Below are 141,077 nucleotides of genomic sequence, written 5' to 3'. Positions count from 1 at the left end.
TTCCTATAGCTTACTTAACTTCTCCTCTTAGAATTTGGATGCTATAGCATTTGGCGCATATATGTTTAGTAATGATATTACTTCATTGTCTACGGTACCTATTTAGCAAGATGCGCATTCCACCCTTATCTCTTTTAATTTGATCTAGCTTTGCTTTTGCTTTGTCTGAGATCAGGATTACTATCTCTCTTTTTTTTTCTTTTAACTTCAGCTAAATCATAATACATTTTACTCTAGCCTTTTAAGTTTACTCTGTGTGTATCTCTCTACTTCAAATGTGTTTCTCGTAAACAACATATTGTAGGATTATGGTTTTTAATCCACTCTGCTCTTTGCCTCTATTTTCTGAGAAATTTCATCACATTCACATTCATAGTCATGATTACAAACTGTGTCTTTCTCTCATTCTGTTTCCCTTCCTCCCCATTTATGCTTTTCTCTCTTCTTTCACCCTTTCCTACCTCACCAGTGTTTTCCTTCTGACCATGGCCTCCCTTAATCTTCCCTCACTTCTATCCATCCTCTCCCTTTTCTTTCCCTTTTCCCCTTTCACCTCCTACTTCCTGTAGGTTAAGATTGATTTCTATACCCAGTTGACTGTGTGTATATTATTCCCTCTTTGAGCCAAATCCAATGAGAGTAAGGTTCAAACAATGCTCACCTCCCTCCCTCCTTTCCCTATACTGCAATAGGTCTTTACACCATTTCATGTGATTGAATATACCCTTGTCTGCTTCCACCTTTCCTCTTCTTCCAGTACAATGCCTTTTTACCATTTAATCAGATTTTTATCATGCCATCTAAGTCAACCTATACCAACATCCTCTGTCTATGTATACCCCTTCTAAATGTCATAATAAAGATAAAGTTCTCAATAGTTACAAGTGTCATCATCCCATGTAGAGATGTGAAAAGTTTAATTTTATTGAATGACATGTTGTTGTTTTTGTTGTTTCCTTTTCTGTTTCCTTTTTTATGCTTCTCTTGAGATTTGTATTTGAAGATCAAATTTTCTGTTGAGGTCTGGATTTTTTATCAGAAAAATTTTCGAGTCCTCTATTTCATTGAATGCTGACCTCCCGTGAAAGATTATGCTCAATTTTGCTAGGTACTTGATTCTTGCTTGCCATTCAAGTTCCTTTGCCTCCCAGAATAACATATTCCAAGCCCTCTGAGTCTTTAATGTAGAAGCAGCTAGGTCCTGCATAATTCTGACTGTGGTTCCATGATACTTAAATTGTTACTTTCTGTCTACTTCCCATATTTTCTCTTTAACTTGATAATTCTATGATTTGGCTATGGTATTTCTGGGCATTTTCAATTTGGGATCTCTATCAGGAGGTGACTGGTGGATTCTTCTAATGACTATTTTACCCTCTGATCATAGGACCTCAGTGCAGTTTCTCTTGCTAATTTCTTGAAAGATGGAGTCCTGGATCTTTTTTTTCTTTAATCTTAGCTTTCAGGTAGACCATTTTTTTTCTTTATTTGAAAAAAACTATCTGCAGCTTTCAACATTCATTTCCACATGATTTTGGGTTACAAATTTTCAATTTTCTCCCCACATCTACCCTCCCCCCACTCTAAGATTTTGTGCATTCTGATCGCATCCTTTCCCAGTCTGCCCTCCCTTCTATGACCCCATTCCACCCTGCATCCCCTTTCCCCTTGTATTCTGGTAGGGTGAGATAAATTTCTATACTTCATTGCCTGCATATCTTATTTCCCAGTTGCATGTAAAAACATTTTTTTAACATTTGTTTTTAGAAATTTGAGTTCCAAATTCTCTCCCTTCTTCCTTCCCCATCAGAGAGCAAGCAATTCAGTATAGGTTATACGTGTATTGTTATGCAAAACACTTCCATAATGGGCATGTTGTGAAAGACTAACTATATTTCCCTCCAACCTATCCCTTCATTCAGTTTTATCCCTTGACCATGTCCCTTTTCAAAAGTGTTTGCTTTTTACTACCTCCTCCTCCAGTCTGCCCTCCCTTTTATCATCCTTCCCCATCTTATTCCTTTCCCCCTTACTTTCCTGTAGGGTAATTGAGTGTGTATGTTATTCCCTCCCTAAGCCAAATCTGATGAGAGCAATATTCACTCATTTCCCCTCACCTACTCCCTCTTCCCTTCCATTAGAACAGCTTTTTCCTGTCACTTTTATGTGAGATAATTTGCTCCATTCTAGCTCTCCCTTTCTCCCTCTCCCAATATATTCCTCTTTCACCCCTTAATTTTATCCTTTTACATATCATCCCATAATATTCAACTCACCCTGTACCCTCTATCTATATCTATCTATCTGTCTATCTATCTATATCTATATCTATATCTCTATATATCTATATATCTATATATATGTATATATATATGTGTGTGTGTGTGTGTGTGTGTATATATATATATATATATATATATATATATATATTCCCTTCAACTATCCTAATACTGAGAAAGGTCTCATGAGTTACAAATATCATCTTTCCATGTAGGAATGCAAACAAAATGGTTTAAATTTAGTAAGTCCCTTATGATATCTCCTTCCTGTTTACCTTTTCATGTTTCTCTTGATTCTTGCATTTGAAAGTCAAATTTTCTATTCAGCTCTGGTTTTTTCATCACAAATGCTTGAAAGTCCTCTATTTCATTGAAATTCCACATTTTCCCCTGAAGTGTTATACTCAGTTTTCCTGGGTAGGTTATTCTTGGTTTCAATCCTAGCTCCTTTGACCTCTGGAATATCATATTCTGAGCCCTTCAGTCTCTTAATGTTGAAGCTGCTAGATCTTGTGTTATCCTGATTGTGTTTCAATGATACTTAAATTGTTTCTTTCTGGCTGCTTGCAATATTTTCTCCTTGACCTGGGAACTCTGGAATTTGGCCACATTATTCCTAGCAATTTTATTTTTAGGATCTCATTCAAGAGGCAATCAGTGGATTTTTTCCAATTTCTATTTTAGCCTCTGCTTCTAGAATATCAGGGCAGTTTTCCTAGAAAATTTCTTGAAAGATGATGTCTACGCTCTTTTTTTATCATGGCTTTTGGGTAGTCCAATAATTTTTAAATTATCTCTCCTGGATCTATTCTCCAGGTCAGTGGTTTTTCCAATGAGATATTTCACGTTGTCTTCCACTTTTTCATTCCTTTGGTCCTGTTTGATAATATCTTGATTTCTCATAAAATCACTAGCTTCCACTTGCTCCATTACAATTTTTAAAGCAGTATTTTCTTCAGTGGTCTTTTGGACCTCCTTTTCCATTTGGCTAATTCTGCCTTTCAAGGCATTCTTCTCCTCATTGGCTTTTTGGACCTCTTTTGCCATTTGAGTTAGTCTGTTTTTTAAGGTGTTATTTTCTTCAGTATTTTGGGGGTCTCCTTTAGCAATTTGTTGATTCATTTTTCATGATTTTCTTGCATCGCTCTCATTTCTCTTCCCTATTTTTCCTCTACTTCTCTTACTTGATTTTCCAAATCCCTTTTGAGGTCTTCCATGGCCTGAGACCAATTCACATTTTTCTTGGAGGCTTTTGATGTAAGCTCTTTCACTTTGTTGACTTCTTCTGGCTGTATGTTTTGATCTCCTTTGTCATCAAATAAAGATTCTATAGTCTGAGTCCTTTTATGCCACCTGCTCATTTTCCCAGCCAGTTACTTGACCTGTGAACTTTTTGTCAGGGTATGACTACTTCCAGAGTGGATAGTTCTTCGTCTCAAGCTTCAGGGATTTGTGTTGCTGTTTTCAGAGCTACTTCTATTGTGAGATGGTATAATACTCCTCTCCTGGCCTGTGCTCCAGTCTGTGAGTGCAAGCACTCCTTTCTGCTGTGTAACTACCAGTAGTACTTGATCTCCACATTCACCATAAAGCTCTGTCACATCAGCACTCCTCCTCCCCTAAGGACCACCAACCAGGACTGCAACCCAGATCCAAACAAGGCAAAGTGAGAGAATGCTGCCTTAACTCCAGCAAAGAGATCCCTGCACACTTACTATGATCAGTCACCTGATTCCTCCCTCTGTCTGTGCACCTGGAGTCAGAAGCAGCTGCTGCAGCTCCACCATCTCCACCACCCTGGGGCTGGGGCCAGACTGCACACTTCTCTCACCCAAGTCCAACAGGTTTTCCACTGACCTGCCCCCTTGCCTGTGGCATTTGCTGGTTGAGGAGTATGGAAATTGCCACAGCTCAGTGATTCAGGGCACTGATGTCTGCTCTGCCTGGTCTACTCCATCTTGATCTTTTCCTGCATGGCCCACATTGGCCTGTGCTCTGCTCCCAACATGGTGTGATAGACCCTTCTCAGCTACCATGCAAGCTGTCTTGGGCCAGACACTTATTTCACTGTCATTTCATGAGTTCTGTAGCTCTAGAATTTGTTTAGAGTAATTTTTTTACAGGTGTTTGGAGGGATTTGTGGGAGAGCTCAAGCAAGTCCCTGTTTTCAAGCTGCCATACTGGCTCCATCCCCTGGACCAATAATTCTTAAATTATCTCTCCTGGATCTTTTTTCCAGGTCAGTTGTTTTTTCCAATGAGACATTTTATGTTTTCTTCTATTTTTTCATTCTTTTGTTTTGGTTTGATTCATTCTTCATGTCTCTTAGAGTCATTTGCTTCCACATGTCCAGCTTTATTTTTTTTAGCAAATTGTTTTCTTCAGTTAGCTTTTGTATCTCCTTTTCCATTTGGCCAATTCTACTTTTTAAGGAGTTCTTCTCTTCAGTGAGTTTTTGTACATCTTTTTCCATTTGGTCAGTTTTGCTTTTTAAGGCATTTTTCTCATTGGCTTTTTGGACCACTTTTACCATTTGGTCTTGCTTGCTTTTTAAGGTGTTATTTTCCTCAGCATTTTTTTGTGTGTCTCCTTTACCAAGCTATTGACTTATTTTCATGATTTTCTTTCTACTCTCTCATTTCTCTTCCTAATTTTTCCTCTAACTCTCTTACTATATTTTGTAAATCTCCTTTGTGGTCATGCATGGCCTGAGACCAATTCATGTTTTTCTTGGAGGCTTTGGATGTTGGAGGCTTGATTTTGTTTTCTTCTGAATGTGTTTTTTGATATTCCTCGACACCAGAGTAACTATTCTACAGTCAGAATTTTTTTTTCTGTTGTCTGATCATTTTTTCCCTCTATTTCTTTTATAAAAATTGAATTTTTAAATTTATTTTTAGTCTTCAACGTTTACTTCTACAAGATTTTCAGTTCTAAATTTTTCCCGTTTCTGCTCTCTCTCTTTCCCAGATGGCACAAAATCTCATATACGTTATATATGTACAATTGTGTTAAACATATTTCCAAATTAGTGATGTTGTGAATTAAGAATAATAACAAAAACAAAAAAAATCACAAGAAAGAAAAAAAATAATAGGGAGAAAATAACTTTCTTCAATCTGCATTCATACTCCATAGTCCTTTCTCTGGAAGTGGATAGCATTTTCCATCATATGTTTTTGGAACTGTCTTAGATTATTTCATTGCCAAGAAGGGCTAATCTATCAAAGTTGGTCATCAAACACTGTTGCTGTTCCTGTGATGCTGCTGCTGCTGATTCAGTCACTCCCAAGACCTGTTCCTGTTTTGCTGAGGCCAGGACTGTGCTGGACTATATTCCATTCTCTCCCTATTGTGACAAACCTTTACTGCAGACCTTCTAAGTTATGTCGCATTGGTGCATTGTTTCACTCTATCTTTTTGTGGGTTCCACCACTCCAGACATTGTGTTACAGTATTGTTCAAAAGTGTTTGGAGGGTTTTGGGGTAAGAGCTCAGGCAAGTGTCTGCCTTTTCTCTGCCATCTTCACTCCACCCCCTCCCTCTAATTATTTCTCATCAGCTTCCTTCAAGCTTTTAATGGACACTGAGCCAGAACTGCATGTGCATAAAGAATTTTCAAACAAGTGAACTCTCTCACTTTCAGAGTGTTTAATGAGACAAGAACTACTACAGCCCTCTAAGGAGGAGAATAAGTAGCAGCAATTGCCTGCCTCAGTTGTTTTAGCTCTTTACCCCATTGATGCATGGCCATGAATTCATGGCCCCTTTCTCATTTTGTTTCACCTCTTAGTTGTTACTCTTTCCTGATCACCAATGATTTAGTAAAGGGCATAAATTTAACAATATTATGACCTTATGAACTTTGAAAAATGGTCAAAAGAATACCCATTGGTCTCTTAGTATTTATAGTCAAGTCCAGTGAGGAGATTTCTCTGAGAAGGGTTTTACTTGTTCCTTGGAACATATGAATTCTCTTTTTTTCTTTTTTTCATAATTATCTTTGGAAATAGGTCAAGTGATGATATTGCTAGGTTAAAGGGTATGGGTAGTTTGCTAACTCTTTGGGGATAATTTCAGGTTGTTCTCCTAAATGGTTGGATGATTTCACAATTTCACCAGCAATGAATCTGTCCCAATTTTTACATATCCCCTCCCTCCAGCATTTGTCACTTTCACTTTCTATCATTTTAGATACCCTGGTAGTATAAAATGATATCTCAAGGTTATTTCTATTTGTATTTTTATAGTCAATAATGATTTGAAGCATTTTTTGTGTGACTATAAATTGCTTTGATTTCTTTATAGTAAAAATGTCTGTTTATATCCTTTGACCATTTATCAATTGGGGAATGACCCCTATGGTTATAAATTTGACAAACTCCTTTGTATATTTGAGATATGAGATTTTCATTTGAGGAAGTCTATAAAAAATTCCCCCAATTTCAGTGTTTCTTCTGATTTTGGCTACATTTGTTTTTTAGATTTCATGTAATCAAAATTATTCATTTTATATCTGTTTGTTCTCTATCTTTTGTTTATTCATAAATTGTTCACCTATCCATAAGTCTGATGAGTAATATGGTCCATGTTCTTCTAATTTTCTCATAAAATTTCCCTTTATATCTTGGTCATGTATCCATTTGGACCTTGTCTTGGGAAATGTTGTAAGATATTGGTCTATGCCCAGTTATTTTTATTGCTGCTCTCTTTCCAGGGCATTGCCTGCACTGGACTGCCTCTACTCTTGCCCAAATGTGACACACCTTTCTTGCTAACCTTCTAAGTTATCTTGGACTGGTAAACTCTTTGCTCCACACTTTTGTTGGTTCTTCTCCTCTAGAATTTATTTTGAGGCATTATTTTAAAATTGTTCGCAGGGAAATTTGAGAGAATTCAAATGAGTCGTCTTTTCTCTACCATCTTTCCTCCACCCTCCCAAAGCTATATTTAAAGGCTACAATCCTACTGGGGAAGATGGAACTGATTTACTTGTGACTCTTCTCTCCATAGGAAAAAGACAATCCATCATAAAAGCAGCAAATAGCTTGGCTTGGGTAGAAGGGGAGGGGTCTCTGAATCCATAGGTCTACTAAACTGGTGTTAACAAGACCCACATTAGAACCCCAACAATCCAGATGATTACAGCAGGCCAGAAAATCTTTGCTTGAGGGCATAAATACTTGTGAAGTCTATCCAGACAACTGGAATAAGTTTCAGAAGACAATGAAAGAGGAAAGTGAGAATAGTAATCATTTTTATGAAAGTGATAAACTATATGACACACTGGACCTTGTCAATCTTTGAGACACTGATATTATTTGTAGTTTTTTTTGTTAATCAATCACTATTAAGATATAAAAGTGTTTCTATAAATGATGTCCTGCTTAGCAAGGTATGTCAATAGAACACATACAGGAAATCACTTCATATATCTTCTTTTTTAAAAAACTTTATTTAATATATTTAGTTTTCACAAAAGTTTGAATTACAAATTTTTTCCCCATTTCTACCCTCCCCCCACTCCAAGATGGTATATATTCTGGTTGCCCTGTTCCCCAGTTAGCCCTCCCATCTGTCACCCCACTCCCCTCCCATCCCCCTTTCCCTTCTTCTCTTGTAGGGCAAGATAAATTTCTGTGCCCCCTTGCCTGTGTATCTTATTTCCTAGTTGCATGCAAAAAAACTTTTTGTTGTTGTTGTTGTTTTTGAATGTCTGTTTTTAAAAGTTTGAGTTCCAAATTCTCTCCCCTCTTCCCTCCCCACCCACCCTCCCTAAGAAGGCAAGCAATTCAACATAGGCCACATGCGTATCACTATGTAAAACCCTTCCACAATACTCATGTTGTGAAAGATTAACTATATTTTGCTCCTTCCTAACCTATCCCCCTTTATTGAATTTTCTCCCTTGACCTTGTCCCTTTTCGAAAGTGTTTGTTTTTGATTACCTCCTCCCCCCATCTGCCCTCCCTTCTATCATCCCCCCCTTTTTTATCTTCTTCTTCCTTATTCTTTCCTGTGGGGTAAGATACCAAATTGAGTGTGTATGGTATTCCCTCCACAGGTCAAATCCAATGAGAGCAAGATTTATTCATTCCCCCTCACCTGCCCCCTCTTCCCTTCCTACAGAACCACTTTTTCTTGCCACTTTTATGCAAGATAATTTACCCCATTCTATCTCTCCCTTTCTCCCTCTCTCAATAGATTCCTCTCTTATCCCTTAAATTGATTTTATTTTTTAAATTTCATCCCTTCATATTCAACTCAGCCTGTGCCCTTTGTGTGTATACACACACACATATACCAACATATATACATACATAGACACACATATATGTATATATGTATACACATATACATATGCATATTCCTTTCAGCTACTATGATATTGAGGTCTCATGAATCATACACATCATCTTTCTATGTAGGAATGTAAACAAAACAATTCAACTTTAGTAAGTCCCTTATGATTTCTCTTTCTTGTTTACCTTTTCATGCTTCTCTTGATTGTTGTGTTTGAAAGTCAAATTTTCTATTCAGCTCTGGTCTTTTCACCGAGAAAGCTTGAAAGTCCTCTATTTTACTGAAAACCTATATTTTGCCTTGGAGCATGATACTCAGTTTTGCTGGGTACATGATACTTGGTTTTAATCCTAGCTCCATTGACCTCTGGAATATCGTATTCCAAGCCCTTCAGTCCCTTAATGTGGAAGCTGCCAGATTCTGTGTTATCCTGATTGTTTTTCCACAATATTCAAATTGTTTCTTTCTGGCTGCTTGCAGTATTTTCTCCTTAACCTAGGAGCTCTGGAATTTGGCGACAATGCTCCTTGGAGTTTTCTTTTTGGGATCTATTTGAGGAGGCGATCAGTGGATTCTTTCAATTTCTATTTTACCCTCTGGCTTTGAAATATCGGGGCAATTCTCTTTGATAATTTCTTAAAAGATGATATCTAGGCTCTTTTTTGATCATGGCTTTCAGGTAGTCCAATAATTTTTAAATTATCTCTCCTGGATCTATTTTCTAGGTCAGTGGTTTTTCCAATGAGATATTTGACATTGTCTTCCATTTTTTCATTCCTTTGGTTCTGTTTTATAATATCTTGATTTCTCATCAAGTCACTAGCTTCCACTTGCTCCAATGTCATTTTTAAGGTAGTATTTTCTTCAGTGGTCTTTTGGACCTCCTTTTCCCTTTGGCTAATGTCAAGGCATTCTTCTCCTCATTGGCTTTTTGGAGCTCTTTTGACATTTGAGTTAGTCTATTTTTTAAAATGTTGTTTTCTTCAATATTTTTTCACTATTTTTTGGGTCTCCTTTAGCAAGTCATTGACTTGTTTTTCATGGTTTTCTTGCATCATTCTCATTTCTTGTCCCATTTTTTCCTCTACTTCTCTACCTTGCTTTTCCAACTCCTTTCTGAGCTCTTCCATGGCCTGAGACCAGTTCATGTTTTTCTTGAAAGCTTTTAGTGTAGGCTCTTGCACTTTGTTGATTTCTTCAGGCTGTATGTTTTGGTCTTCTTTGTCACCAAAGAAAGATTCCAAAGTCTGAGACTGAATCTGGGTGTGTTTTCACTGCCTGGCCATGTTCCCAGCCAACTTACTTGACCATTGAGTTTTTCATCGGGGTACGACTGCTTGTAGAGCAAAGAGTACTTTGTTCCAAGCTTGAGGGGATGTGCCATTGATTTCAGAGCTATTTCTATAGGGCCATCTCTGCCACCCCAGCACTCCTCCATCCTCAAGAACCACCAAACCGGACCTGACACAAATCTTCAGCAGGCTCTTCACTCCTGCTCTGATCTGCCACTTAATTCCTCCAACCATGTGGGCCTGGGGCTGAAAGTAACTGCAGCTGTAGTTCTGTAGCTGCATCTCCTCCACTGCCCCTGGGGTGGTGGCTGAACCATGAACTCTGTCCCCTGCAGCTTTTCCCACTAACCTTCTCTGTTGTCTTTGGTGTTTGTGGGTTGAGAAGTCTGGTAACTGCCACAGTTCACTGATTCAGGGTGCTAGGGCCTGTTCTGCCTGGCTTCTGGTCTGCTTGGTCCTGCTGCCTCCCATGCTGAGCTCCACTCTAGTGACCATCCAGGCTGTCATGGGCTGGATCCCTGCTTCCCTCTGCATTTTGTGGGTTCTGCAGTTCTAGAATTTGTTCAGAGCCATTTTTATAGGTTTTTGGAGGGATGTGATGGGTAGCTCACGCAAGTCCCTGCTTCCCAGCCGCCATCTTGGCTCCACCCCTGGAAGCACTTTGTATATCTTCTATAAAGGAAAGAAAAGAGAGAAGAACAGAATAAGGATACACTGGAGCAGGAAAAATAGGAAGAGGAAAAAGAAAAAAGATATCATTACCATAGTGCAGGACATTTTGTCCAATGCCTTTATGTTCTTTTGCCATTTATCCCAGAAGCCCTAACCTAGCAAATTTTAGAGGTGATTTCCAGAATTCAGGAGTCTCATACATGTTTTAACTTGAGAGAAATGATTATTAATAACCAACAATTCAGGTAAATCCTGTGTTCCTCCATTTTCTAAAGTTTTGATTTTATAAGTTTAGCCTAATAATGAGACTAGACCCACCCTGGGGCTGCCATTGTCTCCTGATCCAGCTTGGGTGAAGCAAAATTCTTTGGATAGGCCAAAGTGGGGGGGGAGTGGGTGTGAGTACAGAGATACTTGGTTTAGGGGTGACATGATGTCTCAACCTCTTGTTGTTATATAGCCCACCTCCTTTTGTGTTAACCAATCACAGTTGCTTGCCACTCCTCTTCCAGAAGAACATATAAGCTCTGTGTGTGCTGCCATGATCTTATTTAGTTTAAGAGAGATGGCCAAATGACTGTCCTTTTATTAAGAGCATGCTGGCCTTATTAATAAAAAATTTAAAATATGCAGAAATTATGTCTTTGAAACTTTTTTTTTAACCATCACAGTTATGGCTAACCAGAGAGGGAGTAGAGCCTTGTACTCTAGATTCCTAATTAGGAGTTCCCTTCTATTGCACCCACATGGAGATTTCTTCACAAGAGTGCTCTGTTAGGACTCTGCCTGTGATTTAACTCTCCTTTTTACCAGTAATTAAATTGTTTTATCTAGGTAAGTTTATATGTTCTGTGTCTATCTACCTGTTTTTAACACCAAAGCCCTCTAATTGTTGCTCTCAGCAGCAGAGGAATTGCTAACCCTAACCCTAAATGCCTCTGACTCTAACCCTAGGACACATCCTGAACCTCAAAGGTCTCAGAAAATTCCTCCCAGCCTCAGCTCCTACTGGGGCTCGGCTGTCCTGAAATCATCTTCCCTGGGCTCGGCCTCCCTTTTCTTTCAATCCTGAAACAAGGAAGGATTGAGACGTATGTTGATGAAGGAACTCCACAGGGATGCCATCACAGATCTTGGAAGCAAGTATTTTGGATAATGTTGGTCTTTGGCTGAGATGGAAAAAAGAGAAAAATAGAGAAAGGATAGGCTTTGCTTCCTCTCTGATGTCAGAGTTCATCATCCCTTCAAGCCTGAGCCATGATCTTCTTCCTGCTTTGGTCTCTGTCTTTCCCCCTTTCCTTTGGGCAGATTCAGGGATGGGTAGTCAAAAGCAAAGTACTTTTAGGAGAGACAGAGTGAAAGAAGACAGAGAATAGACTAAATGGGGGGGAGAAAATTTGGAGCTCAAAGTTTTAAAAACATGTTTAAAATTGTATTTACATGTAACTGGAGTTAAAAGAAAAAGAAAATCTACAGGTCTTAATTAATGGCAACTGGGGCCACATGAAAACAACGTCTTACTGGAGCTCTCTCACAAGGTCTGTCAGATTCCTATAAAAAAGTGAATTTGAGCAGATTTGAGAGAGTCAGAAACAGCAAGCAGTCTGTATGGGGCAAATTTCCAAGCCGGGAGAGTCTGAAAGGCCGAAGGCACGAATCTATAGGCTTGGGGAGGGCTCAGCATGGGGAGCTGCTCCAGACCAAAGCGGAAGCGGCCAGCTGGGAAACCCACATGGGAGACAGGCTGGGAGAAAGCTGGGCGCCTGAAACCGGCGGAGATCCCCAGGCCTCCCAACACAGGACGGCAGTCTGTGGAAGCCATGAGAGGCAGCTCAACGCCACCGGCTAGGAAAACACCCACTCCTGACACTTGCAGCCCAGAAACTCAGCTTCTTGAACTTCTGGTAGACATAATGTCCAGGTAAATGTCTCTAATCCCTCCCCTTCCCACCCAGAGAATTCCTCGGGGGGGGGGGGGGGAAGAACACTGGAACAGAGGACAAAGAAGTGGGGCTTCAGTGGTCAAATAGTAGAAGTTCATTAGTCCCAGAGGGGCAGAGTCGGCAGGGGTCAACACCAGGAGCCCAGATGTAATCTTGCTCCCCCAGGGGAAGTGCCAGACATCAGCTCAAACAATAAACAGCTGAGACCATTGCTAAAGAGCAACAGTGCTGGAGAGCATCCATAGGGAGTGAGAAGTCAGGGAGCCAGACCCCTCCCCCACACCTCAGGAAGCCCTGAAGGCTATAATTCTAGACTCACAATCCCCAGAATAAGAAAGCTGGGACAGAGAGCCCTGAGCCCCAAAGGAAGAAATTTGTTGTAAAGCCAGGAAAAGGCAAACCAACATGAAGAAGAACACACACACACAAAAAAAACTGAGGTCAATAGATTCTTTTTATGGAGACAGGAATGATCAAAATACCAATTTGGAACAGGACAGCAGTGACAATATGGATCCATCTGATACCTCAGAAGATAATGTGAACTGGTCTCCAGCCCAAAAAGCATTGCTGGAAGAGCTAAAGGAGGATTTTCCAAATTAGGGAGGTGAAAGAAAACATGGAAAAAAATGGAAAAGTCCCTAAAGAATAAGATTGGTGAAATGGCCATGGAGATTCAGAATCTAAATAGAGAAAAATGATACCCTGAGAGGTAAAATCAACCAACTGGAAAAGGAGACTCAAAAGCAAAATGAAAACACTAACTCATTAAAAATTACAGTTGAGCAAGTGGAAGCTAATGAATCAATGAGGCACCAAGAAGTAGTAAAGCAAAATGTTAAGAATGAAAAAATAGAAAAAAGGTGAGATATCTGATTGGGAAAACAACTGACCTGGAAAATAGATCCAGGAGAGACAATTTAAGAGTTATTGGTCTACCGGAAATCCACGATGAAAAAAGGAGCCTTGACAGTATCTTCGAAGAAATTATCAAAGACAACTGCCCAGAGGTCCTAGAACCAGAGGGCAAAATAGTCATTGAAAGAATTCACCAATCACCCCCTGAAAGAGATCCCAAACTGAAAACACCAAGAAATATTATAGCCAAATTTCAGAACTATAAACTCAAGGAGAAAATACTGCAAGCAGCCAAAAGGAAGAAATTCACATATCGTGGAACTACAGTCAGGATCACGCAGGATCTCTCAGCTTCCACATTAAAAGACAGGAGAAATTGGAATATGGTATTCCGAAGGGCAAAGGAGCTGGGACTACAACCAAGGATCCACTACCCAGCAAAACTAAGCATAATTTTTCAGGCAAGGAGATGGACATTCAATGAAATAAGGGAATTCCAGACCTTCCTGATGAAAAGGCCAGAACTCAATGGAAAATTTGATCTCCAAATACAAAACTCAAGAGAGACATAAAAAGTAACCAGGGGGAAAAACACCACAAACCTTATTAACCAATAAGGGCAGGTTGTTTGCATCTTTATGTGGGATTATATCATCTTATGTATGTTTTATATATATGCATATATATGTCAGTCTTGAGAATGGCACAGCTATTATGACAATTGAAAGGGATACCCATAGATTGTGAATGCCTGTGTAAATTAACTGATGTAAAGGTAAAAAACATAAGTAAGAAATGTAAAGGGAGGGCTATGAGAGAAGAGGTAAGGAGGTAGTAGAAAAGGGTAAATTACACCAAATGAAGTAGCACAAAAACATATTATAGTAGAGGGAAAGAAGGGAGGGAGAAGCGCAGTATTTGAGCTTTACTGTCATCTGATCTGGTTCAAGAAGGGAATAACATACCCTGATAAGTTTAGAAATCTAACTTGTCCTATGGGAAGTAGGAGGGGAAGGGGGGGGGGAAAGGGAAGGGGGTGGTCAGAAGGGAGGGGAGAAGTAGCAAGTGGGAAACGGTAAGATAAGGGAGGGGAATAAAGAGGGAGGGTAAACTGAGGAAGGCGGCGGTCAAAAGCAAAACTTTGTTGAGGAGAAGGGGAAAGGGAGAAATAAAAGCATAAACAGGGGGAATTAGGATGGAGAAAAAGACACAGATAGAAATCATAACTCTGAACGTGAATGGGATGAACACTCTCATAAAACAAAAGCAGATAGCCGAATGGATTAAAAACCATAATGCTACAATATGCTGTTTACAAGAAACACATTTGAAACAGGGGGATACACACAGGGTAAGGGTAAAAGGCTGTGCCTCAGCTAAAGTAAAAAAAAAGCAGGTGTAGCAATCCTAATCTCAGACAAAGCAAAAGTAAAGATAGATTTAATTAAAAGAGATAAGGAAGGACATTATATCCTGCTAAAAGACACCATAAACAATGAAGCAATATCATTGTTTAACATATATGCACGAAGTGGTAAGACATACAAAAGAGGTTAAGGGAGTTACAGGAAGAAATAGACAGCAAAACTATAATATTGGGAGACCTCAACCTCCCCCTTTCTGAACTTGATAAATCTAACCTCAAAATAAATAAGAAAGAAGTTAAGGAGGTAAACAGAATTTTAGAAAAGGCAGGTATGATAGACCTCTGGAGAAAACTAAATGGGGATAAAAAGGAATATACTTTCTTCTCCAAAGTACATGGCACATACTCAAAAATTGACCATGTACTAGGGCATAAAAACCTCACAATCCAGTGCAGAAAGGCAGAAGTAGTCAAAGCACACTTTTCAGATCATGATGCAATAAGAATTATTTGTAACAAGGAACCATGGAACAATAAGCTAAAAATTAATTGGAAACTAAATAATCTAATTCTAAAGAATGAGTGGGCCAAAGAACAGATCAGAGAAACAATCAATAATTTCATTCAAGAGAATGACAATAATGAAACAATATACCGAAACTTATGGGATGCAGCAAAAGCAGTCCTTAGGGTAAGTTTTTCAATGACTAAGGGCTAGATGAGAATTGAGACAAAAGATGGCTCAATTTTCCATCCCAAAGATGCACATCTGGGAGGATAAGACCCTCAGAATTTTTTGGTAGAACAGAAAACACTTGCTATTTACATTCATTCGAAGCCATCAAAATTTAAACAATGAGCATAGAGGCTTGGGCTGGACCTATTATTGGCCATTCAATGAAAGCCAGAATAACTTGGTTGTAAAGGCATAGTCAAGTTTAAACACATTTAAAACACAATGAGCTTTTTAAAAGCCTCTTTTCAGAGTTATATTTCAATATACCACAAATGAAAACCCTGCAGGACAAAAGTAAATTGTCTCAGCTTTTTGAGAAGATGAAGACGAAGAAGATGAAGAGGAATAAGAAGAAGAAGATGAAGAGGAAGAAGAAGAAGAAGAGGATGAGAAAGAAGAAGAAGAAGAGGACGAGAAAGAAGAAGAAGAAGACGAAGAAGAAGAAGACGACGAAGAAGACGACGAAGAAGAAGACGAAGAAGAAGAAGAAGAAGAAGAAGAACAAGAACAAGAACAAGAACAAGAGCAAGAACAAGAAGAACAAGAAGAAATTCAAATTTTTTTGTGAACTGACAGACTGGTCTCTCAGATAAATGGTAAAGACAGTTATTACAGAATCTTTTCCTAAGAACCTGGTTCACTTCTTCCTACAAATACACACAGCAGCCATGGGAAGAGCAAACTTAAACTTAGACCATAATAGTAGTGAGGCAAACATGAGAAATATGTGTGACAAAGAATTAACTCACAACACCTTTTCTGAAAGTCCTTCTCTCTGTGTAGAGACCTAATACAGAACCCTTTGTTGGTTCTGATGGGGTGCTTGGGTGCTTGTGTTTGGACCCAGCTTCCAAGATCACATTTATCTCTAGCCTCAAAACACTGTCCTTGACTGTTTTCTCCCCAGCCCAAGGACATTATGCCTAGCAATAACTCATGAGTGAAACCTAGTGAGGCAAACTATTTTTCCCTGTTACAAGAACAAGCTGACCTCCATAGAATTTCCCTTGTATGAACAGGAATATCTTATACTAGCAGAATTATCATTTACTGATTCTCATAGTTACCGTATACAATCCAGAGGACAAGCTACAGATGTCAACTCATGAAGCTATCTTGTTACAGACGTAATAGACTAAAAAGACACCCCTTAGTAATCCCCCTGCCCCAGGGCTTTCATTAGTGAATGATGCCTGTGACCAAGGTTGTATGTTATCACCTAATTGACCTACTTGCCACATAATCCACTACTACTCCTATATAAGCTTTAGCATCATTCCTGTTAGGTTGCAAGTTCCCTAAGGAACTCTGCCCACCATATTGTCATTACAATAAACCTTTACCAACTTGAACTAAAGAATGCTTGAGTCTGTGAATTCATTCCAGATACTTGCTGTAATGCAGTCCTTGAGGGGTCCCAGAACCTCTCAAACCATGTCATTTCCACCTTAGTACTGTAAATATAATTATATCTATATCCATACATACCCTCTCGATACCAACCATTGTTTCTGGGGGAAAAAAACTGAGTGCTTTTGGTTCATCAGAGAAATGAGAGAACAAATACTTTTTTTTCCACAGATTATACTTCTCATCATGTATTGGGATCAAAACCACCATACCCTGGGTATTTATTTCTAGATATTTCTCTGGTTTTCCTTGTATCATATAACATACAATATTCCTGAGAATTGTAGGTGACTATAGAAGAATAGCCTGTTCCTATATAAATGGCCAAGATAAGGGTGTTCCCTGTAGAAACTCACCCATATGACTAGTGATCTCCCCTTCTGGGCATGGAGAACAGTCAAAGCAGCAGGCAGCCTTCCCCTCCAAAGGAATCTTCCTGAATCCAGGATGACAACTATCACTGCATACTCCAGAGGGAACCTAAGATAGTAACAGGAGAGTATACTGCATCTCTTTAACAGAAAGCTACTGAGGTTTGGGATAAAACAGGAAGTTTATTTTCTATGTAACCCCTGCTTCCACTGAAAGTGGTAGTGTAGACAAAATTCTTAGTGTGGAGTCAGGAAGACCGGAATTCAAACCTAGAATCACATATTTTCTGTTTGGCCCTGGGCAAGTCACTTAACTTCTGTCTGCCTCAGTTCACTAAACTCTAAAATGGGAATAATAGTAGTAATTAACCGAAAGCATTGTTGGGAGGGTAAAATGAGACATTTATAAACTACCTGGCACACTTTAGGTGCTTAATACAGGCCTCTTCCTTAACTCTTTTATATATCTTTAAGAGAGAACAGATTCCTTTTCAAAGTGGCAGTTTTACCATTATTTTGGAGAAGCTTTCCACTGTCATGCCTGGAGGAAGACTAAGCACATAGATAAAAGACTAAAAGCACTTTTTAAAGAAAGAATGATTGAGGAAGCTCTTTTCTTCCCAAGAAATCTCTTGAGAAGAGACCTTAACATACTAAGAGGTTGGTGGTAACTGTTTATGAGCTTTCAACATTTTTGAAACATTTAAATGTGTATTAATATTGTTTATTTTTCTGATAATTATATAGCCAGTGACACTGTTCTACATTTAATCCTGTGGTTATGTAAGGTGTGAGGGAAAGAGGGAAGGAGGGAGGGAGAGAGGGAAGGAATGAGAGAGAGAAAGAGATATATATATATAGAGAGAGAGAGAGAGAGAGAGATATGGAGAGAGAGGGAGAGAGAGAGAGAGAGACAGAGAGAGACAGAGGGAAGTTTTGAGGACAGTTGTCCTTGGATGGAATATCAGAGTCAATCTGGTAATGAAATAGATTATTTATATTCATTTAGTAGAAAATAACATATCACTGGATTGCCTTAAACCTGGAATGAGAATTATATGGCAATGCATCATCTGTCAGGCTGATAAGTAGATAATCTGGTGTGATTGTTGACTAATACGTACTAAAATCATAATCCCTGAGACCTGGCTACCTATATCAAGGGTTACAAGTTTTATACCTGTTTCAAATGTCAAGGGATCAAAATATTCACCTATTGAAACGTCTAGGCCCTAACCACACACTTGCCACTACATATATTATTTTGAACAACTTTTTTGAATTCTGCATGTGTGTCTCAGTTTTATAAATGATAATCTCTCTGGATTGGACCTCATCTTTGCAATGCTATGATTCTGAATATTGTATGGATGGTAATCACCTAACATGTTCGACTAAAAGCTTCTCTGTTAGGGGAGGAGCCAAGATGGTGGCAGGTAAGCAGGGACTACAGTGAGCTCCGTACCGAGTCCCTCCAAAAACCTATAAAAAATGGCTCTGAACCAATTCTAGAATGGCAGAACCCACAGAACAGCAGAGGGAAGCAGGGCTCCAGCCCAGGACAGCCTGGATGGTCTCTGGGTGAGGTCTATCCCACACGGAGCTGGGAGCTGGGAACGGAGTGGAGCAGAGCCCAGCCTGAGCGGCGTGGAACAACCAAACTTGGAGTCGGGCTGATGGGGCCCCTAGCGCCCTGAATATGTGAGCTGCGGCAGTTAGCAGACCCCTCGACCCACAAACACCAAAGACTGCGGAGAAGGTTAGTGGGAAAAGCTGCAGGAGTGGAAGGAGTTCGAGGTTCGGCTACCAGCCCCAGGGGCAGCGGAGGTGAGGCAGCTACAGCTGTTGTTGCTTCTGGGCCCAGACCCACCTGGTGGGAGTAATTAAGTGGCGGATCAGAGCAGGAGTGCACAGCCTGCTGAAGATCTAAGCCCAGTCCGGGTTGGGGGTTCTTGGGGAAGGAGCAGTGCTGGTGTGGCAGAGCTGGCACCTCCCCCCCAAACGTGGAACATAGAACTCGTTAGTCTACAAGCAGTCATACCCCACTGAAAAACTCAAGGGTCAAGTTAGTTGTTTGGGAATATGGCCAGGCAGCGAAAGCATACCCAGATTCAGTCTCAGACTTTGGATTCTTTCTTTGGTGACAAAGAAGACCAAAACATACAGCCTAAAGAAGAAAACAAAGTCATAGAGCCTACAACAAAAGCCTCCAAGAAAAACATGAACTGGCCCCAGGCCATAGAAGAACTCAAAAAGGAGTTGGAAAAGCAAGTTAGAGAAGTAGAGGAAAAATTGGGAAGAGAAATGAGAAGGATGCAAGAAAACCATGAAAAACAAGTCAATGACTTGCTAAAGGAGACCCAAAAAATACTGAAAAATACACTGAAGAAAACAACACCTTAAAAACCAGACTAACACAAATGGCAAAAGAGCTCCAAAAAGCCAATGAAGAGAAGAATGCCTTGAAAGGCAGAATTAGCCAAATGGAAAAGGAGGTCCAAAAGACCACTGAAGAAAATACTACTTTAAAAATTAGATTGGAGCAAGTGGAAGCTAGTGACTTTATGAGAAATCAGGATATTATAAAACGGAACCAAAGGAACGAAAAAATGGAAGACAATGTGAAATATCTTCTTGGAAAGAGCACTGACCTGGAAAATAGATCCAGGAGAGATAATTTAAAAATTATTGGACTACCTGAAAGCCATGATCAAAAAAAGAGCCTAGATATCATCTTTCAAGAAATTATGAAGGAGAACTGCCCTGATATTCTAGAGCCACAGGGCAAAATAGAAATTGAAAGAATCCATCGATCGCCTCCTCAAATAGATCCCAAAAAGAAATCTCCTAGGAATATTGTCGCCAAATTTCAGAGCTCCCAGATCAAGGAGAAAATACTGCAAGCAGCCAGAAAGAAACAATTTGAGTATTGTGGAAACCCAATCAGAATAACCCAAGATCTGGCAGCTTCTACATTAAGAGATCGAAGGGCTTGGAATACGATATTCCGGAGGTCAATGGAGCTAGGATTAAAACCTAGAATCACCTACCCAGCAAAACTGAGTATCATGTTCCAAGGCAAAATATGGATTTTCAATAAAATAGAGGACTTTCAAGCTTTCTCAGTCAAAAGACCAGAACTGAATAGAAAATTTGACTTTCAAACACAAGAATCAAGAGAAGCATGAAAAGGTAATCAAGAAATGGAAATTGCAAGGGACTTACTAAAGTTGAACTGTTTTGTTTATATTCCTACATGGAAAGATGATGTGTATGATTCATGAGACCTCAGTATTAGGGTAGTTGAAGGGAATATGCATATATATATGTTTATGTATATATATATATATATATATATATATATATATAAGTGAATGTGTATGTATGTATATATCTATGTTTATATGTATGTATGTGTATGTATGCATATATATATGTGTGTTCATGTAAAAGAGAGAGAGCAGACACAGGGTGAGTTGAAGATGAAGGGAAGATATCTAAAAGAAATAAAATGAAATTAAGTGATGAGAGAGCAACATACTGATAGAGGGAGATAGAGAGAGATAGAATGGGGTGGATTATCTCGCATAAAGGTGGCAAGAGGAAGCAGTTCTGTGGGAGGAGGGGAGAGGGCAGGTGAGGGGGGAATGAGTGAACCTTGCTCTCATCGGATTTGGCCTGAGGAGGGAATACCACACATACTCAGTTGGGTGTCTTACCCCACAGGAAAGAAGAGGGAGGAAGATAAAAAAAATAAAAGGGGGGGGATGATGGAGGGGAGGGCAGATGGGGGTGGAGGTAATCAAAACAAACACTTTGGAAGGGGGACAGGGTCAAGAGAGAAAATTCAATAAAGCAGGATGGGTTGGGAGGGAGCAAAATGTAGTTAGCCTTTCACAGCATGAGTATTGTGGAAGGGTTATACATAATGATACATGTGTGGCCTAGGTTGAATTGCTCAACTTCTTGGGGAGGGTGGGGGGGAAGAGGGGAGAGAATTTGGAACTCAAAGTTTTAAAAACAGATGTTCAAAAACAAAAAGAAAAGTTTTTGCATGCAACTAAAAAATAAGATACACAGGCAATGGGGCATAGAAATTTATCTTGCCCTACAGGAAAGGAAGGGAAAAGGGGATGAGAGGGGAGTGGGATGATAGAGGGGAGGGCTGACTGGGGAACAGGGCAACCAGAATATATGCCATCTTGGAGTGGGGGGGAGGGTGGAAATGGGGAGAAAATTTGTAATTCAAACTGTTGTGAAAATCAATGCTGAAAACCAAATATGTTAAATAAATAAATTTAAATTAAAAAAAATCTGCAAGAACAACAAAAAAAAACTTCTCTGTTTAAATATTTAAAAATGCATTTTACCTGTTTTCATTTAGTTTTCAAGGCCCTTAGACTTGAAGGACCAGAAGAGTGAAGCAATAATTCAAGGTAGAGTAAAAATTAATATAAAGCTCCTTAGAAAAATATCTTATTCTGTAACAGTCAGAAATTCAGCAAATTTGAAGAAATATAAATTTCAAACCATTTTTCAGCTCCATGGAGACAAAGACTCCAAAGGGCTCAGAACCATTTCTTCCCCTGAATTAACCTCAATGGATGTTTTACTCTCATTCACATAATTATAGGACAATGGAAAGAATATTGGATTTGTAAACATCTTGTGGCTCCCTTTAAGTTTCCTCATGCATGAAATGAAGAGAGTAGTCTAGATGCTATTCAAATTCCCTACCTGGAGGTAGAACCAAGATGATGGAGTAAAGTCAGGGACTTGCCTGATCTCTACAAATTTCTCCTCCAAACAATTTTAAAATAGACCCTCAAAATGAATTTCTGTAGTTGTGTATAGTAGATTTTCAGTTTCATGTACAATAATCTTTTTTATTGTACTATGTTACAGAAATGTTTGTTTTATTCTACAAGTTAAAAATATTTTTTAAAAAGGATGGGATGAAACAATATTCCCACCCAAGAAAGGTTGGGAGGAAAGGTCTGTCTCAATCAGGCAAGAAGAAAATGCAGTCCAGAATAAGTTTGTTGGGCAACCTTTCAGTGAGGACCAGATCTGTTGCAAAAACTAGCATCAAGATCCAGACTCCTGACCCCGCAGGCCCTGCTTCTGCAAATCAGCAGTGAGGAAAATCTGTGGTATCCCCTTCCTGAGCTCTCAGGCCATAGATAATAAGGAGTTCAGATAACTGGTTAGAAGGAAATTACAGGAGACCCTTAGCTGGCACAGGACTCTGTTGCATTGCCCAGAATAACTTACCTAGCAAAACTAAATATAATTATAAAAGAAAAAAGAGAGATTTTAACGAAACAGAAGACTACAAAGTGTTACTAATGAAAAGATTAGAGCTGTACAGAAACTTTGATGGCCAAACATAAGTCAAGAGAATCATAAAAATGTAAATACAAATGAACAATGATGAAAGACTAATGCAGCATAAGGAGCTTACATTCTAAAGTGGGGAGATAATGCATGTGTCACTTGAAATCTTGTCATTAGGGATCATAGAGGCAGACTAGACAATACCTGGGAGGGCATCATTTATGTCTTGATGATCTTAAGAGAATAATGGAAAGATGGGAAGAGGAATACAATGGGTAGTGAACAGAATGAGACATTAGTGGAGATTATCTCACAATGTGGATGCACAAGAAGATATCTGTACAAACAAGGAACAGGGGTCAGGAGAGGCTGACACTTCAATTCCACTATTATATGAACTGTTCAGAAAAGGGAATATAACAAGAGAGATAAAAAGGAATTAGAGAGAAGGTAGATTAAAGCTGGAGAAGGCCAAAGTAAAAGTAAACTGTAACTAAGGATGTGTAAAAATAATTATCGCTGTTTTTGAAGTGGCAAAGAAGGATCTGAGATAGTGCTCATAAATTGAAGTATCATCAAACAAGTTTGCACACACACATGCGTATACATACACACACATACACACACGTTGGTTGATTGTTGTCTTTTCTTCTTAAAGAAGAACAAAATGACATCATTATGCTTGAGTTAAGATTTAATGTGTCTGACTGTGGCTGATCAGGCCAACATGAGCTCGGAATGCTCTACCACATGTTGGACACAAATAGTCCTTGTGAACATTTGGGGTGCATACTCCAAACTTGGACATCCTGTGTTTCCTCTGAGCTGTTTCAATTCTGCTTTGCTCATAGAGCACAGCACCTTCTCTGATGTGGGAATGCCATGCTGAGTGGTCCTGTGCCAATGTCTCCCATGTCACACAATCAATTCCAATGTTCTTCAGAGAGACTTTGAGAGTGTCCTTGTATCACTACTTCTGACCACCATGTGAATGCTTGCCCTGTGTGAATTCTCCATAAAATAGCCTTTTGGGCAAGCCAACGTTTTGCATTCAAACAATGTGGCTAGTCCATTGGAGTTGCACCCTCTGAAGCAGAGTTTGAATGCTTGGCAGTTTAGTACAAGTAAGCACCTCAGTTTCTGGTATCTTATCCTGCCAGGTGATCTTCAGAATCTTCTCAAGATAATTCAAATGGAAGCAATTCAGTTTCCTAGCATGACATTGGTAGACTGTACAGGTTTCGCAGGCATACAACAATGAGGTCAGCATAACAGCTCTGTAGACCTTCAGTTTGATAATCAGTCTAACACCTCTTCTCTCCCATACTTTCCTTCAGAGCCTCCCAAACACTGAGCTAGCTCTGACAATGCGTATGTCAACCTCATTATCGAGGTATACATCCATGGAAAGTACGCTACAAAGTAAATGAACTTATCCACAGTATTCAAAACTTCTCCATTTGCTCTAACCAATGGTTTCATATTTGGATGGTGTGGTGGTGGCTGATGGAGCACCTGTGTTTTCTGAGTGTTAATTTTTAGGCCAAAATTACACAAGCACCAGAAATTTGATCCATACTTCATTGCATCTGACCTTCAGAGGCTGCACTGAGTGCACAAGCATCTGCAAATAGAAAATCACGCACCAACACTCCCTCTGCTTTGGTCTTGGCTTGTAGCCTTTTCATTTTGAAGAATTTACCATCAGTGAGGAAGCTGACCTTGATGCTGTGTTCATCCTCATTGAAAGTATTTTACAACACAGCTGAAAACATCAGGATTTACCAGCAGGATAGCTCATCTGCTTCTAAGAAGGCAGCATTTAATTCCATTAAAAGTGAAGTACAAACAAAGCTTAGAGAGATTCAGGATTCTTGGCTCAGTAAGGAGGCAGATTAAATTCAGTTTTATGATGATAGCAATAATCCAAAACCTTTTTATGATGCTCCAAAGGCTATTTATGGGCCAAAGACCTATGGTGCATCTCAACTACTCAGTGCCGATAGAGCCACATTGATTAGGGATAAGGACAATGTCCTGGAGAGATGGGCTGAACACTTCCACAGTTTTCTCAACAGAGCATCATCAATCAATACTTAGGCCACTGACCATTTACCTCAGGTTGCATTCAATACCTCCCTACCTGAAGTTCCAACTGAAGAAGAGGTTTTGAATGCCATTAGTCTTCTTTCATGTGCCAAAGCATCTGGTGCTAATTCTATTCCAGAGGAGATTTACAAGGTAAGGAGGTCCATTGCTCATACAAAAGCTGACTGAAATTTTCCAGGTTCTATGGCAAGAGGAGGTTATCCCCCAGGAGTCCAACCGCATGGCTTCAAACAAACTGAGACCTGGGAAAGACCTTACTTTAGAAAAGCCAAAGTCATCCACTACATCTTGTAACATCACTTGTCATCTTGATCTTAGTCTTGATATTGGACTCCTATTAATCTGGAGGAGAGGGTGAGTCTGATGACATTATACAGATCTGACTCACTCAAACCCAATTCACGTTCAAGGCAAGAAATCACACTCATGATGTAATTGATCCTCTTTTAGAATTAAGGACAAACAACAACAATTCCAAGAATAACCATTTCTAAACTTTTGCCCACGGAGAAATCAATCTGAAAGCCTAGTTATATGTGGGAATACGGAGGCTTTGGTAAGGAGTACTCAACAATGGAACACATTGGCCTGCTTTGCAATTGTCTTAACAATAAAGTTTGTATTAGAATCCCATGATGCTAATTGTTTGTTAACTGACTGCCTAAAGCAAGATAGGCAAGCTCTCCTTGATTCAACTCGCCATTTACTTAGTTATTACTTTATACTAAAATTAAAGGGTTTCTGTAGGGACTTTTGACATCATCTGTAAACAAACCTGTTTGGATTTTCACCTATGATGTCATAGGGGGAATTCAAGAGTTTGTTTGGGACCTGAAAAAAAAGAAACAAGTAGGAGGAATAAGAATGTCTAGGGACAGCCTGATGACAGTAAGGATGAGTTTAAGGTGCCAGAGAGGTCTTTGGAAACAATTTCCAAGTTAAACTTGAAGTGGATCTCATGAATCTGAAAGAAAAGTTTAAAATATGGTCCACCTACTCGTCCAAAAATAAATTTAAAAAAATTCAATCTATAATCCAATGAGAATTTCACTTTAAGCTAACTGATTATACCAAGGTATTAAAGGTTTCAGAATTCACTGTTAAATATACCATGCAATGGCATCAATTTCATGAGGATTAAAGGAGGGCCACATACAAAATAAAAGAAGATTTCTCTATATTTAATCTTCTAGCTATCTCATAAATCATTAACTAATCAGCCAAGTAATAGACATTTAGCATGTGACAGTCTTGGTGAAAAATGGTGGGGATACTAAGACAAAAAGGAGATGATCCCTTTATTGAGGGAGATCCATTCCAATAAAGGTGACAACATAAACATACCCAGAATATACATCTACAAATTAGTTGTGGAAGGGGGTGCTCTGGATTCTGGGAAGAATGAGAAAAGATTGATGCAGACAATCTCCAGGTAGAGTTGTTGCAATAATTGTTACATTTTATACAAAAGACTCCAGTTTCTACATTTATTGTACTAAGTGAATAGATTAAGAGGCATAAGTATCATCAGTTGAGTAAAAGGAATACAGAGATTCAATGTGATTCAAAACCCAATCAATGATAAAGGACATGAACAGAGTGGGCCTTGCCTTGGGCACCATGTAACTTACCACTAATACTGTCTTTCAGCAAAGAGGAAAGGGGATAGAGTATCCCATGGAGGCAAAAGGAAGTACTGCAGCTCTAATGATTATTTCCTCTACGTAGCATGAGAAGAATTCTTTGAATCTCAACATGGAGCCTTGTTTGTCTCCTGCAGATGCAGAGCAGTGTATGAAGTGCCCAGAAGACGAATATTCAAATAAGCAGAGAGATCACTGCCTCCCCAAGCTTGTGACCTTCCTGAATGTGAAAGAACCATTGGGGATGACTTTGGCCTCTGCAGCTGTTTTCTTCTCTTTACTCACAGCTCTGGTTCTGGGAATCTTTGTGAAATCCCAAGACACTCCCACAGTCAAAGCCAATAACTGGCCTCTTAGCTTTTCTCTTCTCATATCCCTTACCTTCTGTTTCCTCTGTTCCTTGCTCTTCATAGGGCAGCCTACCCCTGCCACCTGTCTCCTCCAACAAACAGTGTTTGCAATTGTGTTCACAGTGGCTGTTTCTTCCATTTTAGCCAAAACCATCATAGTGGTTCTGGCTTTCAAGGTTACAAGGCCAGGGGATAAGATTCGGATGCTGATAAATCCTAGAGTCTCTAACTATGTCATTCTCATCTGCTCAGGGATTCAAATGATTTTCTGTGGCATCTGGTTGGGGACTTATCCCCCCTTTCCAGAGGCAGACAAGCACTCTGCAGTTGGCCATATAATCCTTAGATGTAATGAGGGCTCTGCCTTTGCATTTTACTGTGTCCTAGGCTACATGGGCTTTCTGGCCCTGGGAGGCTTTACTGTAGCTTTCTTGGCCAGGAACCTGCCTGATACCTTCAATGAAGCCAAGTTCATCACTTTCAGCATGCTGGTGTTCTGCAGTGTCTGGGCCACTTTTCTCCCCACATATCAGAGCACCAAAGGGAAGGCCATGGTGATTGTGGAGATCTTCTCCATCTTGGCCTCCAGTGCTGGGTTACTGGGCTGCATTTTTATTCCCAAATGTTATGTGATCCTCCTGAAGCCAGACCAAAATAGCCAGAAACAGATCAAGAATCATCAGGATTCCAGAGGCAAGAGTTTTTCTAGAGCACAACCTTACACTTCCAGTTCTGGGGGTAACTGGTCTGAAGAATAAATTATATTAATTTGCCATAGCCATATTTTTCAATTTTGTTGACATTTTAACCCAAATTATTTTATCGTAGCATTTTCTTCAGGCTACGTTGTCAAATTCTACTAATATAGATGTACTGGATCCCCACTGTAAAACTCATTGGCGAGGCAGAGCCAAGATGGCAGAGTAAAGGCAGGAATTCACCTGAATTCTCTCCCAAACCCCTCCAAACACCTTTAAAATTGACTCTAAACAAATTCTAAAGCACTAGAATCTACAAAAGATGGAGTGAAAGAAATTTTCAGTATGAGACAACTTAAAAGGTTGGCAGGAGAGGGGGCGGAGCCAAGATGGCAGCTGGTAAGCAGAGAATAATGTGAGCTCCCTACGGAGACCCTCCAAAAACTTATAAAAAATGGCTCTGAACCAATTATAGAACGGCTGAACCCACAAAACAGCAGAGGGAAGCAGGGCTCCAGCCCAGGACAGCCTGGATGGTCTCTGGGTGAGGTCTGTCCTGCACGGAGCTGGGAACGGAGTGGAGCGGAGCCCAGCTTGAGCAGCGTGGACCATCCAGACCCAGAAGCCGGGCTGAGGGGGCCCTAGCGCCCTGATTCAGTGAGCTGCGGCAGTTACGAGACTTCTCAACCCACAAACACCAAAGACTTCGGAGAAGGTTAGTGGGAAAAGCTGCGGGAGTAGAAGGAGTTCGAGGTTCGGCTTCCAGCCCCAGGGGCAGCGGAGGTGGGGCAGCTACAGCTGTTGTTACTTCCGGCTCCAGGCCCACCTGGTGGGAGGAATTAAGTGGCGGATCAGAGCAGGGGTGCACAGCCTGCCGATGATCTGAGCCCAGTTCGGGTTGGGGGCTGGGGAAGGAGCAATGCTGGGGTGGCAGAGCTGGCACCTCCCCCCCAAACGTGGAACATAGAACTCTGTAATCTACAAGCAGTCGTACCCCACTAAAAAACTCAAGGGTCAAGTTAGTTGGCTGAGAATATGGCCAGGCAGCGAAAACGCACCGAGATTCAGTCTCAGACTTTGCATTCTTTCTTTGCTGACAAAGAAGACGAAAATATACAGACAGAAGAAATTAATAAAGTCAAAGAGCCTACAACAGAAACCTCCAAGAAAAACAGGAACTGGTCCCAGGCCATGGAAGAGCTCAAAAAGGAGTTGGAAAAGCAAGTTAGAGAAGTAGAGGAAAAACTGGGAAGAGAAATGAGAAGGATGCGAGAAAACCATGAAAAACAAGTCAATGACTTGCTAAAGGAGACCCAAAAAAATACTGAAAAATATGCTGAAGAAAACAACACCTTAAAAAACAGACTAACTCAAATGGCAAAAGAGCTCCAAAAAGCCAATGAGGAGAAGAATGCCTTGAAAGGCAGAATTAGCCAAATGGAAAAGGAGGTCCAAAAGACCACTCAAGAAAATACTACTTTAAAAATTAGATTGGAGCAAGTGGAAGCTAGTGACTTTATGAGAAATCAGGACATTATAAAACAGAACCAAAGGAATGAAAAAATGGAAGACAATGTGAAATATCTCCTTGGAAAAACCACTGACCTGGAAAATAGATCCAGGAGAGATAATTTAAAAATTATTGGACTACCTGAAAGCCATGATCAAAAAAAGAGCCTAGATACCATCTTTCAAGAAATTATCAAGGAGAACTGCCCTGATATTCTAGAGCCACAGGGCAAAATAGAAATTGAAAGAATCCATCGATCACCTCCTCAAATAGATCCCAAAAAGAAATCTCCTAGGAATATTGTCACCAAATTCCAGAGCTCCCAGATCAAGGAGGAAATACTGCAAGCAGCCAGAAAGAAACAATTTGAGTATTGTGGAAACCCAATCAGAATAATCCAAGATCTGGCAGCTTCTACATTAAGAGATCGAAGGGCTTGGAATGCGATATTCCGGAGGTCAATGGAGCTAGGATTAAAACCTAGAATCACCTACCCAGCAAAACTGAGTATCATGTTCCAAGGCAAAATATGGATTTTCAATAAAATAGAGGACTTTCAAGCTTTCTCAGTGAAAAGACCAGAACTGAATAGAAAATTTGACTTTCAAACACAAGAATCAAGAGAAGCATGAAAAGGTAATCAAGAAACAGAAATTGCAAGGGACTTACTAAAGTTGAACTGTTTTGTTTACATCCCTACATGGAAAGATGATGTGTATGATTCATGAGACCTCAGTATTAGAGTAGTTGAAGGGAATATGCATGTATATATGTGTTTATGTATATATATATAAGTGAATGTGTATGTATGTATGTATCTATGTGTATATGTATGCATGTGTATGTAGGTATATATATATGTGTGCTTTTATATATGTATATACATATATATATATGTAAAAGAGAGAACAGACACAGGGTGAGTTGAAGATGAAGGGAAGACATGTAAAAGAAATAAAATGAAATTAAGGGATGAGAGAGCAACATACTGAGAGAGGGAGATAGGGAGAGATAGAATGGGGTGGATTATCTCGCATAAAGGTGGCAAAAGGAAGCAGTTCTGTGGGAGGAGGGGAGAGGGCAGGTGAGGGGGGAATGAGTGAACCTTGCTCTCATCAGATTCGGCCTGAGGAGGGAATACCATACATACTCAGTTGGGTATCTTACCCCACAGGAAAGAAGAGGGAGGAAGAAAAAAAAAATAAAAGGGGGGGGATGATGGAGGGGAGGGCAGATGGGGGTGGAGGTAATCAAAACAAACACTTTGGAAAGGGGACAGGGTCAAGGGAGAAAAGTCAATAAAGTGGGATGGGTTGGGAAGGAGCAAAATGTAGTTAGCCTTTCACAACATGAGTATTGTGGAAGGGGTATACATAATGATACATGTGTGGCCTAGGTTGAAGTGCTCGACTTCTTAGGGAGGGTGGGTGGGAAGGGAAGAGGGGAGAGAATTTGGAACTCAAAGTTTTAAAAACAGATGTTCAAAAACAAAAAGAAGTTTTTGCATGCAACTAAAAAATAAGATACACAGGCAATGGGGCGTAGAAATTTATCTTGCCCTACAAGAAAGGAAGGGAAAAGGGGATGAGAGGGGAGGGAGGTGATAGACGGGAGGGCTGACTGGGGAACAGGGCAACCAGAATATATGCCATCTTGGAGTGGGGGGGAGGGTAGAAATGGGGAGAAAATTTGTAATTCAAACTGTTGTGAAAATCAATGCTGAAAACCAAATATGTTAAATAAATAAATTATATAAAAAAAATAAAATAAAATTAGGATTAAACATGTGATTTTAAAAAAAAAAAAAAGGTTGGCAGGAAAAGTCTGTTGCATGAGGGTGACTGAATCAGTCACAGCAATGACTGTTTCCAGAACTCTCAGCCCACAGATGGCAAAAACAGCTTAGAAGGTCATCAGGAAAGATCTGTTGCACCAGGTAGAGAGGGAAGCACAGTCCAACATAGTCCAAGCCAGCACAACCCCAGTCCCAGGACACCAGAAGCAAGCCTTGGGAGTGACTGAATCGGCAGCAGCAAGGGCAGTGGGTTCTTCCAGAGCTCTCAGAATCCAGACAGTAAGTATGTCAAACAACTGGTCAGAAGGTGATTAGAATAGTCTTTTTGCTAGCCCTGTGGCAGGACTCTGTCGCTTTGCCTCTGCTTGGGCCCAGGCTTCTGTTCTGGGTAGTAGTCTCAGGGCAAGGAGCAGTAGTACCACAATAGAGCTTGAAGCCAGAGTGGAAGGGGGGCGCAAATCACAGTTCCATGACAGAAAAGAATGCTTGTGGTGGCTCACAGACCAGAGAACAGGCCAGGAGAGTAGTAAACACCTCTTCTTAGATCATACCACCTGAGAAGAATGGAAAACTTATAGATCCCTAGAAGCATCTCTGAAAACAGCTGCACAAAACCCCTAAAGCTTACAACAGTGCACCCTGCAACCTGGAAGCAGAGCCCTACTTTAAGAAAGAGTGAAAAGTCAAATAATAAGCAGGGGAAATGAATAAATGTTGGGAAAAAAAACTCTGACTATAGAAAGTTATTATGGTGACAAGGAAGATTAAAATATGCATTCAGAAGAGATAGCATAGTCAAAATTCCTACATTCAAAGCTTCCAAGAAAAATATGAAATGGTCTTAGACTACAGAAGAGCTCCAATAGGATTTTGAAATTAAGTATAAAAGGTAGAGGAGAAGTTGGGAAGAGAACGAGAGTGATGCAAGAAAATCATAAGAAAAGAGTCAACAAAGGAGACATGAAAAATACTAAGAAAATAAAACCTTAAAAACCAGACTATGCCAAATGGCAAAAGAAGTCCACATGCCAATGAGGAGAAGGATGCCTTAAAAAGAAAAATTGGCCCAAAGGAAAAGGATGTCCAAAAGTTCACAGAAAAAAAATCCTTAAAGATTAGAATGCAGTAAAATGGAAGCTAACGACTTTGATAAAATCAAGTGATTATTTAAAAAAAAACAAAATAATGAAAAAAATAGAAGTCAATGTGAATATTGCATTGGAAAAACTACTGACCTGGAAAACAGATTTAGGGGAGATAATTTAACAATTATTGGACTACCTGAAAGCCATCATCAAAAAAAGATCATAGACAACATCTTTCAAGAAATTTTCAAGGAAAACTGTCCTGATATCCTAGAATCAGAAAGTAAAATAGAAATTGAAAGAATCCACCAATCACCTCCTGAAAGACACCAAAATAAAAACTCCCAGGAATATGATAGCCAAATTCCAGAGTTCCCAGGTAAAGGAGAAAATATTGCAAGCAGCCAGAAAGAAACGATTCAACTACTGTGGAGCCACAGTCAAGATAACACAATATTTAGCTGTTTCTACATTAAAGGATGAGAGACCTTGGAATATGATATTCCGAGGGGCAAAGGAGCTAGGACTGCAACCAAGAATCACCTATGCAGCAAAACTGAGTATAATCCATGGAGGGGGGGATGGGGGAAGAATGGGCATTCAATGAGACAGAGGACTTTCAAACATTCTTGATGAAAAGACCAGAGCTGAATAGAAAATTTGACTTTCAAATCCAACACTCAAGAGAAGCACAAAAACATAAACAGTGAAGGGAAATCATTAGGGATTTAACATGGTTAAACTGCTTACATTCCTATATGGGATTATATTTGTCATTAACGAGATCTTTCTCATTATGAGGGTAGTTAGAAGGAGTAGATACAGAATGAGGGTACAGGCATGAGTTGACTATGAACTGATGTTATCTAAAAATATAAATTAAGAGGTGAGAGAGGAATATACTGGGAGAAAGAGAAAGGAGGAGGTAGAATGGGGTAAATTATCTCAAATGAAAAAAGGCAAGAGAAACCTTGTACAGTAAAGGGGAAGAAGGGAAGGAGAAGAGAGAGTGAGTGAACCTTACTCGCATCAGAATTGGTTCAAAGAGGGAATAATTCACATACTCAATTGAGTATAGAAATCTGTTTTACCCTACAGGAAGGTAGGAAGGGGAGGGGATAAGAAAAGGGGTTGTGATAGAAAGGTGGGCAGATTGGAGGAGAGGGTTGTCAGAAACAAAACACTTTTGAGTAGGGACAGTGTGAAAGGAGAGAGAGAATAGAATAAATGAGTGGGAATAGGATAAAGGGGAGCACAATTAGCAATAGTAACTGAAAAAAATTAAAGTAAATTTCTTTCATAGAGGCCTCATTTCTCAAATATATAGAGCACTGAGTCAAATTTATAAAAAGAAAAGCCACTGTCCAATTGATAAATGATGAAAAGGTATAATCAGTTTTCAGATGAAGTAATCAAAGGTATCTATAGTCATATAAAAATACTCTAACTTGTTATTGACTGGAGAAATGTAAATTTAAATAATTCTGAGGTACAACCTCACACCCATTAGATTGACTAATAGAATAGAAAAAGGAAACGACAAATGTTGGCGGGGATGTGGGGGAAATGAGAAATTAATACATTGTTGATGGAGTTGTGAACTGATTCAAACATTCTGTAAAGCAACTTGGAACTATGCCCAATGGGTTATAAAACTAGACATATCCTTTGACCAACTGATACCACTATTACACCTCTATTCCAAAAAAGGCTAAAAAAAGGACCTATATGTACAAAAATATTTATAGCAGCTCTTTTCTGGGGGTAAAGAATTGGAGTTTGAGGAGATGCTCATTAATTGGAGAATGGCTGAACAAGTTGGGGTATGTGGTTATGATGGAATACTGTTGTAATATAAGAAATGATGAGAAGGATACTCTCAGAAAAACCTGGAAATACTTGCATGAACTGATGCAAAGTGAAATGTACTGTGTACAAAGTAACAGCAGTATTGTAAGATGATCAGCTGTGAATGACTGAGCTATTCTCAGCAATAAAATGATCCAAGGCAACTATGAAGGACCTATGATGAAAACTGCTATCCATCCCCAGGGATAGAACTGATAATATGGATTGAAGCAGACTTTATTTTTTTTTTACTTCACATTTCTTGAGTTTTATTTTGTCTCTGTTTTCTATTATATAAGTAGGAATTGGGTGATAGGTGTACACAAAAAGTGGTGAGCAATACTGAAAAGGGTATATCAAACCTTCTAACTAGAGGCGCTAGTCCTCTATGCACAACTCATACACCTTGTTGCCTAAAAAATACTTAGTGATTGATTAATGGATAACAGACTCCCATATAGCATGCGTTGAAAACCCTTTAACATAGTAATTTTCCTCTTCTTCATGCTCTCCAGCTTATCAATGTCTTCTCTCAAATGCAGTGCCTAGAATTTAAAACATTGGACCAGAAATAGTAGTCCCAGGTAGAGCATGGTTGTCCTGTCACTTCCCTGGTTCTGGACATATAATTCTCAATGTAGCCTGAGATCACAATAACTTGCCTGGCTGCTAAATAATAAAATTGCCCCATGTAGATCCATTTTTACAATACAGAGCTCCATTTCCATTTAACCCATCCTCCACTGGTTTTTTTTCAAGTGAACTGCTGTGTACTAATTTCTCTCCCATTGTATATTTGTAAAGTTTATTTTTTACACACATGCATAATTACTTAATCTTATTCCTATGAAATTTCATCAGATCCAATTGTTCTTAATCTTCTTTCCAATAAAAAACCTTGGCAACTTGAGGACTCTGACATTCAATGTATCAAGGGTCTTGCTTATATTTGCATGATCTGAAAGATTAATAAGGATGCCTTCTTTGCATTTATCCCAGTCATTGATAAAAATGGTCTTAATTAATAACAATCCAGGCACTTGTTGTCGGGCGTTTCTGGAAGACAGACAACTTGAGGTTGAGTTCTGGGAAACTAGAGGGTTTAGTTCTGGAAAAGAAGAACTAAGGGGAATTTACATGTGAGAAGCAAGATTCTTACAAGCCACTAATGCTCTTAGGCACCATAGGCAACATCAATGCCATGGTGGACAGTGCTAATGTTGGCATGGAGGCAGAAAGAAGAGATATTCTCCTTCTCATAAAACTCCCCAGTGGGAACTTATTCAGGGTTGCTGAGCCTCCTTGTGAGATGGCCATGTGTTTTGTGTGGATGACACTAGACTTCCCAGGAAAAAAATATTACTGGTTGTCACTTGTTGCAAGCCTTGACCATGATCCCACTCCCTGACCTTCTCTGCACCATGGAGAACTTGGACTCCACTCCTGGCTCTAAATGGACCTTACAGAAGTACCTTTTGTCTTATATGGCCTGGGATCAGGCCTCTGTGCCAGATCTACAGTCTCTTCCCATCTCTGTTACTTGAGGTCAACCCCATTCAGTGACAGAAAACTGCCTGCTTCACTTATTGGTCTCTCAGAGGACTTACCCATTTCACAGTTTGACTGCCACACTGAAGCCCTGCCTTCCTGACTGGAGATGGTCTTAGGCACTGCCTATGTTCAGGCTCACTGCTAGCCATGCTTCACTTTCCTGGCTACTCATTTCCAACTTACTTCTGAGTTCTGAAACTATAATTAAGTCAATTTTATCATTATTTCTGGATAGTTGCATCATTCTAGTCCCATACTCTCTATGCCTTTAACTTTTCATACCAAAATAAAAATCCCTGGTCACACCCCACACCCTAAGCTTCTTGAGAGCAAAGACTATCTTTGCTTTGTTATTTGTGTCAACAGCATGTAACACAGTAAGCCAGAAAATTAATTTTTCATTTATTCAGTCTTCCATCCATCCAGACATTCAGCCATAGCACTGTGCTTGTCCTTTTTACCCCAGGCCACATGGGATGTCTATGATCAGTGACAATATTGAGATTGTCTTGTGTCCCAACCAGTGATTACAGAAAATCCCAAGGTTTGGATGCCTTCTCCCTGTTTGCTGAATTTAACCCCACATTCTAGAATATTCATTTATATCTATGGTGTCTTATGCTTAAATAACCTCCAAGGCACCTCATAATTATAGTGATTCCTGAAAGGAAAAATTATGTAATGGGGATTCATAGATGGAAGAAATTGTCTTCTTAGTGCATGAGCTCAGCTTGCGCACTTCTCTAGGGGAGAGTAAAGGGAAGTAGGAAGACTATTAGCATTGGAGTCAAAATATTGAGTTTTATTTGTTACATCTTGTCTAAACTCAATCTTTTTCCACAAGGCATCAGTAAAATGAAAGTGTTAAATCACACTACCTCAAGATTCTCTGACAGTTCTAAATTCTTTTCTCTTAAAAGAGCAACATGGTGTTTCTAGAGCCTGTCACTAAAATCTTCCTCAGGTAGTGAATATGAGTCTTAGTGTGTCTGTACTGCTAGTCATTGGAAAGGGGGATTCTGTCATAAAACTATTAGACTAAATAAATTCTGAGGCCCCTGTTATCTCTGAGTCTTTAATGGTATGATCCTATTCAAGGACTAAGAGGAGAAATAGGAGAGGGTGTTTTTGAGCATTGTATAATAGGTCTTCAGAACAGATTACACTGAGTCCTGAGGATGAGGCTTGCATTGCACCCAGTGCAGGTAAAGGGAAGAATGTCAAGATCATAACTCTTACAGGCTATCAGGGATATTGCCATCAATGAGTTTTGATTTTTTAATTTTGTCACTTACTGGAGAATTTTTCATGAATTGTAGTCATTGCAGGCCATTGCAGAACCTAGGAGACAGAAATTATTTTCTTAGAAAGGCACTTCTGCACCTTAGCCTCTGCTGGGAACAAATGATAGAATCCAAAACATAATTTTGCATTCATGTTTTTCCCTTGGATCCAGAGACTCAGCTGGAGATGCCCCAGGCTGCCCAGTCCCCAGAGTTCTTCATGGACCAAGACTTTTCTGTGGGGATTTTAGGAGGAGGAGTGGTCCCTGTCAGTGTCCAGCAGTAAGGGTGCTGTGAGACAGTTCAGTCTCAGAAGTAGTGAAACTATAAAACGTCAATTGGTCTTAAAGCATTGTCCTTGTCTTTGACATGGGCGTGACTAATGTCCTACTGTGATTGCTCAGGTGTGGCAGGCAGACCAGAGCCTGGGCATCTACAGAAGGACAGTTCATTCCTAATACTGGACAGTTCCTTATAAGTCCATGACTGAGGCAGCTGATTTTGATCTGGTCTGAGTGGCTCCTTGGTTTCCCCAACTGGGGAACACTTGGAATTTTGACTAATTTTCAGAGAGATGTTGCCCCATATACAGAAATATATTTCTCAACTGCTTCCTTCCCTTCTCATACCTCTGCTGTTGTTGCTTCCAGGACCAGGACACAGAACAGAGAACTTGCCCTGCTTCTACCAAAATAATCCTGTTCTTTCCCAAGATGGGGACCTGATAATTGGGGTCTTTTTATCCTTGTTCTCAGTTGAAGTGAGCAGAGTAACAGAAGCAGAACTGTTTGAAAGTCCTCCTAACCAAGCTTGTAAGCCTTAGCAGTAAGTGTCTGTCAATTTGAATGGGTTTGTTTTCAATGTAACAATTAAACTAGGTTCTCATAGATGGAGCAGAAGAGCAGGTCCATGCAGAACAAGACAAGGGCGCTCTCCCCATCTTCTCCTCTCTGAATTCTTCGCGTTCTTGTCAGTTTGCCCTATGTCTGATTAACTTTCAAAGGTGAACAGAGAAAAATTCTTTTCTCTACTGCCCCCTCCATACTTCCCTTCAAAGGGACCACAGCCAGGAAGCTCAGTGCTGAGAATCTTTCATCACCCTTGTCCTGATCGAAAGTCCTTAGACCCCAGCACCCCTGTAATGAGGTTAATACCCTGAATCAGCTGAAGTTCCTTGGCTTTGACCAAAGTCACTGTTGTGAGTGTACTGCTATAGGGCAAAGAAAACCTCTATCCCATCCACAGGAATGAAAGCTCCCATATTTACTCTCGACATTTGCCCAGCAGATAACAAGTGAGCACAACCTTTTAGGGAGTCATGGGACATCCTTCTTCACTAAAGATGTTATATTCCTCCCATTTCCCCTACCAGTTTATAATATACCATCAGGTCATCTTTCACTTCTGGGTGTGTGGATTTATTATTTTCCCCTACTCTTCTTGGCACTAGTTACATGTTCATGATTGTCAGAGAGGGTTAAAGAACCACGACAAAACTGAGGCTCAGTAGATTTGTGTTTATTAAGAAAAAAGAAGTGTGCCCAGGATATCATTGTAAGAAGTACCAAGTGAGATTATTTAGAATGGATGTAGAATGGAATATCTGTGATTGCTCATTGATGTCTGAGTAGTCTGATTTTCTCCAGGTGATATGAGAGAGACTTGTTTTGGTTTCTCTAAGTCAGTTTTATTGAATTGGAGTTATCTAAGAGAAGTGGAAATGCATTTCCTTTCTGAGATTTGACAAGCTATATTGACATTTGTGCTCTTGGCTAGGACTTAGTTTTGAACTTTGTACTGCAACACTTCCTTTTGTAGGTTTAAATACCATCAACTCTGTGTAGCAATGCAAACTCCCATACAAGTCTCTATAAGTGTGAACTGCTGAAATGGGATTCAGACTAAAGTATACCAACGTGAGGCAAAGCAGGTTAGCTATTTACTCTCTTCTGATCAAAGGAGATGCCATGAGATACATTTGATGGTTCTTTGACAGAAGAGTATTACGACCTCTTCAGTACCTTCCATTAGCCAAATGCTTCTGCATATCTGTTTTACCTTCTGTTGTCATGTGTTAAATCCCTCAGGACTATCTTATTTCCTTTTATACCTTCTTTCCACTTATAAATAAGAAGTATCTATTTCTATATCTTTTATCTAAAAGACAAAATCATTAAATATTTTTATCATCAGTTACCTTTTTGGTACTTTGATATGCTTGTTCTTATTCTCTTTTCTTTCTTTATTATTTACTAACTTGGTAAATTGGTGGTTTGGATAAGAAGGAAAAGAAGAGTATACTATCCACTGATGAAAATTAAATAAATATCCTACTCTAGGTCAAATACTCTTTTAAACTCTATGCAATCTTTGAATTGAGAATAGCATTTCTTGGTGATGGTAGGGTCTCTCCTTCTGTCCTCTCTGATTTTAATTAAAAGGAAAATGAGTGAAAAAGAAAGAATAGACACAGAGTTTTACATTCTCAAAAAACTAGAAAGTGACAGTTCTGTGGATGCTATCATGTTAAGTGGGGTAGTCAGGACTTAGAATTCTGCCATACTCACTTCTGTCTCCATGAAAAAAGGCCTAAGTTCTCTGAGAGGCAGTAAGTGCTTGAGAAATCTCATCAGGTTGGGTATATTTTTAAAACATTGACAAAAATAATAAAAGTATTTATTCTTTGCTACTGGCTTTCTGGTAAAAAACATGATTTTAAGTCATGATCTTTAAATAACTTTGGTTCTCTACTCTTTTGAGTCACTGTACAGAAAGGAAAGGAAGTGAGGAGAGAGGGAACACTGAGTCTGGACCTCACCTTACCTTGGATAGCTCATGTATAATCTGAGTGAGATACCAGGGGCCCAAATATGTAGTACCTCCTATTCCCACAGCTGTATGACTTTGTTTGAATCGTTTCCTTCCCTTGAAATGACCTCTTCTCCAAATACCCCTATATCAAAACATCCTCACCTTTTCTGGGCCATGATGCCCTCCATGAAGCCTCCCTTATTTCTTCAGGAAGATGGCCCTTCCCTCTGCTCACATTTCTTAGATCTCAGTGACATTCACCTTAAACATATCCCATGCCTCCTTATATTACTCTTTTTGGATCTATCCACTCTTTCTCACTATACCACCATCCTCTATGGTCAAGGACAATACAGATGTTCTATAGTAATTAGTCCATACTGGATGCTTAATATCTATCCGTAGAATGAGTGAGTCAGGCAGACAAAATAACATAATAACTTAAAGCCAATAGTCCTCACCATCTCAGGAATCACTAGAAGGGAAGAAAATAGGAACAAGACACATGGGAAAGGGTCTTTTAAATGCAAATGAAGTGAGCTGAAGAACTATTGGAGTCCTTAGTTTTGATTCACATGGCTGGGGAATCCATTCTTCTGAAAAGTAGTCTATTTGAAAATTATGTCAATATTCTATGACCCTTCCCCCCTCCACACACACAGGTGGCTGCATAAAAATTACCAGCAGGCCCTGGCACTACTATTTGCTGTGGAAGAGATTAACAGGGATCCCAGTTTGTTACCCAATATTTCCCTGGGATTCCACCTCTACAACACCTACCACAGTGATGAGAGGACCTTGGAGAGTTCCCTATACTGGCTGTCTGGGCTGGGCCAGTTCATTCCTAACTACAGCTGCTGGGAGCAGCACAAGTCTGTGGCTGTTGTTGGAGGAGCCACATCAGCTCTGTCTGTCCAGATGGGGACCCTGCTTGAGCTCTACAAGTTTCCACAGGTCAGTAATATTGAATGTGACATATTCTATGTATTTAGAGAGCAAAATAAAGATTAAAAAAATAACTAGCATTTACAAAGTGCTTAACTTATCTTATCTTTTTTGATCCTCTCAACAAATTAGTGGTGGGATTCAGCTGGTTTGCACCAGTTCAACAGAACCATTACCTAATTTTAGGTTGAGTTCAGCAAACTGGTTGTTAAAATGGCACTTGTAATCAGGGTTCTCTCTAAGGTGGGCACTTGGGCAGCCACCCAATGTGGAAATCACAAATTTACATTCCTTACTCTTTTTTAATATTGATCAGTGCAACATCATTTTATAAGTAACATTCATTCTGTCTATAGGTGAAAAAAGTTGACAGAACTATCTTGTAATATTTATTTCTTCATTTCTTAAAATTCATTACGCTTTTGATGAAATACTACACTTTAATTCCCTTGTTTTTGTTACTTTGGTAAACAAACATATAGCATAAAGAGAAAAAGTGTCAAACAATGAAGGGGTGACAAGCTGTCATTTGTTTCCACTTTCTGTTACACCCAAAACTCCCCCATGATATTATGAGTGCGCTGGTGTTTCCTGAATGGTGAAACCAATAGAAACCTGGGACACAATGAACCAATAGAAATATAGATTTCAAGGGTTATCTTATCACCCATTTTGGAAGCCATGGAAGTAGAAGAAAAAAAGAGTTAGAACAGGTAGAATGAGTTTTGGTTCTGCATATGTTCCAATATTGGCTGTTGTCGTCATGTGGCTGCTTTCCCTCCATAAGGATATGTTTTTGACAGGTATTATTTAATATTTTTTCATTAATATTTTAAAACTCTTTCTTATAACATAATCTAGTTTTGTGTGCCTCTTTTATTGTTCTTATTTGAGTATTAAATGCATGAAATATTAAACTACCTTTCTGTATATTTTTTGTATATTTAAAACTGTCATTACAGCAGAGAACTGGTTGTTAATTTATTTGAATCCCACCAGTGAAACAAACACATAAGAGAGGTGCTATTATTACCCTCAGGCTACTGAGACTGAGAAAAAATATGTTGCTTGTCACAGATCAGGCAACTAACAAGTTCCTGGGCAAGATTTGACCTCAGGTCTTCTTGTCACCAGTTTAACCCTTTAGCTATGGCATCATGCAACTGCCTCAATCATCAGGGAAATGAAACTCTCCTGGATCATCAACCAGATCATAGGCCAAGAATAGAATTGGGGTCATTTAGATTCCATCTCATGAAAGGATATGAGAAGAAACCTGGATCTATTTGCCCATCACACAGATGAGGCCATTGAAAATTGGAGAAATTTTTAAAACTAGTTAACATTACACAATTCACTGATGCAAGAGTAGAGACTAGAACTTACATGCCAGGACTATCAGTTGAATAAACAGTCAATCTATTACATCTCACTCTATGTGCTTCACCTTTCAAAGTCATTTAGTCCATTCATGTTAGTCCTGAATTTATTGATAAAAGTGTTATTTACAAAAGGAAGGCTGAACATGAGCACTTGTGTGGAAGGTGTAGGTTTTAGGGAGTAATGTAAGCTTCCTTATAATGCTTTATTAGGAGCACCATACGTACCTTTAAGAATGTGAAGGGGCAGGAATAAATTCCTGACATTGCTTACAAGTAAGCCAGTAACTTTATTAAAGGGCAAAGAAGACACATGGATACATGTGGCATGAGGAATTTCATTTCAGAAGGCCACTCGCCTTTTACTATGAGGAGTTTTCTATGAACACTAGCCTAGCAGGTAGAATAATTTGCTTTTCAGTGTTGTAGCTTATAGAACTTTGTGACTGTTGGCTAGGCATATAACTGACTGCTTTGTTAGTTCAAGACCAAGAACAGAAACAAGGAAGGCTTCACAGAACAGAGATAAGATAGAGAAAAATGTGAATCCTTGATTTCAGTGAAATGCAGGTCAGTTTTTACTATGGAATTACTCATGCCAAAAGAGGAAAGAGAGGACCACTCTCTGCTTACATTCACACTTCTTATTTTAAAACTTTCAGAGCTTCATTCAATATTATTCCCAATGACTCCACAGGCTGTGTCCAGGGAAAACTAGTACCTTTGGTTTGAGGGTGCCAAGCCCTTTTTAGGGCTGATTTCCACCTATGGTTTCTCCCTGATCCACTTGACTCTCACCTGTGGCTCCACAAAGCTAAAGCAGGCACAGTGGCCACACCCCAGTAAATCATTTCAGCCGATGGGCTAAACAAGGATGAGGGTAACCAAGGCATCTCAAACCCATTCATGAGTTGGGGAAGGGGGTCCTACCCTAAGTATGTAAATATTTTCACTGGTGGAATGGATGGATGAGAAAAAATTGTTGCAGTGGCCATTTAGGCAGTTGAAGTTGGCACTGTGGAGCACTTAGAGCTTGGTTAGACATCAAAGATGACAAAGTCATCCACTGAATCTCAAGCCACCACCAGTCATCTTGAATCTGTCCTGCCACTGTACTATGATGACTCTAGAAGAGAGAGTGAAGCTGACGATTTGTGCTACTCTGATTCACTTAAATCCAATTGATGCACAAATTAGAAGACATCATTCATATAATTTTAACATTTTACTTTTCTTAAAGTCCTGTGGTGACAGGCAAGTGATGAAGCAGCAGGTGTGGATACACACACAGGGAGCTGTAGTCATATTCCTGAACACAGGCAGCCCAAATTATAGGGTCGTCTTCTCATTGGAAGCAGCAGAGGGATTAGGCAGCCCCCAGGGTGTCTGAGTAGCCTTTTAAGGATCACACTGCTCACCTCTTGGTGTGAGAAAGGGGCTAGAAAAGGTGCTCTAAAAATTGTCTGCTTACCCAACCCTGGCCTGATTACTGTGGCGGGCAGGGAATCCAACTCTGAGGTCAAAACACAAAAAGGTACAAAAATGTCTGCAAAGATGATTCCATTCACCATCAGTATATAAAATGTGTGCACACTTATAGACAACACAAAATCCAATAGACCTGAAGGAGAAACAGATTCTGTTGTAAAAGAATTCAGCATATATCACATCCAAATAGTCACTCTGAGTCAAACAAGGCTAGCAAATAAAGCCCAGCTTACTGAAATTGGAGCTGGAGGCACATTTTTCTACAGCAGCCACAGTGAAGGGGAAGGCCATGAAGCTGCAGTCAAAACTAATCTAGTCAACAAGCCTGTATGCCTAGCAAAAGGAGTGAACAACAGGCTCATGACAATGCAATTGCCATTTGCAGAAAAACACTACACAATCATCATCAGTGCCTAGGTTCCCACCGTGACAAATCCTGATGAGGCAACAGAAAAATCTTATGAAGACCTGGAGACCTTTATCATCAATGTGCCAAAAAGGACAGGCTTTTAATTCTAGGAGACTTTAATGCTCTAGTAGGCTCAGACTACCAGATGTGGCAGTGAGTCCTGGGGAGGAATGGAGTTGAAAATGTCAAAAGCAAAGGTCTCTTACTACTGAAGACTTGTGCATCTCATGACCTTCTGATCACCAACACTATCTTCCATTTACCTGAATGCAATAAAACTTAGTGGATGCACCCTTGCAACAAACATTGGCATTTATACACTTTGTGATGATAAAGAGAAACAAAGGCAATTTGTGGTGCAGAGTGCTGGACTGACCATAGACATCCTCTTCAAGCTAAATATCCACATTCAACCAAAGTGGTGGCCCAAGGCAAAATGACCACCAGAAGAATTAATGTCAACAGATTAGAGCATTTCTAGGGAGGCAGCATTTAATTCCATCAAAAGTGAACTACAAACAAAGCATAGAGATGCAAGATTTTGGGCTCAGTAAGAAGGCAGGTGAAATTCCATTTTATGTTGATAACAATCCAAAGTGTTTTTATGAAGCCCTGAAGGTGATTTGTGGGCCAAAGATCTGTGGTATATCTCAACTACTCAGTGCAAATGGAACCACATTAATATGATCTTAGAGAGATGGGATGAACGCTTCCATAGTGTTCTCAACAGACCATCATCAATCAGTGCTGAAGCCATTGATTGTTTACCTCAGGTTGAAGTCAAACCCTCCCTAGATGAAGCTCCAACTTAATAAGAGGTTTTGAATGCCATTAGACTCCTTTCCTGTGGCAAAGCACCTGGCTCTGATTCTATTCTAGCTGATATTTACAAGGTTGGGGGTACTATTGCTAATACAAAAGTTGACTGAAATTTGGCAGGTCATGTGGCAAGAAGATGTTATCCCCCAGGAGTTCAAGGACACCTCCATTATCCATCTCTATAAAGGTAAAGGAAATTTGATTGTCCTGTGACAATCACAAGGGAGTCTCTCTGTTAGTCATTACCAGCAAGAGTCTTGCCAGAATCCTCCTTCATATGCTGATCCTTCACCTGGAAGATGGTTATCTACCTAAGAGCCAGTGTGGCTTTAGAAATAGTGAGCAAAGGTTGATATGGTGTTTGCTGCCCAACAACTCCTGGAAAAATGCCAGGAGAAAAACAAAGGTCTGTACACAACTTTTGTAGATCCAACCAAGGCCTTTGATACTGTTAGTTATGAGGGCTTATGGCAAATTATGTCAAAATCTGGTTGCTCAAAGAAGTTCATCAGCATTGTATGTTAATTTCATGATAGCATGAATGCCCTGGTTCTAGATAATGGACAATGCTCTCACGCCTTCCCAGTCACCAATGGAGTAAAACAAAGCTGTGTGCCTGTTCCCATGCTTTTTAGCATGATGTTTTCAGCCATGTTGGCAAATGCTTTCAATGGGGAGAAACATGGCACCAAGCTCAGCTACTGCACTGGTGGTAAATTCCTCAGCTTGAAAAGGCTACAAGCCAAGACAAAAGTTGAGGGAATGTTGGTGCATGATTTTCTGTTTGCAGATGATTGTGCACTCAATGCAGCCTCTCATGCTGAGATGCAATGAAGTATGGATCAATTTTCTACTGCTTGTGCTAATTTTGGCCTAACAATTAACATCAAGAAAACACAGGTGCTCCATCAGCCACCATCACACCATCCATACGTGGAACCATCAGTTACAGCAAATGGAGTTTTGAATGCTGTGGATAAGTCCACTTACCTTGGCAGGGACATCCACACCAATAATGAGGTTGACTTGCACGTTGCCAGAGCTAGCTCAGTGTTTGGGAAGCTCTGAAGGAAAGCATGGGAGAAGAGAAGTATTTGACTGATTACCAAACTGAAGGTCTACAGAGCTGTGTTGCTGACCTCATTGTTTTATGCTTGTGAAATCTGGACAGTCTGCCAGTGCCATGCCAGGAGACTCAGTTGCTTCCATTTGAATTGTCTTAAGAAGATTCTGAAGATCACCTGGCAGGATAAGGTACCAGACACTTAGGTCATTACTTGAACTAAACTGCCAAGCATTCAAACTCTGCTTCAGAGAGCACAACTCAGATGGGCTGGCCACGTTGTTTGGATGCAAAACATATGCTTGCCAAAAAGATTATTTTATGAAGAACTCACACAGGGCAAGTGTTTACATGGTGGTCAAAAGAAGCAATACAAGGACACTCTCAAGGTGTCTCTCAAGAACTTAAGTGACTGTGTGACATGGGAGACATCGGCACAGGACCCCTCAGCATGGGGTTCCCACATCAGAGAAGGTGCTGTGCTCTATGAACAAAGGAGAATTGAAGCAGCTCAAAGGAAATTGAGGATGTGCAAGTTTGGAGTATCCACCTCAAATGTTCTCATAGACTATCTGTGCCCAACCTGTGGTAGAGCATTCCAAGCTCGTATTGGCCTGATCAGCCACAGTGGGACACACTGAATCTTGACTCAAGCTTGGTGATGTCATTTTGATCCTCTTCAATAAGAAAGGACAACAACCAACCCACCAACTTCCTATTGAGGAAGTATGGGATATGATATCAATTATACATGTGAAGTCATGCAAAACATTTTTCTATATTAGCCTAATTCAAATAAGTCATACACTCAAAATGCAAGAAAAATAAAGTGAAAATAATATACTTCAATCTCTACTCAGAGTTCATGAGTTCACACTTTGAAGATAGATGGCATTTTTCATCATGGGTCCTTTGATGGCAAGGATATGTTTTTTGGTGGATCTTTGTATCACTGACTTGATCATTTTCTTGATCAATGTAGATGTCTTTCATGTTTGATCATTGTTACAATGCTGTTCCTATGTACAGTGTTCTCCTGATTCTATTCACTTCATTTTGTATCAGTTCATGTTAGTCTTCCCAAGATTCATCCTGCTCATCATTTATTATAACACAATAATATTCTATCACAATCATATACCACAACTTGCTCAGCCCTTTCCTAATAAATGGGCATCCATTTAATTCCCATTTCCTTGTCAACATAAAAAGAGTTGCTACAAATATTTTTGTACACATAATCCTTTTTTTCTTTTCTTTATCTTTGGGATATAGACCAAGTAGTGGCATTGCTGTGTCAGAAGGTATGCACAGTTTTATAGCTTGTTGGGCATATTTCCAAATTTTGTAGGATGGTCAGATCAATTCACAACTTCACCAACAGTGCATTAGTGTCCAAACTTTTCCACATCCCTTCCAGAATCTGTCATTTTTTTTCTTTTCTATTATGTTAGCTAATTTGATAGGTATGAAGTTGCATGTAAGAATTTCTTTAATTTGCATTTCTCTAATCAATGGTGATTTAGAGCATTTTTTCATATGACTATAGAGAGACTTGATTTCTTCTGGAAATCACCTGTTCATATCCCTTGACCATTTATTAATTTGGAAATGGCTCTTACTCTTATAAATTTGGCTCAGTTCTCCATATATTTGAGAAATGAGGCTTTCGTCAGAGAAACCTGCTGAAAAATTTCCCTCAGTTTCACTTCCTTCCTTTATCAACCCTCCCTTATGTTACACTCCTTTGTTTCCCTTTTTCTCCTAATTCCCAGATAAATATGAAAAATGTTTATATCCAATTGTGTGTGTATGTATGTATATATGTAGGTATACACACACGAATATTGGAGGTGGATGGCATTTATCATCAGAGTCCTTCAGAATTATCTTGGATTATTGTATTTCTAAGAATGGCTAAATCATTAACAATTGATCATTGTAAAATATTGCTGCTACTATGTACAAATGATTTCAGAATAAAATTGAGTACCAGAAAATTTCCTAGGAGATGTAGATAGATATAGACGGAAAGATGGCTATATAGATATAGATCAGACCTGCACAAACTGTGGCCCACTAAAGGATATTTTCTCTACATTGTTCAAGGTTCACCCAAAATTCTTTGGCAGACTACAAGTTGTGCAGACCTGATATGGATAAAGATAAATAGATATAGATATATGTGTGTATGTATGTAAATGCATATTCACACACATACATATTCACACATACATATGTATGTATATAGTTGCCATGCTATAGCCTCAAATCTGACCCATATAAAATCTAAATGTAATCTAAAGTAAACTTTATTTATTTATTTAACGGATGTATTGATATTTCTTTTTCCTTTCAAAAGAACAATTTTTGCAGGGGCAACTGATATTCAAATCAATGGAACAAGAAAATGAAAAGTGTGAAAATAATATGTGACTACAGGCAAATGTTGGTTTAAATGGTATTAATGGCCAGTACCAAACACTGAATAGTCTTAGTATCAGATTAAAAATGGAAAATAAAGCCTACTTAGTTTCAAAAGAGGCTATGACTTGAAAAAACCCTCCTGTTTGGCAAAAATATTTAATAAACTATGTGGAGTTACCCTTAAGGTGACACCTAGGAGACCAAGAATATCCAACAATACAAGTAGATATGCAGACTTTACAGTAACAAAGATTGGTAATGGATTGGTTGAACTGGATGTGTACTTTTAAATCTTTAAGATGTTCACTCAACAAGTGACCAAAGGAGCATCCGAGGGATCTCTTCTTGGTTCTCTTCTGTTTAATATCTTTATTCATGCCCCCAATAAAGGTGGAGAAGGCATTCTCATCAAATATGCAAATGAGATAAAGATTGGCATTTACCATGGTCCAAATGGACCTGATAGTTTATGCTGTTGTTCTGATCCCAAAAAGAAAACTTCAATAGATGTGAATATAAAACTTTTTATTTTGATTTTTATAAAGATCAACTATTTTAGTTCTAAATGGGGGCAAACAGGGGTAGGAAGCAGCTTTTTGATTAAAAAAAAACATGTTTTAATTGATTACAAACTCAATATCACAGTCATCCATACTAATTACACTGTTCTCCAGGAATATTTATCCTATGCCTCTTTCCTGTAGTCTCCACCTCCAACCAGACATTGCAAATATGGAATTCTCATCGGTAATACTTCTCCATCTCTATCCCAACCCAGATCCTACATATACCTCCCCAACACTATTAATTCTTGGTTTCCTTTCTACCTCAGACTACAATAATAAAATCTACATGAGCATCCATGGAAAGGTCATGACAATAGATCACTCCAAGTCTCCACTCACTGTGTCAATGTCTTTCTAGATCAAAACATTCATTTCAGAGCAATACTCCAGTATATGCATTGTCTTCTCATACACACGTGTGTGCGTGTGTGTGCGTGTGTGTGTGTATGTGCATGTGTGTGCGTGTGTGTGTGTGCGTGTGCATGTGTGTGTGTGCGTGTGCATGTATAAACTGTTGGAAGGAAAGACTCTATTGGTATTTGTAGTAGAATCTCCATACTTAGCACGATGCCTGAAACATAGTAACCATTATTGAATACTTTCTTTTCATCTATATGTTCATTCTCTTTTCTTTACATTCAATGTGAGTCAGCTTACTGATTTGGAAGCCATAAATGTTAAAGCAATCTTAAGCAGCACTGAGAAGGGGTAGCTTCTAGGCATAAGGAGATAATATAACTCAATACTCCACCCTTAGGCCTCACCTTGAGTATTGTTTTTGGTTCTGGCATCCATACTTCAAGAAAGTCACTGATAAACTGGGAAGTGTCAAGAGGGGGCAACCTGGATAATGGAGGGTCTTGAGTCTATGTTAGACGAGGATTGTTTGAAGGAACTGAAGAAGCAACTCTAGATCAGAGTGCCAAATGCTCAAAAGCACAACAACGGCTTTTTTCTTGTATTTGAAAGTCTTTCATATGAAGGAAGGATTATATTTGTTCTGTGTGGTATAGGAAGGTAGAACCAATGATGATACTCAGAAGTTACCAAAAGAGAAAATTTGAGTCAGAAAAAAGAAGCTCTCTGTTTCCTAACAATTATAACCATATCAATTATACATGGAGTATAATGAGCTATTTTGGGGGGTATTAAGGTCATATTCATTGGAGGTCGGCAATCATACATCAGATGCATACTATTCAGCTACATGATATTGGGAATTCCTTTTCCAACTATACATAGTGTTTTATATTCCCCTAAGGTCCTTTCCCACTCACAGAGTCCTGTTTTCAAAGAATCAGACATCCATATTCATGTTTCAAAGAGAAAATAATTAGACTTTCTTGTTTGAAAGATAACATTTAAATGAAATAAAAACATGTACAGTGAATACATAAAGTACCATTAATGCATTTTGTTTAAAAAGAAAACCATTGCCTACCATCTCCCTCAATAATATATAATAAGATTAATCTACTGTGAGCCATCAAGAATATAAAGAAGCAAGAATATAGCCTAGCTCCTTTGGAAAGCACAGAGAAGACATGCTGGCTACAATAGAAGTAACAACAGAATCCCAGAACTCTGTCTTCACTAAATCATTATTTTTTTGAGGACTCAGAGAGAGGAAGAAATAGACTTTCAGAGATGAAAATGCCATTTAAAATGATCTGTGCACTGAAATCTACATAATTTTTCCTATCAATGAAAATGACCTGATAAAAATTTGCATTTTGCTTCAATTCTCTCACCATTTTTGTTTAGTTATTTTCAGTCATATCTGAGTCTCTATGTCCCATTTGGAGTTTTCTTGGCAAAGATACTGGAGTGATTTGCCATTTTCTTCTCAAATTCAATTTGCAGGTAAAGAAAGTGAAGCAAATAGGGTTAAGTTGATTTGCCCAGGGTCATACAGCTAGTAAGTGGGTAAAGCCATATTTGAACTCAGGACTATGAGTCTTCCCACCTCCAGGCCCTTCACTCTATCCACTGTGCCTCCTAGCTGCCCGTCTGTCCCAATTATCATGGCTCAAACTAATCTATGTTTCTTTCTCATCCAGATCAGCTATGGTCCATTTGATTCTGTTCTTAATGACAAGGTCCAGTTTCCTTCCGTCTATCAGATGGCCCCCAAAGACTCTTCTCTTCAGCAAGGTGTGGTCCACTTAATGGTATATTTTGAATGGAACTGGATAGGACTTATTGTTTCAGATGATATGAGAGGTGAGGAATTCCTCTGGGAAATGAGAAGGGAAATGCTAAAGAATGGTGTTTGCATGTCTTTCATAGAGAAGATCCCTGTCAGTGAGAGAAGACATATGGAATCCCGTGAGACTTTCATGCCCAGGATCTCAGCATCATCAACCAAAGTGATTGTTGTCCATGGTGACACCGATTCATTAATGATTCTGAGATACTCACAAGTTCCCCTTTTCACAATACCCAAGATATGGATCGCCACATCTCACTGGGACGTTACCATGAGACACCTTTTCATCGAAGGTTATCCTTTCCATGGGGCTCTCATATTTTCATACATGACGAGTGAAATTCCTGGGTTCAAGACTTTTCTTAAGAGAGTTACACCTTCTAAATACCCAGATGACATTTTACTTAGGGGATTTTGGCTCACAGCTTTTAGGTGCCCAGAACAACCAGAAAACCCAAAGCAAACAATCTGCTCACCAAATGCTTCCTTGGAGACTTTGCCTCTGTGCTTTTTTGATATGACCATGTCTGGCTTGAGTCATACCATCTACAATGCTGTTTATGCTGTGGCTTGGACTCTCCATGAAGTATTTATGAGAAAATTAGAGAAAAGATCAATGGGAGATGAAGACCATTTAGCACCTCATTCTTGGCAGGTAATATTGATGGGGGGGCAAATTTTAAATACAGTGTAGTGAGGGTCTATTCTGAGTATGAGATGACCAAGCTGAATAATGAAGTCCCTCAAAACTCTCAAATTCTGTGATTGTGTGTTCCCTAAATATCATGTTGTTAATTGCCAGTATTTGTCAGTCAGCATGACTGACAGCAACATAATTGCCATTTCTTTCACGGAGAATTGGAAAGGACCTCAGGTACCATTTGGTAGTCATACATATTTCTGGACAGGAATCCCCTTTGCATCAACTTTGCCAGTCATTCTTCTGAAACATCTCATATATGGTAATCTATCACCTCCAAAGACATATCATTCTATTTTGTGGCAGCTGTACCTGTAGAAAAGCTATCATCACCAGCCTAGTTAGTGTTGGTTAGGGTATAAAGCATCCTACACTGCTTGAAAATCAAGCCAATAACCAGCCTGCATAACCTCTCTAATGGATAGTAATTTCCTTATTAATTCTCATTCTGATTTCTAAGGAAATCATGGTATGTCATGATACTTCCTCATACAATTATAGTGATGCAATCTCTCATTAATCAATTAACTCTGAACCCTCATCCCAGGTTAAAATGAAGTGGTGACATTTCTTTTCCTATAAGCTTTTAATGCTCTTTCATAAATCCCTGAAATCATAGGATTAGATACACATGGATTCTGTTGAGCATACACATTATTAAGAATATAACAAATTATACAGTAAACTATTTCAATAACATACATGTGATGATAAAAATTCTGGGAAAAAATCACATCTAGCCATTAATAGCAACTGTTGAATTTTTTCACAATTATAGAAACAAATACTCCCAACATTAAACTTTCTCCAGATATCAAAGTCTCCAAAAAATTCTCCTGAGGATATCTTTAAAGGGTGACATAAACTCAGTTCACTCAAAATGGATTTTCTCATGACAGTTAAGTTAGTCTCTCAGAAAACTTAGCTCAGTCTTTTCTGTGCCTTGCAGTCTCTCTCACCTTTATGATTATTTTTTCAATATGGTAGATAAACTGACTATGATTCTAGTTACTTTTAAAATATATTAACAGTATCCCTAATCTCTGTAGGAAAGGCTATAGAAGCTAGTGCTCCCTTGTTCTGAAAACAAAACTAGATTATCTTTTTTTATTATTATTCATATTACTCTTCAAAGTATCTCTCTTTATAATCACAGGGGACATGTAGTGGTAGCTCATAGCCTTGATGCCGATGCTGTTCACCAAGGAAGCTTTAACCTGCTCTTTTTCTCTGACTGGGGCTTCATGCCATTAGATAGTCTGATAACCCTCTACTCTTATGGTGTCACCATATTTTTTGAGATAATTAGCTCAGACGTGCAACCAGTCTTAGCTCTGCCACAACTAAAAAATCCTGAAATAAATTATCCAGCAGTCTTCCAAAAGCAATGGATATATTTATGTGCCCTGAAGCCCAGCAGTAGCTTCTCTTTAGCTCTCAACTATTCTTTTTAGTTATGTTTCCTGGGCCAGATAGCCATGTTGTGATCATTCTTCTATATGATATCCATTCAGATTTTAGAAGACCATCACTGTGCTTTCCCAAATTCTTTCATTGTCTAGGATAAGCATTGCAAATTCAGTAGTATTATCTTTGAATTTCAGAGTATCTCTCATGTTAAGTGTACATATACAATTTTTTCCCTCATCCATCCCTTTCATTTCAGAGGCCTATTTATAAAGTCTTCAGATAGCAAGGCAAATACGAGTTTACTAACCCTCATGTATGTACATTCTAACCCTAAATGTCCTCTCATGTTTATAATTTAAGACGTGATGTAGAGATGTGATGTAGTAATGTTAGAGTGCACCTCAAAATCAGGATGACTTGGGTTCCAAGACATATACTATGTGATCCTGGGAAATTAATACACCCTTTACTTGCCACATGTTATCCTCCAACAGTATAATTAACTAACTTATATGGCAGCTGCTACTCTACTTTAGCGGATGGAGTTTCCTCAACATCCCTATCTAACAAAATTCCAGGAATTAAAGCTAATATCATCAAGAATTATTCATCTTCTCAGATAAAATTTCATAAGCCAGTAGGTCACATTAAAAAAATTTACTTCTAATTTTTGACTTTTTATTATTTTATATGTAGATTTTCCTTGTTTTTATAGAATTGGAGTTCTTTACCTAAAAGAATATCTTCAAAATTATGTCAGAAAAATGATCTACAAAGACCTTGACAGATTAGAGCATTGCACTGAATAAGTGAAAAAAAGTAATTTAATAGCAATACATTTAAAACCTCACACTTGGTCTACCTTCCAAAATAAAGTAAAGGAAAAGTATGGTGATACTATCAATCAATCAATAAATAAACATTTATTAAGCATTTACTATTTGCCCATAGAGTCAGATATGAGTGAGCAATAACAAGAAAATATGTGGGGCACTGTGCTAAATGTTGGGGATACAAAAAGAGGCAAAGGACAGTCTCTATGTAAAATAAGTCCACAGTCTAACGGCAGAGACAAAAAGAAAACAAATATATGCAAATAAGTTATATAAAAATAAATGGGGGAAATAGGAAACAACAGAGGCAAGGTACTAGAATTAGGACAGGTTGGAAAACCTTCCTGTAGAAGTTGGGATTTTACTTGAGACTTAAAGAAAACCAGGGAATCTAGTAGGTGGAAATGGAGGAAGAGAGTATTCCAGGTATGGGGTAGGGAAAAGATGGATGGAGCTGAGAAATGGAATGTCTTATTGGAGAAACAGCAAGGAGGCCAGTGTCAGTGAATCAAACAGTAGGTGATGGAGAACAAAAGTATAAAATGCCTAGATAGGTAGAAAGGGGCTTTGTTATTAAGGGCTTTGAATTCCAAATGAAGAATTGTATATCTTATCATCAAGGCAATAGGGAGGCAGTAGACTTTGTTGAGTAGAGGAGATGACATGTTCAGATTAGTGTTTAGGAAAATCACTTGAGTTGCCCTATTGGTGATCAAGATGGGCTCTTAGCACTTATTCAAGCAAGTGCCCTTGAAGAGTTTGGCCTTTATTTCCTTGATTAAATTAGGAATCCTTGGTGACCACCTTGCCCCAAGGGAAAGCCTAGTTTACATGGGTTTGAGTGAAATGTTTGTGACATCAGAGGTTTAGACCACTTGGGTTTAAATCACATTTTTGTTATGATTTTAGGTCACGTGGTTGAGTCGCATGTGTGACTCACTTTTGACCCTGGACAAGGAATGGCGCATGACTCTGAGCCAGCCTTGTCGATCTCCCGGCTGTTGATGGTTCCTTGGTAGCTATGAATTATATTTGGTGTGTTCATAAATGGTGTTTGTAATTTGTTTGTGTTTGCTCTGAATTTCAGGGTGCTGGCTTTTTCCCCTGAACTAGGTGAATGATGTCTGTAGGCTGGATTAAAGTAAGATTGTTAACCCCTTAATGTTACTTTCCTTAGTAAAGCAGATCAAAAGAACCTGGGCTCGCAGCATTCTCTGTGCTGGTTGTTGCAGCAGCTTCTAGCCAGATTGTTGAAACAGTTGCTTAAATGGAAGGGGGATTAATGTGAAGAGAAACTTGATTCAGGCAGACTCACCAGGGGACTATTGCAACAATCCAGGTGGGATGTGATAAGGACATGCACTAGGGTGATGGTGAATAAATAGAGTAAAGGTTAGCTTCAAAGTGGAATTGGTTGAGTGTGAGAATCAAGGGAACCAATCCAATTAACGCTGACTCTCTCTTGTGCTGCCATGTGTATTTTCCCCCATCTTGTTTTTCTTCTTTTTTCTGCAAATATTTCGTAGGAAAATAGATGCAATAAGCCATCTATTGTTTCATAAAATGCAGGTGGATGCAATTAATAAGCATATCCCAATTCTGGGAAAGGAAAGACCTCCAAATCTACTTGCCCCTTCCCAACTTGACTGAAACTTACTCTCCCTCCCCTTTACTAACTTGGAAAATCCATCAACTTTCCTCCAATTTGAAATCAGATTACTTAATCCTGTATACTGGTTTATATCTTGATCATTGTTTTTTTTAATGTAGAAAAGCCTGTCTCCCCCGCTAGTTAAGTTCCAGGGCTAAGCTGACAAGGCCTAGTCTTGATTTGTTATATAATTGGCATGCATCACTTAATAAGTCAATGTATTTGGAAACTTGAACCTTGAACCCCAATTATCTCAGATTTCATTCATCTCAACATCAATGTTGTGGAAAAGAAGGAAGGATGTTGAAGAGATGTTGCAAATAGGCCTGGACAACATATTGGATATGACGTCATGGTGGGAGATAGTGAGGATTAAGAATAATTCCTAAGTTGTGTGACAAAGGGGTTTGAAGGATGTTTTTTCCCTTTACAGTAAGTATGAGGTAGGAAGGCTTAGATGAAGGTAATGTTTTGTTTTGGGTATGTTGCTCTTCAAATGCCTACTGGATATTCAGGTTAAGATATCTAAAAGGCAGTTGGATGTGTGAGATTGGAAGACAACAACTCTAAAAAAGCTCTAGGGAAGTGGACTATGAAGTTAATATGATACACAAATATGATAGTGGCAAAAGCTAAAGGGACCTTGGACAACATTAATTGAAGCACAGAGTCTATGAATAAGGAACAGATTCCCATATCCAAAGTCTTACATTCAGTTTTGGCAGCTTCATTTTAAGAAGGATATTCATAGCTAGCATTTGGTATTTAAGCTAGGGAATATCCACTGTAAGATGGACAAATGAAAGGATTTCTTTACCCATATGATATGATGATCAGTTGAAAGACCTGGGAAAGTTTAGCCTGGTGAAGAAAACACGTAAAGGAGTGGAGCGTGATAGGTTTATTCAAGAATTCGAAAGACTTTTTTGTGGAAATAGGATCAAGCTTGTTCTATTTTAGCAAAGAGGGGAGAAACAAGTTCAGAGTGGAAGGTGCCATGTACATATCTGTACATGGTATCAGAACAAATATGCATCCAATTGCAGCTATCCAAAAGAGCAATGGTCTGTGGGTAGGAGGATCTATCCTATCACAGAACTTCCAGCATGGCACTTAGAACAGTTTGTTGCATTTAGTAGGTGCTTAATAAATTTTGATTGATTGATTCAAGTAGAAACCAGATGAGAACTTTTTATATATTTTGGAAAGGGAATTATTTTAGGTTTGGTTACAAAAGAAAAGCACTGAGGGTAGTCATTTCCATGTTAATCTTTGAGGTTTTTGTTGTTGTTATAAAGTCATTGGTCAATGAGATGGTCAGTTTTAGTAACTCATTTTTCCAACATTTGGTTCCTCCAAGAAGACCATTCACCTGGATCTACACACTGAATTCTACCCTGTAGGGGGAACACATGAATATATGGAGATACGTATACCTCAAGCCTGTCTCTAGACACCGGTGATTGCATTAGCTGTATGTGAGAACAGTGCAATGAGGATCATCTTTTCCTATTTAGAAGAATGTCAATGTGACCACAAAGTTGAGTGGCAGAATGGACACTCTCTTCAGTTTTTGAGTACCATGAGTGAAGCTCAGTTCTGGGAAATGCTAGTGTGAAATTTGTCAGTCAACAAGAATTAAGTAAGGACCTACTATGTGTTTGGCACTGTACTAAGCACTGGGTATAGAGAGTCCTTGATCTTGAGGAGCTAACAATCTAATGGGAAAGGCATCAAAAAACTCAATGTGTACAAATAAGCTGTATGTAAGATAAATTGGAAGTAATTAACAGGGGAAGGCATTAGAATTAAAATGGATTGAGAAAGGTGTCCTTTAGTAGGTGAGACTTTAGCTGGGACTTGAAGGAAGCCAGGGAAGCCAGGGAGATGAGGAGAGTGAGAAGGAACTCCAGGAATAATGGACAGCCAGAGAAAATGTCTGTACATGCCAAGTAAAGGAGAATCTTGTTCAGGGAACAACAAGTAGGCCAGCATCATTGTATTAAAAAGTAGGTGGGGAGGGGTGGTATAAAATTAAGAAGAGTGGAAAGGTAAGAGAGGGGAACTTAGTAATGCTTTGAAATGCTTTGAATGCCACACAGATTTCGTATACTATCTTGGAGGAGACAGAGGGCCACTAGGGTTCATTGAGTATGGGAGTGACATGTTTAGACCTGCACATCAGAATAATTACTTTGGTGGCTAGATGGAGGATTGACTGGAATGATTAGAGATTTGCAGCACATAGACCCAGGAGTGGGCTATAAGCATTTTAATACTCTAGGCATGAGGTCCTGAGGTTGTCATGGTATAAGAAGACAGGAGGTGGGCATGTTTGAGAGATGTTGCAATGGTGATATTAACACACCTTGGCAATAGATTAGATAAAAGAGGTGAGAGATAGTGAGGAGTCAAGGGTAAAATGGAGGATATGAAGATGGGGGATTTTAGCAACACTCTGGGTTCCAGAAGTTCAGTTCCCACCTCCAAATAAGACTACAACATTCCATAAAACTACAAATCAGCCTAGTATCTCCCATAAAAGGGAGCCCTTCACTTAATGTACTACCCAATGATGAGGATTTCTCTTCCTTTTCAGCTGCATTCATCCCTGAAGAACACCCAATTTAAGAACAGTGCTGGCGACCAGGTGTTTGTGGATGAAAATAGAAGCCCTGAGGCACAATATGCCATTATGAACTATTTACTCTTTCCTAATGAGACTGATGCTCTGGTGAAAGTGGGGCAGTTTGTACCCAAAGCTCCTGTTGGTCAAGATTTCACCATTTGTGAGGATACCATTGTGTGGGGACTTTGGAATTCAAAGGATTCGGAGGTCAGAGACTGTATGTGCATGTATGTTTGTGAGTGTGTGCATACATATATGTAATATAATGTGTGCTTGGTGTGTCTATATACATACTCACATATGTGTAAATACATATATTTGTTCAATCAGCAAAAACTAAGCTTTTTCACATCACTTCTACTCTTCCCTCTTTCCAATTGAGAATAAAATACAAGGAAAACCTTAGGTATAGTGAAGCAAAACGAATTTCCACATTGGTCATGTCTAAAAACATCATGTCCTATTTTGCATTCTGGTTTCTTCACCACTCTATCAGGAGAAGGGTAGCCTGTTTCATCATTAATCCACTGGGTTTGTGGTTTGTTATTACACTGTTCAGTTTCAATTCTTTCAAAGTTGCTTGTTTCAGAATTAGTTCTCTTGGTTCTGCTCACTTGAGTTAAAATTAGTTCATCCAAATCTCCTCTGGTTTTTCTGAAACAATCCTCTTCATCATTTCTTACAACACAATAGTACATTATAAGACATACACATAACCCATATATGTATATACGTATGTTCTCTCTCTCCATATATAGACAGATATAGATATAGATGTTATGTTGTTCCTTTTTCTAGGTAGTCCATGTAATAGCGAAGTTGCACTGTTATCCTCTCCCCTCCCCTGTTCCTTCTTTGTAGAGATATTTTCTAGTGTACCCCTTTTATATGAGATAATTTTGTTTAACCTTCTATTCCTTTTTGTATTGTAAAATCAATGGCTTATACCTGCTTCATTCTACTTTTCAGAGCTTCTTTCTTGGGGAAGGTTCTGTTCTTGTGTTCTGTTTAATCCCTTTCCAATACTTTCTTTGAAATCTCTCAATTTTTTCCATGTTTTCCTCTGCCATTCTGATTTCTTTGATAAAAACATTTTAAATCTTTTTTTACATTTTATATTTGATATTTTTTAGTTTTCAGCATTGATTTCCACAAGATTTTGAGTTACAAATTTTCTTCCCATTTCCACAGTACTCAAATTGTTTCTTTCTGACTGCTTGCAGTATTTTCTCCTTGACCTGGAAACTCTGGAATTTGGCAACAATATTCTTAGGAGATTTCTTTTGGGGATCTTTTTTCGGGAGGTAATCGGTGGATTCTTTCAATTTCTATTTTACTCTCTGGCTCTAGAATATCAGGGCAGTTTTCCTTGACAATTTCTTGAAAGATGATATCTAGACTCTTTTTTGATCATCCCTTTCAGGTAGTCCAATAATTTTTAAATTATCTCTCCTGGATCTATTTTCCAGGTCACTGGTTTTTCCAATGACATACTTCATATTGTCTTCCATTTTTTCATTCCTTTGGTTCTGTTTTATAATATCTTGATTTCTCATAAAGTCACTAGCTTCCACTTGCTCCAATCTAATTTTTAAGGTAGTATTTTCTTCAGTGGCCTTTTGGACCTCCTTTTCCATTTGGCTAATTCTGCCTTTTGCGGCATTCTTCTCCTCATTGGCTTTCTGGAGCTCTTTTGCCATTTGAGTTAGTCTATTTTTAAGGTGTTATTTTCTTCAGTACTTTTGGGTCTCCTTTAGCAAGTCATTGACTTGCTTTTCATGATTTTCTTGCAGCACTCTCATTTCTCTTCCCAATTTTTCCTCTACTTGTCTTACTTGCTTTTCCAAATCCTTTTTGAGCTCTTCCACAGCCTGAGAACACTTCATATTTTTTTTGGAGGCTTTTGATGTAAGCTCTTTGACTTTGTTGACTTCTTCTGGCTGTATGTTTTGGTCTTCTTTGTCACCAAAAAAAGATTCCAAAGTCTGATTCTGAATCTGGGTCTGTTTTCACTGCCTGTTCATGTTCCCAGCCAACTACTTGACCCTTGAGCTTTTTGTAAAGGTATAACTGCTTGTAGAGTAGAGAGTACTTTGTCCCAAGCTTTAGGGGCCTTGTGCTGCTGTTTTCAGAGCTACTTCTACACAGCAAGCTCTGCCACACCAGGGCTCCTACTGCCCCAAGAACCACCAACCTGGACCAAGACTAAGATCCAAGCAGGCTCTGCACTCCTGCTCTAATCCATTGCTTAATTCCTCCTACCTGGTAGGCCTGGAGCCAGAAGCTGGAATCAGTCCCAAAGCTGCTCTTCTGTGGCCCCAGGACTGGGACCAACAGCTCACTTCTTTCACTCTGTTCTAGCCATTCTACCCACTAACCTTCTCTGTTGTCTTTGGTGTTTGTGGGTTAAGAAGTCTGGTAACTGCCACAGCTCAATGATTCAGGGCCTTGTGACCTGTTCTGCCCAGCTCTAGGTCTGGTTGGTCCTGGTGCAGCCCACGCTGGGCTCTGCTCTGCTTCGCTTCCAGCTCCATGCAGTAGACCTTTCCCTGCAACCATCCAGGCTTTCCTGGACTGGACCCCTGCTTCCCTCTGTTATTTCGTGGGTTCTGTAGCTCTAGAAGTTGTTCACAGCCATTTTTACAGGTGTTTGGAGGGACCTGGGGGAGAGCTCACACAAGTCCCTGCTTTCCATCTGCCATCTTGGCTCCACCCCTCAACATTTTAAATCTTTAAAAAAAAATTTTGCTTCAGTTTGTCCAGGAATTCTAATTGAGACTGTGCTCAACCTGTATTTTTCTTTTTTTAATTTTTGGTAGATGTTATTAGTTCTTTTCTTCTGGGCTTATGTCTGGAACATCCCCATTATATTAATAGCTTTTTATCCTGGTATTCTTTTATTTGTTTGTTCATTCTTCCAATCTTACTTTGGACTTGCCCAATATTTGCATCAGCCTTTGGACCTTCTGGAGAGACAGTCTAGAATAGTTCTTTTCCTGTTTTATTGAGGTACTGAGTTTTGTCTTATTCCAAGATGTCATGGATAATTCAAAGTGGAGATGTGGATATTTCAATGTTTTCAAAATAGGTTCATTCTAGGTAAAGGCTGATTGCTTTCTTTTACCTTCCCCATCTTCCCTCACTTTGAATTCTCCAAGTTTCTGACCTGGGTTTAGGTTTGAGCAAAAGTAGAATGACTCAACCACTGCCAATAAGTTGGGAAGCTCTGCTGCTTCAGAATAACAGAACTGGAAGATTCTCTTGGGTGTGGAATTCTTGCTCTGGTTATGCCACTGCAGACATAATGCTGGGAGAGAAACTGGAACTGTGGCATTGGTCTTCACTTGGGATCCGAGACAAAATGTTGCTGTTTGTTACTGAACCTGCTTCTCTCTGAGTATTCTATATAGAGCATAAGACCAATCCTTAGCCAGAAGGTCACCCATGGCAACACATTCCCTTCTCAGTTCACCCTGTATCTGTTTCCCCAAACTGAATACAAAGGACAATGCTACTAGAAGACCTGTTCCCATAAAGGTGTCTCAATATGAGTCTAGAACGACCTCTTTCTCTGATGCACAGTCTCATATGGCATTATCCTGGCCACTATCTTGTTCCAGTTTCTATAGATCCCTGTTTCCATCAGCCCATGTCAATCTGGGCTGGAAAAGTGACTTCCTTTTTATTAGATTTGTCCATCAGAATTTGTCCTGATACATTTCTAGATTTGTTTGAGGAGCTGAAGTGTACTGCTGTGCTCTACTTTTCTGCTATTCTATCATCTTGGTCCAAAGAGTAAAATATACTTTCTTAATATATTCAGGGCTATCCCTCCCCACTCCAGCCACTTTACTTGTTCTGTTTCTTTTGAATGAGGTGTACTCATCTGGCACTCCTTATAGTTACTTGGCTATCTTGCTTTCACAATTCCTTTGACTCTTAAGCCAATGTCTTTTCCTAAGTTAAAAGAACTTTTCTTCTTCAAACTTCAGAATGAAAAGATACAGCAACCTTTCAAGAAATTTGGTTCTGAAATGTGGAGAAATTATCAATATGATAGATTAGGAAGGGATTTCAAAGGCCATGGGTCACTTATCCATTCATTGTACAGATGAGTCAGCTGCAGTTCCAAAGTTCAAGCCTTTGCCAAGATCATTTACAAATCCAATGCTCTATGAATTGTCACAGCCTTTTGTGGCTGAAGGCAATGAATCCATTTAGATCAATTCAGTCAATCCAATAGAGTTGAGGCTTCCAGAATTTCTGTTTCCTCATCCTCAAAGTTCCATTGATTTAGATTTTCACCATGTGTGAGGTTGTTATAGTGTGGGGCTGGTGGAGTTTGAAGTCAGAGACAATTAAAATGATACCTTTGCTCTTTGAATCACAGGTATAATTTTACCTTACTAAGTGTGGTCTACATGACATAAACTTATGAATAGAAAGTATCCAGTAAATACTCTCAAAAATACAGTCCTTAGATCTAGGTCTTGAGGAGACCATAGAGGCCACAGAGTCCAATGTATTTAGTTTTGCAGATAAAAGAAACTGATGTCCATAGAAATTGAGTGACTGGCCCTAAATCATTCAAGAAGTAAACCTCCCAAGGAACATTTAAACTCAGTTCCTATCATTTCAGAATCAACACTACTTCCATCATGCCACTGAATCACCATTTTTTCTCTTTTCCTCTTTGAGTAGTCTTCTGAAGGAAAAACAATCATTCAATTATATGTTTTCTATAAGTGGTGGTTATCAAGTTATAATCAGAGTAATTATAAAAATTGAGGACTTTAAAGAGCATCTTTCCTACCCTCTTCAAGTGATACATAAGGAAAATGAGCTTCAGAAATATAGTGATTTGACCAAGAGACCCCAAGATGCTTCCAAATTCAGTATACTTTCACTGTCCTACACCATGTGAATGAGGGTAAAGCATTCATTGAGATTAATTCAGGGAAAGCAATGATATTGAGCCCTCTAGAGCCTCTGTTCCTATGTAGCTGAAAAATGGTTTGACTTTTATTTTTCTTGAAATTCTCTGAATCTCTCAATGTTCTAGAACAGGCTGGTTTTTTTCCGAAGTTCTTTTATGTTAATTTTTACTATTTCTTCAACTATCACTTCAGTCTCATGGTCTTCCAACTCTAATATCCTTGAAAACTGGATGGGAAGAGATCAAATGAATTTTAGTTCTGTCAAAAGCTTTCTTGTCCAACACTTTGGGTAATTGCCATCCACATTATAGTTCATAATCATAGCATTCCAGGCTTAAGACCACCTAGTCTAATTAAGTTAGTTTACCCTTGATGAAACTGAAGTCCTCAAGGTTCAAAAGTTAGGCAAAATAACCCAATCTGTACCAAGTGTGTGGTTCGGGCCCAGATATTTCAACTGATGAATGTTTCAATACTTTTACGTTTGAATCAGGTATAAATCTCATAACCCTTAATACAGATAGCTAGATTTCAGGGATTATGACCCTTACGTGTAATTAGCCAAGAACCACACCGAACTCCCAGTTATTGGCCTGCTATATGACTCATTACCATATTAATTCTCACCCTAAGTTTAAGGTTATATGTTATATTTTCTAATAAATTAATATAAACTATTTCATTAATAAATTAAATCTGACCCTCCATCCAAGTATCGACTTTTCCACAGAAGTGTTCTCTCCCCCCCTTCTCTCTTCTTCCCTCCCTCCCTCCATCTCTCTTTCTCTTGCTGTCTCTCTCTTGCTCTCACTCTCTGCACCCCGTACCCCACCACAGATTTAAATGTAGATCAATGTCACTCTCTGTCTAATTAATTACCAGGAAAATAAGCAATATTAATGCACATTTAAATACTTCAACAATATTGAAAGCTAATAGGCAGTCACCAATGTCAATTACAAGTGCTAACTTCTAAGACTAGGTATAACTTCTCTACCACTCAGCTCTCTTAGGATGTTAAAGTCTGTTCTCAAGAGGTTCCCTGGCAAAAAAAGAGCTTCCTTAATCAGTCTTTCAGGAAAAAGATCCTTTTAGTCTTTTATCTGTGTAAAGAGGCTAAATAACTTGCCCAGAGGCACACAACTAATATGTGATTCTGGATTTGAATTCAGGTTTTCCTGAATCCAAGCTCAGTACTCTATCTACACTGCCACTACGCCGTCTTTGGGAGTTGTTAACAAAGCAGCATTACAGAGAAAATAACTTCCCTTTTCTGCTCAAAACCTCAATAGTTCACAGTTAAAAATGTATATTCCATTCTCCTATTACTGTCTCAGGTTCCCTCTGCAGTATGCAGTGATAGCTGTCATGCTGGATTCAGGAAGACTCCTTTGGAGGGGAAGGCTGCCTGCTGCTTTGACTGCTCCCCATGCCCAGAAGGGGAAATCTCCAGTCAGATGGGTGAGTATCTGTAGATAACTCCCTTCTCATGGCCATTGACATAGGAAAAAAAACAACAAAAGGTATTCTTGTACAGTCACCTACAACCCCCAGGAACTTCAGTGTCTCAGTAAGAGATATGAGAACAAGGGACACCAGAGGAATACCTGGAAATAATATCCATAGATAGCAACTTTGATCCCACTATACAATACAAAGTATAATCTACAGGAAAAAAAATTGTCTTATTTCATTCATGAATTGAATTTTTTTTAATTTATAATATTATTTCCAATTATGTATAAAGATAGTTTACACCATTCACTTTTATAAGATTTTCAGTTGCAATTGTTTTCTCGCATTCTTCCCTTTCTCCTCACCAAGATGGGAGGCAATCTGATAGAACCTATACATATACAATCATATTAAACATATTTCCACATTAGTCATGTCCTGAAAGAAGAATTGGAACAAAAGGGGAAAAACAAGAAAGAAAAACAAAAAAGTGAAAATAGTCTGCTTCAATCTCTATTCATAGTTCTTTCTCTGGATGTGGATAATATTTTCCATCATGAGTATTTTGGAGTCGTCTTACATCACTGTATTGTTAAGAAGAGCCAAGTCTGTCAAAGCTGACCATTGCACAATTATGCTGTTACTGTGCACAGTGTTCTCCTGGCTAAGCTCACTTCACTCAACATCAGTTCATCTAAGTCTTTCCAGGGTTTTTTTTTCCTAAATCTGCTCACTCCTCAGCCCTTATAGCACAATATTATTTCATTACATTAATATACCACAACTTGTTCAACCATCCACCAGCTTATGGGCATCTCCTCAATTTCCAAATCTTTGCCACCATAAAAAGAGCTGCTGTAAATGTTGGTGTACATGTAGATCCTTTTCCCTTTGTAATGATCTCTTTGGGATACAGTTCTAGTAGTGGTATTGCTGGATAAAACTGTATATACAGTTTGGGCATTGAACTGAAATTCCTCAGCTTTTTCCTGATTATGCTATTGACCAAAGTTGGCCACAGATTGTAAGGTTGTTGGATTCAAGATTCCATTGGGGATTTGTTCTAAAATAATACTGAATAAGGTAATCTCAGGAAAAAGAGTTCCAGCCAAGAAGGAAATCAAAGGTGGATATTGAAATGAGGCTGTCTAGGTGTATGAGGGTGTAGAGGCATGTTAAGGTTGAGTGGTTTAAAGTGATGTTTTGATCTCGGATCAATCTGAAAAGGCCATTAGAAGAAACTTCTTTCATGTTCAAATATAGAGAAATCACCCTCTATATCCCTCCTTCCATCACAACAGCACCCAGCACTGTGATATCAGATTCCAAGAGTACCTAGAAAAGTAGATTTGTTCTGGTGGACATCAAATTATCTGGAGTATGAGAATTAGCTTAAGGAAGCTTAAAATCAGACACCTTATGTCTGATAGCTAATGAAATATGGAAAAGGGAAAGGAGCAGCTAAATCTTTCCTAGATACTTTCTGTTTAAAAGTCAGTGAAATAAACTGGCAGCCTGTGTGGATTACATGTAACTTCATTACAGTGTTCTTTCCTTCTCCCTGTCTCTGTCTTTTTCTCTGCGTCTGTCTCTCCTTCTGTCTCTGCCTCCATCTCTCTGTGTCTATCTGCCTTTCTCTCTATTTATTTCCCTTATTTCCCTCTCTCCCTTTCTTCATTTCTTTATTTTTTTCTCTCTCACCTTTTATTTATTTGTCTCTCTGTCTCTCTGTCTCTCTCTCTGTCTCTCTCTGTCTCTCTCTGTCTCTCTCTCTTTCTCTCTCTCTGTCTCTCTCTCTGTCTCTCTCTCTGTCTCTCTCTCTGTCTCTCTCTGTCTCTCTCTCTGTCTCTCTCTCTGTCTCTCTCTCTGTCTCTCTCTCTGTCTCTCTCTGTCTCTCTCTCTGTCTCTCTGTCTCTCTCTCTGTCTCTCTGTCTCTCTCTCTGTCTCTCTCTCTGTCTCTCTGTCTCTCTGTCTCTCTGTCTCTCTCTCTCTCTCTCTCTCTCTCTCTCTCTCCCTCTTCCTACTCTCTCATTTCATCAACATGCATGATCCATTCCAAAATTGAACTCTGACTGAATTGTGTATGGTGCTTTAGTTATACTTCTTTCTGGGTTTGTCCATGCACAACTAAACCAATTTCTATGCCAGGGAAAGGAGAAAATAACACTTTCTTTACAGGACTAAAATTCCAAAGTTTCACGTGGCTCCAAAAGAATGTGTGGGACAAATAAAACCAATGCAACCAAGATTGGAAGGAAAGCAGAAAGCTGGAAAACAATCTTTACGGCAAGAGTCTCTGATAAAGGCCTCATTTCTAAAACCCATAGAGAACTGAATCCAAATTATAAGAATACAAGCTATTCCTCAATTGATAAATGGTCAAAGGATATGAATAATCAGTCCTCAGATGAGGAAATCAAAGCTTCCCGTAGTCACATGAAGTGCTCTAAGTCACTTTTGATTTGAGAAATGAAAATTAAAATAACTCTGAGGTGCCATCTCGCACCTATCAGATTAGCTAATGTGACCCAAAAAAAAGGAAAATGTTAAATGTTGGAGAGGATTGGGAAAATTGGGATATTAATGCACTGTTGGTGAAGTTGTGAACTGATCCAGCCATTATGGAGAGCAATTTGAAACTATGCCCAAAGGGCAAACAAACTGTAATATCTTTGATCCAGCAATACCACTATTTTTTGTCCCACACATAAAAAAGAGAAAAAGACCTACAAGTACAAAAATATTTATAGCAGCTCTTTTTGTGGTGGCAAAAAATAGAAATTGAGGGAATGCTCATCAATTGGGGACTAGTTGAACAGGCTGGGGTATATGAATGTAATGGAACACTGTTGTAAAATATGACATAATAATCAAGGAGATTTCAAAAAAATCTGGAAAGACTTGGATTAACTGATGCAAAGTAAAATGAGCAGAACCAGGAGAACATTGTACAAGTAACAATAGTATTGTGTGATAATCAAAGACAAATGACTTAGGTCTTCTCAAGAATACAATGATCCAAGACAATTACAAAGGACTCATGATAAAAAATACTATCCACATCCAGAGAAAGAATTTATGGAGTCTGAATGCATTTCAAAGCAGTGTGTATGATTTTCTTCCTTTTGATCTGTTTCTTCTTTCAGAACCTTGACTAATATGGAAATACATTTTACATGATTCCACATATATAACCTATATCAACTTGCTTAATGTTTTAGAAAGATGGGAGAGGATGAAGGAAGAAAAATTTGGAACTCAAAATTTGGTAAAAATGAGTACTAAAAATTGTCTTTACATATAACTGGAAACAATAAAATACTATTTTAAACAAGACAAAGAATGTGTGGGAGAGAAAAAGTATGAGGCTACGTACTGAACTGAAGGTCTATAGAGCCAGTGTGCTGATCTCATTGTTGCTAATTGGTTGGTGGGTTGGTTGGTGTTGTCCTTCCTTCTCAAAGAGGACCAAAATGACACCATTATGTTAGAGTCAAGTTATGCTATGTCTGACTGCAGCTGATCAGACCAGCATGAGCTTGGAATGTTCTACTACAGGTTGGGCACAAATAGTCCATGTGACCATTTGTGGTGGATTCTCTAAATTTGCACATTTTGCACTCCTTTTGAGCTAATTCAATTTTGCTTTGTTCATAGAGCACAGCACCTTCTTTCATGAGGACATGCCATGCTGGATGGTCCTGTGCAGTGTCTCCCATGTCATGCAATCAATTCCAAAGTTTTTCAGAAAGAAGACATTGTATGCCTGTGAAAACTGAACAGTCTGCCAGTACCATGTTGGGAAACTGAATAGCTTCCATTTAAATTGTCTCAGGAAGATTCTGAAGATCACCTGGAAAGCTAAGGTACCAGGCACTGAGGTCCTTTCTTGAGCTAAACTGCTAAGCATTTAAACTGTAATGTCTATAACAACTATGATGGGCTGGCCGTGTTGTTTGAATGCAAAACGTACATTTGCCTAAAAGACTATTTCACAAACAACTCACAAGGCAAGTGCTTAAATGGAGATCAGGAGAAGCAATATAAAGACATTTTCAAGGACCCTCTGAAAAACTTTGGGATCAATTGTGAGACATGGGAGACACTGGCACAGGACCACCTAAGATGGCTGTCCAAGAGACTCTCAAAAGTCTTCTTCAGCCCTGCAGTTCAAAAGCATCAATTCTGTGGTGCTCAGCTTTCCTTATAGTCCAACTCTCATAGTGACACATTGCTACTGAAAAAGACCATAGCTTTAAATACACAGACCATTGTAGGAAAGATGTTGTCTCCATTTTTTAATATGCTGTTGTAACAACAATACTACTTGCCACTACTGTGGCTGTGTAAGACTAATAACACCAGCATACATGAGAGCTGCTAGTACAGGGTCTTTGATCTGCTTTTCTAAGGAAAGCAACTTTAAGGAGTTAACAATCTCATTTTAATTAAACATACGTATGTCATTCACTTAGTTCAGCAGAAAAAGTCAGCACCTGGAACTTGCAGAGAAAATACAGAAATTACAAACAGGAATTATGAGCAGAGAGAATAACAGAAACCAATAGACAGGCTTCTATGTGTCTGACCAAATTATAATACATAATTACCAGAGAGATAAGCACCAACATCTCAGTTTTCAAAGCTAGGGGGCTCTCAATGGCTACCCAGAGTCTCATCTGGCCAAAACAAATGACCACTCTTTCAATGAGTGAAACCCCCAAAACAAAATAACAATCTCAGAGCATATATACACTCCTCAGGGCCCTGGGGCTTACCACCTATTTAGCAAAAGGGTGTGGGGCCTGGGTCTTTCTTGTTTCTTAAGCAGCTCATCAAAGGGTCTTGATAGAAACAAAGATTCTGGATTCAAACAAAAGACTCAGTCAAAGGCACCTGATTGCCTTAGTGCTGAGAAGCATTCCAAAACAAAAGACAACAAAAAGTCTCACTTTGCTTGCCATTACATTTGAAAGGCAAGACTTATCAAAGGTATTTGACTGCCTTCGTGCTGAGAAACACTCCTAAAGGAAAAAAACAAAGGCGAAAAGTCCCACCCTGCTTGCCTTCACAGCAGTCCAGATTTGCCATAGCTTTTCTTCCAGTGAGCAAGTGTTTATAATTTCAGTTGCCATCTGCAATGATCTTTTAGCCCAAGAATAAAAAATCTAGCAGTCTTCCCATTCTCCTTTCTATTTACCAGGAAGGGATGGGATCAGTTGCCATGATTTTAGGGTTTTTTTTATTGTTAAGCTTCAAACTAGCTTTTATACTCTTATCCTTCACCCTTATCAATTCTTCTTCACTTTCTGCTACCAGAATGGTATCATATGCATACACGAGATTGTTATTTGTCCTATTAACCTTAATTCCAGCTTTTCATTAATCCGGTGTGAAAAGATAGAAATTAACATTTACTCTGATTTCTATTTTATTGATTTTATGATGTAATTGAGTTTATGCTGTTTCAGAGGCCCTTATACAGTCAATGTCAGGGGCAAACTCAAAACCTCATGATTCACATGAGTGTTTTTACTCTAGAAGGAAGGGACATATCACCAAAGATTATAGAAAGAAAAAATGATATCTCAAGAATAAAAGTTGGAATGACTTTACAATTTTACAGAGGAAGAGTAATACACAACTAGCATCTGGGTGGTGCAGTGAGTAGAGACTGGCCCTGGAGTCAGGAGGACCTGACTTCAAATCTGGCCTCAGACACTTGACACACTAGCTGTGTGACCTTGGGCAAGTCACTCAACCCCAATTGTCCTGCCTTCCCCCCCCCACCAAAAAAAAAAGAAAAGAGGAAAAAAGAGTAATGCACAAAGGTATGAGGCAGGGGGAGGGACTGTGGATCTCAGAGGGGAATTTTTGTTTTCACGACCCTAATTATTCTAGTCCATTTCTCTCCCCAAAACAGTGAACCCCAAGTCACTCAAGGTTGGGGACACATTTTATTATTGTTAAAAACGGAAACCTCTAAATTACTCCTAATGAGTAAACCTTATTCTAACTGTGCCATCATCGAATCTTTAAATGTTGTTGAGGTTTCAGGGAAGCCTCTGAATGTTCCTAAATTTCCCCCTTGTATGGTTTCCATGAGTCTCCTTTCTAGTGGAACATCCCTTTCTTCTTATGCCTAAATCCTCTGTAAATCTATTGGGATGAGATCTTCTATGCAAACTTAGGGCTCCTATGCAAACTGTTTCCTGCTCCCCCAATAGCACTCTGTCCCTACAGATGCCCACCCAATATTTGACACCAGAGCAATGTGTTTATAACTATAAAAGTAAGTTCAGGTATACTTTGATCAACCTTTCTCTATATTGGCCTTGAATGCGATCAATTTATTAATGTTTAAGAATGTATTCTATTATGCCAAAAACCATTGTTTAAGAAATGTCATCAAGAATTGAAAAATGCAACTCTCTTGATTTGGAAATTACAGAATATTAACTCTATCCAGATTCTGAAAAGTGAAAAGTAAGTAAAGAAAAAAGAGAAGAAAGTACAAATTATGATTTTTAATCCTGTGTTACATCTGTGAATGGGATAACAGACTTTAATTGTTATTTGAAAAGACCAGATTTTTGTAAGCTGTTAGCTAGGACTGGGGGAACTGAGAGACTTCACTAGTGCCTTGCTACTGCTAAGAAGGGAAGTGTTAATTTCAAAGAAGGGAAGCTAGGTGTCACAAGTAGGTGCTGGGCCTGGAGTCAGGAAGACTTAGCTTCCTGAGTTCAAGTCTGGCCTCAGACACTTAGCTGTATAACCCTGCGCAAGTGACTTCACCCTGTTTCCTCATGTTCTTCACCTGTAAAATGAGCTGGAGAAGAAAGTGGCAAACCGCTTTAGTATCTTTATCAAGAAAACCCCAAATGGGGTTACAAAGAGTTAAATAGGACTGAAAAATGACTGAACAACAACTAATCACTAAGAACATTTATTGAACTTTTGGATGGGTTTGCCTTACAAACTTCTTCAATATATTGGGACTCAGATTGTGTAGCGTAGGTGGGAAAGATAAGAGGTGCTTTCATCTTCTAGAGAATACCACAATTGCAACAAATGAAGCAATAATTGAGCAGCTTAGTTGCTATGGGTAAATTAATGGAAAGTCACCTGAATTGAAATAAACTATACCACCTAGAAAGAAAATGCTTAGGAAGCCTTGGTTTTGAGCAATAATGTTCTGTGGTAAAGTTGGAATTCAAATCTACAAATGGTCTGGGGTACAATTGAAATATATAGACTTTAGGAATAGAACAAGAAAAGAAAGTTTAGGAGAATATGAAGGAAAGAAGAAATATGTGGTTTGATCCTCCGAGTCTCCTTGACTAAAAGACTGCTCCACCCCAAATTTCCAAAGATTCCTGTTCCAGGATTTGTTCTGGGGTACTAGGTTATGGTTGTTTGGTTGGTCAGAGGTGAATATGGGAGAGGGCCAGTGAGTTACTGCTTACTCCACCATCATAGCTCCTGGAAGTCTCTTTCCCTCTTACTTGATTTTTTTTTGACAGAAAATTATGTGCTGTTTATTGCCAAAAATGATTTTTTTAAAAAAACCTGCTCATCAATAAAGGACCCTTACTATCTGGTTTGCTTTTCTGATTTGTCACCCAACTATCCCCGGATGTTGTATTTTCCTTGGAAGCCAGTGGTGTGGGGTCTCTCATCAAGAGAATATTGAAGAATGCTTGCTTTCTCTTCTCAACTAAGTGATCAAACTATAGTTAGAGGAGTTTAGGGTTGAAAAGGCAGTGGGCCTAACCTGGGGACTGGTAAGAAATTAATAGAAAACTTCAAAGCAAGCCCAGGAGAAAACACTGTACTCAATACATGCTCAAACCCAGCCAGGTGAAGTACCACCAGAGAATAAGTAACTCACTGGAAGATTGGGTCTACAATCTGGGGAAGAGAATTTTCCCTGCCACTGCTAACAAGGTGCAACAGCAGAGATGTACTATTGGCCAAGTATAGCCTTAAGGTTGTTTATGACAAGGACTTAATAAAGATAGACCTACTCACCTCGTCCTCCAAAATCTTTGCTGATGCCCAGAGGGAAAAGGCTTTTTATTTTCTGTTCACACTAAGGGAACAGACCAATCTGAGGAGACCAGGATAAAATCTTGCCTCTCATCTCTCCTTCCCATGTTATCTTCCTAGGCTAATTACATCCTAAACTGGCAACAGGCTTAAAAGCTGTAATGTGCTAGCCAGGACTTTTAGCAGACTAAATTTTAGTCCACTTTCCAGCGGCAAGCAGAAGCTCAGGCTAAGTCCATCCATTTGAGTCCCATTTCTGACAGAAATGACTGCTGCTAGTTTATAGTCAGGACATCACTCTGGATCTCATGGGTTAGCTGGGTCTGGAGGTCACTCAACTTCTTCTTCAAACCAGACAAAGCAGAGAGGACAATGGTTTCAGGGCGAAGAGAGCCACAGGACTCCACGTTGTAGTAGAACCTCTCTGGTTTGCCATTGGGATCGTAGGGAGCCTGAGCTTCATCCTCGTCAATCTCAGAATATTCACTCTTTGGCCATTCTTCAGGCTTTGGGTAGACTGTATGCCTCAAAGCATTATCTGGGTCATACTCAAAGGCCACTCCAGCTGTAGGGTTCCATTTGGCATGCTCCTTGCCAATGCCCTTTTTGGCATAGGCTCGTAGTCTCAGCTCCTGGCCTTTCCGGAGTTTGACAATGAGGATGTCATCCTGTTCCACATAGTCATTGGGGTCATTGTCTCTACTCCAGGATGTCACTGGAATAACTCGGGGGGTGTTAGAAATGAGATCCCGAGATGTGACATGGCGAGTCTGGTCTTCATTGCAACGGACATCAAGTGTAAACTCTACTGAGCACCCAGGACAAAATTCTTCACATGAACAGTCCCTGGAGTTTTGCAACTTGTCTACAATGTCATCACTTGTAAGAGGGATTAATCCAAGTCTGTGGGCAATGAACTCATCATGCAGCACTGAAGAGTTGGCATCGATTTGGACCCAGTCTATGGCTATGATGGGCACCTCCGCGATGAAGACTCTGCGGATGGAATTGGCCACTGCCAGGTCCGTATTCTCGATGATGAACTTAACGTTCTCGTCCGTGAGCCTGGTGATCCGCACCGTGGGCTGGTTGGCATAAGGCATCGCGACCGAAAACGACCCGCGGCCTCCGCGCTCGGCCCTCGGCTCTCCTCTTACTTGATTTTTAAAATCTTTTTTGAGCTCTTCCTTGGCCTGAAACGAATTCATATTTTTCTTTAAGGCTTTGGATATAGGAGTTCTGACTTTGCAATCTTCTTCTGAGTGTGTGTTTAGATCTTCCTTGTCACAGTAGTAACTTTCTATAGTCAGAATTTTTTTTTCTTTACTTATTTTTCTGGCCTTTTCTTGACTTCTAACTCTTTTCTAAAAGGGGGCTTAGGTTCCAGGTGGAGGGCACACTGTCCCAAGCTTCAGGAGTTTTGTGCAGTGATTTTCAGAGATACTTTTAGGGACCTGTAAGTTTTTAGTTCTTCCAAGGTGGTATGAGCAAAGAGGAAATGTTTACTCCTCTTTTGGCCTGTGCTCTGGTCTGTGAGTGACCATAAGCACTCTTTTCTGCCCTGGAACTGTAACAAGGTTCCCCTCTCCACTATGCCTACAAGCTCTGGTGTGCTAGAGCTTCTCCTCTCCCTAGGACTGCCATCCAGAACTGTGACCTGGATCTGAGTATTGCAAAGCAACAGAGTCCTGCCTCAGTGCTAGCAAAGAGATGCCTGTAATCTCTTCTGACCATTTGTTTGATGCCTTTACTCCCTGTGGACTGAAAGCTCCAGAAGCAGGAGCTGCTGGGGCTGATTCAGTCACTCACAAAGCCTACTACTAGTTTGCTGAGGCCTGGTCTGCACTGATACAGCCTGTGCTAGACTGTGCTCTATTCTCACCCTAGTGCAACACACCTTCCATGCTGACCTTCTAAGTTATCTTGGATTGGCAAATTACTTCACTCTGTCCTTTTGTGGGTTCTGCTGCTCCCAATTTTGCTTTGGGCTATTATTTAAAAGTCTTTGGAGGAATTTTAGGGAGAGCTTAGGACATTCCCTGCCTTTTCTCCACCATCTTGGTTCCACCTGATAAAACACTCTTTGAACAAATAAAGTCAGATTTAAATAATTGGGGAAATATTAATTGTTCATGAGTAGGTAAAGCAAATATAATAAAAGTGACAATTTTACCTTACTAATCTAGTTATTCAATGCCATCCCAATTAAATTAGTAAAAAAAAAAATTACTGAGTTAGAAAAAATAAAAACAAAATCCATTTGGAAGAATAAAAGATCAAGAATTTCAAAACAACTAATGAAAATAAATGCAAATGTAGAGGTTCAGCAGTACCAGATTTCAAACTATATCAAAAATCAGTAAATATCAGAATTTTCTTGTACTGGCTAAGAAATAGAAAGGTAGGTCAAAAGAACAGCGTAGACGCACAATACACAGTAGTGAAGGATTATAATAACCCTGTGCTTGACAAATTTAAAAAATTAAGTTGGGGGATAAAAATCCATTATTAGGTAAAAATTATTGAGAAAGATGAAAAGCAGTCTGGGAGAAACTGGGCATAGACCAATATTTTAACCCGTGTACCAAAATAAGGTCAAAATATATGCATGACCCAGATATGAAGGGAGACATCACAAAAAAACAGAACAATATGGAAAATGTTGCCTATCAGACTCATGGACAGGAGAACAATTTATGGATAAATAAGAGATAGAGAGCATTGTAAGTTGTAAAATGGATAATTTTGATTATATTTAAAAGTTCTTGTACATATAAAACCAATGTAGCCAATGTTAGAAGGAAAGCTGAAAATCGGGGAGAAAATAACATAGTCTCTCAGATAAAGGTCTCGTTTATCAAATATGTAAAGAACTTTGTCAAATTTGTAAGAATATGAGTGATTCCCCAAATGGTGAATGGTCAAATGATATGGACAGGCAGTTTTTCAATGAAGAAATCAAAACTTTATTTAGTCTCCCAAAAAAAACCCTCTAAATTATTATGGATTAGAGGAATGCAAATTAAAAGAAAGATATCATCTTTCTACAATCAGATTAGGTAAAATGACAGATGTGCTTCAGTCGGGGAATGACTATTCATGTTTAGTTGTAGCCTTCTCTAGGGTGGGAAAAAATTAAAAGTGCCCTGCAAACAACCAAAGAAAACAGTAGGAAGCACAGAAAAACTCATCCACTTTCAAAATAATGTGTAGAATTTATTACATGGTTTAAAAAAAGTAAACAATCTGAAATGGAAATTTATATTTTTATATTGAATTCTCTCTTTATGTTCTGCTATGTACCTGGACATGTTCTTTTTCTTTCTCATTTTATATTTAAGATTAAATTAATGACTGAGTAAATAAATCATTGTCTACACTAAATTCCCGTGTTAACTATAAAGGATTTAAGAAGAAAGATGCTGTCTGCATCCAGAGAAAGAGTTGATAAATAGAAGTATATATATAATAACTTTATAGATACACAGATATAGATATATATTTGTGTCTAATGGCAGCCATCTCTAGGTGGCAGGGAGAAAAAAGGAAAATAAAAAAATTGTACATGGTAATTTTCTTTAATATTTGAAAAGAATAGAAAGTTGTGCATAGTAGATTTGCAGTTTCATGTGCAGTCATCTTTTTTAGTGTGCTGCATTATAGAATGCTTATTTTACTCCATAAATTTAAAATAAAGTTGATTTTTAAAACTATTCCAAAAACAATTGAGAAATTGATAGTGGGTGTGCACAGCCTTTTTTACCATGTAACCAATGAGGTTATTTTAAAAAAAGGAGTGTAAGATGTATGAGAGAAAACAATATAGCGTAGGAAGAAATGAGATGGTCATAATGTGAGGATGCAGGATAAGATGTAGCCAGAGTATTCCCTCGATATGCTCATGTCAGGAGGCAGTGAGGAGTGCCTTCACCACATTGGACAGACCTCCTGAGGTCCTCCAAAATTGTGGAGAAATAAGGACGAGTCCCACAGGCTGAGTAGCCAAAGATGAGCCATGATCTTCAGCAACAGAAGGAACACACAGATCAATGGACCAAGTGATGTATCTAAAGACCTCAGGTTTGAGGAAGTGAAACCATTGAGACAGAAGGAGCTTTGAAAGCAATCAAGTCAGGAAGATTGATGGTGAAAATGGAGGATGAATCATTTAATGGCTGACCTTGAATGTCATGTATAAATCCAGTTTGGGGTGCAGTTGGAGTAGGGAGATGTTTAATTCTTGTGGGTGCAATGGAAAGTGATTCATAGCTTTCACCCTTTTCTCTAACTTATGGTTCTGGTTGCAGAGAAACATCTACTCATAACCGAACCAGAGCTAAAGCATAGCAGGGTCTGCAGAGATTATCTTTTCCACATGCTTTCTTTCACACATGAAACCCAGAGCAATTACATGACTCTACAAGGTTCCCTATTTGCTAACCAAAGACTGATACCCATATATCCTGACTAAGAGTCCAATATTCTTTCTCTCTGCCTCATTGTTTGATTCACATTTCAGGTTTGATCTCCAAAATGACATAGAAAAGTCAGACTTGCTAGAGAATGCTAAAAGCAATAGACCTTTTATTTTTGGATATTTTCACCAATGTAAAAGAAAGTAGCGAGAGGGCTACAGGTTGGGACTGGACCTGTGACACTCCTGCTAAAGGGAACTCCTGGATTAGACACTGCCTCTAATATTGCAGGTCACAGCTTTGTTGAGCCTTATTATCTGATTTTCCTAGAGAACTGAGGGATTGAGTGACTTTCACAAGATGACAAGAGTAAATGTATCTGAGGCAGGACTTGAACCCAGGTGTTCCTGGCTTGGCCATCAGCTCTCTATCACCTAGACCACACTGCATATGGAGCAACATCAGAAAATGAACTAAGGAAGTTAAGGAATGGGGCATAGTCTGGATGGTTAAGTATCCACCTAGATCACAGTACTTGTGCTCTCAATATATCATCAGATATCAGAAGAATAGTGGGTGCTCCCATGACTCAACCAATGGCATTGCATTTGAGCCTTGCCTTAGATTGTGTTCAAGCCCTGAGAGTAGGGAAAAGAGGAAAGTGGAGAAAAAGCTGATTCTATGAGAAATTCCTAGAACGTGTACAAAGTTACACCACACCCTGATCTATTCTGCTTCTTTGGTGTGGAAATACGTGGGTCTCTCCACTGCAATGAGGGTCGTTTAGTTACGTTCAAGATGATGATACTAAAAAATTTAATAATAACCAGTATTCATATAGTGCTTCAGTTTTGTGCTTTACATGTGATATCTCATTTGAAAATCACAACAACCTTGTGAGGGACGTGTTATTATTATCCCCATTTCACTGATATGGAAACTAAGACAGACAAAGGTGACGTGACTTGTCCAGGATCACACAGTTTATAATAGTCTGAGGCAGGATTTGAACTCAAGCAATCCTGACTCCAAATCTTGTGCCCTATTCATGTTGCCCACAACTTACCTGGGCAGTAAAATTATAGGGTTTTCATAGGGATTTCTGTCATCACCAGCAGAAAATTCTGTTTGGATTTTCACCTCTGATGTTGCAGAGGCAATTCAAGACTTTGTTCGGAACCTGAGATTGTGGAAAAGGGAGGGAGAAGCAAAGAAGAAGAAAGGGGATGCCCAGGGAAGTGACAGCTGACTGACAACAAAGAGGGGTTTTTGGAGAGAGTTTTTGCAGTGCCACTGCAGGGTAAGTTTCAAGATGACTTCATTGATGTGAATGAACATTTTAAATTATAGTAAATCCAAATTCCAAAAACAGTAAAAAAAAAAAAGCATTCACTGTATGATCCAATAAGAATTTGGCTTTAAGCTATCCTAAATATTAAAGGGTTATGGAATTTTACTGTTAAATAGATTATGGAATATCATCAATTTCCTGAGGACTGACAAGAAGGCGATTTAAAAAAATAAAAGACTTTTTCCTAAAAACATCTTCCAGGTATTCAAGAAATTAGCAATCAAGAAAGCAATAGCCATTTAGCATGTGACGGTCTTGTTTATAAATGGTGGGGATACAAAGACAAAAAGGAAATGATTCCTGGTTTCAAGGAGTTTCCATTCCAATAGAGGACACAACATGAACATATACAGAATATGTATCTACAAAATATGTGTAAAATGCATATGAATTAGTTGCAGGAGGGGGTGTACTGAGAGCTAGAAAGAAATAGGTAAGATTAATGCAGGCAATCTACACCTGCCGTTGTTGTTGAACAACACAGTGGACTCAGGATGAATCTTTACATTTGATAACAAAGAGCTCCAGTTTCTAAGTTTAATGTACTAAGAGAATAGATGAAAAGGAAGAGGTAGCATCTGTTAAGTAAAAGGAATATAGAGAATCAAAGTGATCTAAATGTGACCAGTAAAAAAGATATGAATGGAGTGGGCCTAGCCTTGGCTGCCATCTTACCACTACTGACATTGTCTCTCCACAAAGAGCGAATGAGATTTTGCCTCCTGTGGAGGCAGAAGAAAGAATTGCAGCTCTCATGACTATTTCCAACATCTGGGCATGGGGACAATTTTTTGAATCTTAACCTTAAGCCCTTGTTTGTCTCCTGTAGATGCGGAGCAGTGTATGAAGTGCCCAGAAGATGAGTATACAAACATGCAGAGAGATCGCTGCCTTCGTAAGCTTGTGACCTTCCTAAGTGTGCAAGAGCCTTTGGGGATGACTTTGGCCTTTGTAGCTATTTCCTTCTCTTTACTGACAGATCTGGTTCTGTGGATCTTTGTGAAGTTCCAAGACACCCCCATAGTCAAAGCCAATAACCGGACTCTCAGCTATATTCTCCTCATCTCCCTAGCCTTCTGTTTCCTCTGCTCCTTGCTCTTCATAGGCCAGCCTACCCCTGCCACCTGTCTCCTCCGACAAACAATATTTGCAGTAGTGTTCACAGTGGCTGTTTCCTCCATTTTAGCCAAAACCATCATAGTGGTTCTGGCTTTCAGAATTATAAGGCCAGGGAGCAGGATCCAGATGTTCATACATCCTAGAGTGTCCAAATATGTTGTTCTCATCTGCTCAGGGATTCAAGTGGTTTTCTGTGGCATCTGGTTGGGAACTTCTCCCCCCTTTCCAGAAGCAGATGCACACTCTGAATCTGGCCACATAATCCTTAGATGTAATGAAGGCTCTGCCTTTGCATTTTACTGTGTCCTGGGCTACATGGGCTTTCTGGCCCTGGGAAGCTTTACTGTAGCTTTCCTGTCCAGAAACCTGCCTGATACCTTCAATGAAGCCAAGTTCATCACTTTCAGCATGCTGGTGTTTTGCAGTGTCTGGGCCTCTTTTCTCCCCGCATATCAGAGCACCAAAGGGAAGGCCATGGTGATTGTAGAGATCTTCTCCATCTTGGCTTCTAGTGCTGGGTTACTAGGCTGCATTTTTATTCCCAAATGTTATGTGATCCTCATGAAGTCAAACAGAAATACCCAGAAACAGAGCAAGAATCACCATGATTCCAGAGGCAAGATTTTTTCTGGAACACAGCCTGATACTTCCAGTTCTGTGAATAATAGGCTTGAAGAATAATCCACATTAATTTGGAATAACCACATTTGTCAGTTTTGGTGATGATTGAACCCTAATAAATATATTATATCATTCTTTCTTACTACTTTGTCAAATTCCACTCACATCAATGGTCAGGATCCCCAGAGTGTAACAACTACTACTGTTTTAAAAATGTTCTCACCAATTTTTATGGACACTGTTACCAATGTAGTGGGTAAAATCTGGGAACTCCAGATTTTCAGAATGTTTAAGGTTCTCAGTGTCATCCCTTGGATAATGGGGAAATGGGAGAACAAGAGTCATGAAAAAACTGTCTCTCATCTCGCATACCCAGTATCAATTCCTGTTAAAGATTCCTTCACCACAACTCAAATGGTTGAACCTTTTGAACTTTGGTGTGTTGTCCTTAGCTCCATAGGGTATGATTTATTCTGTTCACCCAATCTCAAGGTATCTTCTTTACGGATCATTTGTTTTCATCCAATGACGCAAAGATCCAATGATCTTTTAAAATTTATTTAGATATTATTTGTAACAGTTTACATTTGATTGATTACTTTCTTCAGCCAATATGTAAGATTTGTATAATTAATTGGGAAAGGGGGTTAGGGAAAATCCTTCATTCTGTCATTTTTGCATGAATCTCAATAATTTTTGCTAGTTTCTGAAATATCATTACATAAGATCCACTTGCTTTAATGGTCCTTACCATTATAATGTCCATGAAGTTGGTATTTTTATTTTCATCTTTTGTTCTTGTTGTTCCACACACTCGAACTCTGAGCTAAATATGGACAATTTTCAAGAGTCATGGGTTAATGCTCCAGGATGGAAGATAAAATATTGAGTTTGAGATACAGAATAGTGCAAGACAGAACACCAATCTTGTCACAGATTAGGGTGATATGCTTCTTTGGCCAATACCTTGACCAAGAACTCATCACATCTCATTGGATTATGGAAACACACTCCTTTTGGTCTCATTGGTGCACCTGCAAGACACCCTGAAGACTAATTCCCTTTAACATTATCATCCCCTTCCTCTCCAGCTAATGGATACAGAAATTTCATATCACCCTTTCTACTTGATCTCAAAGGACCACCCTAGCTTATTGACCTGGTAGCATCCAAATAGGCATGCTTTCACCGGCTAAGTGAATTCAGGATAATAATTGATAAAATAGAATTATAGAAAATAAACAAAGGAAATACAGCTCAGGATTCAGAAATGAAAAAGGCTAAATGATGGGATCTAAATAAGCAGCTTCATAACTGTGCATCAGTGATAATATTTTCCAAACTAGCATCAGAAGGCAATGGATCTGATGAACACTGCATAGCACAAAAAGTGTCGACTGGTTGTATTGGGGATCCTTGAAGAGTTTGGCCTGTGTTTCCTTTGATTAATTCAGTGTCTTTGATTGAGTCTTATTAGGTGCTAAACCCCAGGCCCAAACCCTTATCCGTTAGGTGCTAAGCCTATGTGGGTGTGAATTGATAACTAAGGTGGGGCTCCAGGTGGGGCCAATGAAGGGAGGTGCTAACACCAGAGCCAATTGAAGGAGCCCAAGTTCTGGTCACTCAGATGACATTTGATGACATCTGAAACTGTATAAAAAAATAGAAGACAGAGCTATTTGCTTAGGGTTCTCACTCTTGGGGGCGCACTGATGTGGAGACTCTGGGCAGCTATACCTGAGAGTTCTCCAGCTCGTAAACCCAGATGTGGGGACTTTGTTATACTCCGGTAACTATGTATTGGGATTTGAATCAGACAAGGTCTGTCTGTTGATGTTTGTAATTTGTTTGTATTTGCTCTGAAGTTCAGGGTGCTGGTTTTTTCCCCTGAACTAAGTGAATGATATTTGTATGCTGGATTAAAGCAAGATTGTTAACCCTTTAACATTGCTTTCTTTAGTGAAGCAGATCAAAAAAACCTGGGCTTGTAGCATTCTGTGAGTTGGTTGTTGTTGGTTTTACACCCCCTAGAGCAGCTGCTAACCAGATTGTTACAACACTGGAGCAAACCAGACTCTGATCTATGGATAGCCAGAGCCAAATATATCAGGCTAGAGACAGGAGGATCAGGAATCAAAGAGAAGTTTAATTTTAAAGTGAGAGAAACAGCTTGTAAACAAAGAAGAAAACTAGACACATCACTTCAGTGTAGCTAAGCCTTGATTTATATATTTGTAGCTCGGCAAAATGTCAAACAGTATAGTGTAGCAACAGTAGTGAAGCATAACAGCAACAGTGAGGCAAGGTTGTCTAGTGACAAAAAGTCCATTCATAGCAGGGCTTCATGTCTAGGCCTATTGGTGCTGGCCTGAGCTCAGAGACCACTAATTCTGTGATGAAGTTGCAGTATGTTCAACCAGAGTGTAAGCGCAAAGGATTGTTTTCATGCCAAACTCAGGGCAGAGCTTGCTTGCTGGGCCTTAGCTCTGGGAAACAGGGTGTCTCCAATATTATCTTGACATTTCCCCCCTTTGGCCAAAGGGAGAGGGTATGAAAGAACCTCTACCATTCTGACCAGTCAAGGAGAGGCAAATATAAGCCAAGATACCACAAAGGACCAATTGGACCAGGACAAGATGCTGTGTTGTATAGCTATCATTTGCTTGCAAGCAGAAAAGAAACAGGGGCAGAGAATGTAGAGGGAGAAAAGGCCAACACATGCTTCAATCAAGGCCTTGGAATTTGAGTACAAAACAAAAGGGAGAGGATAAAAGGACAATATACTTAGCCCTGGTCTGGAATCTTGAGACAGCTGTCTCATATGGGTGTTGGCTGCCTCTTGGTCTATGCATACTAGACAAACTCTGAGGTCTCTTGAAGGTTCTGCCATCCACTCAGGAGCAGGGGCTTTCTTCAGATGATCCAGGAGTACACAGCCACAAGTTTGGCAGTTGTCAGAGCAGTGAAAAGGACTTGGTTGTTCAATCCTGAAACTTCAGAGGATTTTGGTTTATATGTCATTTGCCATTTCTATCCTTATCTACCTCCTGTACTTAATATAAGAATCTTTTAAAAATTTGAGGGTCCAGGAGGCAGAGCCAAGATGGCGGAGTAAAGTCAGGGACTCATCTGAACTCTCTCCAAACCTCTCCAAATACCTTTAAAAATTACTCTGAACAAATTCTAAAGTAGCAGAAGCCACAAAAAGATGGAATGAAGCAATTTTCAAGCTCAAGACAACTTGGAGGGTCAGTGGGAAAGGTCTGTTGCACCAGGGTGAGAGGGGAGCACGGTCCAGGGCAGGACATGCCAGCACAAACTGGGCCCAGCAAACCTGGAGCAAGCTTTGGGGTGACTGAACCAGTGGCAGCAGTGGCAGTTTCCCGACCTCTTAGCCCACAGATGCCAAAGACAACTTGGAAGGTCAGCAGGAAGGGTTTATTGCACCTGGATGAGAGTGGAGCTCAATTCTAATTCTTAAGGGGTTATTTTCTTCAGTGAGCCTTTGTACCTCCTTTTCCATTCCATTTCACAAATTCTACAGTTTAAGGAATTTTCTTCCCCTTCAGGGAATTTTTGTGCCTCTTTTTTTTCCATTTGGTCAATTCTGCTTTTTAAGGCATTCTTCTCATTGGCTTTTGGTACCTCTTTTACCATTTGGCCTAGTCAGTTTTTTAAGGTGTCATTCTCTCCAGCATTTTTATGTCTCCTTTACCAAACTATTGACTCTTTTTTCATGATTTTCTTTCATCACTCTCATTTCTCTTCCCAATTTTTCCTCTACCTCTCTTACTCAGTTTTCAAAATCCTTTTTGAGCTCTTCTGTGAACTGATACCAGGTCATATTTTTCTTCAAGGCTTTGGATGTAGGAGCTTTGACTTTGTTGTCTTCTTCTGAGTGTGTATTTTGATCTTTCTTGTCACTATAATAACTTTCTATGGTCATATTTTTTATCTGGTGCTCACTCATATTCCTATCCTGTTATTTGAATCTTTTTTGTCAAAGTAGGATTCTGATTGCATGGTAAAGGGCACACCGTCCAAAGCTTCAGGGGTTTTCTGCAGCTTTTTTTCAGAAATACCTCTAGGAATCTGTAAATTTCCAGTTCTTCCACAGTGATATGATCTAAGGAGAGGTATTTACTACTCTCTTGTCTTGTACTCTGGTCTGTGAGCAACCACAAGCTCTCTTTTCTGCCCTGGAACTGTGAGGAGTGTGCCCACTCCACTGTGGCTGCAAGCTTTGTTGTATTAGTGCTGCTCTTTGCCCTGGAACTGCCACCCAGGACACAAGCATGGGCAAAGCAACAGGCTCTGCCTAAGTGCTAGCAAAGAGACTCCTATAATCTCCCTCTCACCAGTTGTTCGACCCCCATACCATCTAGGGCTAAGAGCCTCAGAAGCAGCGTCTCCTTCAGAAACGACTCCAAGGGAAATGATACCCCTCTCCCCACACCTGAACAAATATCTGGGCCCCAGAAACACACAGGGTCAGCTCTTCAGCCCCTGCCTTTCTACAGATAACCACGGCAGTGGAAGATTTACATGCAAGGCTCCTCATCCCTTCAGTGCCTGGAACAGGGATAAAAGAGTCCTATGTGAGCCCATCCCCAGCTGTTGAGCTTGAGGACAAGCTGTGAGGGAAGACTTCACCATGACTTGAATCCCTCTGTTGTCTCCAATCATTATGTAAACAAGTGAAGTCTTCTTGATCCCTCTCCCTGGGGCTCAGACCCGAAAGAAAGAAAGAAAGAAAGAAAGAAAGAAAGAAAGAAAGAAAGAAAGAAAGAAAGAAAGGGAAGGAAGGAAGGAAGGAAGGAAGGAAGGAAAGAAAGAGAGAAAGAAAGAAAGAAAGAAAGAAAGAAAGAAAGAAAGGAAGGAAGAAAGAAAGAAAGAAAGGGAAGGAAGGAAGGAAAGAGAGAAAGAGAGAAAGAAAGAAAGAAAGAAAGAAAGAAAGGAAGGAAGGAAGAAAGAAAGAAAAAGAAAGAAAGAAAGAAAGAAAGAAAGAAAGAAAGAAAGAAAGGGAAGGAAGGAAGGAAGGAAAGAGAGAAAGAAAGAAAGAAAGAAAGAAAGAAAGAAAGAAAGGAAGAAAGAAAGGAAGAAGAAGAAGAAGAATTAGAAGAAGAAGAAGAAGAAAGAAAGAAAGAAAGAAAGAAAGAAAGAAAGAAAGAAAGAAAGAAAGAAAAAGAAAGAAAGAAATTCCTGCTGTGAAGGACTTTACAATTTAACAAGGAAGACAAAAATCGGAATAAAGCTGTAAAAGATGGAAGAAGGGATTTGATGTGGGGGTATGACAAAGAGACCAATGAAGTCTAAAATGAGTTCAGACAGGAGAAAAATAAGACATTTGAGGAGACATTTGTCCTCCTCTTTTGCTTTGATGGTCCCTTGCCCCTCTCTGATCCTCTCCCTCTAAGAGTTCTTTTTCAGCTCCATTCTCTTATCTGCTCCATTCTCTTATCTGCTCCCTTCCTCCCTCCAAGTGCTCCCTTCCCATTTCTTGAGCTCTGTTGTCCCACTGAAAGCTCATTTCCTCCTCTCCCCAGCTTTGGAGCCTGTGAATGGAATTCTGAATCTAGAGCCTCCTGTTCTCAGGCCCCACTAAAGGTTGGACAGCCCATTACCATAGCTCAAGGCCTTGGGACCTCGTGATTAATTTTCCTAAAACCACAGGGCCACTTTTTTTTTGTCTATAAAAATCATTGGAAGGCCTTAATCTTTTTTAATAGCATAAGAAGCACAGTGTTTTGTCTGCAGAGAGAAGTGGGGTTGAACTTGAGGGCTTGAAGATGGAAAATTGGAAAAATGTCCATGGGGAGAGTCGTAGGCAGTCAACGTAGACGTGTTTATTTATAGCAGTGTATCTGTGAGGTTCTGTGTGAGAAGGATCTAATAAAATCTTTGGGGGGGGATGGGTGGTGTCAGGTTTTTTTTTTCATCTAGCTTGGGGTCACCAACTCTGTAAAGCTCAACAGGTTCTTCCTCACTCTGTTTAGGAGAAGCTGGAGTGCCCCTTTCTCAGCCCTTGGCCTGGGTCCCCTGGCTTGGGAGACCCCTTCAGCACTTCCTGGTAGAGTTCATTCCTTTGGTCAGGATAACCTCAAACATTCTCATTCATTTTTGTTTATCCTATTCCCCCATACCACCAGGAGCCCCTATGAAGAGTTGGGTCATTGGTACAATCAGTAAGCATTGTCCAAGCACCTATTATGAGCCAGGCACTGAGCGTGTTCAAATAGGTCACCATTTCAGGCCTTGCATGTAACACAAATATTATTTGTCCAATGTTTGGCTTCTTCACATACTTTAGGTGTCCATCAGCTCACCCAGGGTCTAAGACTTCTTTTCTAGGCCTATGGGACGGAGAAAACCCCCTTCTTCCCATCTCCCAAACTCTCATCCTCTTTTCAGGATGACTCAGTCAAGGCTCAAAACTGTATCCATTATCTTAGATGTAAAAGACAGCAGAAGGATTTCCCAGCTCAATGTATGTCCAGTTACCCTGGGGCAAGGCCAGAGTCAGAGCAGAGGTCAGGTGTCAGGGCATGATTCTCCTAGAGATCTCTCTGTTCTGGACATATTGGTTGAATGGTGGACAAAGCTAATGCCCATCCCTGCCTTGACAATGATGGAGCTGTCTTCCCTTTCTACTTATAATATCCTTTCCTCTGATCCATTGATTTTTCTGCCCCAGCTTCCTAGGGTGGTCCCCAGATCTCAACAATTTTCCCCAACAGAGCATTTCTTCTCTTTCTCCAACACTTTCTCCTTCTCATCCAGAAGACTGGATTTCCTGCCCCCCCCCCACCTTGATCTCTTCCATTCTCATCCTTAACCTCCTCATTTTCCTCTATCTGAAACTACTTTTATGGTTTGCTTATTCCTGCCTGTAATCAGTACTCCCTGTCATTGGTTATAAAAGTTAAAAAAAATCACTCACAATCCCATGCTTCCTTCAGTGTCATTGAAGTTGAACAAACTAAGTTAGAACAAATTAGTAAACAGACTAAGCTACAGATTTAAACACATCTTCCCTTTACAGAAATGAAAGTTTTCATTTCTAAAAAATCACGATGGGTTAATTGGGTGGAATCTTCTTGGGAAATAGACTGTTCTGCTTTTTCTTTCCTTTATTTCCAGGTTCTGTGATTTTCTATGCATTCACTCAGCCACCATTGGTGTCTAAGACTCTGCAATAGTCAGCCAGCCTCTACTGTGTGGGGGATGGTACTGGTAACTATTCTGTATCCTGGTACAAGAAGAAACCTGGCCAGACCACCCTGGTTGACTTATGATTCTAGCCACTTGTCCTTGGACTTCCCTGCCCAATTCTCTAACTCTGGAAACACAGTGAGATTGAGCATCTCTGGGCTCATGGCTGAACATAACGCTAATTATTATTTTCAGGTGTGGGATAGTGATCCCAACGTTCACAACGACAAAAAAATACATTGGAAAGTGAGAAAAAAATCTCTCCTGTCTCCTCCCTTCCTGGCTCAGAGAGGTGACAGATGTGCAAATACTTTCCCGTATCCCCCTTTTCTCTGACTATACTTCATTTCTCTTTTACTTTGATGGCCCTTGAAACTTTCAGAGCTTCCCCATCTGAATTTCCTTCTGTAGCCATCCTTTGTCTCCTTCCTTCAGCTGGCTCCCATTTCTGGGTTATGCTGTCCAAACAAAAGCATTTTCTCATCGCTGTGAACTGGGGCGTGGAAACTGTAAAAGCAGCTCTGAACCAAGAGGTTCTTGTTCCCAGGACTAGCCTCACATAGCCCATTACCACTAGAGCAGTTCAGGCCCAGAGGCTGAGGCTGAGGAAATTACTTAATGGTGCCATATTTTATCGATGACTGAACTCTGTGCCTTTCTTGTGTAACTATGTTCTTCCTCTCAGCCTCTGAGAAAAGAAGCTTTTGTGTGTTCTAGTTCAGTATCCCCTGCTGTGTGTTTAGGATGATCCTATCTGACTTGTTAAGATGGCCTGATCATCTAACCCCTAATCCCCAGTCAGTCTACCAGGCCTGGGTCCTTAACGGCTAGCATCGATTGATGCACTTCATCAATTGACAGAGGCATTCCTCAAAGATGGACAGAGGTGGTCCTTTCTCGCTACTGATGGAAAGTAATGTAGGTTTTGCTTCTACAAAGATTTTTCGTAACTGTATGTAATAAAACCATCCATTTTACCTCATCTGAGCCTTTCTATAGCTTCTTTTGTCATTAATTCTTCCCCTTTCCATAGATCAAACAAATAATTTCTTCCTCTACTTCCTGCTACTCTAATTATTTTATGATGCCATCATTTATGCCTAAATCATGTACCTTTTTGTAATTTGTCTTGGAATATGATATGAGATGCTGGGCTATTTTTTTCCTAAACTCCTGAACACTAAGATACTGTGCTCATTTGCTTGCATATACTGTGTACCTAATCTGTTCATCTGGCCAGTCTCTTTGTTGCTTGCATAGCACCAAATCATTTGATGGCTATGGCTTTGCAGTATAGTTTGAGATCTGGTACTGCTAGGTTTCCTTTGCTTCCACTTTTTTTCATTAATTCCCTTGACATACTTGACCTTTTATTCTTCCAGATGAATCTTTAGACAACTTTATAAAGTAATCATTTGGTAGCTGGATTGGAATGGCACTGAATAAGTAAATTAATTTAGGTAATATCATTTTTATCATGTTGATTACTACTTACATGAGAACAATTAATATGTAAACAGTTATTTAGATCTGCCTTTATTTGGATAAAGAGTGTTTTGTAATTGCGTTCTTATAGTTCCTGTGTCTCTTGGAAGTTAGAATACAAAGTATTTTATACTATCTGTAGTTATTTTAAATACATTTTTCTTTCCATTTCAGCCTGCCAAATTTTCTTAGTAATATACAGAAATTCTGATGATATTTCTGTGTACCCATATTCTTAAAGGGAGAACCCTGGAAACACTTTAAAGCAAGAAAAATAATTTTTCTTAAACTGTTTAGAGAAACTAAAAAGAACATTTTAAATATGAAAAATGCCCTGCTTATCTCTACATTTGCTTATGTTCTCTCCTGTGCATATTCAAAATAGTATAGTGGTCCACATTTTTGGAAAATTTTAGCTACCCATTCCCATTGAAGTCTACCCCCCAAACAAAAACATATATAAAGAGAGAGGAAGAAATAACCTTTGCAACAAATGAGCATAGTCAAGCAAGAGGAATCTACACAATGAACATGTATAAAAATCATGTCTCTGTACCTAGTGTCTATCACCTCTCTGTCAGGAGATGGGTAATAGGTCCTTTGGAGGTAATGCTGATCATTACTATGATCAGTTATTAAGTCTTTCAAAGCTGTTTTTTTTTTACATTTTTTCCCACATAGGAATCATTCTCCTGGTTGTGCTAACTTGATCCTGAATCAATTCCCAAGATTCCTTTGAATTGTCTTTGTTTATTACTTATGCTGCAATGACATTCTATCCCATTGATACCATTGATATACCACAATTAGTCCAGTCATTCCTCAGTTGCCACCTCTTCTTACTTTCTTGTTCTTTGTTGCCTTTTTAAAGCTCCTCAATGTGGGAAAGCCTTCTACCAGAGAAGGGGGCTCAGACAACATCAGAAAACTCATAATATAGAGAAATGCCTTCAATGTCATGAATGTGGTGAAGGATAAATCATTATAGAAGATCCTCCATATTATAGTGTAAGCCCAGCTTGTCCCGCGCCCCTCCCTTCCCCCCCCCCCATCCTCCAGCTCCTGCAAGACCTTTAAACTCTCCAGCTTGGAACAAAGAATCAGACATTCCATTCTGGCTAGGAGACTGAGAATCCCCTCTCTGAGAATGTACTTCTCAGTCATTCCTCTCTGACTGACAGGCCTGAACAAAAGATAGAATATACTTCCACTGGAGACATATAGGTCCAGAACAAAGAACAGGAAATATTTCTGAAGCTGCTGTTTGAGGACCTAGCCAGTTCTTGAAAACAGAATGACTGACAGGATCTTCCCCTCCCGAGGGGAGTGGCTACCCTCTCTGGCAGAGAGCATCCGGGACAGTTAGCAGTGAGTCTTCTCTCTCTGGCAGGACAAACTTTCTTTGTTCAGCACCCTATAAAAGTCACCATGTGGGGCAGTTACATTGGGATATCACCCATGGGGAAGACGCTTCGCCTGGGACCACCTTCCCTTTCAGGGCCTTGATCGAGCTGTGTAAACTGGGATCCCCTCAGCTTTGAGAAGATCAAGTGCTGGAGTTCCCCTGGGAGGTGATGAATCCATGTCATCTGTGTCTTTGTCTTTGTTGTGTTAACTGTGTTTGTTAGAGTATTTCCCCTGTCTTTCAATAAAAAACTTTGTTCTGTTGGGAGTGTGCCTTATTGCCAGCGTGAATCCGAATCCGAACCTAACTTAGCTTAATTCAACATAGTTTTGTTGCATACTTGGCTTACTCAACATCTAAGAATTCATAATGGAGACAAAACTTATCTATGTCATCAATGTGGTAAAACTTTAAAATGGAGGTGGCAGCTGACTCAGCATCAGAGAATTCATACTAGGGAGAAACATTGTCCACGTCTTGAATGTGGGAAGGCCTTCCACTGGAGAAAGGATCTGGCTCAACATCAGAGAACTCATATAGGAGAGAAACCGTATAATTGTAATGAATGTTGGAAGGCCTTTCATTGCAGATATGATGTCATTCAACATGAGAGAATTTATACTGGAGAGAAACCATATGAATGTAATGAATGTGAAAAAGCTTTTCCCATGAAAGATCTACTGATTAGACATCAAAGAACTCATGCAGGAAAGAAGCCTTATGAAGGTATTGAATGTAATGAATGTGGGAAGTCCTTCCATGGTGAAAGTACACTGATGAAACATCAGAAGATTCATATTGGAGAGAAAGCTTATCAATGTTCTGAGTGTAGGAAGGCTTTCACTATAGCATCAAATCTCACTCAACATCAGAGAATTCATACTGGAGAGAAACCTTATCAGTGTCTTGAATGTAGGAAGGCCTTCAACCAGCCCAGTGGTCTGACACAACATCAGACAATTCACAGTAAAGAGAAGCCTTATAAATGTAATGAATGTAACAAGTCATTTGGCCTATGGGCTTATCTAAAGAAACAATAGAAAGTTCATTCTAAATATCAACTACAAGAATTCTATGATTGAAAAAGTACTTTCTTTGGAAATCTCTCTTTTGTGGTAGCAAAGGATCAAAATAAATTAGATGTTTGTTGATAGATGAATGACTAATAAAATTGTCCTACATAAATGTAACGAAATACTACTATATTACGAAAAAGCTAACTGTAACAATTATAATGACCAAGTTTGGCCCCAAAGAGGAGATATTAGAAGGCACTTCCCCGTTCTTTGAAAAGGTGTGGTTCCATTAGCACATAACATTACCAATGAATTCAGACTCGGGGGATGATTTTTTAAATGATTTTTTTTCTCCTTTGTCTTCTAAAAATTATTTATTGTCATAGATGACTCTCCAGTTGGGGATGTGAATGGGATACATGAAGGCTATATAACATCAAAAGATATCAATAAAATTTATCCAAGTGTATTAAATCACTAAATACATGGTACCTAGTTAGAGTCAGTGCCCAAGATCTAGGTAGAAACAAGACTACCTAAGACTTTCTACCCCAGTGTTCTGTCTTGATGATACCACATGAGTTCTGAATCCATATTTTATGCATAGTAGTCAGTGATCTGGATCTTGGATCTAGGAGCTAAAAAAAGATGCCTATTTGGACAGGATCCATATTTATGCTTGTGAGGAAAACAGTCCCTCTTCTCATCAGGCTGACATACTATTAAAGGAAAAACCACAAACACAAACACAAAAGTTCAGCTACATGGCATATTGGAAAAACCAAGAAGGGAAGTTGAGAGGATGGGAAGAGAGGGTAGAGGATTGGAGAGAGAGGTTCTGACCTTGGCTGACAACCACAAATTCATACTATTACGTCCTTGAGGTTGAGGTTATGAGATATGACACCAGCTTTGCAACTTGGCATGGATGTGTGTATGTGAGAAGCGTGGAGCCTTGAATGGAACTAGGTCAGGGATATCTGGGAGATACATTGTTTCTATTTTATTATTGTGCTTAGCCATAGGTAGGAACTACCTCTCAGTAGTAATTTGCTCCATCCTCAGACTTGGTGTTGCTGATAGATAAGTAATGATTGGCCACAGAACTGCAGCCAGAAAAGTGATCAGAGATTCCGTCACCACTGGTTCCCCCTGCCACCTTCAATATTGATGACTTACATTATGTACTGAAGGGCCCTTCCTGCATTCTGTTGGGACCGTTTGATAGGGTAGCTACTATGTTCCCTGTTTAGGATGATGTCGAATCTGGCAGTAGCACCAAGGTGAAAACGTAGAGGGCAGACAAGTCAGCACAGGTTGGTAAAAAGATCCAGGATACACAAATATATAACTATCCTTTCCAGTGATTGTCGGGGAGTAGTCTGGGAGCTTGCCTATAAAATCACTACGTAGAAGGGGTGATTGGAATGGTAGGAAACAATTCAGTGACCTCTCCATTCCACAGACTTCTCCAAACAGGTCTGGAAAAGGAATTTGAATGAATCTTGATGGGGAAATCAAGGAAAAAAGTTAAACTGAATCACTTACACAGTCCATCTTGGCATAGAAAGACAGGTGGTGCCATTCTTTGTGTTTGCATCACTCTCTACATCTATATCTATAGATAAATGTGCACACATATATATATATTCATAGTTCAGCTTTTCTCTTCATTGATTCACAGTATGAAACAATGAATTATTCCCTTGCATTTCCCCTAAAATTGCTAGAACATGGTTTGTTGTTACTGAATATAAACATAGAGCACCAATAGCAAAAATAATTTGTGAAATGGCTACTAAATATCAAAGGAGATTTGCTTGTAAGTTGATTATTAATTTAATTGAAAAACTTTGAAAGTACATCAGAAATTAAGCAGGTTACTTTGGTCAAAATGAAAATATTAATACTAGTTCTATACTCTGCAAGTTGAGTTCAAGATTACCAGAAACAATTTTACTTAATTGAACATTAATCTGTATCCCAGCCATTTGCAGCTTGGACAGAGTAGTGCTTCACAATGGTGTACTTCTCCTTGACCTCTGATATTTATCACCACCCCAAGAAACTTTCAGGGCACATTTTTGGGAATATTGAAAAAGAAAAAAATACAGTTTGTGTTAACATGCCAGGGTGTTGGCCCTTTCCTCCTGAGCCCTTTCCTAGAGGACTTGACGGGGCCCCTCCTAGAGAACTCTATCAATAGCCCAGCTGAATTGGAGGCTGAGAGGGTCTCCCTCTTGCATGAGATAGGGTACTTCCATCAGGTGTCCTGGCCCCCTTCTGTTGCAACAATTCAGCTAGCAGCTGCTGTGCCTGTGTAAAACCAACAACAACCAGCATACAGAATGCTGCAAGCCCAGGTGCTTTTGATCTGCTTTACTAAGGAAAGCAACATTAAGGGGTTGGCAAATTTACTTTAATCCAGCATACAGACATCATTCACTTAGTTCAGGGGAAAAAGCCAGCACCCTGAACTTCAGAGCAAATACAAACAAATTACAAACATACATTTATGAACAGACCAAATACAATTCATAGTCACCAAGTAACCATCTACATATGAGTTCAGCCGGGAGCTCGACAATGGCTGGCTCAGAGTCCACTCCTGCTGTGGCTCAGAACTCCTAATAAGAAAGCCAACCTCTGCACTTATATATCCAAAGGTGAGTCACACATGTGACTTACCCACATGACCTAAAATCATCACAAAAATGTGACTTAAACTCACATGGTCCAAAAGCCTCTGATGTCACAAACATGTCACTCAAACCCGTAAACTAGGCTTTCCCTTGAGGTAAGGAGATCATCAAGGATTCCTAATTTAATCAAGGAAACAAAGGCCAAAATCTTCAAGGGCACTTGGTTGAATAAGTGCTAAGAGCCCATCTTGATTTCCAATACACCCTCCCCCAGGAGTGGAGAAGGTAATACTCTTATGTAAACAAGAGGGAAGTTTGGTTATCAGCAGTAATCTACTTACCTAAGAAAGGATTTATGTTTTGTTCTACCAACTTTCCCAAAGGGAAATGTCTGGGAAAGGATTTAGGGTAGAGAAATATTATTTCCTAATAATTCTAATGCATCTAGAAAGCATATTAATATGCTTCCACACTTTCGAAAACTCTTATGCTTCCTTTCAGTTCCTTCTGATCTTTCTTGTGTTCACTTGTGTGCATCATGATTATAGGGTCTCCCTTTTGTGCATCAGTTTTTCTGACCCTACTTCCAGACCTCTCTTTACCTAAAGAGATAAACAAATAAAAACAACCTTGCAACAAATATGTATAGTCAATCAAAATGATTCCACACAACGTTGTACCTAGAGTCCATCACCTGTATGTCAGAAGGTGGGTAATATGCTTCATCAAAGGTCCTGTGGAGACTTTGTTAGCCAGTACTGTGTTCTTAAGTCTTTCAAAATTTGCTGGACCTATTCCTTTGAAAAGTTTTAAAAGTCTAAAAAAAAATGTTTCCAAGTTCATGTACAGACACACATCAAGAAGTCAAAATGCTTTTCTTAAACAGCTACTGTGAATCAGGCACTGTGCTAAGCCCTGGGGATACAAAGAAAAGCAACAACAGCTCCGGATGCCAAAGAGGAGGCTAGCAAACTGCTATGTACAAACAAAGTGTGTGTGTGTGTGTGTGTGTGTGTGTGTGTGTACACACAAACACACCTTGTTTGTATGTAGATTTTGGTGAGAATGGAGTCAAGTCTTGGATATGTATGTATGTACGAGTGTGTGTGTATATATATACACGTATACATAAATATATGTTTGTATATACACACACATACACATACAGAGGTGGGTGAGGTAGAAGAATACTGGAAAGTTAAGAAGGGGTAGGTAGGAAGAGCTTTAAAAGTCCAAGAGAGTATTATTTGATCCTAGAGGTAATAGGTAGCCACTGGAGTTTAATCAGCACCATAATCACCAAAATTCATGTAGCACTTTAAGGTTTAAAAAATGCTTTACAAATGTTATCTCATTCTATCCTCACAATAACCATGGGAAGGAGGTACTTCATTGTTTACACTTTAATTATCTCATGTTTTTAAAAAATCATTTTTATTTTGTTTTCAACTTTGTACTCTCTCTCCTCCCATTTTCCCTTCTTCACCCTCCAACTGACAAAGCAAGAAACAAAAAAACAAATTTTGTTTGGAATGAAACCTTGTCTCAAAGCCCATTTCTATAAAACTCTCCTCATTAAAGGAGATTGATTATTCAATGCTTTGTGCCAAAGGGGAGACTAGCAAACTATGTACAAACAAGATATATGTGAGATCATTGGCAACTTTGGAGAGCAGCATCTGTTAAAACATGAGGTCAGAAGCCAAATTGTAGAGAGTGAGGAAGACAGTGAGAGGAAAGGAAGGGTAGGCACTGATTGCCAATGGCTCTCTGAATTAGATTAGTCAAGAGAGGGAAGAGAGATGTGGAACTACAGCTAGTAGGGATGGGTGGATCAGCTTTTAGTTTTGTGAGGATTGGGAAGAATTGGTCATGGCTGGAGGCAGAATTGAAATAGCCAGTAGAAAGGAGGAGCTTGAGAGTGAAAGTGGAGATGACAGAGGAAGCAACCAGCTAGAGAGGATGGGATAAAATGGATTAATTTGTGCATGGAGAAAGGTTTGCCTTTGCAAAGAAAAGGGCTATCCTTGCTAGCATGCCAGGGATGAAGGAAGAAAAAGTGGCAGAAGGCATCTGGGTGATGAGAAATAAGGAGGCCAGGAGGACAGAGTTCTTAGTGAATAGCTTGCATTTCTTCTGTGAAATGTGAGACAAAATTCCCAGTTGAGAGACTGAAGCAAAGGAGAGCCATGGGAGGAAGCTTAGGAAAGAAAAGAACAAATATAAGCAAAACAAACAAAAAAGAACACTTAGCAAGGCATTTTCTTTAACACAAGCAAAGAAAACCCTTGGAGACGTACTTTTTTTCTCTAAACCAAATTTTACTGGTTCCTCAGAAAATGTTTTCTCTTCTTCATTGTAGCTAGATAGGTGGTGCATTAAGCCTGGAATCAGAAAGAAATGAGTTCAAATACGGCCTCAGACATTCGACTGCGTGTCCCTGGATAAGTACCTTAACCCCTGCCTGTTTCCCCAAGCGTAAAATGAAGAAAATAACAGCACTTATCTCTCAGGATTGCTATGAGAATCAAATGAGATAATGTAATTAGCACAGTGCCAGAATTCTGTAGGTGTTTGAGAAATGTTTATTTCCTTCTTCTCTGTCATTTTACTAAACCTCGTTTAAGAGGGATTAAAAGGGATAGGTGATTGGCCAGTCCCAAATTCAGCACAAGGTCCTTTTTGATGGAATGGATTTAGGGAGAAAATAAGCTGGAGCAATCAATAGGATTCCCTAAGTTACAGGTAATTCTTAGAAACAGAAGCATCCTGTTCACAGATCCAGTATTGCAGGACACAAACTGGGCAGGCCTCTCAAATTTCTTGGTCCAACTCCTCCCCAGAACAGGTGACTTCAGGGTTGGGGGTAGGGGTGGGAGAGCTGGTGACAGACAAGAAGAGGCTTGGGCCCCAGTGTGCTACACAGAAGTGTTCCCATCGGGGGAATCTATGTGAGCAGAAAAGGCAATCCTAACAAGTGGCAGAGGCTCAGAAGGCAAAAGGAAGGACCCCCAAACAACACAGCGGAATAGTCAGAACCTAGCAGAAGGAGCAATTTTCCACTACCAAGTTCAGAAAGATTGCTTAGGGTTGACTGCCAAGGGGAGATCTCCAAACTCTGATAGAGGCATCAATTGCTCTTCAGTGACTCAAGATAGGCAGCAATCGGCACACTCTCCTCCAGCAGCAGCTAGAAGCTTTTAAAGACCTCTCGGCAGTGGACTCTTTGGTTGGATCTCCAGACTGCTCCTTGGCCAGCATTCAGTCAGTCAATATGCATTTATTAAGGGTATACTATGTACCAGGCACTGTGACAAGTGCTGAAGATACAAAAAGGGACAAAAGACAGTCCCTGCCCTTGGGAAGCTCTCAATCTAATGATGGAGACAATATGCAAACAACTACTACAGGCAAGCTACGTACACTGTAAATGGGAAGAGAAGATAATAGAATTGAGGGATTGGGAAATATTTCCTATAAATGGGATCTTATCTGGGACTTAAAGGAAGCCAGGAAACAGAGATGAGGAGGAAGAGTTCTCCAGGCATGCAGGACAACCTGTTGAAATGTTCAGAGAGTTTGCTCTAAAACAGGACCTCACTCCTTTCAACTAAAGAGGGCAGTGGATACTCAGTCCCCAGAAGAGACAAATAAGCATGCAGTGCATGTCATGGGGGCATAGGAACAGTTGTGGTAAAGGGGGGGGAGAGTCACACAGTGACCACATGAGGAGGTCACAGGTCCCCTGTCCCATCAGGTCAGGCATGGTCAGGTTGGAAACTTTTACTGCATTGAGAAAAATCATGTAACGGTTGGTTGGTCACTGCCATCTTTCCTCACCATATCTTCTGGATTGAATACAATGATAAAAAAAAGTCTGTACCCACTTGAATGATTCAAAGAGGTCTCTAACGCAACAACTGCAATTATTTTTAAGTGGCTGGGATAATCTACAGACCCCCACCTAGATCAGTTTCCTCCTCTTCAGCATGAAGGCATAGTCTCAATGGCCTCTGTGGTCCTTTCCAGCTCCAGATTTACAATGCTATGACATTAGGATACATATCCTCTAGGCCCAGAGCCTCAGGTCCTAAGAAACTTGGCTGTTTTTCTCTGGAGTGTCCCTGAGGGTTCCAAAGGTGGGCGGTTCTAACCTTTTAATACTGGTGAAGAAGTATGCTAACTTTTAGATTGCCCCTCTCTGGGGCAGGGGTGGGACTGATCTACGAGCCACACACTCTGTCACACTTGCCTTCTAATTAAGATCCTAAAAGAACTGTGTCCAATTTAAGTTTTCTCCTCCCTCTGGAAAGGTTCTCTCTATCCCTGGAAAAGAGTCGCCTGATAGAGGCAGGAGGTGAAGAGGACATATGCTAGTCTCGGACCACCTTCCTATTAACTTTGGGATAACTGCTTGTCTCCCTGTGGCTCCAGTTTCCTCAACTTTTAAGGTGAGGGCGGAAAACAGCCGGGGGCGAGATTTGGGGAACAGGAGTGGAGTTGGGCGAGGGTTTAACCCAAGCACCCCGCAGAGGTAATCCAGGTGTCGGGTTGGGCTGGAGAGGAGTGCGGAGGGTGGGGCTGTGTTAGGAGGTGTCTTGAGATGGCAGAAGATTTTGGTGGACTGGGAGGTGCCACAGAAATAGGGCAGTTAAGGAGGAGGAGTGAGTTGAGGCAAAAGAGAAGATACTCGTTTGGAAAGCGACAAGCATTTTTTTCCTTTTTTTTTAGTTTTTAAATTCATTTTAAACTTAAATACAAAATAAGAAAAGAAAAAAAAACATTGCCATGTACACAATAAAATATAAGAGACATTCAATATAAAGCAATAAATTTCCATTTCAAAAAAACCTATATAATGAATACTACACATTATTTTCAAATCTGCCCGTCTTTTCTTTTCTTCCTTGTATGTTTTCTTTTGGCCCTCTGCTTTGCACTTTTTACTTTATTTTCCCCATCTCCAGATGGCTACAATAGACATATATATATGTATATATATATATATATATATATAAACACACAAATACATATACATAAATCTATATATGTACATACATATATACACATCTACATTTAAGAGCATATACATGCTTATTTCTGCTTGCCATCTTTTTCTCTGTAGGTGGATAGCATCTTTCTTTACAAGTCCACCTGTTTTCATATTTTTCTAAATCCACCAGCTCACCATTTCCTACAGCACAACAATATCCTGACTGAATCGCATTCTATCTGGGTGATTGTCTATGAGGGTTCCCCCAATATTCTGCATTCCCTCTATTCTTGGCTACATAGGTTTTATTTATATGGGAAAAAATTTAAAATAATCAAAAGTATCCATTTTACACTTCAACAATGCTCTCACCTGCTAATATGTTTTAAGGTCTGATACTACTGAACCTGGTTCCTTCACATCTTTTCCCTTTCCTCCTTCCTATTCTCCTATCTTTTTCACCTTATTCCTATCCCTCCTTACTACTTAACCTACCCCTCCAAGAATCCCTCCCTTAACCTCTCCCTCCACCCTATCCCCTTACCCTCTTATTTCTTTTTGAATTTAGAAGATTTTATACCCTTCTGTCTGTCTGAGTATCTATCTATCTATCTATCTATCTATCTATCTGTCTATCTGCCTATCTATTGTTCCCTCTTTGTCCCTCATCCTATTCCCTATCCCTACCTTATCCTTATCCCCTCCTTATCCCCTTGCCCTCTTATTTCTTTCAGAATTTAGATTTTTACACCTATCTATGTATCTATCTATCTATCTATCAATCATCTATCTATTGTTCCCTCTTTGTCCCTTATCCTATTCCCTATCTCTCCCTTATCCTTATCCCCTCACTCTCTTATTTCTCTCTGACTTTAGAAGACTCTTATACCCTTCTAAATACATATGTTCCCTCTTTAACTACCCATCCTGCTCCCCCACTTAATCCCTCTGTATCAGTTCTTTCTCTCACACTGCATTTCTATGAAGTAATTACCCTTTTTACCTGTTCCTTCATCATTTTTCTTTTTAGAATCATATTATACTCAGCTCTATGCCACTCTTTCTTTCAAACTACCCAATTATTAATAACAATCTTAGGCACACAGGTTACATTCCCGTGTATAAAATGCAAACAATTCATCTGTCTTTTGTCTTAGCAAAGAATGCAAAACAAAGTATATGCCCATTGACTGGTGAATGGTTAATAAAACTCAAACATAAATGTAATGGAATATTACTGTACTGCAGGAAAGAAACTGTAACAGTTATAATGACCAAACTTGGCCCGAAAGAAGATATTAGAAAACACTTCCCCCCACTTTGAAAAGTTGTGGGCCCATTAATATGTAATATTGTCCATAAATTAATACTTTTGGTGAGGACTGGTTTTCATTTTTTTTTTCACTCCATCTGAAGAGAACCTTTGGCCTCTTACGGGCCCCTGAGTTCCCCTCCCCATGGCCTGTGGCTGTTGCCTTGACACCTGTTATTTTCCTTATCACAGTCTGCAAGATTTTCTCAGGGTGAAGCTGACTTCTGCTCGAATATTTGCAGACCTTGGGTTTTTCTCTAGTTATCTCAGAAAAACAGGATCTTGGCTGATGTGCAAAGACTGAAGGGACCCAGTAAATTCCAATGTATGTAATGTTTTTACTTTAGTATATTAGACCCTGGCTCCCGCTGAATGAACGGCTCTGTTGTTTGACCTGCTCACATCATCCCCGTCTACTTATTTTCAATCCCAATCAGCACGCAGTTGCTTCCCCATTTGACTGTGCTGGCCACAGCATCCATCTTTTTTAAAATTGGTTTATTGTAATAGATAATTCTCTAATAGGAAATATGGGTGGTATACATGAAGTTGATATAACAAGTACGTGTGTATGTGTGTGTCTGTCTGTCTGTCTCACTCAAATCTAAGTGCATTGAATCACTAAATATATGGGACCTGGTCAGATTCTTAAGGCCCAATGTATAAACAGAAACAACACTCACCAGTGGTCTTAGCACTGATGTTACCGCACCAGTACCTGGCACATATTTGATGCAAAGTAGTCAAAGACCTAGACCCTGCATCTAGGTACTAAAACAAAAGTACACATCAATGGGGAAGGTATCTATATTTATACTTGTGAGGAATACAGTCCCTCTTCTCATCAGGCTTATGTTCTACTGCGTGAAAACCCACAAAAAACTGAATATAGCTGCATGACATATTCAAAGGCCAAGAAGAAAAGTTGAAAGGATGAGAAGAAAGAAAAGTAGTTAAGGGCAGAAGATAGGAGAGAGAGGTTCTGATTTGGTTGATGACAACCACAAATGCATACTATTACAGCTGGAACTAAGGAAATTTCCAGCTTTGAGGATAGAGCTATGAGATCTGACACCAGCTTTGCAACTTGGGTTTTCCTCCAAGGATATCTTTCAGGTGGTGGCTTGTGGATTTTTTCTATTTCTACCTTCCCTTTTTGTTCTAACACTTCAGGAAAATTGTCTTTAGTTATTTCTTGTATTATATCAAGATTCTATTTTTATTGTAGCTTTTGGGTAGTCTGATTATTCTTATGTTTTCTCTTCTTGATCTATCCTCCAGATCAATTGTTTTTCTTATAAGCTGTTTCACATTCTCTTCTATTTTTTTTCATTCTTTATATTTTGTTTTATTAGCTCTTGATCTCTTATAACTTCACTGGCTTTTCCTTGCTATATTCTAATTCTCAAGGAGTCATTTGCTTCCTTAAGATTCTGGATCTCCTTCTCCAGTTGGTTGACTTTCTTTTCATAATCTTCTTGTTTTTCTTGGATGTTCTATAAAAAAAAATTCCTCAATCTCTCTTATTTGATTTTTGAAGTCTTTTTTGAGTTCTTCTATGAATTATTTTTGGACAAATGACCATTGGATGCTACTCTTTGGGGTAGGAGAGGCTTTTTTTTTTTTGCTTCAATATTGTCCTGTGAAGATGAATTCCAGTCTTCTCTATTCCCATAGTAACTGTCCATAGTTGGGTTCTTTCTCCTTTGCCTGCTCATTTAAAAAATAGCAGTTTAATATTATAATCACCTCTAATCCTGTGGTGTGGGGGATGATGCCTCTGGCCTCAGGTCCTTCTTACTGTTATTTTTTGAGCTTTCCTGTCCCAACCTCTGCAATCCAAGCCACAGCTAGGACCCTCTAGAACACTATGCTAGAAATGCTCTTGTTCCCTGAGAATACTCCAGTGACTATGACAATCAGTTTTCCCCTCTGGCCCAGAACTTAGACCAAGAAGTCATCTGTCCTGTAACTGCCCACAGCCAGCGTCATCCCCAACCCACTGCTCCTGCACCCACTGGGCATGTGCTGGTTCCTTCTAGCCCTGGACTGCTTCTCAGCAGCACAGCTGGGCCTGGTGTCCTTTGTCAGCAGATTCTCCGTCAATCTTCCCCCGCTCAGATGCCCCACACTGTCTCGGAGGTGAAAATTCCTGAAGCTGAGATTGAGGTTCCCTCCTAAATCAGTTGCCCCCACAACTTGCTGTTTGCTGTTTCAGCAGAGCTAGCCCAGAGGTGTTTACACACTTCACCCTGGCTGAACCTCTGTCCTGGAATCTTTCTTTGGATCTTCTCTGGTTGTGCCAGGAAGACTACTGCTCTGCCCCAACTCTTATTTATTTTTACCCCTCTACATTGATTTAGAGGTTTTATTTTTTCTTGTTTGTGGAGGAAATCTGGAGAGCTTGGAATTTTCTGACCTACTCTGCCATCTTCCCAGAATCCTCTCCAAGGAACAAGAATTTATTAGGAATCTACTATGGGCCAGTCACTATGCTAAGCACCTTACAAGAGGCTCTACTGTTATCCCCATTTTATAATTAGGGTAGCTAGGTGTTGCAGTGGGTAGAGTACAGGGCCTGGAGTCAGGAAGACTCATCTTCCTGAGTTCAAATCTAGCCTCAGACACTTAGAAGCTGCATGACCATAGGCAAGTCGCTCAATCCTGTTTATCTCAGCTCCTCATCTATAAAGTGAGCTGGAGAAGAAAATGGCAAACCACTTCAGTATATTTGCCAAAAACAAAACCAACCAAACAAAAACAAATGGGGTCATGAAGAGTCAGACACAACTGATAACTGAACAACAAGTTTACAATTGAGGAAACTGAGGCAGGCAGTGATTAAGGGCCTTGCCCAAGTTCACATAGCTAGCAAATGTTTGACGCCAAATTTGAAAGCAAGTCTTCCAGATTCCAGGCCCAGCAGTCTATCCACCTGTGTTGGTAAACAAAAAGGACTCTTCGCACTCACTTCAACCAAGTGCCCTTGAAGAGTTTGGCCTTTGTTTCCTTGATTAGATTTGGGTGTCCTTGGTGCTTACTTGCCTCAGGGGAGGACCTAGTTTACACAAGTTTGAGTGACATGTTTGGGACATCAGAGGCTTTGAGACCATGTGGGTTCAAGTCGCCTCTTTGTGACGATTCTAGGTCATGTGGGTGAGTTGTATGTGTGACTCACCCTTGACCCTAAAAAAGATATAAAACCAGGGATTGGCTTTCTCTTTGGAGCTCTTACCCACAGCCATGGTGGCATGGATGACTCTGGGTCAGCCCTTGTTATGAGCTCCCAGCTGAACCTAGATTTTGGTAACTATGAATTGTATTGGGTCTGTCTGTCGATGTTTGTAATTTGTTTGTATTTGCTCTGAAGTTCAGGGTGCTGGTTTTTTCCCCTGAACTAAGTGAATGGTATCTGTATGCTGAATTAAAGTAAGCTTGTCAACCCCTTAACGTTGCTTTCCTTAGTAAAGCAGATCAGAAGAACCTGGGCTTTTGCAGCATGCTGGTAGCATTCTTGTTGTTGGGCATTTGTTGGTCTCTCACCCCCACAACAGCTGCTAGTCAGATTGTTGAAACACCACCGCACCACCTAGCCTCCTTCACCAAACTATACACCTACTACCAAAGGGGAAGCAATAGGTAATAAGGTCCTGCAGCATTGTGGCACTATCAGAGTACATAAGGAGGCATGTAGGGATGATGTTAAAGTTGAATTGACGCGATTGAGAAAAGACTGGACATGGGAAGTAAGAAAGAACTGAGGAATCCTGATGACACCTAGGCGTGAGCCTAGGTGACTAAGAGGACAGTAGTGCTCTCAAAAGTACTATGCAAATTAGGAAGATAGAAGTATTTGGAGAGGAAAGAAAAACTATTCAATTTAGGACAAGACTCCTAACAACTAGGAGATGCAAAAAAGCCTTCCTCTTAGAGCCCGTACCGAACTATCTTTGACAGAAGTTCAGGTTCCATGGTGGCACCTAAGGTTTCCTTGAAGTGAAGTGGCCATAAGGCCAAGGCTAGGGCAAGTGACTTTGTTGTTCAGTCACATTCTCTTATTTTTAAGTTTTCAACTTTTAATGAAAGTCATTAAAGTTAACTCTTCAACATAACGATAAAGAGGTTGTATATAATTACCTGACACACTTTTTACTTTTAAAGGATTATCAGCAGGAACTTCACCAATACTTGCTTATTGACCAGAAAGGAGAACCTAATGGATGTTCTTTGGGTCTCGTGGTGAGTTGTGCTTGTTAAATCATTTTCAGTCATGCCTGACTCTTTGTGAACCCATTTGGGATTTTCTTGGCAAAGATACTACAGTGGTTTGCCATTTCCTTCTCCAGCTCATTTTACAGATGAGGTAGACTAAGGCATAGAGGCCTAAGTGTCTTGCCCAAGGTCACACAGCTAGTAAGTGTATGAGGCCAGATGTGAATTCAGCATGATGGTCCTTTCTGACTCGAGGGCCTGCATTCTATTCACTGTGCTACCTAGCTACCCAAATGAAAGCCAGATTTAAAGGAGAGGCAGCTTGGTATAGCAGAACACTAACTAGTGTGACTCTGGGCTAATCAGCCTCCTTCAGCCTTTTTCCTCACCTCTGAAATGGGTATTAGAGTGGGAGGTCTTGGGACCTACAGGGTCAAATGCATAGTTTGAAGCCATAGGGGAAGGAAGCAGTACTGAGGGTCCTACTGAGGATATATCAGAGGAGTATAATGATGAAGTCAGGGCTCTGGAAGTGTATACAGGGACTGGAATTCAGAGGCACAAACGGTGGAGTTAAACATGGAGGAGACTGGAGGAAAAGACTACCAAGAGCCTTTTGAAGATGCTGTTGTTGCTCAACATGTGCAAAGGTTGGAACATCTGATTAAGTGATGATGAGGTGGGATGGGGAGGTTGGTTCATGACCCTGGACTGAGGACCTTACTGCAGAGAGAAGCAAACATGCCCATCAGTGAGAAAACTTGGGATGTGTTGGTGTGATTGCATATCTGAGCATGAAGTAGTAATTTCATGTTTCTTCTGGATGTCACTGAGTAAATTACTTACTTTTTTACCTGATTGCTTATTTAAGAAGTGAGAATAATGTTTTTCTCCTTTCTCCTGAAGTGTTATGTGTAGTATTTTATTTGGCTTTTCTATTTCAAATGTTGAGGATAATTAGCCTTTCAAAGCATTTTCCTCTTTTAATTAAAAAGAAAGTCAGTTTTACTGAACTAGTATCTGCCCATGATTGGGCTGTTCTGGAACAACTGAGGACTTTATGGAGCTTCACAGCAGGTGAGTAAAGTAACCTCCAAGCATCTGGATGCCAATGCCTTCTCATTGTGTCCCTCCTCTCTTCTCAGCATATGATTTATTTGTATTTATTATGTATATTTTATCTTCCTACCCCCACCTTAGAATGTAAGCTCCTTGAGATGTGGGGTTGTTTTGCCTTTCTTTGTAGCCCCATGATATAGCACAGTGCCTGCAAAATAGTAGGCACTTAATAAAAGTTTGATGATGGCTTCTTATCTATTTGGTTGCTGACTCTCCACCTCCCTGCCCATCTACTTTCCAAGCCATCCTGCATGACAATGTGGAATTGTATTCAGTCAAAGAGAAGGGCAAAGGTGGGGTAGAAGTCCTATTTGTCTGCTGATAAGGCCACAAAGTGATAGTTTTTCCAACCACACCAACTCCTGAAGGTGATTTCTTAAGATGTAGTGAGGTTCTCTGGTTTGTTTGAGGGAGTTGTTCATGCTCCCAGGAACAACTCTCAGGTCCTTGAAGGCCTAAGGTTAGAAGAGGACATATCACTGTCTTTTCTCACCTCACCTCTTGGGGCCAGGAGTGCCCAAAAAAATAACCATTAAATGGTGCTTGGGCAGGGACCTATTGTTGTCCAATCCATGAGATCCAGAGTGAATTGGGTTTAAGGCTTGGTCTTTGAGAAAGAAATCTAGCCAGTAAACCCCAGGTTGTTGTGTTCATCCTTCATTTTCCAAGAGGACCACAACATCAGGAAAATGGTAACATGACTTGCAGTTGACTTTGATTTGAGTGAGGAAAGGCTGTGTAAGGTCACTAGCTTCCCTTTCTCCTCCAGAGCTATCTGGATCCAGTGGCCAGATATCAATCAGGATGACTGAAGATGGCCTAGGATGCAGTGGGAGACCTTAGCCCTTTTAAGCTAAGGTCTTTTCAGGTTCTCACTTTGAGTGAGGCAATGTAAATAGTAACTGTTTCTCTTTTGGCCAGCACTCCTGAGGGTCTTCCCCTCCCAGTTTTTTTTTTCCTCTTCTTTTTTTTTTTTTTTAAATTAAAGGGGCCATCCTTTACTCACGTCTTAAAAAAGCCTCTTCATGGAGTGGGTGTTGTCTCACTCAGAACAAGAACCTGAAAGACCTTAGGTTGGAGCCTCACTCAGTATTTGACTGGGAACTCTATGAAACACAATGACAGTACTTCCTTCCATTCTTGCCAGATTCATTTGGCCTGGCAGGAACACCTGTGGAATGGTCTCTAAATAAACTCATGTATTTTTTTGTTGCAGCAATTGGTGGAATTCAACGTCAGTGCTGATTTCATCCAAGAGGAGTGGGGATACCTAACTTCTCCTCAGAAGGACCAATATAGGGATAGGATACTGGAGACCTATGAAAATGTTTTCTTCTTGGGTGAGGTCAGATTCTTCCATGTCCAAGATTCGAGGAGCTCCAGCATTGAGTTAGCATTCAGAGCCCTGAGATCCTGAATGCAAGGTACTTGTGCTACAAGGTATCTCATGAAAGATATTTGCTTGTACAACTAGAAACTATTCTGTTAGCATTCTCTCTGGCCCCCTGTGACTACTAGGAGAACTCAATATATACCTGAACCAGTCAAGTTCCATACATCTCCAAGGTCATACACCTTAGGCCTCCTGGGTTCAAAGTAGGAACAGTGGCACCAACATCTGAAACTAAGGGTCATAGAGGAAGCCTGGGACTGATACTTCTATTAGAAGATGCAGGACAGGTGGTACACAGAAACAGTAATTTAGCAGTATCACAGAGATACATCTTCTTGTGGTGTATGGATTTAAGGAGGAGGGTGAACCACCAAATACTTGCAGCCCTGGGATCTGGTGTCTTCTTACTGTTTATATTTTCTTGTTTGTCTTCCCACCTAGACCAGAAGCTAAGACCTCGAAGACTTAATTCTTGCATCTCCAGAACTCCCCACTCTGGGGCACTGCATTATTGAATGGAGGTTGCCTGGTCACCCACTACATCCTTGCCCTTGAGCAAGCAGTTCACTTTACCCCACTCTTGCTATTACCTCCTCTTTCCCCCTTCTAGTCAGATCCCTATAATCAAAACAATCCAATCAACCTTCTAGAAAGAGTTTGCTAATCCATGTCTGCCCCCTTTTGGTCCTGCTCACCTTCTCTACACCTTTCCAAGCCTTCCTTGGCACAGCTTTCATATATGTGTTGTCTCCTCTCATTAGTCAGTTCCTTGAGGGCCTAAGCTTTCATTTCATTTTATTTTTATTCCCAGTATGTATTATTCTACTTGGCCCATAATAAGGGCTGAATAAGTGCTTTCAAACTCATTCATCCATTCTGCTCCCAACTTTACTGAAGAGAAAATTTCCCCAAAAGAACAGGCAGATTCCCACCTCTTATCTGGGAAATGGTTTAATGATAAAAGTCGCTTTCTGATCACTAATGCACACTGTGCACCACTCCCTCAGGCTTCATAAACAGTTACTCAAGTGAGCAAACATTTCATTCACAATGTACCAGACACTGTGCTAACCACCTTAGGTACCAAGAAAAGTAAAAAGATGCACTGTGCCCTCAAGGTGTACATATTCTAGTGGGGGGTGGTGGGACACAAAAATGCAGACATATTGTCAGATGTAGAAATGGGGAGGTAGGCACTAGAGGACGGCACTGGGTGGGGGGGTGATGGAAGAGAGGGGTGTCAGGAGAGACTGGTGAAAGACTCTGGTGAGATTAGGTAAGACTTGTAGGATACCAGCATGAGCTGAAGGTGGAGGCAGGGAGGTAGAGTGCTATAAATATGAAAGACAGCCAGTGAAAGGGACCCTATTAGGAGATGAGTTGAGTGTTGTGTGGAGGGAACAGAATATAGCTGGGTCATTGTAAAGCCAATCAGTAAGTGAAAAGATCTTTCCCACCCATTTAATAGGCTTCAGGTGAAGCTCCAGGTGGGGCCAACAAAGGGAGGTCTGATTAGATCTTTGCTTGTAAGTAGGCCCCAAATCCCTACTTACTGGGTGCTAAGTCAATGTGGGCATGAAGCCCTCAGGGCACTAAGGGCCAATGGTACGTGCCTAAGTTCTGGTCAATCAGATGACATCCTAGTCCATTGGATGACTTCTAAGGACTGTATAAAAAGAGAGAACAGAGCTTGGAGAAGCAGAACCAGGAGAAGCCAGAGCAGTAGAAGCTGGAGGAGCAGAAGCTGAGGAGCAGAAGAAGCTGAAGAAGCCAAGAAGTTAAAGGAGCACCAAAGGCTGGAAAAACTGAAGATGAGGAGGAGCAGAAGCTGAGTACTGAGGACTGAGAGTGGGGCAGAGAGCCGAGAGCCAGCTTCCAGACCATACAGATTGTGCCAATCAGGGGCTTGGGACTTGGGAGTAATCTTACAGGAGGGCCCTAGCATTGGGGGGAGCACAAGTATGGCTTGGCTTGTTGTCATAATATTTTTTTCTGTAACCTCTTAGTCACTATTGTGAGATGGGCATGTAGGTTTTGGAAGGTTCTTGCCACAATATCGAATTGGGGCATTGGTCCTTGGGTCTGGTCCTTTGGAGTTTGAATAAATGCTTTAATTCCTCTGCACTGTACTTAGGGAATTCCTTATATCCTGCAATTCTGAACAATTCAGGCATGCTTGTGGTCCTCTTTGAGGTCATGAACTTTGCCTTAATGATATAGTCATAGAGGAAGGCGAAGTATAAAAAGCCTAGAAAGGGCTTAGAAGGGCTTTAGCTAAACAGAAAATTTTATATTTGAAGCTAATTTGTAATCAGTTACTTTATAAGCAGATTTATTGAATAGGGAAGTGACTTGGTCAGACCTTTGCTTTAGAAAAATGTCTTTGGGAGCAGCTAGGTGGTGCAGTGAATAGAGCACCAGTCCTGGAGTCAGGAGGACCTGAGTTCAAATCAGGTCTCAGACACTTGACATGTACTAGCTGTGTGAACTTGGGCAAGTCACTTAACCCCAATTGCCTGGCCCTCCCCCTACAAAAAAAGAAAAAAGGTCTTTGGCATTTGAATGGAGGATGGATTATGGTAGGGGTAGACTTAAGGCAGGAAGACCAATCCCCATGTGCTGAGGCCCTGTGCCAGGGTTCTGGCTATGTGAGTGGAGAGAAGTGCATGGAGTGGAAATGGAAACAGTTTGGCAACACACTGATGGTGTGGGATGAACACTAATGAATAGGACAGGGGTTTTTAGGTGAGGACACTGGGAGGCTAGTAAAGCCCTCAACATTTATGGGGAGTCTTGGGTAGACAAAGATGATGACTTCTGTGTTGGGCATGTCTATGGGAAAATATTGCAGAGCATCCTTAGCACATCCTCTGTACCACTCTCAGGGTCTTCCTAGGGTGTCTTTTTCCAGGCCTCCATTGTGGACCCTTGGTTTCTGGAATGATGCTCCATCCCTGATACCCATTTCCTAATTTTGTCAATGTTCCACTTGCTGAGAGGAAAAGGAAAGTGTGTCACAGGAAGTAGAGAGGAGCAGTTAAAGCTGAGACAGTAGGCACGTGGTGGCTCTGAGTTTTTGTGTTCTAAGTTCCTTGCTATTATGATAAAGCGGGCTTATTAGTTGTGGGAGGTGATTGCTGCTTTGATGGGCTGGACTTACTGGTTATGGGATCTGGTCCTCCGGTGTCTGAATAAATGTTTTACTTCTTCTACCTTCTATATGGAGAGTCTCTCATATTTTGTGATACCAAACTACATAGGCATATTCATGATTATCATCGATGTTGTGTTTATTGCCTTGCTAATACAAACAGGTTACATGCCCTCCCTGCAGTTCTGGCCCAAGGTATGTGGAGTTCTCTGGACTCTAAAGGTGAAGGACTTTGTTGAATCCTGAAGTTGCCTGTTTCTCTTCATGAGTGTCTTCTCAGCTGACAGCTAGATCCGTGGTTTGTTACTTTAATAGTCCAGATCAACAGATCTAGGGATGCAGTCATTTTTTTTTCTTTTCTTTATAGAATAAATTCTGCAAACAAAGACATGAAACCAATAAAAAAAAATGATCATTGGAAAACTTGGAGCATTTTGTAGTTGGTGTTGCTGTACATGAAAACATCTGCAAAACTGTGATCACACAAGACTGGTCACTTATATCTATGACATTTTTAGATTTGCTAACATCTCAAGCAATCCCTAGAATATCTTGAAGACCATTTTTTCTCCATTTTACAGATGAAGAAACTAAAATCTACAGCTAATGCCGATGTCAAAATTCAACAAACCTGGATCATCCAGACTCAAATTCAAGAATGCCAGTCTCTATTCACAAACTATTCAGCAAAGTTCCATTCATGTATGTGGATGTCTTCACATTTTGAAAGTTCCAAATGTAAAGATTTGTTGTTTTTTGCTAAGGTGACATTTGGGTTTGGGCTTATCAACAGGCGAAGATGGTCAGATGTTATCCTAGGAAGACAAACCACCATAAACAAAAACAAAGCAGCAATATGACCACAGCTTTGGTTTAGGGGACATTATTAGGCCAGTTTGCATGGACCACAGAACACAAGTAGAGAGGGAAAAACCCTGAAAGTTGGTTTGGAGGACCTCCAGTGCAAATCAAGTCACACATTAATAGCTAACATCATAGTGGTAAAGGTGGAGAGGATAAACAAGTAAAGGAGAATCTCTGAAGTTACTAGGGCAATTGAATAGTCAGTCAGGCAAGGGCCTGAGTAGGTAGGCTACTTCTTGTTATTCAGCCATTTTTCAGTCACATCTGATTCTTTGTGACCCCATTTGGAGTTTTCTTGGTAAAAATATTGGAGTGGTTTGCCATTTTCTTCTCCAGCACATTTTACAGAGGCAAATAGGGTTAAGTGACTTGCCTGGGTCACACAGCTAGTAGGTATCTGAGGCTGTATTTGAACTCATGAAGACAAGTCTTCCTGATTCCAGTGCTCCATCCATTGTGCCACCGGGCTGCCCCTGCATAGCCACAACTTGGTGCAATTTATGAAATATCTTTAGACTGATAAAAGTGCTTTACATACTAACACCACCTAACAACCCTGTGAAGCAGGCATTACAGTCATTATCTCTGTTTCATACATCAGGAAACAGACTCAGTGGGAGTCTGAGTGGACTCAGTGACTTGCCCCAGTGTCCCACTTCAATCAATATGTACCAGAAGTGGAAACATGACTCTAGGTTGCGTGAGACTGATGGGACAAGATCAGTCATCTGGCTCAAATTAAGAGATACAGGAAGTGACTACACAAGAGACACTATCATGGAACCAAGTAAGGTTTATTAAAGGCATAAACAGGAACAGGTTGTCCATCAGCAATCCCATCAGCAGCGTGCAGGTCACTGCAGGTCAGCTTGGACCAACAGTCCAAACAGGTATGCATTGCCCCAGAGTTCAGATCCCCAATTACTTAGGCACAATGAACCCCAATGATAAAACCAACTAGACCACTGACTACCAAGCAAGGAATGACTCAGACACCCTCCAATCAAGCCCATACCCCAAAAGACCTTAAGAGGTCAGGTTAGTATTGAGATAAATGTTTCCCACAGAGTGAAGGAATACATTTGAACCTGACCCTGAGTTTAATCAGTTCCAAGTTTATATTCTTTCTAGCTAGCCTTGCACTGAGCACCTGCACAAAAGGGAGAGGAGTTCAAGACAAGTGGCCCATGCCTTCCCAATTTGGTGGGAAAATCAGGAGCTAATAAGCAGATTCTTGGGAAACAAAAGCATAAAAACAAGTTTGAATAGAATGTCTACCACAGAGAAGGTAACTACAACAGCATCCTGCCTCTCTGTTGTCGGTCTACTCCTTGATAACCTAACCCTCAAGTATAACATATAATAGGTCATGAAGGAGGCATGAATAGGAGAGCTCGTGGTGCCACTGCCACAAGCAACAAAAAATAAAAAGACAGGAGCCTACTCCATATAAGCCTGATCAGGATCTCAAATTACAGCCCAGTTTATCGGAAGCAGTATCGCTATCACAGCTGTGCCTAACCTGATCCCGGCACGGAGAGAGACTGGGCTCCATTGGCAGGCTGAGAACACAAGGTCTAAAAAGGAAGGTGTATGTGGCAGCAGGAAAAAAAAGGAAAAATTAGGGGAATTTTGGAGTTGTTACAGGTTCACTTCTCCATCTTCCACTCCCCAACTCACCTTTCCCTATTGCTACCACTTTGGATTCCCAAGGTTGGACGACCTTCCAAGTATTTTTCTGTTTTAACAGGTTTCTTCAAACATCAGTCTGGCTTTGCAAACTTTTAATTTTTTCACCTCTATAAAAGACTGTATCGCAGAAGGTCATTAGCAACAAGCTACATGACTTTCTAAGAATCAGAATGTCCCATAAAGGGAGAAAGGACATTCTTACATTGACAATGGGTTGTATTCTGCAAAAGTTTGTTCTGGGAAGTAGACTGAGCTTGCTTTTTAAGGGCCTAATTTCTTTTAATCATACTTTGGTCCAGGCAATTCATGTAATAGATTTCCATGTGTCCAAGGAATATAATAGTAAAGTCTGTGGTCAACAAAGTTGGGAGTTGTCCTCTCAAATGAGGAAGAACAATTGAATCTTCTGAAAAATCTAGCTGCTACCTTCACAGGTTTGTTTCTCCAACCTTTCCTTCTGATCTCATCCACCCACCAGGGACAGAATTAACATTTAGATACAGTGCTCAGAACTATTAGCAATGACTTCCAAATGTCCCTTAGAAGCCCTTTAGTAAAGCAATCTACTATCTTTCATTTGTTGGTGAGTTGCTGATTCATAATATGAGTAATATTTTCTAGCACCAATGTATAATCTTCAAGATCAAAACTACCATAAGTAAAAAGATGCAATTCTCCCAATGAGTTAAGAGGTAGTAGCCCAATGTAACGGATGGTTTTGTACCTGCAATCAAGACCTAGGTTCAAATTTGCCTCAGATACTACTAGCATATGATCCTAGATGAGTCACTTAACCTATTTGAGCCTTGATTTTCACATCTATAAAATGGAGAGAATAGCATCAATCGGGGTTATGAGGATCAAATGATAATGTATGTAGCGTGCTTTCCAAAGTGCTATAAACATCAGCTATGCCATAATCTACATGCATCAACGACATATCAAACTACCTATAATCATGCAGACGAACTACTACTTCTTTACACTGATTTTAGCTAGTTGTCTAATTGGCTTATAGCTATAGTAGAGTATCCAGTACTTAGCAGATGATGTACCCTTTCAATCTACTGAACTTTTATTAAATCTCCAAAGCTCCAAACTCTTTTCTGCTCTCCCTAAACTTCCAGTCCCACTTCTCCTTCTTTGGATCATAGACTTAGAACTGGAAAGGACCTTGAATGACATCTTAGTATGTGCCCTCATTTTACAGAGGAACCTGGGGCCTGAAGAGATAATGACTTGTCCAACATCACAGGTTGTCAGTGGCCAGAACTGGGATTTAAACCCAGGTCCTCTGTCCCCAAATCAAGAACTCTTTCCATCACATTACTATAATATACCATACAACGATAACATTTTCCGAATCAAATATCAATGGTAAAAATTACAATAGTAAAATAATGTAATGATTCAACAACAAAGAATAGGCAGCTATAGGGTCAAAATAAATCAGAACTATTAAATCCAAAGAGGGATCCTCTAACTGTTCATTACCATGAGACCATTATACAGGTTCCAAAAAGATCCATGCATAATTCAATGTGCATCCAGATTTTAGAAAACAGATCACAAAGCTCAGAATAATTCACACTTCAGTCCACAGTGCAGTCATCTCCTTATGGATAATAATATGAAAAATCAATGGCCACAGTTCAATTTTAGTGCTGTCATTAAATTTTACTAAACTTTATGTAACCTCACAAATTTAAAGATCTTGTTAAAATTTCTCTAAATGTTCTTGATGTTTTATGCCGTGAAATTAATTTTATATTGCCTAAACCTATAAAATGTCCCTTTGGTATGTATGCTGATATACAACTAAATATAATTTATCTATAGTCATAGCCTAGTAATTAACAGTGAATTTTTCTTCCAATTATTTAAGACTTATTTCTGTCAAATTTTCATCTATGCAAGTCCTATATGTGCATTGGTAGGTTAAGTTCCATATAGTTACTGCATTTTGTTGTTTGAAATGGAATTTTTCTCCTGTGACTTTTTTTAGTATTATACAGAAAAGTATTATTTTTGTGCATTTATTTTATATCCTGCTACTTTACTGAAGCTATCTGTTTCAACTTTTTTATTGCTTCTTTAGAGTTCTCTAAGTAAACCCTCATATCAACATCAGTTCATAGTGGAGAGAAAAACCTTTTAAAAACATTTATGTAAAGCTCATATATTAAAGGAAATAATGGCGGGAAGGGAATTAGAAGGGTACTTGTTGATACCAGATCTCAAATTCTATTTAACAATAATTACCAAAATTATCTGGCACTAGGTAAAAAATCTAAAAGCATATCAATAGAACAGAGCAGACAAGCAAAGCCTAGAAAAGAAACTACACAGAAGCAGTCTAGTACTTGATAAACTCAAGAACACAAACTACAGCAGTAGGGACTCTTTATTTAGAGTAAGAGCTACTGGAAAAACTATAAAGTCTAGCAAAAAGTAAGTTTAGATAAACATCTTACAGCATATACCACACTATATTCCAAATGGCTCAACTAACAATATAAAAAACAAAACACTATTAAAAAAAATAACAAAAAGCAAACAAAACCAAGAGAGAACAGAAGATTCTCTTTCATAACTAAGTATAATGGGAAACATCTGTAACCAGTTATGGGATAGTTAATAAAACACAACATTTTCAATCAAATGACAAAATAAAAACCAAACACAGACACCTTTGCACAAATAAACTCAATGCATCTAGAATCAGAAGATAAACACTGCAAGAAAAAATATTCTCTTTAAATATATCTAATAAAAGTTTGCATCCAAAAACAAAAAGGAATACAAATATGAGATCAAGAGTTACTCTGAAATAAGCAAATGATCAAAGGATAGGAACAGTTTTCAAAAGATGATATAGTTAAACAAAATTCACCTGAAAAATATCCAACAACACTCAGAAATCAGTACTCAGAAATATTAAAATTAAAATAACCTTGATGAATCACCTCAATCCCAAAATATGGGAAACACAGAGTTGGAAAGGATTTGGGAAAGCAAACTGATCAAATCACTTCTAATCAAGCTATAAAATGATTCAATCAAACAGGAATAGAAAACTATAAAAGAAAAGTTACTAAACTGTTCGTACCCTCTGACCCTGAGATTCCACTCCTGGGTCTATACCCCAAATAGGGCATTAACAAAAACCAAAAGACCCAGATGCTCAAAGAATATTCATAACATCATGATGCATAACAAAAATCTGGAAGCAAAGTATGTACTCAACAAGCAAAGAATAACTGAACAATTTGGGGTATATGAATGTAATTACATATTACTGTGCTGTAAGGAAGAATAAAAAATTCAAAGAACCACAGGGAAAGTACTGCAAAGTAATGAAAGCAGAGCCAAAACACAACATACACAATGACTACAACAATGTTAATAAAGTCAGCATTATGAAGCAACAAAACTCTAGTCAAATACAATGGTCAATGTTACAACCATTCTTTCTGTTAACAAAAGCAAAAAACTTTCTGGAGGACGTTTGTTGCAATATGTCTTGTGTCAAAATGTAGTACATTTTTTTTTAAGGATCAAAACATTTAAAAGACTTTTCACTTCACTAATGAACTGATGTTAAGATACCTGTTTTGGAGGAAAACCTTCCCTTAATCATTACATTCATAAGATTTATCTGTAATATGAAGTCTCTGATGTCGAGTAAGTCCAGTACTCCGGCGGAAGGCCTTCCCACATTTATTGCATTCATAAGGTTTCTCTCCAGTATGAATTCTGTGATGGGAAACAAGGGATGAATTGCGATTGAAAGCTTTTCCACATTCATTACATTTATAAGGTTTCTCTCCTGTATGAATTCTGAGATGTGGAGTCAGTTGTGAGCTCTGTCGAAAGGCCATCCCACATTCATTACACACATATGGTTTCTCTCCTGTATGAATTCTATGATGTACGGTAAGTTCTGCTCTCTGACAGAAGGCCTTTCCACATTCACTACATTCATAAGGTTTCTCTCCAGTATGGATTTTTTGATGGCGAGTAAGTCCAGTACTCAGGCGAAAGGCCATACCACATTCATGACATTCAAAAGGTTTCTCACTAGTATGAATTCTATGATGTTGGGTAAGTTCAGTGCTCTGACAAAAGGCCTTACCACATTCATTACATTCATAAGGTTTTTCTCCAGTATGAATTCTCTGATGGTAAGTAAGCTGTGATCTCTGGCGGAAGGCTCTCCCACATTCATCACATTCAAATGGTTTTTCTCCTGTATGAATTTTCTGATGTCGAGTAAGCTGTGAGCTCTGACGGAAGGCCTTTCCACATTCATTACAGTCATAAGGTTTCTCTCCAGTATGAATTCTCCAATGCTGAATAAGCTGTGTCCTTTTACCAAAGGCTTTTCCACATTCAATACATCCATAAGGTTTTTCTCCAGTATGAGTTCTATGATGAGAAGCAAGGGAGGAACTATAATTGAAGGTCTTCCCACATTCATTACATTTATAAGGTTTCTCTCCAGTATGAATTCTCAGATGTCGAGTAAGGTGTGAACTTTGGTGGAAAGCCTTCCCACATTCGGTACATTCATGTTTTTCTCCAGTATGAATTTTTTGATGTCTAGTAAGTTCTGTGCTCTGGCGGAAGGCTTTCCCACATTCATTACACTCGTAAGGTTTCTCTCCCGTATGAATTCTCTGATGAGAAGCAAGAGAAGAACTGTGATTGAAAGCTTTCCCACACTGATCACATCCATAAGGTTTCTCTCCAGTATGAATTCTCTGATGGGAAGCAAGGGAAGAGCTGTGGTTGAAGGCTTTCCCACATAGATTACATGTATAGGGTTTCTCTCCAGTATGAATTCTCTGATGGCGAGTAAGGTGTGCACTCTGTCGGAAAGTCTTCCCACATTCAATACATTCATAAGGTTTTTCTCCAGTATGTATTCTGAAATGTTGAGTAAGTTGTGTCCTCTTGCAGAAGGCCTTCCCACATTCAATACATGCATAAGGTTTCTCTACAGTATGAATTCTCTGTTGTTGAATAAGCTGTGTTCTCCATAATGTGGCCTTCCCACATTCATAAGGTTTCTTTCCAGTATGTAGCCTATGATATTCAATTAGGTCTGAGTGATAACTGAAGGATTTCCCACTTTCATTATACTTAGAAAATATCTTCTTTGAGGAAATCTTATTGTATTTTCTTAGGTCTGAATACAGTCTGAAGCTCTTTCTATGTGTATCATATTTAGGAAGATTCTTTCCTATGGGTACTCTCTGTTGTGGAAAAAGAATTGGTCCTACACCAAAGAGGCGACCACATTTATTAAATTCATGGCTTCTCAATTTCCTAGGGGCTTTCCTTTGGATGATTTTTACATGCTGGGTTTTCTCCTCATCACTCTGCTCCTCCTCTAACCTGGCTTCATATTCCCAGGTTTCACTCAATTTAGACTCACAAGGACCATCATTTGTGAGTTTTTCCTGGGATGATTCTTCCATAGGAGCCCAGCTTTGGAGGAGACTTCTTCTTTACTGCTCTGATCTGCCAAACTGAAAAAAAGAAGAAATGTCAATATCCCACAGTAACTGGTTTCTGGCCTAGTCTCCTAATCTGAAAGAAAAAAATCTAAGCATCCTCTGTTCCCTGTACTATACACATAGTTCACCTTTATCATATTCATAAAAAAAACCAACAAAAAAAACCCCACCAAAATCAATAACAACTCTAGCTTCAAAGGACAGTATTAAGATACTAATTACTAGATAATAGTATTACGATACAAATAATAAAATCTTATATTTGCAGGGCTATTATAAAGAAAGAGCTTTACAAACCTTAAAATGTGACATAAATATAAGTTTTCAGTCATTACATCTTACTAAATACTGAGACTCATTATTGCATGAAGATGGGTAGTTCAGTTACTTTGCAAATGAGGGAGGTTCAGAGTGGGCAACTTGCCCGAAGTTACACTGTTAATAAAGTATCCAATTTGACACTCAAAACAACTTCTACTGACTCCAAAATCCAAAGCTCTATTATGTAACATTACTTCTCTAGTCTTTTATCCCAATGGTCTTTTCACCACATTAAGGCGCACTCTTGGGTCCTATGCTGTTTACTGGGCAAGGAGTAAGTTCACATGCAAGAAGGAGCACGGTAGCTTAGACCTCGCTCTCCCCTGGCCCCAGAGAAAAGCACGGTTTTAGTTCCAGCTTCTATCTAGCCTGGTCTGAAACCTGGAGAATAACTTGGGCAGGAATCTCAGACAAAAGAGAATGGCTGAACAGGGTGTGGTTATTTGGATGTGATGTAATATTACTGTGCTATAAGAACAGAAGGGAGTGTTTTCAGAGTGATGTAAAGTGAACAAAATCACAAAAGTCTGCACAGTGACAAGAATGCTATAGAAACAAGTAACTTTCCAGACACTTAGGAACTGATCTACACACGAAACATGCTGCCTATCTCCTGATAGAGAGAAGGGCTCTGAGTGTAGAGTGACATATACACACAATATACGTGTGTATACTGCATGTGTATTTTTCTTTTAGACATAGTCAATGCAGAAATTTGTTTTACTTAACTGTGTCTGTAAAAAAAGATTTGTTTTTCATTCTCAATTGAGGGGAAGGGGGAAGAAAGAAATGGAACGTGGAATTTTGGTGATAAAAAAATAATTAAAAAGAATGATACAGAGAAGTCTAAAGGGTTGGGCAGAATTGGCATTCACTTTTCTGACATGACTAAGATTTCCAGGTTTCTAAATTTCTCTTACTTGTTATGGATACATCCCTAAGGGTTGAGAAAACAATGAAAGAAGAACAATAGGGCTGGCTAATTCTGCATCTCCTCCACATTCTTGAACACCAGGTTTCTGAAATGCTCTCTCCAGTTGTCTGGAACAAATCGCTACTGTGTGTCCCCCTGGACTAGGGAATTAGGCAAACGGCAGGTAAAGGCAAAGTGTCTGAAATATTTAATAGTGATACAAATTAAGCAATAATTTATTTCTAAAACCTACAACATAAACCTATGTACTAGAGTGAAGAAAAGGGCTTTCCAATATGTAGTATGAACTGCTGTCATTTGAACGGAATATGGAAATGAAAGCTAATGCCTACGAAGAGCCTGTGGCTTTGACACTTTCCAGTATGGGGAGAAGACGAGGAAAAAGGTTGAACACAAGTCAATCCATTAGTGAGGAAGTATGGCAAAGGTTACTGGGGAATCGGCTAAAGGAAAAGAATGAGAGTAAGGGGAAATATCAATGAAAAGAGATTGCTATAAATAGTCTGGGATCAAATCCTCCTCATCTCAAATAGAGAACACGCTAATAAGAAATCTACCTGCTCCCCTCCCATTTCTTGACCTTCTAATTCATCAATTCATTCAGCAAACATCTTCCAGATAACCTATAAAATCAGTAACATCAAAAATAAAATCAATAATGTACCCTTAAAGCCCTTTATCAATATCACCTTACATGATCTTCACAACAACTCTGATAGGCATGTACTATTAATACCCCCATTTTACAGATATGGAAATCGAGATAGACAGCAGTTAAGTGACCTATCTAGGGTTAAACTGCTCGTTAGTGTTTGAGAATGGATTTGAACTCAGGACTTCAAGACCCTAGGTCTAACGCACTATCCACCATGCCACCTAGCTGCCTCTAGTTGCCTTCTTATTAAATTCAGCCCAACAATCCTTTTGGATCCTGAATGCAATGAATTATTGGGTTAGCTATCCCTATCAATTTTGTATCATCTGCAATTCTGATCACCTTGTCAACTATGCTTTTGTTCAAGTCAATGAAAAAGAAAAGTTAAGAGAACAGACCAAACACTGACCATCGGGTACTCTAATGGAGACGTTCTGCTCAGCTTACATTGAACCACTAACAACTGTTTTAAGTGCAACCATTCAAAATTCCAAAGCTATTAAACACGTTAATTATTTAGTTCATATTCTCTCAATCTTTTCCACAAAAACATTATGACATATTTATCAAATAATTACCCTAAACCAAAGGAAATTATACCTAAATGGGTATATATACAGGGTTATCAGTACCCATTTGGGTTTTGGGACTCTTTTTTTGGGGGGGGGGGGGGAGAAGAAGGTTTGGAGACATTCTGTTTAAGAGGGTAAGGGGCTCCCCAGTGAGAAAATTCTCTCTCCCAATAAAGACTGGAAATTTGTTTGCAACTTTTATTATAGTCTTAGAGAGTTTCCTTAGTGCCACTGAAGGATGAAAGGTTAAATGATTTACCAAAGGTCACATAGCCAGTATGTATCAGAGCAGGGAAATGATCCCAGGTATTTCACATTCAAAAAGTAACCCTCTATCCATCAATATACCTTTATCCATTTTAATATCCTGTTAAAATAAAAAAGGACTAATAAGGCTAAGTTTTGCTAGTTACATTATAGTTTTATAATGATTTTTTTATATTCACAACTTTGTTTTTCTCCTCTATCCACTAATCCTATCTTTAATGACCTATCCCAGAAAGTTTCCCCAGGAACTGAAGATAAGTTCACTGGCATAGGGCTTGTTAACTCCATTGAGCTCTCCTAATCTCTCCCAAACTTTATTTTTCACTTTGTTTTTCCCCTTAATTGGGGCTTTGGTCCTTCTCCAGACCATTCTCTAAAATCTTTCAAGTGTCACTGACAGAAGTTCAGCAATATTATTTGTTAGTTTGTGAAGATGCTATAGAAATCAGGTCAACTGGGCCAAGCGACTTAAGATTTATCAAGGTCAGAAAGGTTACAATCTCCTTATTTATTATGAGTTTCAATTCCCCATTAGCCATTTCTGTTTTATCCTTTCCCATCTAAAGGTTACTCTTCTTCTGGAACCCTGACATGAGAAAAACAATGCTGATCCACACAAATCTTGACAAGAACTCCTATGCACCACTTACTCCACTCTTAGCCCAAAAGTTTCCTCTCTTTTCAGGATTAACATTGATTTCTTTCAAAAGATCTATACAGCATGTTTTCCTATATTCTCATAATCTTGTTCATCTTCTGGACATGTTCCAGTTTGCATCTGCATTTCCTAAGCTATTGGACTCAGGAGCTAAACACAGTAGTCTTTTTTTTAGTAAACAACGCAGTTTATTTAAAACATAGAATTATTTCTAAATAATAATGATAGCAATAGTTAATTTATCTAGCCCGTTAAGATTTGCAAAAGGATTTACATATGTTAATTCAATTCTCAAAAGTTTAAATTACAAATTTTCTCCCCACTTCTACCCTCCCCCGCCACTCCAAGATGGCATATATTCTGGTTGCCCCATTCCCCAGTCAGCCCTCACTTCTGTCACCCCACTCCCCCCCATCCCCTTTTCCCTTACTATCTTGTAGGGCAAGATAGATTTCTATGCCCCACTGCCTGTATATCTTATTTCCTAGTTGCATGCAAAAACTTTTTTTTGAACATCTCTTCTTAAAACTTTTGAGTTCCAAATTCTCTCCCCTCTTCCCTCCCCACCCACCCTCCCTAAGAAGACAAGCAATTCCACATATGCCACAAGCGTATCATTATGTAAAACCCTTCCACAATACTCATGTTGTGAAAGACTAACTATACTTTGCCCTTGCCTATCCTATCCCCTTTTACTCAATTTTCTCCCTTGACCCTGTCCCTTTCTGAAAGTGTTTGTTTTTGATTACCTCTTCCCCCTATCTGCCCTCCCTTCTATCATCCCCCCTTTTTTATCTCTTTCCTCCTTTCCTGTGGGGTAAGATACCCAATTGAGTGTGTATGTTATTCCCTCCTCAGGTCAATTCTGATGAGAGCAAGATTCACTCATTCCCCCTCAACTGCCCCCTCTTCCCTTCCTACAGAACTGCTTTTTCTTCCACTTTTATGAAAGAAAATTTACCCCATTCTATCTCTCCCTTTCTCCCTCTCTAAATATATTCCTCTCTCATCCCTTAATTTGATTTTTTTTTACTATCATCCCTTCATATTCAACTTACCCTGTGCCCTCTGTCTATATGCATATATATGTATGTATGTATATATATGTATATGTATGTATGTATGTATGTATATTCCCTTCAGCTACCCAAACACTGAGGTCTCATGTATTATACACATCATCTTTACATGTAGGAATGTAAACAAAACAGTTCAACTTTAGTAAGTCCTTTATGATTTCTTTTTCTTGTTTACCTTTTCATGCTTCTCTTGAGTCTTGTGTTTGAAAGTCAAATTTTCTATTCAGCTCTGGTCTTTCCACTGAGAAAGCTTGACAGTCCTCTATTTTATTGAAAATCCATGTTTTGCCTTGGAGCATGATAATCAGTTTTGCTGCGTAGGTGATTCTTGGTTTTAATCCTAGCTCCACTGACCTCCATAACATCATATTCCAAGCCCTTTGATCCATTAATGGAAGAAAGGCTAGATCTTGTGTTATCCTGATTGTGTTTCCATAATACTCAAATTGTTTCTTTCTGGCTGCTTGCAGTGTTTTCTTCTTGCTCTGGGAGCTCTGGAATTTGGCAACAATATTCCTAGGAGTTTTTTTGGGGGGATCTTTTTGAGGAGGTGATCTGTGGATTCTTTCAATTTCTATTTTACTCTCTGGCTCTAGAATATCAGGGCAGTTCTCCTTGACACTTTCTTGAAAGATGATATCTAGGCTCTTTTTTTGATCATGGCTTTCAGGTAGTCCAGTAATTTTTAAATTGTCTCTTCTGGATCCATTGTCCAGGTCAGTGGTTCTTCCAATGACATATTTCACATTGTCTTCAACTTTTTCATTTCTTTGGTTCTGTTTTATAATATCTTATTTCTCATAAAGTCACTAGCTTCCACTTGCTCTAATCTAATTTTGAAGGTAGTATTTTCTTCAGTGGTCTTTTGGACCTCCTTTTCCATTTGGCTAATTCTGCCTTTTAAGGAATTCTCTTCATTGGCTTTTTGGAGCTCTTTTACCATTTGAGTTAGTCCATTTTTTAAGGTGTTATTTTCTTCAGTATTTTTCTGGGTCTCCTTTAGCCAATCAATGACTTCTCCTTCATTGTTTTCTCGAATGACGCTCATTTCTCTTCCCATTTTTTCCTCTACTTCTCTAACTAGCTTTTTCAAATCCTTTTTGAGCTCTTCCATGGCCTGAGACCAGTTCATGTTTTTCTTGGAGGCTTTTGATGTAGGCTCTTTGACTTTGTTGACTTCTTCTGGCTGTATGTTTTGGTCTTCTTTGTCACCAAAGAAAGATTCCAAAGTCTGAGTCTGAATATGAGTCCGTTTTTGCTGCCTAGCCACGTTCCCAGCCAACTTACTTGACCCTTGAGTTTTTCGTCGAGGTATGACTGCTTGTAGAGTATAGAGTACTTTGTCCCAAGCTTGAGGGGCTGCGCTGTTGTTTTCAGAGCTACACAGCAAGCTCTGCCACACCAGCACTACTCCTCCCCCAAGAACCACCAACCTGGACTGGACTCAGATCTAAGCTGGCTCTGAACTCCCGCTCAGATCTGCCACTTAATTGCTCCCATCAGGTGGACCTGGGGCCTGAAGCAACTGCAGCTGTAGTTCTGTAGCTGCCCCACCTCCGCTGCCCCTGAGGCGGTAGCCCAACCATGAACTCCTTTCATTCTGTCCCAGCAGCTTTTCCCACTTTCTCTTTTGTCTTTGGTGTTTGTGGGTTGAGAAGTCTGTTAACTGCCACAGCTCACTGATTCAGGGAGCTAGGGCCAGTTTCGCCTGGCTCCTGGTCTGGTTCGTCTGTGCGGCCCACGCTGGGCTCTGCTCTGCTCCGCCACTCACAGGTCCAAGCGATAGACCTTACCCCAGGCTGTCCTGGGCTGGAGCCTTGCTTCCCTCTGCTATTTCGTGGGTTCTGCAGTTCTAGAATTTGTTCAGTGCCATTTTTTATAGGTGGTTGGAGGGACCTGGGTGGGAGCTCATGTAAGTCCTTGCTTTCCAGCCGCCATCTTGGCTCCACCCCCCTAAACACAGTAGTCTTAATTTGGCTGGATCAGGGTAGAGGATAACAAAACTGTCAAATTTGTTATGAACACTATAACATTCTTAACAAATCCTAGGATAATACTACCTTTTTTTTTTTAATACCAAAACAACACTGTTGAACCATTTTACACAAGTGCTGTTTCTCCTATCTGTGAAATAGCTGTTTAGAATTCAAGCGGGAATTCTTCACTTGTTCCTGTTAAATTTCATCTGATTCAACTTTGTCCATCATTTCAACATCCCAAGACATTTCAGACACAGGTTCTGTCATCCACTGTCTTAGCCGTGCACCTTGTCACAGACAGTTACAATGGTTGTGAAAAAGGGGCAGTCACTTCCCTCCTGCATAATTTTCATTGACTTGAATAAAGGCACAGTTGACAAGGTGATCAAAATTGCAGATGATACAAAACAGGGATAGCTAATCTCAATAATTTATTACATTCAGGATCCAAAAGGATTGTTGAGCTGAATTTAGTAAGAAGGCAACTACAGGCAGCTAGGGGGCATGGTGGATAGTACATTAGACCTAGGGTCATGAAGACCTGAATTCAAATCCTTTCTCAAACACTAACTAGCTGTTTAACCCTAGACATTTCACTTTGAGGTTTTAGAGAATCCTCTAAAGCTGTTTGAACTCAAAATCTCTTATTTTAGTAGAGAGATATCAAGGATTTTGCTGCCAGGAAGAACTGAGGAATTCACAATAGGAAAAGTAACCAGTCTTTCAAGTACTCCCTACACTGCTCCTAAGATTGGGATCAGTGGCATTACTAAGGTAGAAAGAATCCTCTCTCTGTCTCTAGTTCCTTGGCAATTTTGCTAAAAAAAAAAAGAGTACCCAAGGATGATTTGAAACTGACCTAGTGGCTGAAAGGAAGAAAAAGCATTATAAATAATTTTGGAACACAACTTAGATTAGAGTGTATCTGAGTATTGAGATAACTCTCAGTAGGGCATCACCCATGACTGCAACACTGGAGTCACTGCTGATACCTCACCGTCCCTTATCCCCCACATTTCATTAGTTGCCAAGTCCTGTTGATCCTATGTTTGCAATCTCTTTTGCATCTAACTCACTACTGCCATAACCTAATTATTTCCACAAATGCTCTACTATGGCACTGATTAGATCAAAACTTGAGGAATATTGCTAGTATAATTATCAAGACCACAAGTATTTGGCCATTTTTCATATGTGTGCGTATAACACTTTAGTTGCTTGAATATCCAAAAGCCTATGCAAATATGGTATGCCTTTAATTTTATCTTTTTATCATCAACCTCACAAACATAAAAATGGACAGTTCAATACACAAAGAGAAAAAGAAGACTCCATATTAAATAGTGAACTCTTATGATACTTTTTTGTTTAATAAGTACTAGCTGATTGACATTTAATGACAGTACAACTGTTATCCTCTGTTCTTGTCTGAATGCCCTTCTGCTCTTTATTGCTTTTTAGTATTTCATCAACACTTTTGTTTTGCAAAACTATCATTATCCACCCCCTTTTGCTGCTTTTTTTTAACATGTTACAACTATGGGTATATTTCTTTCTTTTTTATAGTATTTTATTCTTTCCAACTACATGTAAAGACAAATTTTAACACTCATTTAAAAAAAATTGAGTTCCGAATTTTTCCTCCCCACCTTCACCTTCCCCCTCCCTAAGACTGTATGCAATGTGATATGTTATATATATGTTCAATCATATAAAACATATTTCTATATTAGTCACATTATAAAAGAATAGACTCAAAAAAAACCCCAAAACAAAACCCAACACAAAAAATATTAAAAAAGTGAAAATAGTCTGCTCTGATCTGCATTCAGACTCCTCTATTGTTTCTTTGGATATGGATAGCATTTTTCATCATGCGTTATGGGGTATACGTCATGACTAACTACAGAAGAGCTGAGGCAAATTATGAGGAGACATAGGCATTCATTCATCTGTACTAGTAACAATGGTGGGTGTTTACTCCTCCAAAGACCATAACCTTAAAGGTGATGTCTGCCTTTATTTAGCAGCAAATGATTTCCTGATCTTAACTATAACCCAAGAAGGAAACTGAGGTAGTTAGGTGTCTTGTCCAGGGTCACAGAGTCAATAAGGGTCTGAGCCAAGACTCAAACCCAAGTCTTTGTGATTCTAAGTCCAGCCCTCTATTTACGGTACCATTTGGCTGCCTCTATTAAACTAGAATAACAGGGGGCAAAATAAGGGAAATTCATCTCAGTCACTTTCTCTCCCAGATACCAGAACCAGATATTCCAGAACCAGAAGGGCATCAAGATCATCCAGTCCAACCACCTGAGTTAAAAGAGGAAGTAAGAGAAGGCCCTAAAGCAGTGACTCGTGCAGGATCGCACTGTGTTTGAGTGGGCACAGAATAGATGAGACCCTAGAATTGCTAGCTCCCACAACTCTCTCAGACTCCTGTCTCTGGGGTCACACAGGTAATAAGAGTCTGAGGCCACATTTGAATTCAGGTCTGACTCTAAGCCCAGGGGTCTAATTACCAGGTCACCAACTGCCTGTTTAGTACAGAGTTTAAAAAAGTTATAGTTCTGGGTGTCTTGGAACTCATATTCCAGGAGCGTGGGTGAGACATTAATGTATTTACTATAATACAAGGGAGGTCTGCAGGGAAACCACTAACTCCCCACCTAAAGCACCCTTGACCTGCCACTTCCTGTTTACTGGGAGACCATTTAATATTCTGCCCTCAGTTCTCACAGAAGCTAAAGACTAATCACTCAAACAGTCTTTGTGTATCTTGAGTTTTGTTCATGAAAAAAAGTCTTTGCAGTTGATTTGCAGGTTCTTTTGTTGGATCAGCCAATGACTACTACATGACCCAAAGGGTTGCCAAGAAACTCACAAGCAAATTCAGTGTCCAACAATAGTCATTAGCTGATTGGAAGGCCTGGCGACTGAACTTCTGAATAGTCTCTCTCTGGTTTTTATACTCCACTGGCCTATTTTATGGTAGTTTTAACTTTGTAGCTGCCTGCCATCCTTTGGGAAGTTACAAATAAAATTACAATAAAGAGAAAACCAAAATTTCATAAGACAAGTTTTGTTGAGTTCTGGTGCTCACACACAAAAAAAGTAGGTTTCAATTACTGAAAGAGGAAGAAGTAGCAAAGCAGTCTGAGGGGACTGTGAAGAGCACAGCCAGTCAGGCACCATCCAGAGATTCTGAGATTCAATCACTTTCTTTGGGGCACTTTCTGGTGAAGTATTACCAAATTGCTATCCTGCTGTTTCCCATTAGGGAGGGTATTCTGGAATGTGCTAAAGAATTGTTCTAACTACAAGCCTAAACCTCTAGTAAGGTGCTCTCTGGGTATGGTGACCGAGAGCAGGGGGTGGCATGTGTGTTAGAGAAAGCAAGCTGGAAAACAGAGAAAGTTGAAAGACAGTAGCTGGTCAAAGAAGGACAGTAGAAGAAACAGTGCCAGATTTCCCCAGCATCAATAACATGGGAGCCAAGGGAGGCACAAGAAAGACATGGGGTCAAACCAGAGCAAAAAGCTCAGTCTGGGAAGAGACTCCTCCCGGCCTGGCTTCTTAGCCTCTAAATTAAGAGGCCTTGAAATCTAGGGCAAGAAGTGGAGAAGACAACTTCACTGAGAAGAGGTGAACACAGGAGCACATGTCCAAGAACAGAGTATAGAAATCGCCCCTAAAACTGACATACTGTTGTTATCACCCCCACTGCCTAACAGTGTAAATTCCAGGACACAGCTTACAGAGCTCACACTGAATGATCAATCTCCAGGAAAAGTGATTGGGACCTAAGGCTCAAGGGGAGATATCTGGGGAGGGCAGATGGTGATGCAGCTAAGGGGTCAAAGATGTTATCTCCTTGGGGTGAGGAAGGTCATATTAGAACATAGCATGCTGGGAGCTTCTATCCCTAGGACAACATATTATGGAAGGACCTAGATGTTTCTAGACACCCAAAAAGCTTCCTAAATGAAATCTACCAGAAATAACCTTGAACTGATCTAACATCCAGCCCACACAAGAATTAATTGGCAAGCAGACGCAATAAAGAAGGATCTAAGAAAGAACTTTCATCGAGCCAGATATTAAAGAGATTTATAAAAATATGTAAAAATCAATGCCACTCTTCTCACTGAATTTAAAAAAATTATTTTCATAAAAACATTACATGTTGGTATATAATGGGTTTATTATTTTAAATGAATAAATATTTTTAAATTGTAGCCATTTTATTTTCTAATATGGTATATATCAATAAATACTGAAGACATTGAAGCTAGGTGGGATAAAGGGCCAGGAGTTATGAAGGCCAGAGTTCAAATCCAGCCTCAGATACTTCCTAGCTGTGTGCCCCTGCAAGTCAATTAGCTGTACTTCCTCCCCTGTAAAATGAGTATCATAATAGCACAGAGCTGTAGTGACAAGCAAAAGGAAAAATATTTATAAAGCACTTAGCACATGGCTGGTTGGTCAGCTGGTTGTCTTCTGTTACTGAAAAGGGCAAAATGACCTCACTATGTTGGGATCAAGTTGTAGTGTGTCCCTGTAACCAGAATGGCCTTTGTTTTCTCTGAGTGACTCAATTTATCTCAGTGAGCTTTACTAGGTGCTAAGCCCCAGGCCCAAACCCCATTAGGTGTTGATGTAATCCACATGGATATGAACCTCCCAGGGTCCTAAGGGGAGGGACCAACTCAAGAACCAATCGCCAGAGCCTGAGCCCTGGTGACTCAGATGATGTTTGATGATGTCTGAAGCCCTATAAGAAGGGAAGGCAGAGCCATTTGTGTGGGGCTCTGGAGATGGTGTTGATGAGGAGACTCCAGGCAGCTGTAGCTAAGGAGCCCTCCAGCTTGTAAACCCGGATGTTGAGACTTTGTTGAACTCTGGTAACTATGTGTTGGGATTTGAATCAGACAAAGTCTGTTAATGTTTGTAATTTGTTTGCATTTTGTTTTGAAGTTCAGGGTGCTGGCTTTTTCCCCTGAACTAACTGAATAACATTTGAATGCTGAATTAAAAGTAAGCTTGTCAACCCCTTCACCTTGCTTTCCTTAATTAAGCAGGTCAGAAAAACCTGTGCTGTTGGCAGCTTTCTGGGTGCTGGTTGTGGGTGAATCTTATACCCCCACAGAAGCTGCTAGCCAGATTGTTGAAACAGTCCGACAGTGGATGATCAGACCAATACGAGCTCAGAATATTCTACCACACATAGGGCACAAATAGTCCATGTGAAGAATTGGAGTGGATTCTCTAAATATGCACATCCTGCATTTCCTTTGAGCTTTTTCAGTTCTGCTTTGCTCATAGAACATAGCACCTTCTCTGATGAGGGCACGCCACGCTGGGCAGTCCTGTACCAGTGTCTCCCATGTCACACAATTAATTCCAAAGTTCTTCAGAAAGACCTTGAGAGTGTCCTTGTATCGCTTTTTTTGACCACTAAGTGAGTGCCTGCCTCCTGAGAGTTCTCCATAAAATAGTCTTTTAGGAAAGCATATGTAACCCTAATTCTAATCCTCTAACTCTAAAGGTGAATACATATGCTTGCCTAAAAAAGCACATAGTAGGCATTTGGTAAAACTATTAAAAAAAACTGCAAAAAGGTACTAGTACAAAGAGTAACTCCTACACCAATGACAGATATCACTGTCCAAATTAAACTCCCTTCAGTAGTGTATATTGCTAAATTCACAAAATAAAGTCTCCCAAAAGGTCATATGCTACCTGCAAGAAGGGAAAAGAAAGAATTAAGTTCCAAAGTAAGGCCTAGGCGGGGGTGAGGGGCTTTCTGGAGCTTTCTGGGAGAAGACTAGAATCAGAAGGATTTCAAGGTGAAAAGGATGAAGGCCTTTACACAACATCTTTGGGAACTGATATAAATTTGAAGAAGTTGGGATTTAGATGTTCAAACAGCAACATGGCTTCAAATGATTCTTAGTCATGATTCTTTTGTCCTGGAGGATAAGAAGGGAAAGAATGCTGCCTCTACCTCTTCTTTCTCTAAGAATGCAAGGACCTTAGATTTCCATGGGGCTCCTCCCTTCTCAAAACCCCCTGCACCTTAGCAGACAGTCTACCAAAGTTATGAGAATCTCTAAACTGGGCTGGTAATCAGGAAACAGACAAGGACCCTAACACTGAGGCCCTTCTTTCACAATCAAGCAAGCACTAAACACTGATTAAGCTCCAGGAACTGTGCTAAGAGCTGGAGATGAAACAAGAGGAAGAAGACAGTCCCTGTCCTCAAGGAGCTTACCATCTAAAGGGTGAGATAACATGCAAATATACACAAACAAGCTAAATACACAATAAATAGGAAATAATCAACAGCAGGAAGGCACTAAAATTAAGAGGGGTTGGGGAAGGTAGGATTTTGTTGTTGTCCTGTCACTTCAGTTGTGCCCTTGAAGAGTTTGGCTTTTGTTTCCTTTGAGTAATTCAGTGTATTTCATTAAGTCTTACTAGGTGCTAAGCCTCAGCCCAAACCCCTATTAGGTGTGTGGGGGACAAAAGACCACTGGCTCAAGTTAAAAAAAAAAAACAGAGATGTCTCGGTTTCTCAAGGTAGAAAAAAAAAAAACAGAAGCTTTATTTGATCAAGTCTCGAGAATTGGGCATCTCTCACTAGGGCAGAGATAGCAGTGAAGAGAGGCAAGGAACGGAAGGCAAGCAGGGAGATATATACCCTTGTACAAACAATTCTAAGAAATCCCACCCCAGAGACTGGACCCCTGTCCCCATAATATCATCTGGTTTCCCTGAAATCATATGATTTACAGGAAAACGAAACTTAGGCCTGGTGAGGTTCACATCCTAACTAAATTTGTACTATCTCTATTTGAATATTGCCTTGCGTGAGTTATTCATAGGGAAGCTTTCACAATCTTGTATTCTATTCACAGCTGAGGTGACAACTATAAATCTAAAGAAGAAGGGGGAGAAAGACATTCCTAAAGGCTAAATAATCAGATTCCTACAGACTCAAATTTATCCCATTTCCCTAAATAATGATTCTCAAACATTTTAGATATAAATACATATATACATATACATATATATATACACATACACACACACACACATATACCCTGTGAAGTCTTCACACTTTATTTTCTCACTACCTCGCACAATCCCTCCTCTCCTTGACACTATTTTGAAGACTTCACACACACACCATTGCTGATATGAACTATCCATCCACCTATCTTCTTCATTCATCATACTTTTATAGCACATTTTCTTTCCCATCATGCTGGTGTCCCCATTACCCCTTTTAATAAATATGGGAAGGATGATCAATGTATTGACAAATCAAAGGGGGCAGTCCCCTTTACAAGTACAAATACAGAGACCCAAAAGAAAACAACAATATAATCATCCCTTTAAAATTCAAAAGTCTCTTCCCATACAGCTGTCTGGCAGGGAGCATCAATGAAGTCTTCTGGTCCTAGGTATTTGTTTCAGCCATCCCCACAGCTTATTCTTCTTGGAGGAACCGGCTTTCTGTCCATTCTCCTACAAAATTTACCTTAGCACAATTTTCAGTTACCATTTCTAATAATTATACCCTGATCATCTTTACAACTTCAAAATTGAAACCTTGGCCAATTGCCACGTTTAAGAAATTCATATCAGGACCCAAATTCTCATACTTTACATGATTCATCATTAATTTCCCCACCAGAGGGATGAGACTCCAGTACATACATAAATACATTAAATAGCCAATTTTTAACAGTACATATAAAATCTTAACCTAGTCATGTCATGTTTCCTTGACAGCACTACAAGATAAGCCAAGCCACAAATCATTTTTCTTTTTAGCATCATTAATTGTACCAAAATTTTAAACATGCATGATATTAATCAAATAACAAAATAACATTCTCACATTGCTTAAGGAACATTTACAAAGTGAGTCCTAAGTGGCTCGTATGCATTTCTACCCTTCTTCATAAAGCTTTACTAAGTTGGTACAAAAGTCCATAAGTAACACTAATTCCAAAGCATCATAACAAAGTTTCTAATTACTGCAGAATTCTTAGATATCATGAAGTTTTTTTTCCAGTCAAGAAAGCATTGTAATGGAATTTCACATTGGTGGCTGTAAGAGAGCGATCATAGGAAAAATACTGCCGCTCTTAGATTCCTTTTTAGACAAAGGGAACATCTTAAAGTGAGTCTTAAGCAGTTTGTTTAAATTTCTGCACATGCCCTAGTTGTAGATAAAAATAATATTAGATTGCCCAGTAAGATAACACAAAAGAGCTCATATCTTTTACTGACTACTTGCTCTGATCATAGAAATTTGCTATAGAAGGAAAAAAAGCAGGGACATGTGACATGCCAAATATGACAGGATAAAACATCCTTGGCTTTGTTTATAATCCAGATACAGTTATGATTCCTCAATTACGCAGTATCTCTTCCACCTCACTGCTACACTCAGAAACAGGTGGGAAACTTCTTTTCCAAAGGAACACATTGGGAAACTGAGGCCAGGAGGATCGCATCCTAGACTGAGACTAAGATTGTCCCCTCAGCTTTTTCCCAAATGCAGATCGCCACCTTTAACAGTATGGATCACATTCCTTCTGAGTAGTTTGTGGCACTTCTCTCAGATACTGATGTAATGTAGACAACTATACCCAGATCCAAACTCAAAGCAAAATTAGTTATGGTCCCAAATGCCTTTTAACCTTAAAACAGCAAGTCCTACCAATCACAGCTTAGAGTCAGATACAGAGCTGCAATAAGCAATAAAGATTTACCAGGACTCGCATACATAAGGGATTTAATTAAACATCTTTCATTCTCCACTTTAAACTTGTCCTGGTGTAAAAGCCAAATATTAGAATCCTTTCTATCTATTGTACATAAACTTTCAATTTCTCAGCAAGCTAAGTTTGTTGTTTAGGACCTACATAACTCAAACAAGTTCTTTTTCTGAGGCTGATGACCTTGCCCATGCAGATAGTTTCCAGGGGCCTTGGCAATTTTACAAAATAAGGAGAAGTAACATGGTCCCCAGGAAGGGGTTAAATAGAAAAACCTTGGGTCTGTTTGCTATCTTTTGCTGTTTCTCTGAGCACACTTATTCAAGGTCGAGGTTTTCTAAAAATCATGCAAAGGATTTTACAAAACTTTTCTTCATAAAAAAAAATCTCTCTTTCTCAGAAACAGCTTATAATTTATCCTGATATTATTATTAATTCCTAAGTGCTAAACAATTCTTAAATTTTGATCACCAAACCTTTTCCATATAATTGAGAAAAAAACAAAACTAAACATACTCTTCTATCTCTAAGCAATAACATCAATAGCTTAATTAACGATCTCACAAATTTCCCAAATGATAGCAAAACAATTAAAGACAAAATTTGGTAATTTAAGATTTCTTAAATTACAATTCTTAACCTAATAACATTTAGATTATAAAAGAAATTGCTTTTCTAACAACACAGATACAGCTGCTTACCAAGGTATGCAATAAGAAAAATTTTAGAAATATAACAATATCATAAACAATTATCATCTATTCAAACTTGAAAATCAAAACCAATTAATTTCCATTTTGGTGGCTTTACCTCAGTCAGATATGACCCCAAATTGCCTGATACAGAGAATCATTCGTCTCATCACCAAAACTTCACATTGAAGAAAATCCACATAAAGTTAATGAATATGAAGCAATTATGCTTCATATGATGCTGAATGAGAGAAGCAGAACCAGGAGAACATTGTACACAACCACAGACATGTTGATTCTGTGATGACTAATTTTAATAGACTTGGCTCTTTTAGCAATGCAAGGTTCAAAGACAGCCCCAAAGGTCTCATGATGGAAGGAGCTATCTACATCCAAATAGAGAACTATGGAGTATGAATGGGGATTGAGGGAAACTGTCTGCTCTCTCTTTTTTTTCTATATATAGATTTTTTTGGTTTTGTTTCTTCTTTCTCATGATTCACCTCATTGATCATGGTTCTTCTTTATGACTTGACTATTGTGTAAATATGTTTAATGCTAAGGTATATATAGAATATATATTGGATTCCATGCCATCTTGGGAGGAGGGAAGGGAGGGGAAAACAGTCTGGAACTCAAAAACCTGTGGAACTAAGTATTGTAAACTAAAAATTAAAAAATTAAATATAAAGAAAAAAGCAACCCAGAAAAGACCAAATGGTAAAAGAGGCCCAAAAATCCAAAGAGGAGAAGAATGCCTTGGAAAGCAGAATTGGCTAAATGGAAAAAGATATACAAAAATGCACTGAAGAGAAGAACTCCTTAAAAAGGAGAATTGGCCAAATGGAAGGAGGAGGTACAAAAGCTCACTGAAGAAAATAATTCCTTACAAATTAGAATTGAGCAAGTGGAAGCTAATGACTCTGTGAGACATCAAGAAACAATACAACAAAACCGATAGAAGAGAATGTGAAATTTCTCATTAGGAAAACAACTGACATGGAAAACAGATCTAGGAGAGCTAATTTAAGAATCACCAGACTACCTGAAAGCCATGATCAGAAAGAGGCCAGACATCTTTCAAGAAATTATGAGGGAAAACTGCCCTGACATTCTAGAACCAGTAAAATAGAAACTAAAAGAACTGACTCTTCCTGAAAGAGATACCAAAATAAAAACTCCTAGGAATATGAGAGACAAATTCCAGAACTCCCAGGTCAAGGAGAAAATATTGCAAGCAGCCCAAAAGAAATAATATCGAGCAGTCAGTCAAGATAACACAAGATTTAGCAGTATGTATGTTAAAGGATCAGAGGACTTGGAATATAATATTCTGAAAGGCAAAAGCGCTAAGATTACAACGTAAAAGCACCCACCTAGCAAAACTGAGCATTATCCTTCAGGGAGAAAAAATGGATATTAAAGGAAATAAGAGACTTTCAAGCATACCTGATGAAAAGACCAGAGCTGAACAGAAAATCTGACTTTCAAATACAAGACTCAAGAGAAACATAAAATGGTAATCAGGAAAAAGAAATCATAAGGGATTCAATAAGGTTAAACTGTTCACCACCCTACATGGGAAAATGATACTTGTAAGTCCTAAAAACTTTCTTTTTATTAGGGCAGTCAAAAGAAGTACACATAAACAGAGGGCATGGGTGTAACTTGAATATGATGGGATGATTACCTAAAAAATCCAAATTAAATAAAAAAATAAAAGACAAGAAAGGAATGTACTGGGATAAAGAGAAAAGGAGCGGTAGGATGGAGTAAATTATCTGAGGCACAAGAGAACTTTTACAGTAAAGGGGATTATAGGGGAAATATCAGGGAGCACATGAACCTTACTCTCATTGGAACTGTTTCAAAGAGGGAATAACATACACACTAAGTTGGATACAGAAATCTTTCCTGCACGAAAGTAGGAGGGGAAGAGGATAAGAGGAGGATGGGGGTGATAAAAGAGAGGGTAAATTGGGAGAGGTAAAAGTCAGAAGCAGGGTGAAAGGAGAGAGATAGTAGGATAATAAACAGGGAAAATAGGATAGAGGCAAATACAAAGTTAGCAGTCATAACTGTGGGAAAAAAATACAGCAAGTTTCTCTGACAAAGGCCTCATTTCTCAAATATAGAGAGAATGTAGTCATATTTATAGAAATAAGAGCCATTCCTCAATTAATAAATGGTCAAAGGATATGAACAGGCAGTTTTTTCAGATGAAATAATCAAATCTATCTACAATCATATGAAAAAATGCTCAAAATCACTACTGATTAAAAAAATTCAAACAACTCCAAGCTACCACCCTACATCTATGACAGAAAAGGAAAATGACAAATGATGGATGGGATGTGGGAAAATTGAGACACTAATGCTTGTATACTGATTCAACTAGTCCAGAGAGCAATTTGGAACTGTGCCCAAAGGGCTATAAAACCATGCACACCTTTTGACCTAGCAATACCACTACTTTGTCTATATCCCAATGAGGTAAAAAGAAAACAAAGCAAAAATATGCACAAAAATATTTGTTGTAGCTCTCTTTGTGGGATTAAAAAATTGGAAATTGAAGAGATGTCCAACAATTGGGGGCTGGCTGAACAAATTGTTGTGTATGATTGTGATGGAATACTATTGTCCTATAAGAAATGACAAGCAAGATCCTCTCAGAAAAACCTGGAAAGAGTTACATGAATTGATGCAAAGGAAAATGAGCAGAACCTGAAGAACATTCTGGGCCTAGAGGGACAAAACACCAAGGCAAAAGAACAGTGTTTTGGGGACAGAGAGTGGTTGTCAATAGTTTATGATGATCAACTGTGAATGATTTAACTATTCTCATCAATGCAAGAGTGCAAGACAATTCTGAAGGACTTATGATAAAGTGTTCTCCATCTTCAGAAAAGGAACTGATGGAGTATGAGTGCAGATGGAAGCATAATTTTTTTTAATTTCATTTTCCTTGGGGTTTTTGTCTGTGTTTTCTTTCACAATTTGACTAACATGGAAATATGTTTTGCACGAGTGCATATGTCTAATCTATATCACATTGCCTTCTCAAGGATGGGAGAATGGGAGAAAGGGAGGAAGAGATACTGGAACTCAAAAAATTTTTAAAAGCAAATGTTTAAAAAAATTTTACAAGTAACTGGAGAGAAAAATAAAATATAATTTTTTTTTAAATCCAAAAAGCAAAGCCCTCAATACATGGCTGAACAGTTCAGCAAGACAAACAATGCCCACGTTATCAATGTCTAAAAATGTCTGTCTCTTTACATGTTAAGTTCATCACCTTTCTGTCAGATGAGGTATAAAACCTTTCTTTTCAAGACTACAGGGGTAACCTCTTTTCCTTCATTAATTAAACAACAACAACAAACAAAAACACCCAGCAAGTCACATCTCCAAAACTGACTGGAACTCTACCCAATGGTACTTGAACAGAAGGCTCCTCTATAATATTCCCCTAAATATCCATGTAGTCCTCCCTTTGAAAACACCCAATGAAAAAGCACCACCTAGGGAGGAAGAGGCCCATTCCACTTTTGCAGAGGTATAATAGCTAGGAAGCTTTTCCTTACATCAAGGTCAAACATGCCACTTAGTAGCTTCCTCCCCTGTTTCCAACACAGTCAGGTGTCCTAGTGAAGAGAGGGCTGGGCCTGGAGTCAGGAAGATCTATTTCGAATCTGGCTACAGATAGTTACTACTTTTGTGATCATGGACAAGTCACTTAAGCTGTTTGCCTATTGCCTACTGAGTGTCAAAGGCCACATCTGAACTCAGGTCTTCCAGGCTCCAAGCCCAAAGCTCTATGTACTGCGACACCTAGCTACCAGGAGCAGGAGGAGTAGGAGTAGTAGGAGTAGGAGTAGTGGGAGTAGTGGGAGCGGTGGGGGCGGTGGGGGTGGTGGTAGAGGTAGTAGTGGTACTAACAGTAGTAGTAGTAACAGTAGTACTATGGGTGGATTCCACCAAAACCCCAGCGGCAGTTCTATTTGTGGCCTACTCCCACAGAATTCAGCCTACTTTCACATAAGATTGAGATAACCCAGCAAGAGATCCTTCAATTCCCATCCTCTATGCCTCAAGATTTCTGATCATCACCCCCATTCTCTCCTCTCTACATCTGAAAAAGATCTAATCCCTCTATCTTTGCCCTACCTGCTTTGATACAAGAATCATTCTCTCCTTCTCAAGAATCTTCGATCTCTTCCTTTCCATAGGTTCTGGTTATTTGTCTACAAACATGTTCAGATTTAATCCTAAAAAAGGGATTCTGATTACTTTTCACAGACAAATGTATTGAAAAATCTGTACATACTCAATGCATTGCACCCCACTTCATTACCACCCCCTCTCTTCTCAATCCCTAGCAACCTACTTAAATACAGCTTTGGTATCTCCCATTTTACTGAAAAATCCATCTCAAAGGTCACCAAATTACCTCTTCCTCACCAAATCTGTCTTTTTAAAGGTCCCTGACCTCTTGCAGTGTTGGACAAGGATGGAGATGATCCCCTCTTTTCATACACCTGCTTTCTCTGGACTCACAAGTCTCTCCCTAGCTCTGGTCACTGCCTCTTTACTCCCTAATTTATACCAGCTTTTCCACCCTTCTCCATGGGTGTGCCACAAAACTCTCTTGTAGGCTCTCTGTTCTTCCTATATTCTTCCTTTGGCAACTTCATCTTACAGCAACAACCACATCCTCAATTCTCAGGACACTCCATACATACAGCACTTTGCAAACCTGAAAGTGCTTTATGAACATCAGCTATTCTGGTAAAGAATCTCCAAAATCACATAATAATACTTTTTCGGCATCATTTCGGTTGACTCTTCATTCTACTCCAGCCAAAACTGACGACTACTCTCTGTCCCCAAAACAGTTTTTCTGCCTTTGTTTTGTCCCCTAGGCCCAGAACGTCAGCCCTCTTTGCTTGCTGAATTCCTACCAGCCTTTAAAACCCTTGAATTCAAAGAGCACCTCTTCAATGAAGCTGTCTTGGGTGATAATTTCTCCCTCTGAACTCACAGAATTATCTTTTCTAATTCTCTAATGTATTTATGTTATGTGTGTATTTTAGACAACTGTGTTTTATCCCCAAATTAGATGATTATCTACAGGAGCCAACACGTTATCTAAATTTTGGACCTCCGTCTCAACTGTATTCTGTACATAACAGGTACAGCACAAGGTTTACTTAGCTTAAGCGAATTTCTCCAGCTAGACTAGTTATCCCTGACAGCAATTCTAGTGCATCAACTTGAACACTTGACCTTGAGGTGGAAGAAGTACTAGATTTAGAATCAAAAGGGAATAGATTCAGGTCCTGAGGCAGGTTACTCACTCTCTCCCTGGGGAAGTTTGGACAAGTTAGGTCACTGCCTTTCTCTGGGCCTCAACCTCCTCATCTGTAACATGAGGAGTTTGTCACAGGGTCACAAAGGCATGGGATCTAAGCTGGAAATGACCCTTGGAGTCCGCTGAGTGCAAATGAGGAATGTGAAACTCAAGAGAGCTCAAATTTAGAGCCCCTTAAGATTTGGAAGGAGCTTTTTCATATATTCACTCATTTGTTCTTCAGAACTATCAGATGAGGTAGGTGCTGCTCCTCTGGGTGAGGTCTCTGCCAGCCGGAAACCTGTGATCCTAGGACTTAATTCAAGAATCTCCTTTCCGACAGAAGCATCTAGCACTTTAAGGTTTACAAACTACTTTAAAAACATGATCTCTGATCCTCAGGACAACCTCTAAAGGCAGGTGCTATTATTATCCCTATTTTATATACGAGGAAACTGAGGCAGACAAAGATTAAGTGACTTGCACAGCTAGTAAATGTCTGAAGGTGTACGTGACCTCGGGTCTTCTAACTCCAAATACAGGGCTCTAGTCACTGATCGAAAATGGTTCATAGCATCCCCTCAGGTTCTAAATCTCAGGAACCTATGAATTCATATTATAGGACTAACTTCAGAGGATTAAAAAGTCCCTCCATTTAGACGGCAATTGATGTTTATTTAGGGTTTATGGGGTCGACAGTATAACACTAAGAGTATTATGACCCCCCTTTACAGATGAGGTAACACTGACAGGCATCCCAAGGTAGTTTCAGGGCTGGGCTATGAACAAGAGTCAGAACTCTTTTCATTTTTCCCAAGGTCTCCTTGGTAAGTGGGCGAAGGGAGCTTGACCATAAGTATTTGTTTATAACAAAATAAAGAGTTTATGCCTCACTTTAAGACCTGCAAAATGCTCTACTAATCGTCTCTCTGACCCTACTATAAGCCAGGAATTAACACGCAAATAAAAGGGGGGAATCCATGAAACAGAACAGGACCCAAGAGGGCAGGGGGCGTCAGGAGTGGGCCCAACCCCGCAGGCCAGTCTGTCACTGTCGCTCCTTTGATGTTTATCAAGTTCAATAAAATGGGGAGGGGGGCCCTCGGCCTAGGGAACTTCCAGGCAGGGAAGGTCCTCGGGCCTGGGCGACCCCCGGGCTCGCACGTACCTAACACACTAAAACTCGGGGAGAGGGGCGGGGCTCCCGGCTGAACAGACAAAATCCTATTGGGGGGGCGGGGCTCTTATGGGGGGGATGGGGCCTGTCTCGGTTGAAATGTTCGTGTAGGTTAAAGTTCATAGTGAAGTGTAAGGTCAAGAATGAGCCCAAGCCAGGCAAGGGCGCAGGGAGGAGCAGGAGAGGGAAGAGAAAGGGGAGAAGAAGAGGGGGAGGGAAGGGAGGCCTCATCTCCTCCCCGCTCCCCCACCAGCGGCGCCGCGCTGCGCAAGCGCACTGGGACCGGGCCGGTGGGGGAGGGGAGGGAGCCGGGCCTGGCCGCCCCTCAGCGCCTGACCCAGGTCCGGCCCCGGCCCCGCTCCGCTCCCCTCCTCGGCCACGGCCCCGCGGCAGCGGTTAACAGCGGCACCACCCACTGCGTCGGCCCGGCCCCGCTCCCAAGACTCACCAACCGAGCGGCGGAGCCTCAGGCCCGGACAGAGCGAGCTCCTCTACAGAGACGGCTCCCAAGGAGCTCCCGAACCAAGCACCGCGAGAGCGAGATCGAGCACGGGAGCGCGCGCAGCTCCGCGAGGCCACGCCCCCTAGCGCTCCACCAGCTGCGCCGCGGGAGCGCGGGGCCCCGCCCCCCAGCACCCCGCTGGGGCGCGCACCTCCCTCTGAGCCCACGGCCCCGTCCCCGCAGTACGGGGCGAGGAGGTAAGGGGCCACCCCCTCCCTGTCTCTCCAGATCTCCACCGGGAGCCTTAGACCTTCAGTGATAGAATCCCAGGTCTAGAACTAGAAGGGGCCTCGGAGGTCATTGAGTCCAAGCCCTTCATTTTACAGGAAAGGAAACTGAGCCCCAGAGGGGGA

The 141,077-nt window shown here is 39.7% G+C and overlaps 4 protein-coding genes across 5 annotated transcripts; 2 read left to right on the top strand and 2 right to left on the bottom strand.

The window, feature by feature from the left end:
- Window positions 1-37,052: 37,052 nt before the first annotated feature.
- Window positions 37,053-79,785, top strand: LOC118846075 (vomeronasal type-2 receptor 26-like; the record flags this gene model as incomplete). The annotated part of the gene is given in 8 exon segments (XM_036754291.1): window positions 37,053-37,264; window positions 39,913-40,204; window positions 50,407-51,210; window positions 57,749-57,954; window positions 62,841-62,862; window positions 64,053-64,176; window positions 75,382-75,387; window positions 78,815-79,785. Coding segments are annotated over 8 exon segments (2,637 nt in total), but the record flags the coding sequence as incomplete, so codon positions are not given.
- On the bottom strand, window positions 72,457-73,363 carry LOC118833523 (DNA-directed RNA polymerase II subunit RPB3-like). Its single transcript, XM_036740883.1, has one exon. It carries the CDS (start codon window positions 73,320-73,322, stop codon window positions 72,495-72,497), a length of 828 nt encoding a protein of 275 aa, XP_036596778.1. The 5' UTR covers window positions 73,323-73,363; the 3' UTR covers window positions 72,457-72,494.
- Window positions 79,786-81,437: 1,652 nt separating the features above from the next.
- On the top strand, window positions 81,438-90,867 carry LOC118846010 (zinc finger protein 570-like). Its single transcript, XM_036754181.1, has 2 exons — window positions 81,438-81,514; window positions 90,249-90,867. Exons 1-2 carry the CDS (start codon window positions 81,438-81,440, stop codon window positions 90,865-90,867), a joined length of 696 nt encoding a protein of 231 aa, XP_036610076.1.
- A 23,740-nt stretch (window positions 90,868-114,607) lies between these two features.
- On the bottom strand, window positions 114,608-140,767 carry LOC118853808 (zinc finger protein 883-like). Of its 2 annotated transcripts, none has more exons than XM_036764019.1 (2): window positions 140,671-140,767; window positions 114,608-117,755 (listed from the first exon to the last, which is right to left on the bottom strand). In XM_036764019.1, exon 2 carries the CDS (start codon window positions 117,702-117,704, stop codon window positions 115,854-115,856), a length of 1,851 nt encoding a protein of 616 aa, XP_036619914.1. In that variant the 5' UTR covers window positions 117,705-117,755; window positions 140,671-140,767; the 3' UTR covers window positions 114,608-115,853. The 2 variants fall into 2 exon arrangements, with proteins under 2 accessions (XP_036619914.1, XP_036619924.1); XM_036764029.1 differs by lacking the exon at window positions 140,671-140,767 and adding an exon at window positions 119,556-119,607.
- Between the last annotated feature and the right edge of the window lie 310 nt (window positions 140,768-141,077).

This window comes from Trichosurus vulpecula, chromosome 1, assembly GCF_011100635.1.
Source record: "Trichosurus vulpecula isolate mTriVul1 chromosome 1, mTriVul1.pri, whole genome shotgun sequence".
NCBI classification, from domain to species: domain Eukaryota; kingdom Metazoa; phylum Chordata; class Mammalia; order Diprotodontia; family Phalangeridae; genus Trichosurus; species Trichosurus vulpecula.
Note: the sequence above shows the minus strand (reverse complement) of the source record. Positions and strands in the feature narration are given on the sequence as shown.

What these genes read in the sequence shown, in the direction of transcription:
- LOC118833523 (XM_036740883.1), bottom strand. Translation starts at nt 73,322, where the DNA reads ATGCCTTATGCCAACCAGCCCACGGTGCGGATCACCAGGCTCACGGAC.
- LOC118846010 (XM_036754181.1), top strand. Translation starts at nt 81,438, where the DNA reads ATGTGGAGACTCTGGGCAGCTATACCTGAGAGTTCTCCAGCTCGTAAA. An exon ending in GGGGACTTTGTTATACTCCG is followed by an intron (nt 81,515 to 90,248) that starts GTAACTATGTAT and finishes TTTAAAATGGAG; the next exon opens with GTGGCAGCTGACTCAGCATC.
- LOC118853808 (XM_036764019.1), bottom strand. Translation starts at nt 117,704, where the DNA reads ATGGAAGAATCATCCCAGGAAAAACTCACAAATGATGGTCCTTGTGAG.